Here is a 144,179-nt window from a genome sequence, read left to right as displayed (position 1 = left end):
ATATGTTTGTTATATATATATAGATGTATAAGAATTTGTCATATAAATGGAATTGTATGATACATGCTGTCCTGAAACTTGCTTTTTTCATTTTTTACATTTTAGATTGTTCTGCCCGTAGTCCGGATCCCCGATCGGGAAAGAAGACTCCTCGAGACAATGCAACTTGCAATAGGAGAATTTATTACTGACTTGAGCCAGGGCCTCCCGCCCTCACCAAGGGTGTGAAGACGAAAAGACCCCGAGCCCCAGTTTTCTCGGGTATTTATTGGGTATAGTCGGGTAGTTGGCGCAAGCAGATTGGTTACACAGCTGGTAGTTGGCACAAGCGGATTGGTTACACAGTTGCAAGGCAATTTTTGTTGGCCCAACGTGGGGCTTTCAGCTTTCCCCTGATAGGTTCCCTTTTTCTTGCTAGGCATATGTTGATTGGCTAGCTCCAGGAGGCCTGATAATTATGTTACCCCGGGAAACCAGGCCTACTCCTAATCTAGGCTGCTTGTCATGGCATTAGCCTCACAAGATATCTTTCTGAATTAGTGCCTACAAGTACACCTCATTCTTTTTAATGTATGTGTTAGTTGCTCAGTCTTGTCTGACTCTTTGTGACCCCATGCACTGTAGCCCACTAGTCTCCTCTGTCCTGGGGTTTCCCAGGCAAAGATACTAGAGTGGCTTGCCATTCCCTCTTCCAGGGGAACTTCCCAACCCAGGGATCGTACCCAGGTCTCCTAGATTGCAGGCAGACTCTTTACTGTCTGAACCAGCAAAGCTGCATTTAATTTTCATGGTTTTTAAACATTCTCTGCTCTATTCCTCAGTTCCTAGAACAGTGTCTGGCAAATAGCAGGCACTCTATGAATATGAATATGGACTTCCCTGCTGGCTCAGATGGTGAAGAATCTGCCTACAATGTGGGAGACCCAGGTTTGATCCCTGGGTCTGGAAGATCCCCTGGAGAAGAAAATGGCAACCCAGTCCAGTACTCTTGCCCAGAAATTCCCATGGATGGAGGATCCTGGTAGACTACAGTCCATGGGGTCACAAAGAGTTGAACACAACAGAGCAAGTTCACTTTCACTTTTTACTTTATGAATATTTAATGAATAAGTGAGTGAACAAACTACACTGTTTATGAGTGAGTATACTACATTTGAAAGCAGTACTTTATTGATTTATATTTGGGCTATCTTCAGTTTACTGCTTTTACAGGTAAACTTAGCCTGAACAGCAGATCATACCCTTCCTGTTGCATCTTCTGGTCCATATATCTTCCTGGCTCCCCTCGTCTGTGTATCTCCATCTACTTTCGCAAAAATAGTTTCTGTTTCATGTGTGACCAGCAAAGAAATTGCTTTTGACTGGCATGCACAAGAAACCCAGCAAGAATGAGCATATGTGATGTATAGGATTTGCTGGAAATTTCTCTAGTCCTACTAAGGTGTGGTTCACCAATGATTCTGATTCTTCTTCTTTCAGACACAGAGTGCGGTAGTTCTTTGTTCTCTTTTAAGGGTCCCTTAAAGTGACTTGCTTCTGCCAGCTGCAGCCTTAAGGAGCCAACACAACTGTTTTGTTCCTTCCCATGACAGCAAGGTCTTCCTTCGTGTGGGTCCCAGAACAGAGCTGCCCCTGCCAACCCAGTATGCGTATGCAGTCATAGCAAGAAATAAATCTTATAAAGCCCTTGAAATTTAGGGATTGTTTGCTATGGAAACCAACCCAGCTCCTCCCAACTTCCCTGTGGTCCAGGGAAGGCCCACATCAAGTTCTTGCAGCTGCTTCTTTTTTATAAGGAACTTTTTCAATTGAATTGTAATTAACATATAATATTTTATTAGTCTCACATGTGTAACATAGTGATTTAATATTTTACACATGATGAAATTATCAGTAAGACCAGTTACATCCATCATCATAACACTTAATATTAATGACCACATTCCCTATATATCTATCTCATCCCCATGACATTTATCTTACAGATGGAAGTTTGTACCTTTTAATTCCCTTCAACTATTTCATCCATCCCCCAACACCCTCCTCTCTGGCAACAAACTTGTTTGTTCTCTGCATTTTGAGTCTGTTTCTGTTTTGTTTTATTTGTTAATTTGTCTTGTTATTTAGATTCTACATATAAATGAAATCATATGGTATTTGTTTTCCCCTGTCTGACTTATTTCACTTATCATAACACCCTGCAGATCCATTCAGATTTATGCAATGGCAAAATTTCATTCTTTTCATTCTCTATGTATACATATCATATCTTCTCTGTCCATTCATCTATGGATGAACACTTAGGTTGATTCTATATCTTGGCTATTGTAAATAATGCTTCAGTTTGAACACTGGGATGCATATAACTTTTTCTGGTTAATCTGTTTTTAATTTTATTTGGATAAATACCCAGAAGTAAAATTGCTGAATCATATGGTCATTCTATTTTTAAATTTTCAAGGAACTTTCACACTGTTTCTCATGACTGCACTAATTTACATTCCAACCAACAGTGTACAAGTGTTCCCTTTTCTCCACATCTTTGCCAATGCTTCTTTCTTGTCTTCCTAAAATAGCCCTTCTACATACAGATGGCTAATAAACACATGAAAAGATGTTCAATATCACTCATTATCAGGGAAATGCAAATCAAAACCACAATGAGGTACCATCTCAGGCTGGTCAGAATGGCTGCTATCCAAAAGTCTACAAACAATAAATGCTTGAGAGTGTGCGGAGAAAAAGGAACCCTCTTAAACTGTTGGTGGGAATGCAAACTAGTACAGCCACTATGGAGAACAGTATGGAGCTTCCTTAACAAACTGGAAATAGAACTGCCATATGACCCAGCAATCCCACTCCTGGGCATACACACTGAGGAAACCAGAATTGAAAGAGACACGTGCACCCCAATGTTCATCGCAGCACTGTTTATAATAGCCAGGACATGGAAGCAACCTAGATGTCCATCAGCAGACAAATGGATAAGAAAGCTGTGATACATATACACAATGGAATATTACTCAGCTATTAAAAAGAATGCATTTGAATCAGTTCTAATGAAGTGGATGAAACTAGAGCCTATTATACAGAGTGAAGTAAGTCAGAAAGAAAAACACCAATACAGTATATCAACACATATATATGGAATTTAGAAAGATAGTAATGATGACCCTATATGTGAGACAGCAAAAGAGACACACATGTAAAGAACAGACTTTTGGACTCTGTGGGAGAAGGTGAGGGTGGGATGATCTGAGAGAATAGCATTGAAACATGTATACTACCATATGTGAAACAGATCGCCAGCCCAGGTTCAATGCATGAGACAGGGTGCTCAGGGCTGGTGCACTGGGATGACCCTAAGGGATGAGGTGGGGAGGGAGGTGGGAGGGGGGTTCAGGATGGGAACACATGTACACCCATGGCTGATTCATGTCAATGTATGGCAAAAACCACTACAATATTGTAAAGTAATTAGCCTCCAATTAAAATAAATAAATTAATTTAAAAAAATAAAATAAAACCACCCTTCTGACAGATGTGTGTGAGGTGGTAGCTCATTGTGGTTTTGATTTGCATTTCCCTGATCATTAGTTATGTTGAGCATATTTTCATGTTGGTCATTTATATGTCTTCTTTGGAAATAATGTCTATTCAAGTTGTCTGTCTACTTCATTTTGTTTTATTGAAATTGAGTTTTATGAACAGTTTATATATTTTAGATAGCAACCCCTTATTAAATATATCATTTGAAAATATACTTTCACCTTTTCATTTTATTGGTGGTTTTCTTTGCTATGAAAAGCTTTTTAGCTTGATGTAGTCCCATTTTTTCATTTTTTATTTTGTTTTCCTTGCCTAAGAAGACATATACAAAAAAGTATCACTAAGACTGATGTCAAAGTGTTATTGCCTATGTTTTTTCTAGGAATTTTATGGCTTTGGGTCTTACATTTCAGTCTTTAATCTATTTTGAGCTTATTTTGGTACATAATATAAGAAAATTATATAGATTTATTCTTTAGCATGTAGCTCTTCAGTTGTCCAACACTTTATTAAAGAGACTGTCTTTTCCCCATTGGATATTCTTGCCTCCTTTGTTGTAGTTAATTGATCATAGGAACATGGTTTTATTTCTGGATTCTATTCTGTACCACTGATTCATGGGTCTGTTTTTGTGCCAAAATCATACTATTTTGATTACTATAATTTCATAGTATAGTTCCAAGTCTGGAAGTATGATATCTCCAGTTTTATTCTTCTTTCTCAAGATTGCTTTGGCTATTCTGGGTCTTTTGTAGTTCCATTCAAATTTTCAAATAACTTGCTCTAGTCCTATATTTTGTTAAGGATTGCATTGAGTTTGTAGATTGTTTTGAATAGTATGGACATTTTAAGGATATTGATTCTTCTAATCCATGAGCACAATACACCTTTCCATTTATTTGTGTTGTCTTTCATTTCTTTCCTCAAAGTCTTATAGTTTTAGGTTTTTCATCTCCTTGGTTAAATTTATCCCTAGGCTGCACAGTTTCTAAAGGTATCATGTCAGTTTCCTGATTCATTTCTTCCCCCAAGACTGGGCTGGGTACTCTGGGTCCCTTCTGATGACCTGTGCTTCAGATATGTAACCTTTGTAAGTACAGTAAACATCCTCTCTGACTGACTTTTCCTGATCACAATTTTCTCTATCCATGGCTACCTTGCTCCAAAGAATTATTTGTTATTTGACAAATGTACTACATGATTCTCTCTCAGATAAATTGGAAGAAGACAAAATATAACTATTGTTTTGAGATACATCCCTATCGCCCCCAACACCCTCACCCCAAACAGCTGTTCTTCCAGAGCATTGCCTGTAGTGCCTCTGTAAGCCTTCTGTTTCCTGCTTCCTTGCTTGGCCTGATTCATTAGGACCATGGAGAAGCCTGCACTGTCACGCATGGCTCACTCACAGTCACTCACACATTTCTCTCACACCATTACAGAGAACGGCTCTCGGTATCAGATGGTCTATAGCAGCATTAAGAGAACAAGCCTCTGTTACACTTCCTTTCCATCTGCACTCAACTCAGGTCAGGGTTTACTCTCATGTGTTGGAAAGAATGCTTTGGGTGAACACCTCAGTCTCTTCCTGCAAAGTTTCTGTCATTTTGCATTTACCACAAAAGCCAGACCAATGTCCACCTCAACAAAACAACAATAAAGGAATAATCTCATGTTTCAAATTCTAGATCAGTCCATCGTAAGCTGAATCTGTCCCATGTATAATAAACCCTGCCTGCAAGATGCCTGGTGTGGATAACTTGACATGACTGCCAATAACTTTAATCCTTTTTGTGGCATAGTTTCACAAACTGCAAGCAAATTAAAAAAGCTTTTTGACTGGCTTTTGCTTCAAAACAGTCCCAAAATGTAGTTACCTAAAGCAACTACTTATAAACAAGGATCCTTCTGGGAAGTCTTTCTGATATGGTTCAAGCTCAGCTGGTCTCGGTTAGCCCAGCTGAGGTGCCTGTAGTCAGTTGGTGAGTTGGCTGGAGACTGGCTAGTTCCCATGGCCTCACATATCTGCTATCAGCTGAGACAAAGAAGGGGAATATATCTTTCATCAGCCAGCAAGACAGCCTGGACTTATTCACACGGTGGTGGATATAGGATTTCGAGAGCAGCAACAAGGGGAACCCTAATGCACAAAGTGACCTGCAAGGTTCTGTTTATATCATATTTGTTATTTTCTGTCCTATTGGCCAAAGCAAATGACAAAGTAGCCCAATCTCAAAGGATGAAGAAAGCATCTACCTCAAACCGAAGGGATTCTTACAGACGTAGATACAAGGACAGGAAATATCTGTGGCCATTTTTTGCCATTTACCATAAAAGGGCAGTCTCCAACCCAGGCCTCATATCTTCCTTTTCAATGCCTCAGGCTTCGTCAGGCTTTCTTCCTTTCTGTCCACGCAGTGTACTCATTCCACTCCCACGGGACCCTTCAGAAGCCTGAGATATGTCCTGTATCATTTCTAGTTCCCCAAATCTGCACTAGTGTCTATAGCACAAAGCGCCATTCTGTATGGCTTGGGATAAAAGACTTTCACTTTTGTAAACAACCATATAAATGGTTTCCAAATCAGGAACTCAATAGTTAAAGTTTTAGTAGCATACCATTACTATGTGAATTTTCAAGAGCTGCAGTAATTATCATATTGAGTTCTTTTCATTTCAATTACTCCTTAACTTCAAGTACTAGTATTTCTGTAATATTGCATACTTTACCCACAGAGAAACATCCTCATGTCTTGTAGCTGGTGCTTCATTCTCTGCACTTTTCTTCTTTACAGCTTCCAGATTGCAAGGTATACTAATACTTGTTAACATACACATTGTGGAAAATCTAGAATGGCATTGTATAATATAGTTAATAGCCACATGTAGTTATTGAGTATTTCAAATACGGCTAGTTCAAATTTTGATGTGCTGTAATTTAAATATATCTATACTTAAATGCAGTATATATACACATTGCATTTATATACAGCATATATATGTATATACTATATATATATATATATATATATACTGTAGTATGAAGAAAAGAATGTTAAATATAATGCTAATAATTTTCACATTGAGTACATATCAAAATGACTCTATTTTGAAAATTTGGGTTAAATAAAATATATTATTGAAACTAATTTCAAATGTTTATTTTTACTTTTTAAATGTAGCTACTGAAATTTATATATTTTGGCTCTCAAAATTTATCCTAGAAATTTACCAAAAAATAAAAGATAAGGGATTATATTAATATCAACCAAATTATGTTTGAATGTATTTGAGGACAAAGAACATTGTGAAAGATAAAGAAGTTTATTACATAATGAAAAAGGGTCAGTTATCAAGAAGATACAAATTCTAAACATTAATGCCCCTAATAATAGTACTTCAAAATATATGAAGCAAAAACTAAAAGCTGCAGGAAATAATAGGCAAACATACAAAGAGAAATTTGATACCCCTTCTTCCAATCATTGATAGAACAAATAGACTGAAAATCAGCCAGGACAGAGAAGACTGGAGCCATCTAACTGACATTTATAGGGAGTGCCACTCAGCAGCAAAACACACAGTCTTTACAAGAATACATGGAATATCGAGCAAGTGCCACATTCTAAGCCATAAAACATTTATCAATAAAATTGGTAAATCCAAGGCAGACTGGTCAGGAAGCAAAAAGAGAGAAGATATGAGTTATCAGCATCAGGAATAAGCATCACTATAGATCCTACAGCCAATCAAAGAATACAAAAGTCACAACTGTAGAAGTTAGTAGGGTAAAAAATACTGTATTTTGTGTGAGTGTGGCGAGAACTATCCTGCACAGTGAAGTATATTGATACTGCAGCTCCTTTCCTGAGCATGTATCCAAGAGAAAGCCTCAAGCAATTTCCTGTTTGCGTCTTTCTTGCTCCAGTTTTTCGATCTCCAGAGACAATTTACGTAACTCCAGGGCCAGCTTCGCCTCCCAGGTATTCGGGAGACACTTTAGGAGTTTTTGGCCTTTCAAGACTGCCTCACAAACTTCATCACCTACCTGAAAGAGGAAACAAAAAGAGTGATTTCAGAAAGTTTCCTCATCCTTGTGAAGGGTGCGCTTCCTCAGGAAGTCTCAAGGCATGAGGAAGACTGGAAGATGAAGAACAACCCCAGGACCGATGATGGGTAGGAAACTCCAGAAAAATACTCTGGATCCTAGAAAAATATTTCCCTGAGACCTCAGTCTGTATCTGTTCTTAAATAACAATCAGCATCAGTGTCAAGCATAGAGAAGTATAAGCAGGAGGGAAATCCCCCAAAACCACCCAAAAACACAACTAGCATGTCAGTCCTGCTGACCAACCGGAAATGGAGCAAAACCACACAATTTATTGGAGGAAATACGAGACGCTAGGTATCTGGTCAATAAGACTCTTCTGTTCACACACCTGAGATGACCTACTGTAAAGTGGAAAGAGCCAATAGACCCCTTATAAATTCACCCCCCGCAACTGAGATAGCCCTTTAGGATATATTATTTGTTTTTCTATTTTATGAACCATCCCATTTTCCTTTAATTTATTTTGAGATGTCATATGACATAAAATTCATTGGGTGTTACTCACCTTCTCACACTTGGGCACATTCGGACTCCAAGATTTGTCCTCTGAGCAAAAGATGTTCTGGGAACCAACCATCCTATAGCCAGGGTCACACCTGACAGTGACAGTTTCAGGGGTGACATACTGATCCTTCTCCACAGACAGCTTTCCATTGGATATTTCTGGTTTTTGGCATAGAGCTGTAATCAAGACACATTTTCTTAGCATTGTGAGTATCTCAAATACAACACATTTTAACACTAATAATATCATTTAAAAAGGATAAAAACATCGCTGAATTCTACCTTTCCTTTCTACGCTACAGAGAGACTACTACTACTACTTCTACCAACACTGGCAAGGATTTATGGAGCTCTGGCTGGAATCACCTATGTGCAAACACAATATATACATCATTTAATGTAAGCTTTCAGCAACTCTGTGAGGGAGGCCCTATGGTTATCTCATCTTAGAGATGAGGCAACTGAGACCCAGGGAAATTAAATGCCTTGCCCCACGTCACATAATTGCAGTGGCAGAGCAAGAGTGAGAACCTAGGGGTTGTTTTGAGCTGTTCACTTCTGCCCTATGGCACCTCTCTTCTTGCCTCAGTTTCCTCTTGTGTAAAATAAAAATAGCACCAGTAACTCAGCTCCTGGATTTATTATGAGTGAAATTATTTAAATAACCTTTAGGAACATTTTCCTTATTCTGCCATAATATCCACTTTCCCAATAAGGAGGTCAACCCTATCAGTCAACTCTCCCATGAAAGATTCTGGCCTCTACAAGAATTTGAGGGTGCCATTTCTTGGATAAGTGGGAATTAAACCACAGTGGACCTCACTCAGGCTCAAGCACATGCTCGTGACAACTCTACCTCTGGCTGGGACGCTTTCTTTCAGAGTCACTTCTGAATTACTCCACAGTAGCTCTATCTCTTAGTGCTATTCTTCCCCCGGGGAACCAAGATTACCTTTACACTCAGGAGCCATTGGTGACCAATTTAAAAATGAGCAGGAGATTCTAGCCTCTCCAACAAGAGTATATCCTTCCTGACATTCATACTCAACCACATCAGTTCTCAATATTCCTTTTTCGATATATGTAAAGCTTCCATGTTTAATTTCAGGTGGTGAACTACAACCTTCAATGGTGAAAGAGAGAGAAGAGATTTCTGTTGTTGTTATTTTTTAACACATTAAACAAAACAGCATTCAACTAAAGTAATCTATTGAAAGACTTTTATCCTTCCCAATCAATTTCACTGCCCTTGAGATAATTGGGATAATTCACAAAGAAGGAATGTGGTGGTGGTGGTTTAGTTGCTAAGTCATGTCCAACTCTTGTGACTTCATGGACTGTAGCCTGTCAGGCTTCTCTTGCTTGGATTCTCCAAGCAAGAATACTGAGTGGGTTGCCATTTCCCTCTCCAAGGGATCTTCCCAAAGCAAGGATCAAACCCAGGTCTCCTGTATTGCAGGCAGATTCTTTACCAACTGAGCTATGAAGGAAACACCAAAGAAAGATTGTTCTCCTCTATTGCCATGTGGCTGGAAATTAAGGAAAGGAGGTATGTATAAGAGTATCTGAGGGAAAGATAACTGATCCTCACCTTGTATACAATTATTTTTTTCAATAAGTGTAAATAGCAAAATATGTGTATAAGCATTTACTATAAAATGTCAGGCAGTACTGGAAGCATTTAACAAATATTAACTCATTTAATTCTCCCAAACAACGCTATGAGGTAGGCATTATTACTATTATTTTTGTTTCATAGATGAGGAAACACAGAGAAGTACAGTAACTTTCCCAAGTTCACACAGGGAGGGACTGAGTCAGTGCAGTTCTGCTCCACGCAGACCACGGTCTTGGCAATACACTGCCTCAGCAGAGAGAATGGGCTACTTGGGGACAGTGGAAGACTCTCAGTAATTAAAGCTTAGAGTCAGTCTTTCTTTTTTTTTTAACTAAAGTTACTAAAGAAACATTTGTGATGGAGAGACATTGTTCTGTGAAAACTTGCAGGGACTGTGCAAATCCAGAATACCTTAGCACCTCCGTACCCATCAATCCCAAGAGTACTCTATGTTTTTGCATCTTTTATATAAGAGAATGTTAGAAAATGTTTTCTGAAATTACTTTGATAATGAAATAAGAATTAATCCATATAAAGACATTATATCAAATTTCACAAAGCCCTGGAGAATTTAGTTAATAATTTTAATACATTGGTAAATACACATAATTTTAGGAAACAGACTTTAGGTTTATCAGGACTTGGAAAGCTTTCATAATTTGTGTCTTCTATAAATAAAAGATAAAAGCCATAGAGTAAACCTGGGTTCAATGAATTTTCTAGAGCACCTCAGAGAAATATTTCAGTTACCAGATTTATTGTAAAAGGGTATAACTCGGGAACAGCCATACAGAAGAGACGCAAAGGGCAAAGTGTGTGAAAGGGGCACAGAGCTTCCATGCCCTCTCCAGAAATGCAGTTTCCCTGCACCTCTACATATTCATCAACCAGAAGCTCTCTAAGTCCCATCTTTTGGGGGTTTTATGGAGGCTTTATCACACAGGCATGGCTAATAAAAGTATTGGTCATTAGCAACTGATTTAACCTCCAACCCCTGCCTCCTCACCAGAGGCAGAGGGTAAGACTGATAATTCCAACCCTCTAATCATATGATTAGCAACCAGTGCCCATCTTTGGGCTTACTCATGGTTCAGCAGTCAAGAATCCACCTGCAGTGCAGGAGACGCAGGAGATGTGGGTTCGATCCCTGGGTTGGGAAGATCCCCTGGAGGAGAGCATGGCAACCCACTCCAGTATTCCTGCCTGGAGAAACCCAGGAAAAGAGGAGCCTTGCAGGCTACAATCCAAAAAGTCAAACACGACTGAAGTGACTTGAGCACCCATCTTTAGTTGGGGTCCCGAAGTTAGTTCATTAGACACTTTTCTCACCATCTTTACTTAGGATATTATCAGAGTTTGGGGAGCTGTGAGCCAGGAACCTTGGACAAAGACCAAATACACATTTTTTGAATGACCAAATGACCAAAAAATATTTTTTTTCTTACAAATCATACTATCACATTTGTGAATGTACCTGACTAACCCTGGCACACAACAATCTTTGGTTTCTCTGAACTATAGTTCTTGTTAGCAATAACAGGTGGATCAATCTATGCCCTAAGCACTGTGTTAAGCACTTCACTTACAACATTCCATTTAATTCTAAAAACAAAAACAAAAAAACCTTACCTGAGTGTCATTGTCATCCTCATTTACAGATGAAGGAACAGACTAATCTAATCAATAAAGTATAAATAGAAAGACTAAGCAAATAAATCACACAATGAGTGAAGTACAAGTCTTCAATATGTTAAAGACATTCTATTTTCTGTCTCACTGGTTTGGCTATTATAGTGCAGGGTATGTGTGTGTGTATATCTGTGCTGACAGATAAATAAGTAGACGGACACATCTTTATTCTACTTTTGCATCTTGAGGGCAGGGAGCACATTTCATACCTCTCCACACCACAGACACTTAATATGTTCCTCTGAAAAGGGCAGTTCCCAAACAGATATTTGTGAGAAGGTGATGTTACCTATACAGGAAGTCTAGAGCTCAAGTATAGCCCTTCTTGAGGCTCACATGAAATAATTTTTTATTAACACAATAGACATAAGATTGTTGCACTAAACTCCATGGAGAATATTAAGGGGCATATTGGAACCTCGTTAAAATAGGGAGGATGGCATATAAATAGTTAAGTCAAAATAGCAGGCAGAGTATGGCAAATGTCAAAAGAAAGCAGAAAATATGTACTATAAGAAGAGGGAGAAAGAGTCCCATGCATTAAATATGCCAGGAAAATGCCTTCTAGGGTCAGGAATTGGAATTGGATAAGTAGCTGCATGGAAGAGGCATTTTATATTGAGTGGGAATTATGTTAGCAAGAATGAGAGGGAGCAAATCACATGGGAATATTTATGGTTGGTTAATAGGCTAGTTTAACTAGAGAATCACATAGAGGACAAGTGTGAGAGGTAGGCTATGAAGCTGGGATCAGATTATGACAGGTTTTAAACAATAGACTAGGTTAAAGGCATAATTCCATAAACAATGGAGGAATTAAGGAAATAAAAAGGAAGGAGCTTATTCAAAAGATAAATGAGTAACTCACAAGACTTCTTGACGAATAGTATATGGCCTTTCTTTACTGACTTAGACAAAATGGAAATAGAAATTCAAAGATGAATGTGGAAGATTGGTAGAATAAATACACCACACACATAGACATACACACACATACATGAAAGAGAATCTATTACTTACTAAACAGGTTAAAAAATCATCAGGTCCAATTCCTAGCCAAACACTTGAAGAAGTTTATAATCCTATATTGACCTTTTTGCCTAACTTTTAGCCTTCTCTCAATTATTTTCATCTTTTTGCAGAAGAAGCCTCCAAAATAATGATACCACCATATCCTCTTTAGAAATTAACTTAGACAAAAGAAAAATCATATAAGAAAAAGGAAAGGATCTATACATTAAAAGAAACTTAAGAGGCATATAAATCAATTGTGATGTATAGACCTTACTTGGATTCTAATTTGTATAAGTAAACAGTTACAAAAATATTTATAAATAAGCCAATCAGGAAAATTTGAAAACTAGATACTTGATTTTATGTAAGTATTACTTAATTTTGAATATTATAATGGTTTGTGATAGCTTTTAAGAAAGAATGTCTATCTTTTAGAGATACATGCTAAAATATTCAGAAGCAATGTTCAAGATTTCCTTCTAAATAGAGAGTGGGCAAAATGAATGTGGATATGGTGAAAACAAGAATGACCATGAGTTGATAATTGCTGAATCTGAGTAATAAGTATTTGAAGCTTTGTACATATTTTAAGTTATCAATAGGAAAAAAAGAAATCACATTTTCTGATTTAAAAAAATCACCGTTAATGCACAGATTTCATTTATATAAAGCACAATTAAATGCTCTAGTCACATTTCTCCATAGAGTCCCACAAGTACTATCAAATCTTCTCAGTGCTGATTAATTTATAAACATTACCAAACTGCAAAGAATGAAACTTTACATATATAAAATGTCATTTACAGAGAGCTCTTTTACATATAACTTATGACTTAAGATTCTAGTTAATTTTCTCAGAATTAGTGGTAACAATTACAATTTAAATTTTGCTTAATAGATGGTAATAACATGCCAATGGATTAGAAACAAAAATTATGTCTGAGGGTAATAAACTAATTTAAAAATTAATAACTTATAAACATTTGTGAGTTCATATTTATGTATAATTATGAAAGCAATATTATTTGCAGTTTATTCTTTTCTTTTAATTGAAACATAATTGACCTCAACAGTATGTTTAATCTAGGTATATAGCACATTTATTTACCTTATAAAATGCATTCATGTTCTATTGCTCAGTCATGTCCAATTCTTTGTGACTCCATGGACTGTGGTTCAAAAGGCTCCTCTGTCCATGGGATTTCCCAGGCAAGAATACTGGAGTGGGTTGCCATTTCCTTCTCCAGGGGGTCTTCCCGACCCAGGGATGGCAACTGCATCTTCTGCATTGCAGGCAGATTCTTTACCGTCTGAGCCACCAGGGAAGACCTTTATAAATGCTCACCGTGATAATCTAGTTAATATCTGTCACCATACAAGGCTATTACAATACTGTTGACCATGTTCCCCATGCTGTTTATTTCATTCCCACAATTCATTATCTGTTTACTAGGGCAGACCCCCAGGAATTCAAACAAAACAGCTGTTTCTCTAATAATAATATAAATCTAAAAGTACTAAAATATTTTGAAAACTTTTGGGAATTCAGTTGTTCCATTAATGAAATAGAAGTTAATAAACAATTTATTATAACATTGGTAAAGCAATTTGTTAACTGAAATTGACATTAGTAAAACAAGTTATTATACCTCCCACAAAGCAATATAAATCATTTCAAGTTGATCATACTTTTAAAATTCCTAATATGGAATGAATATATTTGCAATTTATTGGTTTAACTACCTTCTTGCCATTAATTGAACACTGTTCTAATGGCTTTTCTGGGACCTGAGAACCCGCAACTATTTTACTCACCTTGTAAGCCATCAAGGCAGAGGAGCACGGTCAGAATCCCAAAGAGGTACAGAACTGGAGACTTTCTCCCTGACACAGGCTTCATGGTAAGTGTTGACAATTGTGACCAATGGAAGCCCAAAGATCACAGGTTACACCTGAAAATATCTGGAAGGAAGATAATGAACTAGCAGCAGCACTCTCCAAATGAGTTCAGCTGCACAATAGTCAGCAAAACTCCAGGGTAAAAAAAAAAAAACGCAGGTCAAAACTCTGAACTGAGAGCTTCTTCCTCCTCAGTTAGGAAGAAGCTGAGTGGAACAGGGCAGAATGAGGACTTTTGCAATCAACTAAGTCAAAGGGCACTAGAGACCTCAATACTATCATCAAGATCTGACGCCACAAGCCAGTGGGACTTTCGAGAGTATTTAGAACTCTGAGAGTATTTACAAACCGTAACCCCAATCTTTTTTTGTGTGTGTGCTAGGACTGGAAATTGCTCTCTTGAGATGTAAATGATTAATTTCTGAGTGACAAGATAAATAAGGGATTTTTTTTTTAAAAAAGCACTTTGGTTCAGAGTGGAAGTCTCCACAACTCTCAAAGCAAAACTTGAGTTAGCTCAAGCTGAACATTAAGTCCAGTGGAGCTTGGATACTAGTGTGAGAGGAAGCCATTCCTGAGAAACACTATTAGGAAAAGTTATCACTTTGGTTATTAGTTTGGACTGCCAACAGCAGGACAAAATTTTAAAAAACAGAACCTGTTGGAGAAAGTTATTTCCTTCCTGAAGTTCTAAAGCCCAGTGGGGAAAGACAAGCATGAAAAGGCTCAGGAATATAAATGGGCCTGAAAATATGACTCTTCCAAAGAAAGGCAATGCCAAAGAATGCTCAAACTACCACACAATTGCACTCATCTCACACACTAGCAAAGTAATGCTCAAAATTCTCCAAGCCAGGCTTCAACAGTATGTGAACTGTGAACTTCCAGATGTTCAAGCTGGATTTAGAAAAGGCAGAAGAACCAGAGAACAAATTGCCAACATCTGTTGGATCATCAAAAAAGCAAGAGAGTTCCAGAAAAACATCTATTTCTGCTTTATTGACTATGCCAAAGCCTTTGACTGTGTGGACCACAACAAACTCTGGAACATTCTTAAAGAGCTGGGAATACCAGACCACCTGACCTGCCTCCTGAGAAATCTGTATGGAGGTCAGGAAGCAACAGTTAGAACTGGACATGGAAAAACAGACTGGTAACCAATAGGAAAAGTAGTACACCAAGGCTATATACTCTCACCTTGCTTATTTAACTTATATGCAGAGTACATCATGAGAAATGCTGAGCTGGATGAAGTACAAGCTGGAATCAAGATCACCAGGAGAAATATCAATAACCTCAGATATGCAGATGACACCACCCTTATGGCAGAAAGCAAAGAAGAGCTAAAGCTCCTCTTGATGAAAGTGAAAGAGGAGAGTGGAAAAAATTGGCTTAAAACTCAACATTCAGAAAACTAAAATCATGGCATCTGGTTCCATAACTTCATAGCAAACAGATGGGGAAACAGTGACAGACTTTATTTGGGGGGTCTCTAAAATCACTGCAGATGGTGACTGCAGCCATAAAATTATAAGACACACTTGCTCCTTGGAAGAAAAATTATGACAAACATAGACAGCATATTAAAAAGCAAAGATATTACTTTGCCAACAAAGGTCCATCTATTCAAAGCTATGGTTTTTCCAGTAGTCATATATGGATGTCAGAGTTGGACTATAAAGAAAACTGAGTGCTGAAGAATTGATGTTTTTGAACTGTGGTGTTGGAGAAGACTCTTGAGAGTCCCTTGGACTGCAAGGAGATCCAACCAGTCCATCCTAAAGGAGATCAGTCCTGGGTGTTCATTGGAAGGACTGATGCTGAAGGTAAAATTCCAATACTTTGGCCACCTAAAGTGAAGAACTGACTCATTTGAAAAGATCCTGATACTGGGAAAGACTGAAGATGGGAGGAGAAGGGGATGTCAGAAGACAAGATGGTTGGATGACATCACCATTTCGATGGACATGAGTTTGAGTAAATTCCAGGAGTTGGTGATAGACAGGGACGCCTGGAGTGCAGCAGTCCATGGGGTCGCAATGAGTCAGACATGACTGAGTGACTGAACTGAACTGAAAATAGTACTCAGACAATATTTGAGCAAGACATTCCTTGTAGTTATTGCTGATTTACCTAACACACTTAATGAGTCACCCTTCGGTGTCTTTCTAATCTGTTAGAAGAGGGAAGAGTGGTGCCTGAAGTCCTGAATAATCATGCACTAGACTGTGAAGTGGTCAGGAGTGGTTAAATATGAAGAGAGAAAGGTTCCAGAAGACCTTAAGAATATTCAGAATGTATTTTATTGCCAAAAGACACATCCAGTCCTGTGTTATATCTCTGACAAAGGCAACAAAAAAACAAGGGTTTACCTGTATAATTTCCATCTTTAATGTAAGTAATAACTGGAAATATACTGATGTTTATTAAAAGAAGACAATGAATTTTGGGAAATGCCTGAAAATGAACTTCCCAGCAAGTTCAGCGGTGGGTAAAGAGTTTTTTTAAGTGTTCAAAATCCAAAGTGCTGACTCTCTCCAGGGCTGTGTAAATTATGGTGTAATACTGATCACAGCACAACCAAATTTCAGCCTTACCAGAAATGAAGGAAAACAAACACATTCACCATGAATTCGCTTTAAATTAGAAAGAGAATTCAAGATATTACTAAGTATTAGTTGGGGAAAAAGCAATTTAAAACATCCACTGGAAGACAATTTTGAATTCTCACTTCTATCTATTAAGCCCTTACTCTGTGCCAAGCAAGTTCCATAAGTAATTTTAACTGAAAAATGTTAACACTTGCCAAAAATTTACAAAAAATAAATGGCTGAACCAACATTCATCTCCTAAAGAGCCACTAAATGAATGATGTTGATACAACCCACTCCTGTTATTCAAATGTTTATACTTGTGTGTGAATTTAGTCAGTTCTGTACTGTTTTATCATATATCTAAGTTGGTGTGTTCACTGCCAGAGTCAAAATCCAGAACAATTCCATCATCACAAGGAATTTTTATAGCCACACCCACCTCTTTCTTGGCTATCTCCTTATTTCTCAGCCCTGGCAACCACTAATCTGGATTCCATTTCTAAAACTTTGTCATTTTAAAACTATTATGTAAATAGAATGATACAGTAAAATCTTTGGATATTAGATTTCTTTCATTCAGCATAATTTCTTTGACATCCATTCAAGTTTCTGTACATGTCAAGAGCCTTTTCCTTTTAATTGCTGAGTGGTATTCCATGGTACGGATGTATCACAGTGTTCACCTAATGAGGGTTTCCACATTCTTGCCAGAATTTGATGTTGTCACCACTTTTTATTTTAGCCATTCTAATAAGTGTGCAGTAATAGCTTGTGGTCATAATTTGCATTTCCTTAATAATTAATGATGTTGAACAACTTTTCTTGTGATTATTTGCCATTTATATGTGCTCTTCAGTTAATTCATGATTTTTGCCCACTTCCTAACTGTATTGTTTTTCACTGTTAAGTTTTGAGAATCCTTTATTCTAGATATTGTTGTCGTTGTTATTGTTCAGTCACTCAGTCTTGTCCAAACCCTTGCAACCTCATGGGCTGCAGCATACCAGTCTTCCCTGTCCTTCACCACCCCCCGGAGCCTGCTCAAACTCATGCCCATTGAGTCAGTGATGCCATCCAACCATCTCATCCCTGTTGCCATTCCCCTCTCTGCCTGCCATCAACCTTTACCAGCTTCAGGCTCTTTTCCAATGTGTCAGCTTTTTGCATCAGGTCGACAAAGTATTGAAGCTTCAGCTACAGCATCAGTCCTTCCAATGAATATTCAGGGTTGATTTCCTTTAGGATTGACTGGTTCGATCTCCTTGCTGTCCAAGGGACTCTCAAGAGTCTTCTCTAGTTCAAAGGCATCAATTCTTTGACACTCAACCTTTTTAATTGTCCAAGTCTCATATCTATACATGACTACTGGAAAAAACATAACTCTGATTATACTAACATTTGTAGGCAAAGTAAAGCTCTACTTTTTAATATGCAGTCTAGGTTAGTCATTGCTTTTCTTCCAAGGAGCAAGGGTCTTTTAATTTCATGGATGTAGTCACAAGAAAATAAAATCTGTCGTTTTTTCCCCATCTATTTGCCATGAAGTGATGGAATCAGATGCCATGATCTTTGTTTTATGAATGTTGAGTTTTAAGCCAGCTCTTCCACTTTCATCAAACTTCCCTGGTGGCTCAGATGGTAAACCATCTGCCTTCAATGCTGGAGACCCGGATTCGATCCCTAGGTGGGGAATATCCTCTGGAGAAGGAAATGGCAACCCAGTCCAGTACTCTTGCCTGGAAAATCCCGTGTATGGAGGAGCCTGGTGGGCTACAGTCCAAGGGGTCATAAAGAGTCAGACCCTTGAGCGACTAGCTTTCACTTTAATGAAGAAGCTTAGCACCTCTTCACTTTCTGCCATAAGGATGATGTCATCTGCATATCTGAGGTTACTGATATTTCTCCCCACAGTCTTGATTCCAGCTTGAGCTTCATCCAGCCCAGCATTTCACATGATATAGTCTTCATGCAAAGATGGGTTTGATAAAGGACAGAAATGGTATGGACCTAACAGAAGCAGAAAATATTAAGAAGAGGTAGCAAGAATACACAGAGGAACTGTACAAAAAAAGATCTTCACGATCCAGATAATCACAATGATGTGATCACTCACCTAGAGCCAGACATCCTGGAATGTGAAGTCAGGTGGGCCTTAGAAAGCATCACTACCAACAAAGCTAGTGGATGTGATAGAATCCCAGTTGAGCTATTTCAAATCCTGAAAGATGATGCTGTGAAAGTGCTGCACTCAATATGCCAGCAAATTTGGAAAATTCAGCAGTGGCCACAGGACTGGAAAAGGTCCATTTTCATTCCAATCCCTAAGAAAGGCAATCCCAAAGAATGCTCAAACAACCTCACAATTGCACTCATCTCACACGCTAGTAAAATAATGCTCAAAATTAGCCAAGCCAGGCTTGAGCAATACGTGAACCATGAACTTCCAGATGTTCAAGCTGGTTTTAGAAAAGGCAGAGGAACCAGAGGTCAAAGTGCCAACATCCACTAGATCATCAAAAAAGCAAGAGAGTTCCAGAAAAACATCTATTTCTGCTTTGTTGACTATGCCAAAGCCTTCGACTGTGTGGATCACAATAAACTGTGGAAAATTCTGAAAGATACGGGAATACCAGACCACCTGACCCGCCTCTTGAGAAACCTGTATGGAGGTCAGGAAGCAACAGTTAGAACTGGACATGGAACAACAGACTGGTTCCAAATAGGAAAAGGAGTATGTCAAGGCTGTATACTGTCACCCCACTTGTTTAACTTATAAGCAGAGTACATCATGAGAAACGCTGGGCTGGAAGAAGCACAAGCTGGAATCAAGATTGCCGGGAGAAATATCAATAACCTCAGATATGCAGATGACACCACCCTTATGGCAGAAAGTAAAGAAGAACTAAAAAGTCTCCAGATGAAAGTGAAAGAAGAGAGTGAAAAAGTTAGCTTAAAGTTCAACATTCAGAAAACTAAGATCATGGCATCTGGTCCCATCACTTCATGGGAAATAGATAGGGAGACAGTGGAAAGTGTCAGACTTTATTTTGGGGGGCTCCAAAATCATTGCAGATGGTGACTGCAGCCATGAAATTAAAAGACACTTACTCCTTGGGAGGAAAGTTATGACCAACCTAGATAGAATATTAAAAAGCAGAGACATTACTTTGCCAACAAAGGTCCGTCTAGTCAAGGCTATGGTTTTTCCAGTGGTCATGTATAGATGTGAGAGTTGGACTGTTAGGACAGCTGAGTGCCAAAAAATTGATGCTTTTGAACTATGGTGTTGGAGAAGACTCTTGAGAGTCTCTTGGACTGCAAGGAGATCCAACCAGTCCATCCTAAAGGAGATCAGTCCTGGGTGTTCATTGGAAGGACTGATGCTGAATCTGAAACTCCAATACTTTGGTCACCTCATGCAAAGAGTTGACTCATTGGAAAAGACCCTGAGCTGGAGGGATTGGGGGCAGGAAGAGAAGGGGGCGACAGAGGATGAGATGGCTGGATGGCATCACCGACTCGACGGACATGAATTTGAGTAAACCCCAGGAGTTGGTGATGGACAGGGAAGCCTGGCATGCTGTGTTTCATGGGGTCGCAAAGAGTTGGACACGACAGAGCAACTGAACCAGACTGAACTGATATACAGTATCATGCCATCTACAACAGTGAGAGCTTTACTTATTTTCCGATCTGGATTCCTTTTATTTCTTTTTTCTTTTTTTTTTTTTTTTTCTTTCTCTGATTGCTGTAGCTAGGACTTCCAGAACTATGTTGAATAATAGCGGTGAAAGTGAAAACCTTTGTCTTGTTCCTGATCTTAGGGGGAATGCTTTCAGTTTTTCACCGTTGAAAATAATGTTTGCTGTACGCTTATCATATATGGCCTTTTCTATGTTGAGATAGGTTCCTTCTTTGCCCATTTTTTAAAGAGTTTTCATCATAAATCAGTGTTGAATTTTGTCAAAGGCTTTCTCTGCTTCTATTGAGATTATCATATGGTTTTTACCTTTCAATTTGTCAATATGGTGTATCACATTGATTGATTTGCATATATTGAAGAATCCTTGCACCCCTGGAATAAACCCAACTTGATCATGGTATATAAACTTTTTGATGTGTTGTTGAATTCTATTTTGCAAAATTTTTTGAGGATTTTTGCATCTATATTCCTCAGTGACATTGGCTTGTAGTTTTCTTTTTGTGTATTGTCTTTGTCCAGTTTTGGTATCAAGGTGATGGTGGTCTTGTGGAATGAGTTTGGAAGTGTTCCTTCCTCTGCAATCTTTTGAAAGAGTTTTAGGATAGGCATTAGCTCTTCTCTAAATGTTTGATAGAATTCTCCTGTGAAGCCATCTGGTCCTGGGCTTTTGCTTTGGGGGAGATTTTTTTTATCACAGCTTCAGTTTCAGTGCTTGTAATTGGGTTGTTCAAAATTTCTATTTCTTCCTGGTTCAGTCTTGAAAGATTGGACTTTTCTAAGAATCTTCATATAGGGTGAGATTTGTGCTGAGTTTTTTGTTTGTTTGCTTTGTTTGCTTTTTCTCTGATGGGCAAGGCTGAGTGAGGTGGTAATCCTGTCCGCTGATGACTGGGTTTGTGTTTTGTTCTGTTTTTTGTTTAGATGAGGAATCCTGCACAGGGTGCTACTGGTGGTTGGGTGATGCCAGGTCTTGTATTCAGGTGGTTTCCTTTGTGTGAGTGCTCACTATTCGATAGTCCCGAGGGTTAGTTCTCTGATAATCTAGGGTCTTAGAATCAGTGCTCCCACTCCAAGGCTCAGGGCTTGATCTCTCCTACTTGCCTTCAGAGGTTGTTTGGAGGACTGCAGGCAATGCAGGCCAAGTGCTTAGAACTCCAGAAGATATTCACTTAGTATATCATCTCTAGGTCCAGCACACACTTGTGCAATACTACTCTCAGATCTGGACAAGAAGTGCATCTGCTTTGGGCTTCATGCTTTAGCCTTGCTGTGCACACCACAAACCCCTCTCTCCTCAAAACAAAAGACAGCTGTGTCAAAATGCCACAAGGATGTGTGGACTGCTTGGCTGCTGACACCAAAGGCCCAGCCTGTCTTTTAATGCCCAGGGTTGTGTTCCTGCTTTGCAAGAATTAGCATGGTGTGTCTTCCACTGGAACTTGTGGCTCTTGGGTGGAGCTTTGTTCAGTGCAAGTATGGAGACTTTTGGGTTAGCTCTTGTCTATTAATGTTCCCTAGAATCAGGAGCTCTCTGATGTTCTCAAGTTTTGAAGTTAAGCCTCCTGCCTCTGGCTTTCAGTTTTTCTCTTACAGTAGCCTCAAGACTTCTCCATCCATACAGCACAGATGATAAAATGTCAAGGTTAATGGTGAAACAGTTCTCCACAGCAAGAGATACCCAGAGAGGTTCACAGAGTTACATAGAGAAGAGAAGAGGGAGATAAAGGAGACCTGGGGGAGAAAAGGGAAAGTCAAAAGGGGAGAGAGCAATCAAACCAGTAATCACATCCCTAAGTGAAAAATGGATACTGAAGATTAGATTTATAAAGATACAAAATTGATAACAAACACCAAAAAGCAAAGATTAAAAATGTAGAATAAAGGTTAGACTCTCAAAAATACAATATAAAAAAAAATAAATTAGAAAATGCAATATAAAAAATACAAAACAAAATCAATTAAATTTTTTTAATATATATGAAAGTTGCTTTAAAAATAGGGCCTTTTTTTGCAAGGTAATAGTAGGTTATAAAAATTAAAATTAAAGTAGTAGTAAAGAAGTTAAATTTTAAAAAGCAAAATTAAAAAGTAATCGTAGTGAAAATATAGCTAGGAATTTCTCTGGAGCTGTTGTGGGCAGTGTGGGGTCAGTTCAACTTCAGATATTTCCTTATTTCAGCTTGTATTTGTCCTCAAGGGCTATCGGCCCCTTCCAATGCTTAGTCAGTGTTAACTACAGGGTTTTAATCTGTTGCACCTGTCACTTCCAGAGTGGTTCCCTCTTTTGTTTATTTTGACTTCCTCCTTTTGCAAGCGTCTTCAGTGTATAATTTCCACCCTGACAGCGGGGCGAAGGTGGTCACTTATTTAGGCTCACTTGTTCAGTCGTGTTGTGGGAAGGGAGGGAGGCTGGCGTGTGTGGGTGTTGTGGGGGGGGGGGGGGGAGTGCTCGCAGTGTATGGACCACACTGGGTTTGCCCCCGCTCACGGTGCCTGTGCTTTACAGGTCTAGACTGCTCAGGCTCCAGGCTGCTCTGCAAGGGCACTGTCCCAGGTGGGCCCTGCCCTCCATGCCCTTCCCAGGTCTAAGCCGCTTGGGTTCCCAGGCGCTCTGCCAGGGCACAGGCTGAGCTGGGCAGGTGTCTTGTGCCCTTCCCAGGTCCGGGCTGCTCAGGCGGCCAGGTGCTTGACGAGCGCACTGTTCAGGTAGGCGAGCATCTTAAACACCTCCCCAGTCCCCACCAGGTTCGCGGGTGCGCCGCAAGAGCACCGTCTCAAGTGTGTGTCTCCTCTGGGGCGCTGATCTGAGGCTGCGACCCTCCTCGCAGATGTCAGCCACCCAGGAGCCCAGGAAGACGTGGTTGGCAACTGGGAGCCTGCTCACAGTTCAGGGAAAATGCTGTCTCTGGGGCCGAGATTGCAGCAACCGCTTGCCTTCCGACTCTGGACTCTGGCCTCCAGCCATCACACACCTGCCTCTCTGCCTTGGGGGGCTGGGGAGAAGGGGCCTGTATGCAGCCGGCTGGCTCTCCTTTGATGTTCGCTCAATCCTTTGTTCTGTGAGTGGGCCAGGCTGCACATTAGAGCCTTTCGCACTTTCGCAGGAAAGTTCTCTTCCTTTTTTTTTTTTTTTTTTTCTCTCTCTGGTGATCCCCCAGTTTGGGTTGCTATCTCATGTGAGCTCCCTCAGATTGTCCTCAGGGCATTTAGGCCCGGTCCTCACCCTAAGCAACCATTATTCAGCCCACGCCTCCCTGTCCAGCTCCCACTCACTGGTGGTGGACGGGAGCATCTGGGCTACTTCTCTGTTGGCAGTTGCAGTTAGGCACTATTCTCTGTTCATTTGCTTTTTTTTTTTTTCTCCTGGTTATGTCGCCCTCTGAGACTCCAAAAGTCCCCACAGACCCGCCTGTGAGAGGGTTTCCTACTGTGTGGAAACTTCTCCTTCACGACTCCCTCCCCAGGACAGGTCTCCATCCCTAACTCTTCTGTCTCTCCTTTTGTCTTTTATATTTTGCCCTACCTCCTTTCGAAGAGAACGGGCTGCCTTGCTGGGTGCCTGGTGTCCTTTGCCAGCATTCAGAAGTTGTTTTGTGGAAGTTGACCAGCGTTCAAATACTGTTTTGATGAATTTGTGGGGGAGATAGTGGTCTCCCCATCCTAGTCCTCTGCCATCTTGGAACCACCCTCCTCAAAGCTATGTTTTTCCAGTTATCATGTACAGATATGAGAGCAGGACCATAAAAAAGGCTAAGCACTGATGCTTTCAAACTGTGGTGCTGGAGAAGACCCTTGAGAGTCCCTTGGACAGCAGGGAGATCAAACCAGTCGATCCTAAAGGAAATCAACCCTGGATACTCATTGGAAGGACTGATGCTGAAGCTGAAGCTCCAACATTTTTGCCACCTGATGAGATAGCTGACTCACTGAAAAAAAAAAAAAAAACCCTGATGCTGGAAAAGATTGAGGGCAGAAGATGGGGGTGACAGAGGATGAGATGGTTAGATGACATCAGTGACTCAATGGGCACGTTGTCGTTTAGTCTCTCTGTCATGTCTGACACTTTGAAACCCCATGGACTGTAACCAACCAGGGTTCCCTATCTTTCACTATCTCCTGGAGTTTGACTCAAACTCATGTCCATTGAGTCGATGATGTCATCTCATCCTCTGTCACTCCCTTCTCCTCCTGCCTTCAATCTTTCCCAGCATCAGGGTCTTTTCCAGTGGTCAGTTCTTCACATCAACTGGCCGAAATATTGAAGCTTCAGTATCAGTCCGTCCAATGAATATTCAGGGTTGATTTGCTTTAGGATTGACTGACTTGATTTCCTTGCAGTCCAAGGGACTCTCAAGAGTCTTTTCCAGCACCACAGTTCAAAAGCATCAATTCTTTGGTACTCAGCCTTCTTTATGGTCCCACTCTAACATGCATACATGATTATTGGGAAAACCACAGCTTTGACCAGAGGATCTTTGTAAGTGAAGTAATGTCTCTGCTTTTTAATACACTGTCTAGGTTTATCATAGCTTTCCTTTCATGGCTGCAGTCACCATCTGCAGTGATTCTGGAGCCCAAGAAATGAAAATCTGTTACTGTTTTCACTTTTCCACCATCTATTTGCAATGAAATGATGGGAACAGATGCCATGATCTTAGTTTTAAGTCAGCTTTTTCATGCTCCTCTTTCACTTTCATCAAGAGGTTCTTTAGCTCCTCTTCACTCTCTGCCATCAGGATGGTGTCATCTGTATATCTGAGTTTATTGCTATTTCTCCCTGTAATCTTGATTCTAGCTTGTGCTTCATCCAGTCTGACATTTCACATGATGTAGTCTGCATAGAAGTTAAATAAGCAGGGTGACAATATACAGACTTTACATACTCCTTTCCCAACTTTGAACCAGTCCGTTGTTCCTGTCTGGCTCTAACTGTTGCTTCCTAACCTGCTTACAGGCTTCCCAAGAGGCAGGTAATGTGGTTTGGTATTCCCATCTCTTTAGGAATTTTCCACAGTTTGTTGTGATCCACACTGTCAAAGGTTTTACAGTAGTTAATGAAGCAGAAGTAGATGTTTTTCTGGAATTCTTTTGCTTTCTCTGTGATCCAAGGAATGTTGGCAATTTCATTTCTGGTTCCTCTGCCTTTTCTAAACCCAGATTGTACATCTTGAAATTCTTAGTTCATGTACTACTAAAGCCTAGCTTGAAGGATTTTGAGCATAACCTTACTAGCATGTTAAATGAGCACAACTGTATGATAGTTTGAACATTTTTTTGGCATTGCCCTTCTTTGGGATTGGAATGAAAACTGATGTTTTCTGGCCCTGTGGCCACAGCTGAGTTTTCCAAACTTGCTGACATATTGAGTGTGGCACTTTAACAGCATCATCTTTTAGGATTTGAAATAGCTCAGCTGGATTTCCATCCTTTCAACCAACTTTGTTCATAGTAATGCCCCTAAAGCCCACTTTACTTCCCACTCCAGGATGTCTGGCTCTAGGTTAGTGACCACACTACTGTGGTTATCCCGGTCATTAAGGCCTTTTCTGTATAGTTCTTCTGTGTATTCTTGCCACCTCTTCTTAATCTCCTCTGCTTTGATTAGGTTCTTATGTTAAACCAGTCATCTGTTGTTGGCATTTGGGTTGTTCCCATGTCTTGGCTATTGCGAACAGAACTGTTATGAACATTGGGGTGTATGTATGTTTTTGAATTAGTGTTTTCATCCTAAAGATCTACTAAAAGGTCTTATCTCCAAATAGTGTTACATCCTGAAGTGCTTAAGTACCTCAGATTTCAACATATGAGTTTGGGGAGGACACAATTCACCTCAGTTCAGTAGCTCTTTTTTGAGATATAATTGACATAACACAAAATTTATCATTTTAATGTCTACAATTCATAAAGTGTGCAGCCATCATCACTATCTAATTTCAGAATGCTTACATCACTCCAAAAAGAAACCTCTTGTCCTTTAGCACTCATTCCTCATTCTCTCGCTCCCCTGCTGCTGCTGCTGCTGCTAAGTTGTTTCAGTTGTGTCCGACTCTGTGCGACCCCATAGACGGCAGCCCACCAGGCTCTGTCACCCCTGGGATTCTCCAGGCAAGACCACAGGAGTGGTTTGCCATTTCCTTCTCCACTCACTCTCCTAAGCTCTGCCAAATACTAGTCTATCTTTTGTCTCTATAGAGTTGACATTTCATATAAGTTAAAGCACACAGTATGTACAGTCCTTTATGTCTGGCTTCTTTTCCTTAGCATAATGTTGCCAAGGTTCAGCCGCATTGTAGAATGTGTCAGTACTTCATTCTTCTTTGTCACTAAGTAGTACACCATTTGGGCTTCTCAAGAGATGTGAATGGTAAAGAACCCACCTGCCAATGCAGGAGACATAAAAGATGCTGGCTCGATGTCTGGATTGGGAAGATCCCCTGGAAGAAGGAGTGGTAGCCCACTTCAGTATTCTTGCCTGGAGAATCCCATGGACAGAGGAGTCTGGCAGTCTACAGTCCATAGGGTCTCAAAAAGTCGGACATGACAGAAGCAACTTTGCACACACATACGTAGTATGCCATTTATGAATAGACCACATTTTGCTTATCCAATCATCAGCTGAGTTGTTTTCACTTTGGGGTTATTATGAATAATGCTGCTGTGCACATTCATGAGCATGTGTTTGTAGAAGATCTGCTTTCTGTTCTCTGAGGTATATGACTTAAAATGAGCTGCTGGATCACATAGGCACCCTAACTTTTTGAGAAACTGTCAACTTTTTTCAAACAGCTACAGCATTTCACATTCCTACTAGCAATTTATTAGTGTTCTAATTTCTCCACATCCTCCCAACACTTGTTATTTTGTACTAAAAATAATTATAGTCACCTCAGTAGGTGGCAAGTGGTATGACATTGCAGTTCTGATTTGTGTTTCTCTAAAACTAATGATGCTAAGTATCTTTTCATGTACCTACTGGCAATTTGTAAATCTTTGCCAAACATTTTTTACTTTCCTTTCACACTTTAAATAAGCAGAAATGCTTCTTCTAATATTAGAAAATTTACAACTTTTTTCATAATGCTTTTTATGTTGTTATATACAAGGTTATTTGCCTGCTTTAAGATCATGAAGGAATTCTTTTACATGTGTCACTTATTTTTTTACCTTTCACATGTAGATCTATAATCACTTCAGATTTCTTTTCAGTAAATGTAAGATAGGGGTCAAGTTACAATTTTCCTGTGTAGCTCTACAATTAATGTATGAAATATGCATTGAAAAGACATCATTTCCTACCACACTGAAGAGTCAAATTTTTCACAATTAAGATAAATATATTACTATGAATATAAATTTATACATATATATGTTATGTATAAAATACATATAAGTATAATCAACTCGATTCCATTGGTACCAATACCCACTGTTTTAATTAATATACCTTTACAGTTCATCTATCTTGAAATCTAGTAATACTAGTTCTCCAACTTCGTTCTGTTTCAAGATTATCTTGTTTATTCTTAGACATTTTCATGGCCCTGAGTGTCTTCTGATAAACCCAGAAAATGAACAGATCACTTGGTTTTGGCCTTTGGAACCACAGAAGAAATTCCATTCAACAGAGGTTTTTAAAAATTGATCTTTTGTATTAAATCTTAGCTTATGAAATTTGAACATCCTTTTATGAAATGATTTTTGGACACCTACTGTGAACACAATCCACAGATGAATAGCAAGTACAGTATATGACAGGTTAGTTCTACCTTCAGTGGGTAGTGGTCAGAGATGCTCAATAGAATCACAGGGCTATAAATGATTCAGTATAAAAATAATAGTGTGTTGACAGAAGTTGACAGGTGGAAGGACAGTGAAGTTGAACATAAACTTATAAATACTCATTTCTTCATCTTACATAAGTGTTATAAACTCAATAGAAAAAAACTAAGATTTATAAATCAGTACAGGGGATTATGGAAATCTCATCAGAATATATTGAGCATCTCCAAGGCAAAGACTGATAAATACATGTCCCATTTAAAAAGAAAACAACCATGCATGTGGGCTGTCGCTTCAGTCATGTCTGACTCGTTGTGACCCTATGATCTGCAGCCTGCAGCCTCCTCTGTCCATGGGACTCTCCAAGCAAAAACACTGCAGTGGGTTGCCATGCTCTCCTTCAGGGGATCTTCCCAACCCAGGGATCGAATCCAGGTTTCCTGCATTGCAGGTGGATTCTTTACCACTGAGCCACCAGGGAAGCCCAAAACAAACATAGAATAGTTAAACCTTGCTGCTTACCATGCTCCAAAGAAGTTTACCAGTAGAGAAGCCTCACTCATACATGCAGAGATATCAAACAATATTTTAGGGTTCCACTCCTCTATATGAATAGAAAAAAAAAAGAATGTCCCCCAAACTCCACCCTATAATTAGTATTTTCAGAGACGGGCTTCTCTAGTATCTCAGCTGGTAAAGAATCTGCCTGCAATGCAGGAGATCTGGGTTTGATCCCTGAGTTGGGAAGAGTCCTTGGGGAAGGGAAACGCTACCTGCTGGGAGACATTATGGGGGATCCCACCCATGACAAGGTCATGAGGAGAAGACCTGACATGCAAGACCATTCAGGACACAAGGGACCCTCCAGGTTGACCCCGGCCTCTACCCCACCCTGTATCCTCCCCCTTTTTGTTGCTGTTGTTCTTGTTCGCCCTGCTGCAGATCCTTATGTTGCCTGCCGAGAAGCTCTCCTGCTCCTCTTTCACTGAATAGAAACCAACTTAAAACCCTAATTAATAAATCTCCTGGATGCTGGTACCCTATGAAGGGGCCAGGGATGAAGGAAATGCTTCCATTCAAACCCTTTTGCTGGCATTCTGGCTTGTTTGGCATATGTGTGCTCCTATTGCAAAAAATGCTCATGATTGTTCTAACCATCCTAAGCACAGCACGCTAACAAAAGAAACCATTAAGCAAAGGTCCCTCCGCGGGGTGAGAAAGTCTCCACAAATAAAATAGCCACAAATGTGCCTAATAAAAAATACTTTAGATAGAGATTAGCTGGTGACTTCTTGCAGGTAATTAACTTTTAGACTAAGAGCCTGTTTTGTGCCACATCTGCTGTTTTTGCAATCCGTTGCATTTCTGTTCTGTAAAAATGCAATCCTATCTAGTTCCCATGGAGATGACACCTAACAGAAAGAAAATAGATTAACCACAAGAAAGACAGGGTCGGCTACTGAAGTTGCATAAAGTTATACCAGGTGCAAGCCATAAAATCTCAACAGCCCTGAAGGCCAAAAGATATTATCCATAGAGATTAACCATAAAAAAGGCCCTAATAGGCACAGAGCCCTCATAAAACATGTTGTTTTAAAAGTGGTTATTAGATCAACGTTTGATTGCTGAGGTTGTGCAGTAGAAACTATTGTTAATATAGTTAAGGATTTAGAAAAATAAGAGTTTAGCCCTAGTATGGAAACAATAAGATAATTGTTAATTCTAACCAAGAGTGCTAAACAGAGGCTGCCTCACCAGAGCCGGAGCCGCAGAGTCTTTGTGTGGTAAAACTTTTTAGATAATTTTAGCTGAGAATTTCTGCAAAAAAGACTGACCTTTGTGTTAACAGGATTGTATTTCTACTATGTTGCAACCTGCTGTACCATGAAACTGCCACTTTTCTGTTTTCTGCTAAGCTCAAGGCCAGAAGATAATGTACAGAAAATCTATGGGAAAAGACTCTTATAAACAAAAAATATACAGAGCACACCTGGTTTCGTGAAGGACAAGCTGATGTAATGTTAAATTAACTCTGTGTGCTTATCTTCCCCTTAGAAATGTACTAACTTAGGGTGTAAAAGCTACAGTGAAAAATAAAGCGGAGGCCAGACCCTGCTGCACACACCCCAGTCTGGTCTCTCTCTCTCTCTCTCACTCGCCGACGCCGTTCATCCTGAGGGTACCCCTGGATCCTGCTGGGGCTGGACCCTGGCATCTACCCACTCAGTATTCTGGCTTGGAGAATTCCTCAGACTGTATAGTGCTTGGGGTTGCAAAGAGTTGAACACCAATGAGCGACTTTCACTTTCAGAGACAGAAAAAAATCATATTGAATCTGTGAATAAAGAACATAATGATACATTAAAAAAAATGAACAAGAGCAAGTTATTAGAAATTAAAATATGATGGATTTTAAACTTCAATAAAAATCTTAAAATACAGTCTGGAAAATATTCCCAAAAGTAGGACATAACAAAATGTGGGAAGTAAGACAGAAAAAAATAGTTAAAACAATATTTTATTAAAAGGAGTTCCAGGGGTGGGGTAGGGGAGATAAGAGAAAATTAAATGAAAGCAAAAAAAAAAAAAAAAAACAGAAAAATATTCTAAAAGTTTTCCCTGACCTAAAGCACATGTGTTTACAGATCAGAAATTTCCAACAAGTACCCAAGTAAATGCATGAAAAACATCTTACAGCAAGGCCACAGGGATAAAAATGAAAATACTAATATTTTCCAGTGTATTAGTCCCTCAGTCGTGTCCGACTCTTTGTGACCTCATGGACTGTAGCCCTCCAGGCTCCTCTGTCCTTGGAATTCTCCAGGCAAGAATACTGGAGTGGGTTGCCATTTCCTTCTCCAGGGGATCTCTCCAACCCAGGGATCAAACCTGAGTCTCCTGAATTGAAGGCAAATACTTTACTGTCTAAGCTACTAGGGAATCTTCAACATTTCCCAGAGACAGAAAAAAATCGACAACGCTGTATCAAGGACTGGAATATCATGGATTGTTCCATAGCAAAACTGGAAAGGGCATGGCAATGGAGACATGCCTTCTAAATTCTGAGAGAAGCCAAACTTCTACATCTATAAGTATGAGGGTAGTGGAAAAAAAGATATATTAAAACATGTAATGACTCAGAAATTTACTTCCCAGATACTCTTTTCTTAAGAAGCTTTTGAAGGATCTGTCATAGCAAAAATGAGGAAATAAAACAAAGACTTGGAATCAAAGTAATAAAGAGAACAGCAAAGGGAAGACCTAGGATTTCAGCATAAACTGTTTATTTCAAAATCACTGAAAAGAGAGGCCGGGAAGAAACTCTCCAGGAGTGACAATGGGGAATGTATGGAATTAAAACAACGTCTGAGAATATGAGCATTAAGAAATAGATTGCTAGACTGCGGCAGAGTTTTTGGAGCATGCAGCAAGAATCAGCAATAGAAATGTAGAAAACTAAACAAATAAACAAAACAAAATAAATTCTTCAGTTCAGTTCAGCTGCTCAGTCGTGTCCGACTCTGTGACCCCATGAATTGCAGCACGCCAGGCCTCCCTGTCCATCACCAACTCCCAGAGTTCACCCAAACCCACGTCCATCGAGTCGGTGATGCCATCCAACCATCTCATCCTCTGTCATCCCCTTCTCCTCCTGCCCTCAATCTTCCCCAGCATTAGGGTCTTTTCAAATGAATCAACTCTTCGCATCAGGTGGCCAAAATATTGGAGGTTCAGCTTCAACATCAGTCCCACCAATGAACATTCAGGACCGATTTCCTTTAGGATGGACTGGTTGGATCTCCTTGCAGTCCAAGGGACTCTCAAGAATCTTCTCCAACACCACAGTTCAAAAGCATCAATTTTTCGGCGCTCAGCTTTCTTTATAGTCCAACTCTCACTTCCATACATGACCACTGGAAAAACCATAGCCTTGACTAGACGGACCTTTATTGACAAAGTAATGTCTCTGCTTTTTAATATGCTGTCTAGGTTGGTCATAACTTTCCTTCCAAGGAATAAGTGTTTTAATTTCATGGCTGTAGTCACTATCTGCAGTGATATTGGAGCCCAGAAAAATAAAGTCAGCCACTCTTTCCACTGTTTCCCCATCTATTTGCCATGAAGTGATGGGACTGGATAAATTATTAATGCCATAAAAATTAAAGAGCTATAAATAAATATTTAAGCTCAGTAAATAAATATTTACAACTGAGCTTAACTTGGTTTAGCAAAGACCAAGATTTGCTTAATCAAATAGTGTTTATACTGAATACTAATTTAACCAAAGGAGTAAGATTCCTGCACTGTGAGGAAAGATGATACTACAATGTAAAGGATGACACTCTAAACTCTAGTCTCTCTTAGTAGTAAGTCAATACATGATGTTTAAAAATAATAAATGTAAGTATAATAAAAATATTTTTGGAAACATGTAGTGAAATATCATAAGACAGAGTTAAAGGAGTTGAAAATGGTTATTTAGGGGGAATGAGACCAAAGGGTGGGATTGAATGGATCAAAATTTCAGGGTTTTCATTGAAATGTTTTCCGGATTATTTGACTTTTTCATTATTTGCTTGTACTAGCTTGATAAAAGAGTAAATTATTAAAAATAAAAGTTACATAAATAATAGAGGTTTAAATATGTTGTTTAAAGTCTTAAAGAAAATTAAACAATAAAATACAGAAAATTAAATGAGACTTGCCAATGGAGAGAGAGACAAGAGGGAAAATGGGAGCTTGATTGATCAATTTTGTAGCAGGAAATCAAAATATATGTTTAAAGATAAAAACTCATGTGATAAAATGAGTGCATTCTCTCTTCAGAGTGACTAAGTTAATCAGAAAAGCTCAAAACAGAGTAACACTGAGACAGAAAAGTAAATAACCTGACTTTTTATAAATCCTTTTGTAAGGCTGCATTCTTGTTTTCCTTCTATGTTACTTCTGTACTTATAATTATGTGTATTTAATTTAGAACTAACAAATAAAAAGATTGTGGCATAACTCACATCAGTGTGAAAAGGTCCCCACAGTGCCCTGGGTAGAGATAGCAGGGGAGACAGAGGAGCCTCATGCTTCAGAGATGCCTCTGAGTCTTCTCAATAGCTTGGCTCTCAGACTTGGAATGAATAGTCCTTTGATTATTTGAGTACCTTCATGGATTTTTTTTGGATATGAATGCCCTGAAACTAGGGAAAGACATTGCTAAAATGCTTTTATTAATAAAGAGAAATGGGCTTCTGGGGCAGTGAGAACAAGAACACTTGAAATGTGAGAAGGAGTGATTTGAAGAGGAAAAGCATTAGACCAGAAAAGCCTGGAGGTGGGCAGGGTCATGCAGAGTCAACCAGAAGAGGTTCCTGGTAGCAGGGGAAGGCAATAGGTTTTTTTTAAGATCATAGTTATGTGACATTTGATATGAAAGTCCAGTCTATGTAGCCATACAGACATCCCTCTGTTAACCCTAAAATGTTAGTAAAAGTCTGCTATGCAACTTTCTTATGTGACTGGTATTTTGAAGAAATCAAAGAAAAGAGACATGTTCTCTATAATTGATCAAGATGCAGTGGCAAACCAGAGGCTAGTCATAGTAGCTAAGTATGAGTGAGAATGACATTTGGGGAGGCAAAAAGTTGGAAGAAGAGGTGACCATCAGAAATTATAAGGCTTCCAAGAATATCTAAAGCTGTAAGAGAGACATGTGTGGGATAAGCATTGAAAGTTCCACCCAGGCCATCAGACCCTTTTCCCATTTCTGCATTCTCCTCTGCAGGCTTCTGTGTGCTCGGATTTCTTAGGGTCTCACCTCCCACTCTTTGGGGAGGACTTGCCCCAGGCTGTGGGCCAGCTCTGAAGTCACACAGAGAGAGCTGGATGCCCCGGAGGCTTGTGTGTCTGCAGAGTGTCCCTTCACCAATAGCTGACTGGTACAGCAGAATGAAAGCCCAGTTCCTTTACCTGGAATTGGGACAGAATATACACAAACTGATAGTCCAGGATCCCCTTTTGGGTTAAGGCTAAGCCACCCTCCATATGACTCTGCCTAGTCGCCCTACTAGGTGCCTTCTCTGTTCCATCCTGCTTGTGCTTAGTCTCTCAGTCATGTCTGACTCATTGAACCCATGGACTGTAGCCTGCCAGGCTCCCCTGTCCATGCGATTCTCCAGGCAAGAGCACTGGAGTGGGTTGCAGTGCCCTCCTCCTGGGGATCTTCCCAACCCAGGGATTGGACCCAGGTCTCCCACACTGCAGGCAGATTCTTCACTGTCTGTGCCACCAAGGAAGCCCATGAATACTGGAGTGGGTAACCTATCCCTTCTCCAAGTGATCTTCCCAACCCAGGAATCATACCCGGGTCTCCTGCTTTACAGGCAGATTCTTCACCAGCTGAGCCACAAGGGAAGCTCCTTCCATCCTGCTTACCCTACTCCTTTTCCTATTTCTCCCTGGAGAACTCGGAGAAGTTCCTTAATAAATCACTTGTACATAAATTCTTTTCTTGGGATCTGCTTCTGGAGAATCTGTCCCAAAAAAGACACTAAAGCTATTTTAACTGAAATATTAAAAAGTGATCACACTGGATTGGGAGATTTGGGTGTGCCCAAGAGGAATGCTTGGGTTGCATGCAGACCTTCAAAAGTGTTCAAGTTGGTTATTATTGAATGCCAAGCAAAACCAACTGTACCTTAAATATAAAGAGGAACTGAGAAGTTGTTCCAGAGAAAACACTAGTGATCAACAGAGAGAGAGAAAGCAGAAGACAGAGGAAGATGTGCTATTTGACCTGGGCACTGAAGAATGAGTAGGAAGTGAAAGTGTAGTGTAAATACATCTCATACAAGTTGCTAGCATGTAAAATAGAAAAGATGTTAATCAGAGAAACATTAGGAAATGATTGCTATAGATCCCTAATTTCTCATTCCAAGGGAATCAAAGTGAAAACAAAGACACTGGACTTTTGACAGGTGATTATTTATTTCCACCATATGACCAAATCCAGGGAAACAGAAGCTTAAGATGAGAGAGAATATAAACCACCAATAGTTCCACACTATCAGTGGCATCAAAAAATATCAAAGATTCTCCGCATACAGGTATTTTTTCAGTAAATAATAGCACTGAAGGGACGGTAGAGTGGCTAATGAGAGAAATGTGCCCAATTCTCTATTTTTAAAGGGAAGGGAAGGGAAAGAGATGTACTGATTTTTAACGAGTGCTCAACTTCAAGTCTGTACATCCAGTCCTTCAACCTCCAGAGACAGTTTATATACCTCCAGGGCCATTTTTACATCCTCAGGACTTGGGAGACACTGCATGAGTTTCCTGCTTATGAGCACTTGCTCACAGCCCATGCGAACTTCCTGAAAGAGATAAAGGATGGTTTGAGAGGTTTCTCTCCAAACTGAGAGTTTAAGCTTCCTTCAGGTTGCCTATTAAAGACAGTAAAGTTGGAATATCAAGACCCTCCATGGCACTGATGCAAAAAATCAAAAGATACTTTGTACATCTCAGCAAAATTATTCATCCTAATATCTGACCAGCACTGCTCTTAAAGCAGCAGTGAAACTATCTAAACAGAGAAGAAACAACACTGCCAAAGATACCTAGAGAACTTCTTCAGGACCAACTGAAGGGATGGATCTGATGTCTATGCAAAATCATAACATTTGTTGTAGGAAATACCTGTATCTATGGAACCCTCCTATCTGGGGGCTTGGTCTGTCTTGCTATAAAATAAGGAATTAGAATTTGCCTTAAGAGCTCAACATGTACTTTGAGAGTAAAAGTGCCGATGCCGAAATTGATTTAAACAACTCAGAAATGAGTCCTGATAGAAGGCAAATCTCATCAGTGTCAGCTGGGACAGTGCTCTGGAGCAGGTTATCATTTGTAGAATGTGATAGAACACCTGAGGTGTGCCACTTACCCACTCACACTTGGGCACTTCTGGGTACCACGTCCCATTCTCTGAGCAGATGATATTTGGAGAGCCAACCATACATAAGCCAGAGTCACATGGACAGTGATGTTTTCAGGCTGAACATACTGATCCTTGTCCACAGAAAAAGTTCCATCTTCTACCTATGGTTTCAGACACAGAGCTATAATAGAAAGACAAATATGGTCGTTTTGTGATTCTCAGAATAATCATACAGTAGTAAAGAATATTGGCGGAGTGAGAAACATTGATAATAAATTATGCCTGCATGCTGAGAGTTGCTCTTTAACTGCAGTCATTGTACTATTATAACAATAAAATTAATAATGATAATATTAATGTCATTGTACACATAGCCTCAGCTAAAATATTTTGCTGGAGAGAAAAATTAGGTAAAGACAATTTATGTGATTTGTCTAAGGTTGCATAGCCTTTGTGTTGCATAATTATGATATAAATCTGGGTATTATGGTCCTAGAATCTGAGTTTTCAAAACTATTGTATGGCAAAGCCATATTTTCAGCATCCTAGATAGGCAATCTCTAGTCTCATACCCTTAGTATCTTCCTGTATTAAATGGAGACAATGGTGGGAAATTAGACCCTTGAATTGCTGTTAGAAGAAAAAGAAAAAAAAAGAGGCATGCATAATCTTGGTTTCATATCAGATCAGCTTCTCTATGAGGAGGTGATGATATGTACCAGGTGCTAATGGAGATAGCAGATACTTCAAGAATGTTTGGGATTTTCCCATAAGAGTCCTCATTCTAACTTTTGCAAGGACTGTAAATTTTTGTTAAAACCTCACTATTCTCTTAAATTAAAAATTATTGTCTCCAATTCTTGAATTATGACAAAGATAGTACTGGAGTGCAGTGTGAAAACCATGGTCCATTTAATGTGGTGCTGGCTTCATGGATTACTTACTGGAGTAAAAAAATTTTGACTCCTACTTCATACCATAAACCCATAGGATTCCAAGTGAGCTGGGGATATCAACGTGAAAGGTAAAGCAACAACACTCTGGAAGATAACAGAGGAAAATATTTTTGAAACAATTTTTCTTTAAATAGCATGTATTTTTTCAAACAGCCCAGTACCACATCCAAGTATTGAATACACAGGAAATGAATGAACAAATGAATAATAAACACAAGCTTTTAAGTGCTGCCTCTGGCTGGGTGGAAACCATACTGTCAGAATATACATGATGGTCCTACTATCTTAGCAAGGGCCATGAGTAAAGTGGAGTCACCTTTACACTGAGGCCCTGGAGATGACCAATGTGAATTTCTGCAGGTGATTTTTTCTTCTCCAACTAGAATATATCCTTCATCACATTTATACTGCACCACAGTAGTAAAGGATAAAAGTGAACTCACATCTTCATAGGATCCATGTGCAATGCTAGGAAACACACTGCAGTCTTGAATGGTGAAAGAGAAAGGTAGAAGAGAATGAGCTAGTTTAATTAGCTATTCAGAGGGAGGGACTCTTCCCATTTTAGAGAACAAGGTCATTAAATTATATTACTGAGGTATGTTTCATTCCCTTAACAAAATCACTGTGTGTGTGCTAAGTCGCTTCAGTTGTGTCTGACTCTTTGCGATGCTATGGAAAGTAGCCCACCAGACTCCTCTGTCCATGGAATTCTCCAGACAAGAACACTGGAGTGGGTTGCCATGCCTTCCTCCAGGGGATTTTCCCAACCCAGGTATTGAACTATGTTTCCTGTGGCTCCTGCATTGCAGGTAGATGCTTTACTACTGAGCCACCGGGGAAGCCAAAAAAAAAAAAAAAAAAAACGCACTAGGAATGATTCAAACATTAGAGAAAAGGAAACATACCCTTCAGTTCAGTTCAGTTCAGTTCAGTCACTCAGTCATGTCTGAATCCTTGTGACCCCATGGTCTGCAGCACACCAGGCCTCCCTGTCCATCACCACCTCTCGGAGTTTACTCAAACCCGTGTCCATTGAGTCAGTGATGCCATCCCGCCATTTCATCCTCTGTCATCCCCTTCCCCTCCCACCTTCAATCTTTCCCAGCATCAGGATCTTTTCAAATGAGTCGGTTCTTCACATCAGGTGGCCAAAGTATTGGAGTTTCAGCTTCATCATCAGTCCCTCCAATGAACACCCAGGACTGATCTCCTTTAGGATGAACTGGTTGGATCTCCTTGCAGTCCAAGGGACTCTCAAGAGTCTTCTCCAACACGACAGTTCAAAAGCCTCAATTCTTCAGCACTCAGCTTTCTTTATAGTCCAACTCTCACATCCATACATAACCACTGGAAAAACCATAGCCTTTATTGAAAAAGTAATGTCTCTGCTTTTTAATATGCTGTCTTATTTGGTCATAATTTTTCTTCCAAGGAGTAAGCGTCTTTTAATTTCATGGCTACAGTCACCATCTGCAGTGATTTTGGAGCCAAAAAAAATTAAAGTTTCTCACTATTTCTATTGTTTCCCCATTTATTTGTCATGAAGTGATGGGACCGGATGCTATGACCTTATTTTTCTGAATGTTGAGTTTTAAGTCAACTTTTTCACTCTCCTCTTTCACTTTTATCAAGAGGCTTTTTAGTTCTTCACTTTCTACCATAAGGGTGGTGTCATCTGCATATCTGAGGTTACTGATATTTTTCCTGGCAATCTTGATTCCAGCTTGTGCTTCATCCAGCCCAGCTTTTCACAGGATGTACTCTGCATATAAGTTAAATAAGCAGGGCGACAATATACAGCCTAGATGTACTCCTTTCCCGATTTGGAACCATTCTGTTGTTCCATGTCCAGTTCTAGCTGTTGCTTCCTGACCTGCATACAGATTTCTCAAGAGGCAGGTCAAGTGGTCTGGTATTCCCATCTCTTTAAGAATTTTCCACAGTTTCTTGTGATCCACACAGTCAAAGGCTTTGGCATAGTCAATAAAGCAGAAGTAGATGTTTTTTCTGGAACTCTCTTGCTTTTTCACTGATCCAACGAATGTTGGCAATTTGATTTCTGGTACCTCCGCATTTTCTAAATCCAGTTTGAACATCTGGAAGTTCACGGTTCACGTACTGCTGAAGCCTGGCTTGGCGAATTTTGAGCATTACTTTACTAGCGTGTGAGATGACTGCAATTCTGTGGTAGTTTGAGCATTCTTTGGGATTGCCTTTCTTAGGGATTGGAATGAAAACTGACCTTTTTCAGTCCTGGGGCCACTGCTGAATTTTCCAAATTCACTGGCAAATATCCAAATTTTCCAAAAGTGCTGTGTAGCACTTTCACAGAATCATCTTTTAGGATTTGAAATAGCTCAAATGGAATACCATCACCCCTCTAGCTGTGTTCATAGTGATGCTTCATAAGGCCCACTTGACTTTGCATTCTAGGATATCTGGCTCTAGGTGAGTGATCACACCATCATGATTATCTGGGTCGTGAAGATCTTTTTTGTATAGTTCTTCTATTTATTCCTGCCATCTCTTCTTAATAACTTCTGCTTCTGTTAAGTCCACACAATTTCTATCCTTTATTGTACCCATTTTGTGTGAAATGTTCCCTTGGTATCTCTAATTTTCTTAAAGAGATCTCTAGTCTTTCCCATTCTATTGTTTTTCTCTATTTTTTTTGCATTGATCACTGAGGAAGGCTTTCTCATCTCTCCTTGCTATTCCTTGGAATTCTGAATCCAAATGGGTATATCTTTCCTTTTCTCCTTTGCCTTTGACTTCTCCTCTTTTCTCAGCTATTTGTAAGGCTTCCTCAGACAACCATTTTTCCTTTTTGCATTTCTTATTCTTGGGAATGATCTTGATCACTGCCTCCTGTTCAGTGTCACGAACCTCTTTCTATAGTTCTTCAGGCACTCTGTCGATCAGATCTAATCCCTTGAATCTATTTGTCACTTCCACTCTATAATGGCAAGGGATTTAATGTAGATCATGCCTGAATGGTCTAGTGGTTTTTCCCCACTTTTCTTCAATTTAAGTCTGAATTTGGCAATAAGGAGTTCATGATCTGAGCCACAGTCAGCTCCCGATCTTGTTTTTCCTGACTGTATACAGCTTCTCCATCTTTGGCTGCAAAGAACATAATCAATCAGATTTTGGTGTCAACCATCTGCTGACATCCATGTGTAGTCTTCTCTTGTGTTGTTGGAAGAGGGTGTTTGCTATGACCACTGTGTTCTCTGTTAGCCTTTGCCCTGCTTCATTTTGTACTCTTAAGGCCAAATTTGCCTGTTACTCCAGGTGTTTCTTGACTTCCTACTTTTGCATTCCAGTCCCCTATAATGAAAAAGACATCTTTTTCTGGTGTTAGTTCTAGAAGGTCTTGCATGTCTTCATAGAACCATTCAACTTCAGCCTCATCAGCATTACTGGTTAGGGCATAGACTTGGATTACTGTGATATTGAATAGTCTGCCTTGAATGTGAACAGAAATTATTCTGTGTTTTTCTGATTGCATCGAAGTACTGCATTTTGGACTGTTTTGTTGATTATGTTGGCTACTTCATTTCTTCTAAGGGATTCTTGCCCATAGTAGTAGATATAATGTGCATCTGAGTTAAATTCCCCCGTTCTGGTCCATTTTAGTTCGCTGATTCCTAAAATGTCAATGTTCACTCTTGCCATCTCCTGTTTAACCACTTCCAATTTACCTTGATTCATGGACCTAACCTTCCAAGTTCCTATGCAGTATTGCTCTTTATAGCCTCAGACTTTACTTCCATCACCAGTCACATCACAACAGGTTGTTGTTTTTTTCTTTGGCTCCATCTCTTCATTCGCCAGCAAGACAGTGGCACTGGAGCAGCGGCTGCATGGCGCTGGAGCCACTGTGAGGAGCTACTCCATGTCCAATGGCAAAGGAGGGGCCAGAGAAGACGGTAGGAGGGGCAACATGGTGTTTACAGTCAAACGCCTTATGCGCCGGAAATGCTCAGAGGGCTCAAACATGCCTTGTGCGCACCAGGGTCCAGAGACCCCACAGAGACTGAGCCAGAGCTGTGTCTCCTGGGGAGGTATGGGTCAGCAGTGGACTGCTACAGGGCCAGGGGCTCTGGGTGCAGTAGACCAGGGTATGGCATAAGTCCCCTTGAAGGAGGTCACCATTAACCCCACCATAGAGCCGCCAGAACTTACACAGGACTGGGAAACAGACTCTGGGAGGGCAGACAGAAGCTTGTGCACAACAGAACCCAGGAGAAAGGAGCAGTGACCCCACAAGAGACTGACCAAGACTTACCCATGAGTGTCCAGGAGTCTCTGGCAGAGGCATGGGTTGGCGGTGGCCTGCTGTAGGTGGGGGCACTGCGTGTAGCAGTGGATGCATGGGATGTTTTGAAGGAGGTTGCCATTATCTTCATTACCTCCACCATAGTTTGGCCTCAGGTCAAATAACAGAGGGATCCCAGCCCTGCCCATCAACAGAAAATTGGATGTAAGATTTACTGAGCACAGCCCTGCCCATCAGAACAAGACCCAGTTTCCCCCTTGGTCAGTCTCTCCCATCAGGAAGCTTCCATAAGCCTCTTATCCTTCTCCATCAGAGGACAGACAGACTGAAAACCACAATCACAGAAAACTAATCTGTCTGATCACATGGACCACAGCCTTGTCTAACTCAGTGAAACCGTGAGCCATGCCGTGTAGGGCCACCCAAGACGGACAGGTCATGGTGGAGAGTTCTGACAAAATGTGATCCACTGGAGAAGGGAATGGCAAACCACTTTAGTATTCTTGCTTTGAGAAGCCCATGAACAGTATGAAAAGGCAAAAAGATAGGACACTGAAAGCTGAAGTCCCCAGGTCAGTGTGTGCCCAATAGGCTATTGGAGATCAGTGGAGAAATATTAGATGTAGGCATAATGAAAATGTTATGCTTAATATGAATGACTCCTGGACATATTTACATTAATTAGATCAACAAACAAACATTAATACCAGGTATTTAATACTGAATGCTTCTGAATTCATGTGTACCCAAAATTTGTTTAGGTTCATTTCTCTTATATTTAGAATTATTTGATTTATAAGTACTTATTTTTCTTTAGGCAAATTAGATTAGAACTCATTTACAAATTAGCCTCAGCAATATTATCCAAAGACAAAGACAAAGAATGAGACACACAAATATCGAGACAGACACAAAACGAGTTCTGGCTTCATTTTCTAAACTTAGTCATGAATCAAGTATCACAATAAAAAACTCACTAATTGTACATGACAGTTGGAATAAGAAAATGTTTAAAGGCTTCATTCCCTTTTTTTCCTTCAGTTTCAAGAATTAGAGATGGTCTATATAAGTGATCCAGAGAGTTCTGGTCTCAAGGCATAGGAAGCAAAAATCAGATTCTCCTAGTAGGAGTTATTCCCTCAGGACAAGAATTCTAAAGAGATTTTTTTTTTCTTCAAGCTTTATTTATTGTTTGAGAGTTAAACTGGTTGGGGGCCAGTTAACTTTCTATTGACATAGTGTACTTAATTATGCAAATTGAAGGTTCATAATTTTCATAAATACCCTCTTCTTTCTTGTTAATGGATTTGAAAGGTTTGTCAGCCAGTATAACAAGGGTGTTGGCATGTAAAGCAGAACAGGATAAATTATGTCTTTTGACCAGAGTAACCAAATCCTCATCTAGACCTTCTAAAAAGGTGGAGTTAAGCAAGAATCATTTTGGTGGTTAGAGAATGATTCAGGTGTCAAGCCTGAATATTGCAAAAAGTTTTTGGGTTTTTTTTTCCCCCCAATCTCCCATAATAGTCGGGATTAATTCATTCAACCCTTGCTTGCATTGTTGAATCATTGTCCACTTTGTGGTTTTTGGAAAAAGTGCTGGGAGAGGTTTGAGCAATTTTCGAGCTATCTCCTTCAGTACAAACCTCTGGACTATGTGATTCAAGGTCCATTAAGGGGCATTTCCACCCTGCTTCCTATATGCATTCCCTTGCTTTGCTTTCAGAAACTAACAGCTGTATTAGTTTATATCGATCTGAAAACCCAGACTTGTAGGTCTGGATGGTTAATTCAAATTCCTTAGTAAATCTCTAAAGATCCTGACTTGGGTTGGGAAATTCCTTGGCTAAGGCCTTAAGTTCTGTTCGAGTCCAAGGTGTATAGATTAGAACCGAAGATGATACATTTCTCCCTGCAATAGGTTTCTCTGCAAGGAAGCTACAATCAGTTCTGCCTTTTTGTATTTAATCCCCCTTTGCTGGGGAAAAGAGAGCAGCAAGAGATGGAAGAGTTGGAAGAGAAAAGGCCGTCTGGGCCAAGCAGTTCAGATAGAAGAGGGTACATAGAAGAGCAGAGGGAGAGACAGTGTCAGTGCTAGCCACCTCTTTTAGTTCTGATACAGTGTCGAGCAATTTCTTGTTGGATTCCTGCAAAGAAGTTACCTATTGTTTCCTCTTTTAGAAGCTTTTAAATGCCAAAGTAAGCATTCCATTCAGTCTGCTTGATTTTACAACCGGCTTTTTTTAACTGCACGTCAAAATATCAATTTTGTCCTCCAATTTGGCCATTTTAGACAGAGATCTCCTTTAGTATAATTTCCCCAATTTGGTATGTAGTTTCAAGTACAAGTCTTGTAGCACTAGATGGAGTGTTAGAGGCTGCTTTCTTATGTTCCTTGCTTCTGTTTGAGAGGCTCTATTTCCCATTTTTAGATGAATTTGTCACAGATAGCATTCACTAGTGAGATGGTGTGGTGGGCCAGTGTGCTGTTTGTGAGCTTAACTCCTCTAGGAGTCACCCCCGAGCCACTTCAGCCCTCTTAAATGACTCAGTACCTCTCCTCAGCAGTTCAAGATCACCGCAGGTTCTCAGGTCACTGAATGACCAATCCTTTTTTATTTATTGCTTTTACTTAATTTTTATTTATTCATTTATTTTAATTGGAGGCTGATACTTTACAATATTGTGGTGGTTTTTGCCATACATCAACATTAATCAGCATTAGGTATACACATGTCCCCTCCCTCTTGAACCACAGCCCCCCTCCCCCACCGCCGCCACCTCCTGCCCCATCCCACTCTTCTGTGTTGTCCCAGAGCATTAGCTTTGGGTTTCCTGCATCATACAGCAAACTCCCACTGGCTATCTATTTTACACATGGTGATGTATATGTTTCAGTGCTATTCTCCCAAATCATCCCACCCTCTCCTTCCCACACTGTGTTCAAAATGCCTATGCCTCCTTTGCTGCCCTGCCAGTAGGACCATCAGTACTATCTTTCTAGATTCCATACATATGTGTTAATATACAACATTTGTCTTTTTCTTTCGGACTTGCTTCACTCCGTATAATAGGCTCTAGATGTATCCACCTCATTTGAACTGACTCAAATGTGTTCCCTTTTTATAGCTGAGTAATATTCCATTGCCTGGAGGAGGCATGGCAACCCACTCCAGTATTCTTGCCTAGAGAATCCTATGGACAGAGGAGCCTGGCGGGTTATGGTCCATAATGTCACTAAAAGTTGGACACGACTGAGGTGATTTAGCAGCAGCAGCAGCAATATTCCATTGTGTATATGTACAACAACTTCCTTATCTGAATGGCCAATTCTTATCTGTGACTCCTGGACAAGCAAGTGTTTTAATTAATGAGTGGGTTTCCCTGTAGGAGCACTGCAAGATATGAGGACTTGGCCTCCCCCACTCCTGTAAATTTCTGTCACCTGAGAAAACCGTAACTGGCCAGGGAGAGTCTTGTCCCTTTTCTTCAGAGCAAAGCTCTCATTAATATCTTCACCTTTATCCCATAAAACTCTCTTAAGGCAGCTGGATTGAGGAAAAGCATCAGATCAGGAAAAGCAGCTTACTTAACTACTCAGCACATACCATTCAGTCTTCTATGACTGAACAACCTTGATATTTTTCAACCAAGCCCTGGGTATTCCTCAGTATCCTTCAATCAGGCCTCCCTGGTATCTTTCAGGCAGCCCCTCACCCAAGTATCTTTCAATTAGGTTGTAAATCCTTTGTATCTTTCAATTGAGCTCCATTCAATGTCTAGGCCATAAGTGGGCATGCCCCAGTATATTTCAACTGCCACCCCCCAGTATCTTTCAACTGGGAGGGGGCAGGCAACCTGCCCCACTGCCAAATAAAACTCAGGATCATCGACAAACATGGGAGATCTGAGAACCAGGAGAGACTTACAAAATTCATCTGGCCTCTCTGAGGAGATGGATGGGTACAAGGGCTGCTGCTGGAACCAAAGCTCCAGTTACTCACAGAGTTCAGGGCACTTCTTCAGTCGCTATAACTGTTGACTTTAAATACGCACAGTATGAGAGTAGCAAGTTAAGTTTTCTTTGGGGCGATATGAGGACTGCAGCCTGGGAGACAGAACCTCTCATAGCTCTGAGAAATTGTTCCATTGAGGTAGGATGGAAGGACGGGATATATGTGATTTCGGTAAAGTGGGAGTACATGCAATCAATCACGTTTTTTAAGAAAGTTTCTGCTTGTTTTGTGAAGCTTCTTCTAGTCATGAGAAGCAGTAGTCACCATGAAGGATTCTAGATATGAGGAAACACAAGAAGTGGATTCATAAAATTTCATGCAAAATGGACACAGTAAAGGACAGAAGTGGTATGAACCTAACAGAAGCAGAAGATACTAAGAAGAGGTGGGAAGAATACACAGAAGAATGACACAAAAAGGATCTTCACGACCCAGATAATCACAGTGGTGTGATCACTCATCTAGAGCCAGACGTCCAGGAATGCGAAGTCAAGTGGGCCTTATGAAGCATCACTATGAACAAAGCTAGTGGAGGTGATGGATTTTCAGCTGAACTATTTCAAATCCTAAAAGATGATGCTGTGAAAGTGCTGCACTCACTTATGCCAGCAAGTTTGGAAAATTCAGCAGTGGCCCCAGGACTGAAAAAGGTCAGTTTTCATTCCAATCCCAAGGAAAGGCAATGCCAAAGAATGTTCAAACTACCACACAATTGCACTCACCTCACGCCCTAGGAGAAGGCAATGGCACCCCACTCCATTACTCTTGCTTGGAAAATCCCATGGATGGAGGAGCCTGGTAGGCTGCAGTCCATGGGATCGCTAAGAGTCAGATATGACTTATATGCAGAGCACATCATGCAAAATACCAGGCTGGATGAAGCACAAACTGGAATGAAGATTGCCGGGAGAAATATCGATAACCTCAGATATGCAGATGACATCACCCTTATGGCAGGAAGCAAAGAAGAATTAAAGAGCCTCTTGAGCAAAGTAAAAGAGGAGAGTGAAAGAGTTGGCTTAAAACTCAACATTCAGAAAGCTTAAGATCACGGCATCTGGTCCCATCACTTCATGACAAATAGATAGAAACATTGGAAACAATGGAAGCTGTGAGAGAGTTTATTTTGGGGGGCTCCAAAATCTCTGCAGATGGTGACAGCAGCCATGAAATTAAAAGAAACTTGTTCCTTGGAAGGAAAGCTGTGACTAACCTAGACAGCATAAAAAGCAGAAACATTACTTTGCCAATAAAGGTCCATCTAGTCACAGCTATGGTTTTCCCAGTAATCATGTATGGATGTGAGAGTTGGACTATAAAGAAAGCTGAGCATCGAAGAACTGATGCTTTTGAACTGTGGTGTTGGAAAAGACTCTTGAGAGTCTCTTGGCCTGCAAGGAGATCCAACCAGCCTATCTGAAAGGAAATCAATCCTGAATATTCATTGGAAGAACTGATGCAGAAGCTGAAACTCCTGGCCACATGATGCTTAGAACTGACTCATTGGAAAAGACCCTGATTCTGGGAAAGATTGAAGGTGGGAAGAGAAGGGGATGACAGAGGATGAGATGGTTGGATGGCATCACCAACTCGATGAACATGAGTTTGAGTAAACTCTGGAAGTTGGTGATGGACAGGGAAGCATGGCGTGTTGCAGTTCATGTGTTCACAAGGGTTTGGACACAACTGAACGACTGAAATGAACTGAACTGAACTGAACAAGAGTTGGACTCATAAAATCAGCTCCTGAGAATATCTAACTATCTGAAGACCTGTCCTGTCAGTTTTCTGGGAGCACAGAGTGCTTCATTTCATTTCTGTTCTCCACTTTGTACCCTTGAAAGGGGTTGTGGAAGTCAGCAACTATAGCAGCACATGATTTAATCCTGGTAGAGGTAGATGGCAAGCACCTATGGCAAGTGCCAATTTGTGGTTGACACGATCAGTGGAAAAAATAAAGTCAAGAAATTCACTAATACATGTATAGTTGATTGATTGTAAACAAAGGTACCAAGGTAATGCAGGAAGAAGGATAGACTTTTCAATAAATGGTACCAGAGCAATTGACCATTCATATGCAAAAAGAAAAAAGGAAAAGAAAGTTTGACTCTTACCTTTTACCATATGCAAAAATTAATTCAAAATGGGTCATAGACATAAATATAAAACTAATTTGAGGACTACTAGCTTTCTTAACAGAGAAGGCAATGACAACCCACTCCAGTACTCTTGCCTGGAAAATCCCATGGATGGAGGAGCCTGGTTGGCTGCAGTCCACGGGGTCGCCAAGAGTCGGACACCACTGAACGACTTCACTTTCACTTTTCCCTTTCATGCATTGGAGAAGGAAATGGCAACCCACTCCAACGTTCTTGCCTGGAGAATCCCAGGGACAGGGGAGCCTGGTGGGCTTCCGTCTATGGGGTCACACAGAGTCGGACACGACTGAAGCGACTTAGCAGCAGCAGCAGCAGCAGCAGCAGCTTTCTTAAGCTAGTATAATATGCACTCATTCCTCTATGTATACCAGAGTCTAACATTTGTTATAGAACACTATCTCTAGCGCATACCTGCCTGAGCCACAGTCATTTAACTCCTTGCAATGAGTTAATGCAAAGTCAGATTTTAATATATCATCTCACTTTTATAAAGCAGCAGTCCCCAGCTTCCTTCCCCACACACCCCACCTCCAGGTCACACATCAGGAGGTAAGCAAGAATGGCAGGCAAGCAAGGGAAGCTTCATTTGCTCCCCACTGCTCACATTACCTGAACTGTCCCTGCCTCCCATCACCCTCCCACCATGGAAAAATTGTTTTCCACAAAACCAGTCCCTGGTGCCAAAAAGGTTGGGGACTGCTGTTATAAAGGGGTGATATATTTAGCTTTTTAAAAAACTCATGACCTGAGGTTGAAGACATAATCTATTAAGTTATTCACTGTTCCTTATAAAATAACCCCAACAATAAACTGCTTTTCTATTTTTATATCAGACCAAAAAAAGTTCTCCTGTACAATAATGCTTTTTTTTTTAACAATGAATGTAAATATTTGATCCATTATATTTCCCACTTTTGCTTGATGTTGACTTTTTAAAAATTCACAATGTGAGAGTTGCAAGGACTACAGCCCAGGAAATAGAACCTTAGGTAGCTCTGAGAAACTGCTCCAAAGAGGCAAGGGAAAGGTCAGTACCTATGTGATTTTGGTGAAGGGGGAATACATGCAGTCAAGCACATATTTTCCCAGGTTTCTACTGGTCTTGTGAAGCTTTTGATAGTCACAAGGGATAGTCATCACCATGAAGGACTTTAGTGCTTGTCTAGATATGGGGGGATACAAGAGTTGGGCTCATTTAATCAGCTCCTGAAAGCATCTCTCTGAAGCCCTGTCCTGCCCGTTTTCCCAAGCACAGAGTGCCTCACTTGCACTCTCCACCCTGAACTCCTTTCAGGGGTGTTGAAGGTCAGCAGCTGTAGTAATCCTTGGAGTACCTCTACAAGTACCAATGGCAAGTGGAAAGTAGTAGCTGACACTGAAAATAAACTCAATCAAAATTACTATGTAAATTAAATTTTAGTAAATTTACTTCTCTCTCTAACATGACTTTAATTTTTCATTTTTATTTTAGCAAGCCTAAACTATGCATAGCTACTATTAATATAAGCTGATATATTCTTTTTTAATTTTGAAATTATTGTTTCTACTGCATAATGTGCCAAACCTTAAAAAAAAAAAAAGAAAAGAAAAGAAAACTACTTAAGAAAACTCTTTAGCAAGGAAAAACTTCAGTTATATAAATACACATCATTTGTTATGTATAAGTGTTATAATGCATGGTAGTTCATTTTATCTTTAAATCTAAAAATATCAGTATCAGAATGTTTATGATTTGCTAAAAATGATGGGTACACATGATTAGGAGTGAATTATTCACATTCACAATTAGATCAGAGAAATTTTAAGGAAATCTTGCTCCTTTTGTGACCCGTTGCTTCCCTAAGGAGGCAGCAAAATGGCAGCTCAATTCAGTTTCCATTCATATAAAATGTTATATCTGAAAGATTCTGATTCATCAACGTTGTTCTCCCAGGTTCTCTTATTAAACCTGAAAAAAGAGTGTCATATACTTACAGGTTGTTTCCCTATAGTCAGAGAACAATATTTAGCAGTAGAAACTTTTCATCAATCTTTTGTTCAGCTGTGTTAGTACCAAACTAGCATGTCATGTAACTTCATAGACTCTTTCTTCATGATATCCATTATTCAGCACATACTGTCAGCAAACCTCTAATGGAAATATAAAGATGAACTTAAGAGGGACAATTCCACTTAAAACAAGGAGATGAATGCAACTGCTCTACTTTCTAGGCATGGGAGCCATCATTTCAAGGAAGAAAGAAAATCTTAGTGCTAAATATGGGAAAGTAATATTTCAGTGGAAATGAGTTGAGGATCTTAGGGAGAAGCAGAGAAGCAATAATCTTATCTTGCTTGGTAGAAGTTCAAGTCAATAAAGAAGCCAGCAAGAAACTGGAGGATCCTTCTTGGAAGAAACTGAATGGTATCAGAGAGGATACCAATAAACATTGATGCTTGCAGAGTCTCCTGAATGTATTATGATAAAACTAAGCTAATGATACAAGGATAGTAGTTCATATCTTTTTTCTGCAACAGTACAGAGGCAGAACTGTATTCAGACTGGTCAGCAGCTTGTCCAAAGAGGTTATCAGGGATCAGGTCCCTTCCTCTTTGTTGCCCCAACATCTCCAAGCATGTTGCCCCCATGAGCATGATGGAAGTTCATTCAGCAGCACCCTGTCAGCATTTCAGGCCTCAGAGTGTGAAAGAGGAAGTGAAAAGTAAGCAGCTTCCTTCTCAGGAAAGTGAGTAGGAAGCCGCACCCACTGGGAGGTTGCTCCAAGGGAAGTTTAGCTGAGGAGCCATTTGCCCTGCTAATATCTAAAGGGGTAAGAGTAGTTCTGTTATTTACAGGAGGCAGGAAATACTAGGAAACAACACCTCCATTATAGCCCCCAACAAGAAAAAAATAGCTCACTGCCTAATCTCCCCATGCACCTAGAACCTAAATCAGTTTTTATGGGCCTCACCCTTGAAAATGAACATACAATCCAGAATCATCATCAACAGATATTTGTGATGAATAGAAATTCCAAAGAAACTGTTATTAGTATTCTCTGAACTATGTAAGTAACCTTCACATATCTAAAGAACAGAATACTTTTTAAAATGCTGTGAACATTTTATAAAATCAATAAAATTATTAAAGTATAAAGTCAAGGAAATATCCCCAAAGACCGTGGGGGAGGGATGAGTCAGAGATGATGGTATAGGAGACAGAAAGAAAATTATAGGATTGGTAGAGAGGTTTGTTACCTGAGTAATAGAATACCCATAAATTTTTTAAAAAATGGAGAAGAGAAATATGAAGAAACTATACCAAATATATAGAAGTTATACAAAATGTCTCTGAAAGAAAATAATACAAGTGTCCTACAGAAGATTAGATATGAAAAAGTCCTATACAAGTAATAGTTAAAATGACTTCTGACTTTTTCACCTCAGTGTTGGAAACTATCACACTTAAGAAGATCCTATCTTTAAAAGTTCTAAAAGAAAATTACTTTTAATCTAGTTTTCTACATTCAGCAGAGTTATCAATCACATGTTCAAATAAAAACAGTTTAAACATGTAGGAACTCAATGCCTTACTTTATATCATTTTCCTAAGCAGCTCCTTGAGGATGGCAATAGTGGTAAAGAACCCGCCTGACAACGCAGGAGACAAAAGAGATGCGGGTTTGATCCCTGGGTCAGGAAGATCCCCTGGAGGGGGGAATGACAACCCACTCCAGTATTCTTGCCTGAAGAATCCCATGGACAGAAGAGCCTGGTGGGCTGCAGTCCATGGGGTCGCAAAGAGTCAGATATGACTGAAGCGACTTAGTACACATGTATCATTTCCCAAGCAGCTCCTTGAAAATGTACTCCAGGAAAACGAGGAAATAAATTAATAAAGAGGAGAACATGAAGCCAAGAAGCTTAGACAGAGTAGGGAGGCAAGTATACAGACATGGGAGTATCCACTTCTGCCGAAGAGTATAACAGACAGAGTCAAAGTCCTGCCAGAATCACCAGAGCCCCAACACGTCAGCACAATCTGAACAATTTTTAAAAGCCGGTATCTCTGCTTTGTTTTGCCCAGGCTTTCTTCAGAGCCTATGCAGGCTACTCTGACAGCTTGCAAAACAGATCAAAAGTATCAGGTAATTAGCACTTCCCAAAGGCAAACCTTAACATCTATGAGGGATGGAAGACATTGTACCAATACCTCATCCCTTGCCTTTGAGAGAGATAACCCTCAGGTATATGTTTGACACCCCTTTATAGCTTCCCCATGGGTTTGGGTTCCAGTCACCCACAGAAGTAGGTGGCCACCTTCCCTTGTCTGCTCATTATCTCACTCAATTTCTTAAATACTCTTAAACATATTTTAAGCACCGACATAAAATTTACCAAGTATTTCTGAATATATAACACTGAAACATCAGTTATCTATCACTAGATGAACTCACAAGTGAGTTTTTGCTGCAGAATACACTGATATGCTACAATGTAAAATATGAAATAGTTTTTCATCCTCCTCTCTAATAAGTTTATTCTGATGTAAACAATGAAATGCCTTGCTTAAGATATAAAACTAATTCAAAAAGCAATTAAAAGAAAATAAGCAAGGAAATATTGCTTAAAAAAAGTATTAATGATTTAAAAATTTTCTGAATGAGACTTGGTAGCAAGAGAAGGGGGCTGGGAAGAAGAGTATAGTCACTCTTTCTGGTGGGAGGTGAGAATTAATGAGAGCCAGTGAGTGAAGCATAAGTGCCTGATAATTGTCTACATCTAACCTTAAGGAACTAGTCAACACCGCCTCCTCCAGGCCATGCAGACTTTGTAAGTACATAGACAGCACCACTCAGAAAGTCACAGATATAAAATGGACCTCTGTTTGAATTTCTTTTTCTCACAATTATGCAGACCCTGCTAGCACATGCTGGCAATTCATTTCTTGCTTTTGTTTTTCATGTAGTAAATCTGCCCACCTCCTGATAAGGCAATAGGAATTATATTCCATATGTTCTACAAGTTACTTTTAATATTTTAAATTAAATTATCCAGGTTCTTTTCCTTCCCTTTCACCAACTACCAGTGAGCATCACACTGAACCCTTCTGGTTAGTTCTTCTGATGAGGCTTCTCCAGGCCCTTGATTCTCACCGACATTCTAAACCATCTCTTCCACCCTCAGTGATTTTATTTTCAATGAAAAAAGTGGATAAATAATATTGAAAATGCACAAAATGCTTACTGAGAGCAGAAAGATGATCAATTGGGAATCGTCTGAGGCACCATGGGGACTCATCTGGTATCCTTATGCCCCAAGTGAAAAAGGGAAACTCAAAGGATTGTGCTACAGCCAGCTAAAACACGTGATGCAGAGTCTGATAAAGGGAGGTGAGAGATTTGAAAAAAGATAAAAAGTGATAAACAGGATCATCACAACATATCATATCACTTTTCTGCATGATGCCCACATAGCCATATAGAAAAGGCAGCTGCAGAAAAGGCCATCTGTGCTCCACTCATATCCCTACCCTGGAGGTCACTGGAAACAGCCCTGTAGCTGTCACTGCCTCCCACTCTTGGCATTTTTGGGAGGGTGCCCAGCTGGCACCCACAGTGCAAGTCAGATGTCCTGGAAGATAGTGCTGCTGGAGCAAGCCTGCTTTAATGAGGGAAGAGGGGTTGGACAAATAGCTCAGGTCCATTTTTAACTTTTTTAATGAACCTCCATACTGTTCTCCCTAGTGGCTGTACTAATTTACATTCCCACCAACAATGTATGAGTGTTCCCTTTTCTCCACACCTTCTCCAGCATTTGTTGTTGGCTGTGTGAGGTGATACCTCATTGTAGTCTTGATGTGCATGTCTCTAATAATTAGCAATGGTGAGCATCTTTCCATCTGACCTTTGGGCATCTGTATCTCTTCTTTGAATAAATGTCTCTTGAGATTTTCTGCTTATTGAGAGAGTTTATTCTTAGGTTGGTTGATAGGAAGTCCAGGGCCCTTGAGGAGGAGGAGGCAAACATTTTTTTCTACATTCCTTCACCTTAGTCACATAGGATGTTTTTCTTAAGCTCTGGGTTGCTACGGCAACAAACTATTTCACCTGAAACTAGCTTTCTTTATGCCCAGAGCTAATGATTATTCAGCGAAACAATATATCTTACTCATGGAACTGTTTTTATTAGGCTTTATGTTAATGATTATAATTTGAACCAATATATCTTACTTGGAAACATATTTTTCTTCAAAAACCTATGCCCTTGATTATATGGATACAAAATATCTCATCCAGAGACATCTTACCCCAAGACTGTTTCCCTTGGTTAATCTGGTGTTGAGGTTATTGCAAGATGTATGTTGTGGGAGAGGAGCCTGGTAAAACTTTCACAGCCTTGAGGTATTTCTGTTATCTATGTTTAGCAGTCCACCAAAAAGTATATAATGCCCCACCTAAACTAGTGATGGTGGGTACTTTTCCACCCCCTTCCAGTGCCTTTTGCTGGAAGCTTTTCTCTATCCTTTCACTTTAATAAAATCTCTGCTACATAAACCTCTGCGTGACTGAGGCCACGTCTTTGGTCCTAGAGTGAATTCTTCTCCTTCAGAGACCACAAATCTGACACCATTCACTATAAGCTATGTTTTTTAATTGGGTTTCTTTTTTTTTTTTTTTTTTATTAAGCTGTATGCACTATTTGTATATTTTGGAGATTAATCCCCTGTCATGCAAGTCATTTCAAATATTTTCTCCCATTCTGTATGTTGTCTTTTCATTACAGTTTCCATTGCTGTGTACAGCTTTTAAGTTTAACTAGGTCCCATTTGTTTATTTTTGTTCTTATTTCTCTTACCCTAGGAGAGGAATCCAAAAAGATACTGCTGCATTTTATGTGGAAGCCCTGCCTATGGACCCTCTAGGAGTTGCATAGTATCCAGTCTCATGTTCAGGTCTTTAATCCATTTTGAGTTTAGTTTTGTGTGTGTTGTTAGAGAATGTTCTAATTTCATTCTTTCATTTGTCACTATCCAGTTTTCCCAGCACCATTTCTTAAAGAGACTTCTCCATTGTATATTCTTGCCTCCTTTGTAGTAGGTTAATTGACCATAGATGCATGGGTTTGTTTCTGAGACATCTATCCCATCCCGTTGACTCACATGTCTGTTTTTATGCCAGTACTTTCTAATCGCTGTCACTTTGTTGCTTAGTCTGGAATCAGGGAGCCTGATTCCTCCAAGCTACGTTTTTCTTTTTCAAGATTGCTTTGGCCATTTGGGTTCTTTTGTGTTTCCATATAAATTTTAAAATGTTTTGTTCTAGTTCTATGAAAAATGACACTGGTAATTCGATGGGGATTTCATCAAATATATAGATTGCCTTGGGTAGTACAATCAATATTGATTCATCCAATCCAAAAATATATCTTTCCTTCGGTTTATGTCATCTTTGATTTTTTTGTCAGTGTCTTATAGTTTTCAGAGTACAGATCTTGTCCTTCCTTAGATATATTTATTCATAGGTATTTTATTCTTTTTGATGCAGTAAGTGAGGTTCTATCTTTCATTTCTCTTTCTGATTTTTCATTGTCAGTATATAGATGCAACAGATTTCTGTGTATATAATCCTGCAATCTCTCTCCTGGGCATATATCTAGAGAAAATCATAATTCAAAAAGACTAATTCACCCCAGTATTCATTGTTGCACTGTTCACAATAGCCAAGACATGGAAGCAAACTAAATATCCATTGACAGATGAACTGATAAAGATATGGTATATTTATATAATGAAATGGTACTCAGTCATAGAAAAATGAAATAGTGCCATCTGTAGCCACATGGATGGACTGAGAGATTATAATACTAAGTGAAACAAGCCAGACAGAAAAAGACAAATATCATATGATATCACTTATACGGGGAATCTGAAAAAGATTTTTACAAATTAACTTATAAGCATAACAAAAAGACACTCACAGACATAGAAAGCAAATTTATGGTTACCAAAGGAGAAGGAGGGGTGAGGGATAAATTAGGAGTTTGAGATTAACATATACATACTACTATATATAACTCAGACTTAAACTGAAGAAAGTAAGGAAAACCACTAGACCATTCAGGTAGGACCTAAATCAAATCCCATATGATTACACAGTAGAAGTGACAAATAGATTCAAGGGACTAGATCTGATAGACAGAGAACCTGATGAACTATGGATGGAGGTTCGTGACATTGTACAGGAAGCTGTGATCAAGACCATCCCCAAGAAAAAGAAACACAAAAAAGCAAAATGGTTGTCTGAGGAGACTTTACAAATGCTGAGAAAAGAAGAGAAGCAAAAGGCAAAGGAGAAAAGGAAGAATATACTCACCTGAATGCAGAGTTCCAAAGAAAAGCAAGGAGAGATAAGAAAGCCTTCCTCAGTGATCAATGCAAAGAAATAGAGGAAAATAATAGAGTGGGAAAGATGAGAGATCTCCTCAAGAAAATCAGAGATACCAAGGGAACAGTTCATGCAAAGATGGACAAAATAAAAGACAGAAACAGAAGCAGAAGATATTAAGAAGAGGTGGAAAGGACCCACAGAAGAACTATATGAAAAAGATCTTAATGATCTAGATAACCATGATGGTGTGATCACTCATCTAGAACCAGACATCCTGGAATGCGAAGTCAAGTGGGCCTTATGAAGCATCACTATGAACAAAGCTAGTGGAGGTGATGGAATTCTAGCTGAGCTATTTCAGGTCCTAAAATATGATGTTGTAAAAGAGCTGCACTCAATATGCCAGCAAATTTGGAAAACTCAACAGTGGCCACAGGACTGGAAAAGGTCAGTTTTCATTCCAATTCCAAAGAAAGGCAATGCCAAAGAATGTTCAAACTACCATACAGTTGCACTCATCTCACACACTAGCAAAGTAATGCTCAAAATTCTCCCAAGAAAGGCTTCAATAGTAGGTGAACTAAGGATTTTCAGATGTTCAAGCTGGATATAGGAAAGACAGAGGAACCAGAGATCAAATTGCCAACATCCATCAGATCATAGAAAAAGAAAGAGAATTCCAGAAAAACATCTATTTCTGCTTCATTGACTATGCCAAAGCCTTTGACTGTGTGGATCACAGCAAACTGGAAAAATCCTTCAAGAGATAGGAATACCTTACCTGCCTTCTGAGAAATCTGCATGCAGGTCAAGAAGCAACAGTTAGAACCAGACATGGAACAACAGACTGGCTCAAAATAGGGAAAGGAGAATCTCAAAGCTATATGTTGTCACCCTGCTTATTTAATTTCTATGCAAAGTACATCATGCAAAATGCTGGGCCGGATGAAGCACAAGCTGGAATCAAGATTGCCAGGAAAAATATCAATAACCTCAGATATGCAGATGACATTACCTTATGGCAGAAAGTGAAGAGGAACTAAACAGCCTCTTGCTGGAAGTGAAAGAGAAGAGTGGAAAAGCTGGTGTAAAGCTCAACATTCAAAAAGCTAAGATCATGGCATCTGATCCCATCACTTCATGGCAAGCAGATGGGGGAACAATGGAAACAGTGACAGACTTTGTTTTCTTCGACTCCAAAGTCACTGCAGATGGTGACTGAAGCCATGAAATTAAAAGATGCTTGCTCCTTGGAAGAAAAGCTATGACCAACCTGGACAGCATATTAAAAAGCAGAGACATTACTCTGCAGACAAAGGTCCATCTAGTCAAAGCTATGGTTTTTCCAGTAGTCATGTACGGATGTGAGAGTTGGACTATAAAGAAAGCTGAGCATAGAAGAATTGATTGTTTTGAACTGTGGTGTTGGAGAAGATTCTTGAGAGTCCCTTGGACAGCAAGGAGATCAAACTAATCAATCCTAAAGGAAATCAGTCCTGAATATTCATTGGAAGGGCTGATGCTGAAGCTGAAACTCAATACTTCAGCCACATGATGCCAAGAAGTGACTCACTGGAAGACTCTGATGCTGGGAAAGATTGAAGGCAGGAGTAGAAGGGGATAAGAGAGAATGAGATGATTGAATGGCATCACTGACTCGATTGACATGAGTTTGAGCAAGTTCTGGGAGTTGGTGATGGACAGGGAAGCCTGGCGTGCTGCAGTCCATGGGGTTGCAAAGAGTCGGACAGGAATGAGTGACTGAACTAAACTGATATATAAAATAGAAAACCAACAAGGACATATTGTATGGCACAGGGAACTATATTCAATATTTTTTAACAATCTATAAAAGAAAAGAAACTAATACAGATAGATACATATCTGTATAGATAGAAACAGAGATAAGTACATATATATATATATGTATGTATGCATAACTGAACCACTTTGCTATACATCTGAAATTAACACAGCATTGTAAACCATTTATATTCCAACTAGAATTTTTTTAAAAATCCTCAAATCTCAGTCCTCAGGAGTAGATTCTCAGTTTTGCTCCATACACGTTCAGAAGGTACTCAGCACAGTGTAGATCCTGTTTGCAACAATGATCCCCTCAAACTTGCTCCATTTTTAGGCTGTCCTCCCTTCCCCATCTTACTACCTTGCTCTCACAGTGCTTTCCCGGATCAGAAATTAGATACTCACAAGTCTTTGACTCATGAGAACCAAAATAAATATCAGCCAAAATAATTCCTAATAGCAGAAGCAGATGACAGCTTTTAAGACAATGAATAAACACCTTCTCTATTAAGTAGGTTCCTCTAACCATTCAAGATCCTCTGTAGCATCTAAGAGTTAGGAAAGCCTGCTATACAACTTTGTCTTATTGGAGTACACTTGAATAAGTTAAATCAATGAGACCAACACTCCCCATAGAGTTCTATGTACAAAACGGATGGGACAAGGAGCCAAGATATGAGTGGGAGAGAGATATCAGAGGATGCAAGAGTTGGGAAAAGTGATAAATGCAAAGAATAAAAGCCTCTAAACACCCCAAGATATAAGTGTGATGGACACGGGTCCTCTCATGTGCGGGGTGGTTGCTCAAGCCATTTAACACTTCTAATAAGGAAAATGGGACCAATCATTTTGAGGATTTGGGATTCCACTCACCAGGCTTTCAGAGTCTGTTCCTAAGGAAAGGATCAGGAGACCAAACCAGATAGGAATCCCCTTACTGTAAGGCAAAAGCCAAGAGGGACCATTACTGAGGCAGAGGCCAAGTGCATGGGGGCTTACAAAAGGACCTAACTGCCTCAAATTGCAGACAATGGACAAGAATTTTGGGGTGTGTTGATGTTTAATCTAAATACTGAGCCCCTGAGTAACCTACATATGGAACTGTAGAGTAAAGGCAATCCATGGAAATGTACTGCTGTGAACCCAAGTCCCTATGTCCAAGATCCCAACAGTAAAATAAACGTATCAACTTTATGTATGTGTGTGTTCACAACCTTATTTTACAAAATTAAACACAAAGACAAAATGATATTGGATATGCTAATTTTTTACTTAAAAAATGTGTACTCTGTGTCCAGAAAAGCAAAAACATGAGTCAGAAAATCATCAATAACTCCACAATCTCAAAGCACTAAATATTAACAAATTATCCTTTCTAGATAATTATTACCACAATTGGTGGTGTAAAAGAGATGATAAATGTGATTAACTGAGGTGATCTGTATTGGAATGAAGACAGCAAGAAACGTTTTCCTCTCTCTCTTGAGAAACATTACAGTGATTACCACTCAGAGGCATCCTTTGGCTTATCTATCTGAAGCTCCAGGAGTGCAATCTCCAGGGACAGCTTGTACGCTTCCAGGGCCAATTTCACCTCCTCTGGACTTGAGAGGCACTGCAAGAGTTTCTTGCCTGCGATTACTTGCTCACAGCCTTCAGGATACTCCTAGAGGAGAAACACATGATGAGTATGCTTGAAAGACTTCTCTCCCGATTGTAGGGGGCATAGTTCATGTGGAAACTGTCAGGGTTACAGATTCAGTACGAAGACACACCCCAGGGCTGGTGGGTGGGCAGGAAAACCAGACACACCTTGTTTCCCACCATCATCTTCCTGAGAGGAATATAACTCTGCTCTGAGGCAGCCTCCCAGAAAGCTTCTGGGGGGTCAGACACTACTTCTAACCATCTGGAAATGGGACAAGAGTATATCAAATCCTCTAGAAGAGTCGGGAGTCAGTACTACCAGGTCTGAGACCTCCACTCCAAAGGGGCTCAGTTTTCCCTGATCACAAGTGAGAGCAGGAGAACTGCATCTCCTGTCTGACCAGAAGGCTTCAAAGCAAAATTGAGAGTTCCTTTGAATGACTGAATCTTGACAAGCCAGATATCTCCTTTGCTGGCAGGACAGTGCTTCGGGGTTTAATAACACAAAAACTACCTCAAATTGTGTGACTTACCCACTCACACTTGGGTGCCACTGGGGACCAGGTTCTGTCCTCTGAGCAAGTGATATTTTCTGAACCAACCAAACGATAGCCAGACTCACACTGGATAGTAATTCTTTCAGGTTCAACATATCTAACCTTCTCCACAGATAACCTTCCATATTCTATCATTGGTTTCAGACACAGTGCTGCAATGGAATCACAATTTTAAGCAAGTTACAGACCTAAGAAAAAACATACAAGCCTAGGGTACTAAGAATGAACTGTATTTAAGTGTTGCTAATTGTTTTACCTTTTTTTTAATCTTGAGGAGAAAAATAATATTCATTAGCATATTTACTGAGCATTGGGATAGTACTTTATCAGACTTTGGGGTAGATCTTTGTGTGATTATCTTATTAAAGTCTCACTATTTTATCTAAGAGAAAGTGAGATACAGAGAGCTTAAGGGACTTGCTGAGGGATATAACAATTTTAAATAGCATGACAGAATAAAAAAGGGTATGTGACCCCAAGTCTTCAACTATCAAATCAGCTTGTATCTTGTATCTTGATTCCTGTAAGACAATAGATAAAAAATTTTCCCTCTTGCTTATTACTCTCCTGTGTGCAAAGGAGACAACGGTGGCAAATCATCCCTGAAGTTGTTGATGACGAAGTGATATTAAACCTGTGTGCCTGCAATAATCAGACCTGATTTTGACCTCTTGTCCCCGTAACCACTGGAAAATTAGGAGTCCCTCAACACACAGCTACACTGTGAGCAGCTGGTGCCCTGCACTGGCTCTGATGGAAATGCTTATGATTTCACAATGCTTGGCATCAGCCCACTGGGGCTTACATTCTAGACCAACTTTTCATGAAAGTTTTGCTGCAGGCCACAGCTACACTCAGATAGAATGTACCATCTGTAGACTATTTCTGGAATTATACAAGAAACTGGGAAATGGTGCTGCCTCACAAAGGTTGAATTCTATACCTGGGAGAAAGAAGGGGAGATTAATGTTCTTTTCTCTGAGCTTTCTGCTTTGGATACCATCAGACTATAGTGATTATTTTAAGTAAATCAAATTCAAATGGGGTTTTTCTTTTTTTTTTGCTGCCTCTCACAGGGAAAAAACTGTGCTCTCAATCCTTTGATGATAGCCCCACCCCCGCCCCTAAAATGAAGAGGGAGCCAGAGTTACCTTTACACTGAGGGGTTGCAGGTGACCAGCCTGAATAAGTGCAGGAGAGTCTGTTCGCTCCAACCAGGGTGTACCCTTCATCACATTCATATTCACCTTCACGTTCAAATTGAAAGTATTTAGAGACTATGTTACTTTGTCCATGGGCAATGCCAGGAGGGGATTCGCAATCTTGAGGTAAGACACAAAAGTGAAAAGAGGTCAGCATGTAGAATGCATATAATAACACTTCCTAGAACCTGTGTGGCAAAGGAGGCTTCCGTCTGTCCTTCTGTCTTCTCGGCCCATCCAATCACTTAGCCAAATGCAGGACTCCAGCTGCCTTCATGAAGGCCTGAGGCTCAGGAACCATAGAAAGGTTACAGTGGACTGACAAGCCCTTAGGATTTGCTTCCTTTTTTTGAAAATTCACTAAACTTGACACTATTTAGGAGCCATTTTGGCAGGAAGACAGAGTTCAGTCAAAGCCACACTGTACCGGTATCACACTCCACTGCTTTCATGCTAAATGCAGAGATGTGTATCTGGGAGAAACTAAAGATGCAAGATAAATCCACAATCTCTGACTCATTGCTCCCAATAAAACCAGTCCATCCATCCTCCCAAGAATATACTCACTGTCCTCTAAAATAGTTCAGAAAGAGCTTATAGAAAGAATAAAAATGATGGCTTGCATGCTGGAAAATAGACATGACACGGTGCTGGGCACCTGTGTGAAAGGGAACACTGTCAGGACCCACACACACTGCATGAGAAGTTTAGATAAAACAGGCCATTGGAAATGCCTTCCCTGGTGTTTCAGACTGTAAAGAATCTGCCTGCAGTGAGGGAGACCCAGGTTTGATCCCTGGATCGGGAAGATTCTCTGGGGATTGGAATGGCAACACACCCCAGCATTCTTGCCTGGAGTGTTCCATGGATAAAGAAGCCTGGTGGGCTGCCTGGTGGGGTCACAGAGAGTCAGTCACGACTGAGCAACACTTGACACTTTTGGAAATGTCAGTAAAATATTAAACTGATGGATGATAGTATCTATAGTACTATCCTAAGATGTCTCCTTGAGGCATGGAAAATGTGATGCCAGCAATGAGGTTCAAATGCTGGAGCTTCTGTGGCAAGTGGTAGAGAGAGTGATTAAGTGATTCAGAAGAGTGAGTAAGCTGGAGTAGATGTGCCACACACATGCAGGAAACTCCACCACGTGATTATGTTGTCTGGGAAGACCTGGAAGATACATTTACCAAGGACAGAAGGAATATCATAATGAGACGAGCACCTGTATCGGAGACCAGAGCTGATGATGGGAAGGTGTTAAAAAACAAGTTTCACTCTTAGCAATCACAGTCTGAGAGGTGCTCATTGGCTTTAGAAGCTAAGTAAATGTAATCATCATAAGGAGCGGCAAGTTAGAGATACAACCACAGTGAGATTAGGAAGATGGTTAATAGAACATGACATTCCTAAGAGCAAAAACAGATGAGCAGCCAACTAGATACAACTCAATCTGTACTGGAAAGAAATAAAGGATGGGTGACCAGGAGGCCAACTGGCCTTCGGTCCATTAAAAAGTTACAATATGTTACTCAGTTTCTGTTTTGTGGTTAGTCACTCAATCATGTCTGACTCTCTGCAACTCCATAGACTGTAGCCCACCAGGCTCCTCTGTCCATGGAATTCTCCAGGCAAGAATACTGGAGTGGGTTGCCACGCCCTCCTCCAGGGGATCTCTCCCACCCAGAGATCAAACCAAGGTCTCTCACATTGCAGGCAGATTCTCTACCATCTGAGACACCAGGGAAGCCCGCTGAGTTTTTGTACCTGTGCTATTAATGTTGTCAGGTCTGGAGATCACTAAGCAAAGAAAAAATTTCCAAGAGTAAGGATACAACACCTTGAGACATATGCACGGTAATAGGTCCCAGTCTTCCAAGAGGACCTGTGTCTATTTTCATAACTGTGCACAGATGAGAGGTGCACAAAAATCCAAGAATTACTGAACACAGCTTGAGTTAGCACAGATACCTGGAACCTTCAAGGTCCCTTATTAAGCCACTTGCTGGGCATTTCCATTAGCTGTGAAAGTGTAAGCTGGATAGACAAAATTCGTCATTGGCACAATCCCAAATGGGTCCTTGGCCTCTGGGATAAGACCATTGTATCCAAGAAGACAAGTAGAAGTCATTGATATGACCTAAACCCTCCCCTTGGAGGCAAAGGAGATCAGTTCTTTTAAATATCATGTACTAATAGTTGGGGGAAAGGGGAAATATGTGCCACTCTTAAAGAATTAAAGATGCAAGAGTGGTCATCATATCCCTGTGTACTTCATAAGTCTGTCTCCTATGAAAAATTAGGATTCTGGAGAATTACAGTAGACTACTGAAAATGCAACAGCATTGCAGCCGCTGTACCACACGTGGTATCTTTGCTAGAGCAGATTAACATGTCTTCTGGTAGGTGAGGCCACTGATTCAGCACAGGCCTTCTTTTCCAGCCCTGTCAGAAAAGAGCATCACAAGCAGTTTGCATACATATGGAAAGGTCAAGATCATCCATCTGCATTTTTAGTCCTTGGCTGTGATAACACTTCTGTCCCTTTCATAACAGAGTCTGAAGATATCATGACCATGCAGACATCCATACAACAGCACATTGATGCAGAATATCAATGGCATCATGTTAATTTTATTGAATAAGCAAGAAATAGATGGTATGATGATGTTCCAGAGTATGGAACATAGAGAAGGAAGAAAAGAAGTAAACTCTGAAAGGCAGGTTCAAATAGATTTCAGCAGGTTTTACACTGTAGTGAAGTCGCTCAGTCGTGCCCAACTCGTTGCCACCCCACAGACTGCAGCCTGCCAGGCTCCTCTTTCCATGGGATTTTCCAGGCAGGAGTACTGGAGTGGGTTGCCATTTCCTTCTCCAGGGGATCTTCCTGACCCAGGGATTGAGCCCAGGCCTCCCGCACTGCAGGAAGACTCTTTACCATCTGAGCCGCCAGTAGGTGAAACCAGAAAGACAGGAAGGAAAAAGAATAAATATCAAGAAACAAAAGGTAATAATTCAAACGTCTAGCTTATCTATTAGATGTGGCCTATTTTCACTGATTCAGAAAAGGGAAGGAAACCAGCAAGGCAAAAGAATGTGAACAAACAATTGGGGGAAAAGAGAAAATTGGACTAAGGAGCAGTATTTTTTAACAAACTTATCCACTTAAAAAGCACTCAGTAAATACAAACTTTTAACCTAGTGTGTTTTTTGTTTTGTTTTGTTTCCTTTTTCCAACTGAATGATGCTGCAGTAAAGGATTTTCACTGCAAGTTCATTTGCTGTGTTCAAATGATACAAACAATTTAGGGGTAAAGAGTAGAACACAAAGAAACATCAGAATCAAAAAAATCACCACCATTACACATTTTTTAAATTTTAAACTTACATTTTAAAATCAAATTATGAAAAAAGCATGGAAGGGGATGAACAATGGTATATTGTCTCTTTCTTGATGGAAAATATGTTACTAGTATGTATCCCCTATGAAGTTCATTGTTCTCATTTTCATTATCCAAGGAGGAATTCTGTCCTTGAGGATATCCAAAACCCTATTATGCTATGGTATTAGCAGCATCCTTGACACTGGGACAAAAGTCAAGCTTTTTCTGTGTTCAGGTAATTGATCTATAAACACACAATAATAGGGTCATTACATTATTACCAGGTGCCCTGGGAGGGTGCCCACATGTTTCAACCAATGGGTCCTGAGATCAGTATACTTACAACTGAGCAGGCTATGGGAACTTCTAGGTAAAAAGGTGCCAAAGTATAAGAAAAATTTCTAGTAATGGACTTTTCTGCAGTCCACACACACTTCAGATGAATTAAGGGTAAATTTCTAAGAGAATAAATCAAATCTAAATTTGATAATTTCATCTGCTTCTAGATTGCTCTTCTTTCCTACTGCTCCAACACTTACACTGTAAAAATATAAGGAGGAGAAAAATGACACTCATCTCAAGATCTGATTTTCTCTCCTCTCATTCATTTAGCAGATAGATACTGAGGGCTACTGGGTGCTGGGCTGTGCACCCCTCCCTGCCTTTAATAAGTCAGCAGTTGGCTTTAGTGAGAGTAAGACGGGAGCTAGAGAATTTGTGCCAGCTTTATTTAACATCTTCCTTTTTTAAACTGTGGATTCAGATCTGACCATACGATTGCATAGTTATAAGTGTTTTTTCTTCTGCATGAAATTGATCAAGATCTTGCGGGACTTCTGGGCAAGGAAGCCCTTTTATCCCTGGTTTATTGTAGGGAACACACCTCCAACCACCATGACCTTCCCTGAGTTCCAAAGGGCAGATTCGAACAAGTACTAATCTGGGAAATGGCAACCCACTCCAGTATTCCTACCAGAAGTATACCATGGACAGAGGAGTCTGGCTGGCTACAATCCATGGGGTTGTAGAGAGTCAGACACTATTAAGCACAGACAGAGTAATCTGGGAAGGGAATGGATACAAAGGCAAGGGTTCAGTTCAGTTCATTTCAGTCACTCAGTCGTGTCCAACTCTTTGTGACCCCATGGACTGCACACGCCAGGCCTCCATGTCCATCACCAACTCTGGGAGCTTGCTCAAACTCATGCCCACTGAATCAGTGACACCATCCAACCATCTCACGCTCTGTCGTCCACTTCCCTCCTGCCTTCAATCTTTCCCAGCATAAGAGTGTTTTCCAGTGAGTCAGTTCTAAGCATCAGGTGGCCAAAGTATTGGAGTTTCAACTTCAGCATCAGTCCTTCCAATGAATATTCAGGACTGATTTCCTTTAGGATTGACTGGTTGGATCTCCTTGCAGTCCAAGGGACTCTCAAGAGTCTTCTCCAATGCCATAGTTCTAAAACATCAATTCTTCGTCTCTCAACTTTCCTTATAGTCCAACTCTCACATCTGTACATGACTACTGGAAAAACCATAGCTTTGACTAGATGGACCTTTTTCAGCAAAGTAATGTCCCTGCTTTTTAATATGCTGTCTAGGTTGGTCATAGCTTTTCTTCCAAGGATTAAGCATCTTTTAATTTCATGGCCACAGTCACCATCTGTAGTGACTTTGGAGCCCAAAAAAATAAAGTCTGTCACTGTTTCCATTGTTCCCCCATCTATTTGCCATGAAGTGATGGGACTGGATGCAATGATCTTAGTTTTTTAACACTGAGTTTTAAGCCACATTTTTCACTCTCCTCTTTCACTTTCATCAAGAGGCTCTTCAGTTCTTCTTCACTCTCTGGAGAGTGAGGAGAAGGGAACAACAGAGAATGAGATGGTTGGTGGCATCACCAACTCAATGGACATGAGTTTGGGTAAACTCCAGGAGCTGGTGATGGACAGGGAAGCCTGGCATACTTTAGTCCATCAGGTCACAGAGTTGGACACAACTGAGCGACTGAACTGAACTGAGCCATTTCAATTTCCAAGAGAGGAGAATCACCCAGAATATATGAGTTCTTTCACTTCAAGTTAAAGTTTTCCTTAAAGTATCTACTATTATGATGTAAAAAACTTCCAAAGTAAAATACTTTAGTATCCCTGCCTTAGATCCAACTGAGTAACTCTATGATATTAAGAAAGTCCACAAAGCCTAAATAACATGATATCATTCTGGAGCCTTAGATATTGATTTTGACACAGGATGACAAGGTGGCATTTTGGGACTCCAGATTCCCACTCCTTGGCATGTAATCCTTTGTATCATCAGAGCTGGGAAATACCCCATATCATATGAATAGGAGACACAGTCCCCATGGAAATAGAGCCACTAGTGAAATCTCTTCTCAGTTGAGTGATTTTGCCATTCTGTGAAAATGCTCTACATTAAATGCTCTGATAGATGATATAAGGAAAATGTATGTACATTTTAATACTCTTAGAATTTCATTCTTTAGAAGAAATCCCATGGCAGAGGAATAACCATGTTTTTATTGGCATATTTCCATTTACAAACTAAATTGCATATCTGCAATTACAACCAGCACTACCATATTGTCACCCTGCTTATTTAACTTATATGCAGAGTACATCATGAGAAACGCTGGGCTGGAGGAAGCATAAGCTGGAATCAAGATTGCTGGGAGAAATATCAATAACCTCAGATATGCAGATGACACCACCTTTATGACAGAAAGCAAAGAACTAGAGAGCCTCTTGATGAAAGTGAAAGAGGAAAGTGAAAAAGTTGGCTTAAAATTCAACATTCAGAAAACTAATATCATGGCATCTGGTCCCATCACATAATGGCAAATAGATGGGCAAACAGTGGAAACAGTGAGAGACTTTATTTTGGGGGGCTCCAAAATCACTGCAGATGGTGACTGCAGCAATGAAATTAAAAGACACTTGCTCCTTGGAAGAAGTTTGACAGCTTATTAAAAAGAAGAGACATTACTTTGCTGAAAAAGGTCCATCTAGTCAAAGCTATGGTTTTTCCAGTAGTCATGTACAGATGTGAGAGTTGGACTATAAGGAAAGCTGAGCACCAAAGAACTGATGCTTTTGAAAATGTGGCATTGGAGAAGACTCTTGTGAGTCCCTTGGACTGCAAGGAGATCCAACCAGTCAATCCTAAAGGAAATCACTCCTGAATATTCATTGGAAGGACTGATGCTGAAGCTGAAACTCCAATACTTTGGCCACCTGATGCAAAGAACTGATTCATTGGAAAAGACCCTGATGCTGGGAAAGATTGAAGGCAGGAGGTGAAGGGGACGACAGATGAGATGCTTGGATGGCATCACTGACTCAATGGACATGAGTTTGAGTAAACTCTGGGAGTTGGTGATGGACAGGGAGGCCTGGCGTGCTGCAGTCAATGGGGTTGCAAAAAGAGTCAGACACAACTGAACGACTGAACTGAACTGAACTGAACTGAACCCTAGTGGGGCCTGCAGATCCTTGCAATTCCTTTCGCTGTTCATTAGTTAGCAAAAATTATACCCTAATTTGCAATGCAAGATCTTTCAGTTATATAATGCTTTTAGTTTATACAGTGCTTTGTAATTTTACTCTAATAAGCTCACTCATTATTTTCAATGATATAAAAGTTTACTTTCTGGATGGCAAAAACTTTCTACACAACCTTGATGAAATAGAAAACTAATGAACCTTATATAATAATTAATTCTTTAAGAATTTAGGTTTAGCCACTTAAATATAGCCACTTAATATAAAAATTAAAAGGTTTCTCTGTGGCTATATCAGCTCCTCAAGGGTTTGCAATATTTTGCTTTCCACTAATTACGGCCTATATCAAAAGTACTAAAATTATTTAATTTAATCATTAATTATTTAATATTGAAATTAATATAACCTATGTTTGGTTATATTTAATGAATTCTTAATAAGAAAATCTTCCCCATGCCTTAATTTAAACTTTCCCCTCTTCCTCATCACCTCTGTACTTACCACACAGGCCAGGCGGGCAGTGCAGTAGAGACAGGACCCCAAGGAGGCGCAGCACGGGGAAAATTCTCTGCAGCCTGGGGGACATCGTAAAGAATCTCAGAAACACAGCCCTGAGACTCAATGTTCTCAGACCCTGAGTCAGGCTGAAGTGAAAGCTCGAAGTCGGTGGTAAGTTGGTGCCTGACTCAAGGAACTCAGGCTGGGGAAGTCCACTGCTCTGAGTTACTAAAGGGAAGAAGCGGAATTGAGGAGACCAAGTACTGGACAAGACTTGAGGGGAGCAATCCAATAGAGCTCAAGTCTTAGGGAGGATGATAACAGTGAGGGCTCTCTAGGGGTCTATGGGGATTCACAGTTGCAACCCCATGACTTTCTCACTGTCGCGGGGAGCACTTGTTGGCTTATCTACCCATAAACATCATTTCTCTTTGAGGAATCAAGAAAAACTAGGCAAATGATAGTGAGCCAGTTCCTTCATGGAACAGGGTGAGATGCCAAGGTGTGTTCTATGCCATCCCTCAGTGGTATCAAATCTTCATTCACTAGTGCGTATTCTCAATAGGAAGACAGGATGAAAAACAGATTTATAAAGTCTCTTCCTAAATATTTCACAAGACTAATTGGAATAAAGCCTATAATTGTGAAAAGACAAAAATACAGTCCAAACAGCAATTAGTCCCTCAATTTTTAAGTTTCCTTGAGTATCTTTGGCACCAAATTAATCAACTTTGGGGTTACACTGGTCAAAAAGCAAAGGGAAACTTCTCAGAGTAGTTTTTTATAGCACAAATAAAGGAAAATTAAATGATAAAGAATTAAGCTTTATAAATGGGCATGACAATTTCAAGAATTTCTGCATGTCACTAGATAAAGACCTTCCAGCCCAGCAATATATCTCTGACAAAAGCACTAGATGATAAGTTGTAAAGGGCTTTTTTGTTAACCCCAGGACTAGTTAAGACTGACCTATTAAAAAAGGAGTCTTTCACTCATAATTTCTTTTTCCAGCATCTGCAAAGGATACAGGTGAAGTTATCAACCTGAATTTCACGTTGGTCCCTGGACCATGTACTTGAAGATACATAGATATGTTTGAAGATACATAGATATTCATTCACAGAAGACGGTGAACACTGGAAAATGTCCCCAGATGACCTTCACTATTCAGTTGAACTGTAAAGAGTGCAAAAATAGTCATATAACAATCAAGCTGCTTAACTCTCAAAAATAAAGAGGAACATTCCCCAGAAATAAATGGGTAAGCTCCTCTAAAATATTGATGACAGCACAATTAATTAAGAGGAACTAAATTAAATCTAAGTATGCCAGATATGTCAGATAAAATAGTTTAAATAATTTAACCGGAGGTTGTTATTTTTTCAGAAAAGTTTCTGCTTATTAATCATATTGCAAACTTTTACATAAGTCATTGCAGTTAATTTCTTAAAGCAATCCTGTAACACAGACGGTATAACCACATTTTACAAATGAGGTAATTGGTTCAGGAAGACTGAGTATACTTCCTAAAGCCTCTCTCATCAGTGGCCAAGTCAGATTCTGAACGCAAGACTATCTTAAATCCCCAGGCCTTTTCACTATGCCAAACTATTTTCTATCTAATGGAATTAGACTACAAAGTTTTCTTGCACAGAATCTAGTACCTATCATTTAGAAGAATATGTCTAGGAGCCCTCTGTTTCTACTACGGTGGGAAAGACCCCAGACTGCCCTTCTCTCAGGAGACCAGATCCCTATATAACCTACCAAGAATTAATGCTCCAACAGGTCCCAGTAACAGGCCTCAGGGGCTTCTCTTGTGGCTCAGCTGGTAAGGAATCTGCCCACAATGCAGGAGACCTGGGTTCGATCCCTGGGTTGGGGAGACACCCTGGAGACAGAAATGGTAACCCACTCCAGTTTTCTTGCCAGTTTTCTCCCCATGGACTGAGGAGCCTGGAGGTCTATAGTCCATGGATACAAAAGAGTCAGACACAACTTAGCAACTGTATCTCCGATCCTGCTCATGACACCAACTGTCTCTCTGTATTTCACTGTGCATACTGTTCGCTGAACCCAGGGTAGGCAAGGCTCCAGCTAAGAGGCGGGAAGAAGACCGGAGGAGCCAGTAGGAACTGCAGACGCGCTTATTCTCGCCTGGCAACAGCCGTAGCAAAGCCTAACACAACACAACCTCTCTCCTGCTGGCACAGCGGCCGTAGCAGTATTCTCTCCCGGCTGATGGCAGCAGCCGTAGCAGTAGACTCGCTATATTCTCTCCTCTAGTGGCTGACCCAATGGACACAGCGTGACGCCGCAGTAAGCTGCCGCTTTCTAGGTGGAGCTCACACATCCAATAGCACAAAGTAGCTCGTGACCAAGCGAGTACCTCGTGATGCTCATGCGCAGTGTTATAAGTGAGCTCAGCTGTTACCTAGTCATGATTTACAAAACAAGGGGCGAGAGAGCCTGACCACTGCCATCTTGGCTAACTTGCTCTCTCCCCACACTCCAACCCTTCAGGGTCTCTCGCCTCACATTCTATGTGCGGTCCATCTTCTGTGATATTCCCTTGGCAAGTAACACTGACCCTTGGATTTACATGTTGCAACAGCATTAGCTACAATGGACAGTTACATCCCCAATACACAGCAAAGCCCAATCACCTGGAACTCATGTTGCAGTCCTCGCCCTCATGGGGCTAGAAGAGCCACCCACTGCATGTGGAGTGCCTCTGTCTTCCATAGCCAAGTCCAACCCACTATCTCGCCCTGTGAGACTGCATAAAAGCCTCCGCAGGGGCAGCTCCATCCCTGCGGGATTTCTCATTAAGGACATGCAGACCCCCCACAGGCACCAGGCCCACCCGTTCAAGGAGGGGATTTTTGTGGCATTCACAGCCCACCCGCATGATTACACTCTTCTAAATCTGAGGACACAGCCTTTACAGTACACTCTTGCACAAATCCACCCACATGCACAACCGCGTCACCCAGGTGGGACCCCTGCAAGTTCGGGCCCCTTCAGGGGTCTTCACACTTTCTCAGTGGTATCTTGCATGCCATCCCTCTACTTCTCTCAGTAGGACCTGCAAACCCCCCACAGGTGCTGGGCCCACCCCTGCATCCCAAAGTCGCAAAAGCCATGCTGCCAAGGGTTTCCTGTGCATTTGCTGAAACTTCTTACCTGAGTTGACCAACTCCTCCTGAATATATGGTCGATATGTGGTGAGCTCAGTCGCCTTGGGGGACCCTTGAGGGTGTCCTCCCTGGGCCATAGGCTACTCACACTTCACTTTCTGCTGTACTACCCATAACATTCATCATCACCATCACTTACCACCTCGCAGTCAGAGATGCTGGGCTCTTTAGGACCACAAGGTTCTTGCTGTAACGCCAATGTGCATTGCTCTAGTTCTTCCAAGCCTCTCTGCACATTGAGCACCGGTGCAGCATCGCCTACGGCGTGATCCATATTCGCCTTCAGGATAGTCAGGAAAATCCACCCCACGGTGTCAGCAGCAGTCCAAGACACCTTATTCAGCAAACAGGAACTCTCCGCCTGTAACGCCTGTAGTGCCTGTAACCCGTCCACTGCTTCCCAGTCTTCCACCGGAGCCGAAGCCAGGAGGATCACCGTCACAAAGTACCACAGACTATATGGTGGCCACTGGCTTCCTCCTTTCAGTGGAACTTCAGGCTCCCCCACCCACTGTGTATCCTGCCAACTCTTCTTCTGAGGAGCATCAGGCTCCTCTATCCGCTGGGTATCCTGCAGACCATGCCAATTGTATTGCTCTTCATCCTGTTCACGGTGCCAGTTATCTTGCTGTTCACACTGTCCACACCGTTCGCTGAAACCAGGGGAGGCAAGGCTCCAGCCAAGAGGCTGGAAGAAGGTTGGAGGAGTTGGCAGGAGCTGCAGACAAGTTTATTCTCTACAGGCAAAGCCTAACACATAGCCAAGCCTAACACATAGCCTAACACATAGCCTAACACATAGCCAAGCCTAACACATAACCTAACACATACCAAAGCCTAACACATAGCCTAACACATAGCCAAGCCTAACACATAGCAAAGCCTAACACAACACAGCCTCTCTCCTGCTGGCATAGCGGCCGTGACAGTATTCTCTCCCGGCTGATGCAGCAGCCATAGCAGTAGACTCGCTACATTCTCCCCTCTCTGGCTGACCCAATGGACACAGCCGTGACGCAGCAGCAAGGCCACCACCTTCTAGGTGGAGCTCACGTATCCCTACAGCACAAAGTAGCTGTCGCGAGTACCTCCTGACGCGCACATGTGCAGTGCTATAAGTGAGCTCAGCTGTTACATAGTGGTTATTTACAAAATGAGGGGCGAGACAGCCTGACCATGCCATCTCGGCTAATTTTCTCTCTCCCCACAGCAACTAAACAACAACAAACCACAGGCCTCACTCTCCACATAAGCTTAAAGAAGGGTTTGGAAGTAGAATGCGATCTAATATTTTTAGTTCAGAAATTCTAAGTTTGTGCAAAAGAGTGAAGAAAATACGTTTTTATTTTCTTAAATAAAGGGTAGGAAGGACAGGGACAGGTCTTAAAAAAATGTTTTAAGCCCAACTCTCCATGAAAAGATCACCTCAATGTTCTGCCCATAGTCCGAGTCCCCCGTCGGGAAAGAAGACTCCTCGAAGCAATGTAACTTGTAATAGGGGAATTTATTACTGACTTGAGCCAGGACCTCCCGCCCTCACCAAGGGTGTGAGGACAAAAAGGCCTGGAGCCCCAGTTCTCTCCGGTATTTATTAGGTCAAAAAAAGCAGCAGGTAGTTGGCACAAGTGGATTGGTTACACAGTAGGTAGTTGGTGCAAGCGGATTGGTTACACAGTTGCAAGGTAATTTTTGTTGGCCCAACGTGGGGCTTTCAGCTTTCCCCTGATAGGTTCCCTTTTTTTCTTGCTAGGCATATGTTGATTGGCTAGCTCCAGGAGGCCTGATAATTATGTTACCCCGGGAAACCAGGCCTACTCCTAATCTAGGCTGCCTGTCATGGCGTTAGCCATGACAGCCTCACATTTCCCCCCTGTCTTTGTACTTTTGTAGAGGAATCTTTCTCTTCACCCTGTGAAATTGACTGATATTGTTGTCTCAATACCATAATTTGGATGGTATTTAGGCGCTCCCTAATAAATGAGACCAGACGGTTTTAAATGCATGGACCAAAGGTCAGTAACAATATTAATATTATGAGTGGACCCAGGAGGGTGGAAATCAAAGTGGTCAACCAGGGGGAGCACTGAAACCAAGATTCAAACCAGCCTTGGTGGGCTTCTCATTCTCTCTTCCGCTGGGCTAGTCCCTCTCTTACTTTCTGGAGAGATTTTTGTACCACCCCTGAATGGTCGATATAGAAACAGCATTCTTCTCCCAGTGCTGCACATAATCTTCCTTGTTGCAGAAACAACAAATCTAAACCTCTCCTATTCTGTAACACTACTTCAGCCAAGGAGCTCAAGGATTCTTGGAGGTGTGAAATGGACTTCTCGAGTTGCTCAATATCTTCATCTATTGCAGTCTTCAGTTGATTATACTGTTAATCTTGCAACATTAAGGCTGCGATCTCACTTCCCATTCCTATAGCACCCAATAGGGCTGCTAAAGTCAGGGCAGTGACTGGTTCTCGTTTTACCCTATATTGACCCAATGGGTCTAACCTTGGTTGCAGCTCTTCCTTTGAGTAATAGTTTAGCCGGGGGATCAGGTGAACTAGGACACAGAAATCTTGGGAGGCATTAAGTGCTGCTTTATGGACACACGGGGTTATTCTGGCGGAGCAAGCCCACCACCCGTTTTCTGGAGGAAGTACCCACTGGTGAGTAGAATTGGGGAGGCTAGTCCTAGGGACTGAATTATTATTACATAGGTGTTGATAAGTCTTAGGGATAGTTCCTACACAGGTGCCTATGCCCGCAATGGAGCCTACTGTCAACCGGCCTGACCTAGGTTGTTGCTGCCGTCTGCAGGCGGAGACATCAGAGGTCACATTGAATCTTGAAGAAAAGGCAACTGCCTCATAGTAGGGAGGCCTAATATTATAGCAAAGCCAGCAACCATTTGTTAAGTCCGGACGAGAGGCATTTAGGGTAAGATAAGCTGAGGAGATCATTTTCATAAAGGGGTCTGTTGGTGGGGACATGTCAACCCTGGGGGGGTCCCACGGTGCATGGAGTCAATCTATTAGCCTGACTTTGGTTCTGGGAGGGAGGCTTTGGGGTTGTTCCCTGGTTTGGTCCTAAGGCTACTTTGGGTGCCAAATAGAGCGGTCCCAGTTTTAATTTAAGCTCGAACCGGAATCCTGTGTCATAGCCAGTCTTGTAAAGACGGAGGCCCCAAGCTCGGCCAACATCTCACCTGGTAAATTTTTTCCTTTGTCTGTGAATTTGATCTGTAATGGGAAACATTGCCCAGGTTTGGATGATACTCTCTTAGTTGGACATTTCTGGGAATTCGGGGGTGATTTTACCTGAATGAGGTCCTTGTCGGAGTTAGTGAGCCAATGGACTGTTTTCATGGTTTCGCAACCCCAAGCGGCGCAATAAAAAGAGTCAACTCTCTCACATTTTTCAATTTGGTTCCGATCCCTTCTTCCCCCCGGGCAGACATAGACAGGCACCTGTTCGTAGTACTGTGGGCCTTTTCGCTCACAGTTACGGGTGAACAGACCGAAAGAGCCGTGGGCAAAGAACTTGGTCAGTTGGTGGGGACCAAACTCATTACCGTCAGCCGCCAGCACGCACAAATCAAAGGTCAGTACTGGCCACCATGTCCCTTTGGGGGCCACGTTGGAGCTCGAATTAAGCACTTCTCCAGTCTCAGGATTGTAGATCACCCAAGTCAGGTTAGCCGGCTAATGGGGGTTGTGGCTGGTTGCTCCTGGGCCGATGAAAACTGTTATCAGCAGGAGGGTCAAGAGGGCTCCCGTCGCACGAGTTTCAGTTTCAAAGGATTTGACGGGTGAGGTCTTGCCTCCCATTCTGCTTGCGCCTTCTCCTGTTCTTCCGGGGTGGCTTGCCACAGGTGATTGCAGTGAACCCAGGGCCCGATCCCGTCGGCCCTAACAGCAGTAGGAGTGGTAAGGAGAACAACATAAGGGCCTTTCCATCTAGGTTCTAATGCTTTAGATTGGTGTCATTTTACCCAAACCCAATCACCCGGGCCAATATTATGTGAAGGGATGGTTCCCTTGCTTGTTCCCTTGTGTATCTCTCAAATTAATTTCCAAACATGGCTATGCACCTTACTTAATGCCATCAGTGTTTGCTGGAATTGTCCCAAGGTAGGGGGTGGTAGGCATTTTCCCTCGAATATAGGACACACAGGAGGGGGTCTTCCATACAGAATCTCAAAAGGGGTAAGATTCAGCTTAGAAGGGGTGTTATGCGCTCGAAAGAGCGCGAAGGGAAAGAGGGTCACCCAGTCCCCGCCAGTCTCTATTGCCAACTTTGTCAAAGTTTCTTTTAGGGTCCGATTCATTCTTTCAACCTGTCCTGAGCTCTGGGGATTATATTCACAATGTAACTTCCATTTTGTCCCCAGAGCTTGGGCCAGCCCTTGTACAATCTGGCTCACAAAGACAGGTCCGTTATCAGAGCCCATAGTCACTGGCAGCCCGTACCTAGGCACTATCTCCTCTAAGATCCTTTTAGCAATCACTGTTGCTGTCTCTCCCTTAGTGGGGAAGGCTTTTACCCACCCCGAGAAGGTATCTACCAGAACCAACAGATAGCGATACCCGTACTTGCCTGGTCTTACCTCAGTGAAATCTATCTCCCAGTGTTGCCCTGGCTCTTTCTCTCGATATCTCGTTCCAGTGTGCTGCCTTTTTCCTGTCCTCATCAGCTGGCATGCTTTGCAAGCCTGGATTATCTCTCGTACAGTTGCATTTTGTCGAGGGAACCTCAGGCGGGCCGTCTGGAGAAGTGCCAAGGTCTTTTTCTCCCCCAAGTGTGTAGTTGTGTGCAGGTATTCACATACGTGATGGCCCAGGATGGCAGGCAATATCAGGTTGTTGTTTTGATCTCAGTACCATCCATCTTTGTCATCCTTCTGGAGGGTGGTATCCTCGTTGATCCAAACAAGGTCAGGGAGGGAATAGTCGGGGACTGGCGGCAGAGTCCCCATACCAGGAGGTGGAAGTCTCACGGCTAATATGGGGGCGGCGTAGTCCCGGCTGGCCGCTTCTCGAGCGGCCGCATCAGCAGCCCGATTGCCCCATGCCCTAGGGTCTTCTCCTTTTTGGTGTTTATTTGGGTTAGGCAGGGCAAGGGCTGGGGCTTCTAGTAGGGCCCGTCTGAGTGTCTGGGAAGTCTGTTTCATTGGCTCAGTCTAAGTCCAGTTTGGGGTCTCTTCACTTCCCTCATACGAGGGCCAGGCCTTCTCAGCAAACCCCATGATCCACAGTCTACAATATCTAACAGTCCCCAAAAACTCTCTCACCTGGCGGGGGGTCTTGGGCTCTGGTATCTGCAATATTGTTTCCTTCATGGCCTGAGTTAGCCACCTTTGCCCCTGCCTGATCTTATACCCCAAATAGGTGACCTCTTGCCAGGATATTTGCGCCTTCTTTGCGCTAGCACGATATCCCAAGGTGCCTAGAGTCTGTAAGAGGTCACCGGTGGCATGGCTGCATGCCTCCTCTGTGGTTCCAGTCAACATAAGGTCATCCACATATTGCAGCAGGATGACCTCTGGGTGGCGAGTCTGATATTCATAGAGGTCTTCACTCAGAGCCTCATTAAACAAGGTAGGGGAGTTTTTGAACCCTTGTGGGAGGCGGGTCCAAGTTAGTTGTACTACCGGTTGGCCTTCTCCCTCAGTCCACTCAAAGGCAAATATCTCCTGGCTCTGGGCCGCCAGGGGTAGGCTGAAAAAAGCATCTTTCAAGTCCAACACAGTGTACCAAGTGTACTCAGGCAGCAGACTGCTCAGGAGGGTATACGGGTTGGGGACAGTAGGGTGTATGTCACTCACACGCTGTTGACTTCTCGTAGGTCCTGGACAGGTCTGTAATCCGTACTCCCTGGCTTCTTCACCAGTAGTAAGGGGGTGTTCTAAGGGGATTGGCACCACTTGAGAATTCCGGCATCCATGAGCCGTCGAATGTGGGGAGTGATCCCCCGCCAAGCCTCCTGGCTCATAGGGTATTGCCTCACCCTCACAGGAGTCGCCTCGGCTTTTAGTTCGATGACGACCGGATGTCTCTGTTTAGTCAGTCCCATTCCTGCTGTTTCTGCCCATGTCAAAGGGTATTTGTGGACCCACGGTTGTATATCTGGTGCTATAACCTCTGAGGGCTTAGGCACAAAAAGTGTATTCATCTCTTAAAGCTAGAGACAAGACATGTATCGGCTGTCCAAGTCCATCCGTGACTGACATTCCCCCAGGGTCAAAATGGATCTGAGCATTAACTTTAGTCAACAAGTCCCGTCCAAGTAGAGGGGCTGGGCATTCTGATATCAGCAAAAACGAATGGGACATCTGATGGGTCCCCAGATTTACTTTCCATTCCGTGGTCCAACAATATTTTTTGTCCCTGTGGCTCCCTGCACCAAGCTGGTTTTTTTAGACATTGGTCCCAGTTTTTTATTTAAAACAGAGTGTTGGGCACCAGTGTCCACCATGAAGCCAACGGGTTTCCCCTCCACATGTATGGTTACCCAGGACTCGGGGAGGGGTGCTGAGTCTTGACTCCCCTAGTCACTGTCTTCCCCCGCATGTAGAACTTGAGTTCCAGGGGAAATTTTCTCTCTCTGGGTTGTTCCTCTCTTCGGGTCCCTCTTAGGGCACTCATTTTTCCAGTGCCCCCGTTCTTTGCAGTAAGCGCATTGATGTTTCTTTAGGGCCTGCCTTTTTGGTCTCTCTTCTTCTCCCGTCTGGGGGCCTCGAGGCACCCTCAATTCTGTTCCAGCCTTCATCCCCGCAAAAAGCATCTTGGCTAGCTCTCTCTGGTTCTTCCGGTTTTCCTTCGCCCTATGTTCCCTATCTTCTTTCCTGATCTTCTCAGCTAGCTCCCTTTCCTCCCGACGAAGTCGTTCCTCCCTTTCTTCTGGGGTCTCCTTATTATTAAATACCTTTTCAGCTGCTTTCAGTAAGTCTTGTATTGTCTGTTCTCCTAACCCCTCTATCTTTTGTAATTTTCTCCTAATATCTGGGGCTGCCTGATTCACAAACGCTAGTAGAAGTGCAGCGCGTGATTCCTCAGCCTGGGGGTCCATAGGTGTATATTGCCTAAAGGCTTCCATTAGCCTCTCTAGGAAGGCTGACGGGCTCTCAGTGGGCTCTTGCCTTACTAAATTTACCTTCGCCAAATTTGTCGGCTTCCTAGCTGCGGCCCGCAGGCCAGCCATTAGAATCTGGCGGTACACTCGGAGACACTCCCTACCTTCCACTCGCTCAAAATCCCAGTTAGGCCGCAACAGAGGAAACCCCTCATCCACGAGATGAGGCTGGGCGGTTGGTCTCCCGTCGACCCCCGGGACCCGTTTTTGCGCCTCTGCCAGGATTCGCTCCCGTTCTTCCGTGGTGAAGAGCACCTGCAACAGGTGCTGACAGTCATCTCAGGTGGGGTTATGAGTGAACAAAATGGAATCTAAGAGGTTAATGAGGCCTTGGGATTTCTCCGAAAAAGGAGGATTTTGGGTTTTCCAATTATACAGATCACTCGTGGAAAAGGGCCAGTACAGATAGGTTCGCTCTCTGTCCGGGTTAGCTGGTCCCACTCGGACAGGGAGTGCCTGTACAGTAGATGAAGGTAACTCTGGGTCCCCATGATCCTGCTCACCCCTATTTCCTCTATTCCTTCTCCGAGGTCGGGGTTCCCTTGTCCCTTCTGATTCATGGCGGAGGGGGGGGGGGCTCTTCCCCTCGGGGGAACCTGCAACGGAGGAGGGGCATAAGGTGGGGGCCTAATTTCCGTCTCCAAGTCAATCAGGTTCCGGTACGAAGATTCCTGCAAAACTGGTTTTGGGCCCTTATTCTTCTCGGCTTCCTCTGGGAGAGTGGGAGTTTCTATAACCAGGGCCTGTACATTAGGAGAATCAGGGAGTTTGTGAACAAAAGGTTTTAACCATTTGGGCGGATCTTTTACCAGATCTTGCCAGACCATAACATATGGGACTTGGCCCGGGTGGCCCCAGGGATCAGGAGCCATAATTTTTTCTTTCACCGGCCGAATAATAGAAGGTTGAAAAGTTCCCTCTGGAGGCCATCCAACTTGGAAGGCGGGCCACTTAGCAGAGCAAAAGGTTATTAATTTACTCTTTGTAACCAGTAGCGACAGATCATACGCTCTAGCCCTGACATCCGAGAAATGATCAGTCATGAGAGAGAGTGGGGTAGATTCTCCTTGCCCCATAGCGAGAGTCAGAAGAAAGTCACCGAGAATTACCACCAGAAAATCCTATCGGGAGTGGTGGCGGCCAGGAGGTTGGGCTTGTGGTATGCTTCGTGGAACTATTTGAGTGCCTTAGTCGTTGCACGAAAGTTTTCTTGTTGGGGGCGGGCACCCTAACGGTTTCTAGCCTGTTCTGTGACCCCCTTATCCTTTCACGGGAGTCTTCCAGTGGCAGGCGCCCTATCGGCTCTTAAGTGCCTGTACCGTGCCCACACAGACGGGTTCTTATTTGGCCAGATTCTCGGTTTAGAATACGAGAAAAAAGAAAAGAGTTTCACCCTCTCGGGCTCCCGTTACTGGGGCTGCCTTGTTGGGAGGCCTTCAGAATCTGCCAGGGAGTAGCCCTGGCCGGGACTCGTCAGTTGCCCCGACAACTGTCTGCCTGTTCACTGAAACTCTCAGAAACAGAAATGAGGCTCCAAGGCTTTATAGGAGGAAGTAGACAACGACACACCAGAGAACAACGAGACAGGAGACAATGCCTGCAGTTATACAGACACGAAAGGGCATAGAAAAACACATAGACAGACACACATCGGCCGGCAACACAGAACTGGGGGGCGGGACCCCCTGAGTCTCCCTATCCTCTGGAACAAAGGTCACCTTACCGAATGGCGTCCACTGTTCCCCAGATCCAGGCTTAGGAGAGGAGGTCTCCTTCCCGCAGAGCCAGATGCCTTCCAGCGTGCTCGCTGGCATTGGCCTCACGCTAGCCAGAATGGCCAATCCGTTCCCTCATGGAACGCTTTCCCTCACGCCAGACACCTTCCTGCCTTTTAGCAGGGCCTTGGATTTACACTGGGCTTCCTGCGCCAGATACCTTCCTGCTTCACAGCAGGGCCCCGGATTTACACTGGACTTTTCCAGACCTGCCTGAGCACCGGTGCTATTACCTGTCCTTTTTCCCCTTTGTTCCAAAGAGCATTCTTACCCAGTCAAGGGATCCCGGACGAGCCCCCAAATGTTCTGCCCATAGTCCGAGTCCCCGGTCAGGAAAGAAGACTCCTCGAAACAATGCAACTTGCAATAGGGGAATTTATTACTGACTTGAGCCAGGGCCTCCCGCCCTCACCAAGGGTGTGAGGACGAAAAGGCCCTGAGCCCCAGTTCTCTCCGGTATTTATTAGGTCAAAAAAAGCAGCAGGTTGTTGGCGCAAGCGGATTGGTTACACGGTTGCAAGGTAATTTTTGGTGGCCCAATGTGGGGCTTTCAGCTTTCCCCTGATAGGTTCCCTTTTTCTTGCTAGGCATATGTTGATTGGCTAGCTCCAGGAGGCCTGATAATTATGTTACCCCGGGATACCAGGCCTACTTCTAATCTAGGCTGCGTGTCATGGCATTAGCCATGACAGCCTCACACTCAACACCTGCTAAATAAACAAAATATATGATGAATAAGAATTTGCTGTTTGCCTTAGTCTGACAACAAGCAGTTCTTGAGAAAGGATTTGAGTGCAATAAATGTATCTGATAGGTAATTCTAGAAAGCATCATTAAAGGAACAGAGATGTAAAAATGGAAGGGAAGAAAAGGAATACAGCTTGCATTGGTGAGCAGGCAGGTTCTGGCAGGGATTGAAGTAGGGAGTAGAGGGTGTAGGGAGGGATGTAATTTGGTATAGCCACTTTGGAAAACTGCTGAACAAATACATACTTATCTTTTATGATCCAGCAATTCCATCCTTAGGTATTCGTGCAACAAGAACACATATGTTCAGCAAAAGACACATGAAGAAATGTTCATAGGCAAGAAAATTGAAAATAAATGTCCATTAAAAAATAGAACAAACATGTGAATTGTGATATAATCATACAACAGTGAAATACTTAATAGAAATGGAAATGAATGAACCTTAACTGCATACAACATAGATGAATCTCACAAATACAATATTTAGTGGGGAAAGTCGTGAAAGAAAGAATGCACAATATATTATTCCATTTCTGTAAAGTTAAATAACATAAAACCAATTTGTGCTGCTAAAAGTGAGAAAAGTGGAATCCTTGGTGGGGATAGAGCTGTGAGTTAGTAACTAACAAGTGGGCAACAAAGGACTTCTGTACTTTCAGTGGGTTTTTTTCCCCCTTTGGTTTCTAGTTACAGAAATGTTTTATTTTGAGAATCCAAAAAGTTTTGTGCCCTATTCTCTTGATAAAGAGTAGGTAGATTTTGGATATGTTGAGATATGGAGTAAAAGCATTCAAGCAAAAGTAACTGCATAAACACCTTTTGAAGTTCCTGGCTTGCATTCTTTCTGAGGTACAAAAATAAAGGAACTTAATTGCAGACATTTATGGATTTTTGTACTAGAGATGTGTCATATTCTATATGACATACTAACCAAGATGACTTGTGAGCCCATGAGTAGTCATTAGTTAAATCCATTTCATCTAGTCAAGGTCATTTTTAAATTTTTATTTATTTTTAATTGAAGGATAATCACAATATTGTGTTGGTTTCTGCCATACATCAACATGAATCAGCCATAGGTATAAAGGAGGTCATTTCAATTGTTACAACAAAAGACTTGCATGTCCTCCAAGCAGCATGTAGCCAAAACAATCAGATGTTTGCCTGTTGTTTTCTAGAGATGTGGAGTCAGTTGCATCTGGTTGGACCTACGCTGGTTGACATTGGATAGGACCACTGACCCTCCAACTGGGCAGGCACTAGTGTCCACGTGATGACATTTTGAACATGCAGAGGCCCTTAGCTTAGGTGTACCTGTGTAGATGACAATTACTATGCCTTTTCCCAATCGCCTTTCCCCACACTCCACACGCTCCCTGTGCCTCATCCCTCCCAGCTTCTCCGTTCTTTATTTCGTAAATACCCAAGCCCTGTGCCTTCAGGGAGGTGGGTTTGAGATGTGTTCTCCTTGTAAGCTTTGGTTTGCTGTGCATGGAATAACGGACATGGCACAATAACAACAACAGAGACAATGTGATATTTGAAAAATGCTTATTTAACCAACCAGTGCTTCACGTCCAGAAGATTAAATATTTGGATCACAAAAGTCTAGATAATCTAAAGTCGCACATTTTCAGTAGCAATCATCATAATCCCAGCTCTCCAAGCCAAGACACTTATTACAACGAATGATGGTGCTTAAGGAACAGCACATTTGTTGACCAGAGACTGTGTACATTGATCTAAAGGCAAAAATAACCCTTTTCTTTCCTCTTTTTAAGGAAATGTCTTAGTGATGTTCTTAAACTTGACTCTCTCCTTCCAGTTGTTTAAGAGGAGCTCCTATCATGCAGCAAGTGCAAATGGGGGCTGATTGTCACAGTTTAAGTCTGCCACCTCAGGATGATTTTCAAAAAAGATTCCCTCCACCCTGAAGGCTTTGCATGTGACTGGGATCAGCTCTAGCTCCAGGGCCCGGAGGTCTCCCGCTGCCCAAGGCATGCAGAAGAGGTGCATGTGGGGGCCACACAGCTGAGGATAGCCAAGCACCTAGAATGCTGCTGCTGTCAGGGCAAGGACCAGGTCCGGGAGCGGGGGGCAGTTTATTCACTCAGTCGTGTCTGACTCTTGCGACCCCATGGACTGTAGCCTGCCAGGCTCCTCTGTCCATGGGATTCTGCAGGCAAGAATACCGGAAGGGGCTGCCATTTCCTTCTCCAGGGGGATCTTCCCGACCCAGGAATCGAACCCGGGTCTCCTGCACTGTAGGCAGTCTTTACCAACCGGGCTACGAAGGAAGTAAAGGTACAGGGCATCTGCCTAATTCCAAGCCCCGACCTACACAAATGTGCATATTCTACTTAAAGAAATGGCTGGAAGAATTGGCTGGCTGACCAGGGTATCCTTCAATAAAAAACATCTGGTCCTTAAAGACAATTTATGCAGCTCTAGGGTCGTTTTCTCATCCTGCAGGCTTGGGAGATACTGCCTGAAGTGTCTGCCTGTGTGCACTTGCTCTCAGACTTCCTAAAAGTGATTTAAAGAAAAGAGGAGGCAAAGGGTCAGGATGATTTAAGAGGCATTACTGATAAATGCGAGCTTGTCCAGTGGATGGATAGATGAGTAGGATATCAAGAAAGATTGCATCCTAGCAAACGTGACCATTGAGGCCAAGCCCAAACCTGTTCTGAGCAGCAGCCAAGCAGAGGTGAAGAAGAAAAGATGCAGAGATGCAAAGGAGACCTAGAGCACCCCTGAAAGGACAACTGAGGAATAATTCTAATGACCAATAAGGAATGGAGCAAGCAGCGTTTATTATATAAAATGTAGAGCCAAGGGTAAGGATACCTGGGACTATGGGAACCCACCAAATCTAGCAGGGAAAGTTGCCTCTGCCAGCTCACCACAGTGCTTCTAGGTGGAAAGTGGTGGTAATTTTGGTGAGTTGTTTATACATCCTGACAAAGTCAGGTCTCACCTGTGCTGGCTGGGATAAATGCTTTGGGGGAGGCACAATTTTTAAGGTTTGAAAGCACAGGGACACACAATTGTGCAATTTACCCAGTGACATGTGGGCACAGTTGGGTGCCAGGTTGTATTCTCTGAGCAAGTGATAATCTGGGGACCGACCAAACTAAACCCAGGGTTACACTGGACTGTGACATTCTCAGATGCAACATACTTTTCCTTATCCACGGACAGCTTTCCATTTTCTACTTCTGGTTTCACACACGTAACTGTAAGGGAAACATATTTTTGAGCACACTGTTTCTCAGTAAAAGGCAATATAACAGCATTTAACAATCAGAATGATGAGAAAGTCTGTTCATAAGTTATACTCAGGTCTTGCAAGTTGTTCTACATTATCTTTCATTTTCATAATACAAAAGTATGATAATAGCAATAATACAAGTTACAGTAGTAATAATTAACATTTGTTGAGCAAGTCCTTTTGTCAGTCATGTGCTAAATCCTTTACATACCTTATCTCATTTAATTCCCACTACAACTCTGATCAGATGCTACAAAGAAACTGTAAAACAATTTCCTCAGTGTCACATCACTTTTAGGCAGCAGAAACTTTGCTCTTAGTTGCTACACCCCTCCAGCCTTGATCTACATATGGTCTTAGGTATGTACTTTTCATTTTTCAGGCCTCATAATCTTCCTGGGTTAAATGAAATTGTTAGCAAAATCACAAAAATACCATGGACGTTGAAGGCAAGCCCATTCTTGACTCATCTAGTTACTGCAAGTTGACCAACCAGGAGCACCACCAGGTCATTGAAAATGGAAGGTCATGGGAAAATGGTAGCCATTATGATGGTCTGTGAAGATTTCTAACTCTTCATGATTTGGGAAGAGCTGAATCATTGGAAAAGACCCTGATGATGGGAAAGATTGAAGGCAAAAGGAGAAACGGGAGGTAGAGGATGAGATGGCTGGATGGCGTCACTGACTCAATGGACGTGAGTTTGAGCAAGCTCCAGGAGATGGTGAAAGACAGGGAAGCCTGGAGTGCTGCAATTCATGCTCACTCAGTCATGGCCGACTCTTTGCCACTGCATGGATTGTAGCCGTCAGGTTCCTCTGTCTGTGGGATTTCCCAGGCAGGAATATTGGAATGGGTTTCCATTTCCTACTCCAGGGATTCTTCCTGACCCAGGGCTGAACTCCCATCTCCTATGTCTCCTGCCTTGCAGGCAGATTCTGGTGTCTGCAGTTCACAGGGTCACAAAGAGTCACTAGTCAGATACAACTTAGCGACTGAACAACATAATTTGGGATTTAACACATGAAATTCCTCTTTCCTGAATAGTTGGAATTAACTCATGAGATTGTCATGAAAACTTTAGTGGAGCCACAAAGATATTCTCAGGTAAAGGAGTCTCTAGATACTCTGGAATATATGTAGACACTCTAGATACTCTGGAAAGATACCTGGGAACCGGGTAGTAGTAGGTGCTTCTGAAAAACCGTGAGCTGTGTTTTTGCAAGACAGGAGAGTAAAGTTTATGTGCAATGTACCTGCCAATGACTTTTTAAAGTTTACCATGTGTGTGGCTTAAATGTTCAAGCTAGCTAAATAAAAGACAAATGTATGTGCTCCCTTTGATCAACAAGAAACATTGCTCCCACTATTTTCTAATTCTGTCTTCTTACAGTGGACTGTGGGTGGAGCCAGAGGAATCAGCTCCCCTTTCACCTCCTTGTCGTTGAAAAGGTGAAGGCGACTAGCGTAAAGACTTGCAGAAGATTTTAGTCTCTCCAGTCAGAACATATACTTCATTACGTTCATATGTAGCTTTAGGATGAGAAGCTGTTAAAATCTCTTGCTAGTTCTGGCTAGTGAGATGTTGATAATGCAGAGGAGTATGCATGTGTAGAGGCAGGTATGCATGTGAGAAATTTCTGAGAGGAGACCTCTGTATATTCCTCTCAATTTTGTTGGAAACCTAAAGCTCCTATAAAATGGTAAAGCTTTAAAATAAAATTTTTTTTAACTACAGTTACAAAAAAAAAAAAAAAAAAAAAAACCCTAAATGGAATGCTTAATCTTACAACAAATCAAGAGCATTAGTGGAACAAAATGAAAACTTTGAATAAGGTATGTAATATTATTTCAATGTTGATTTCCTTATTTTGATCGTCTAATCGTGGTTATGTTAGATGTTAATATTGAAGGAATCTGAATGAACAGCATATGAAAATATTCTGTGCTGGTCTTCCAATTTTTTTAAGTCTGAAATTATCTCAAAATGAAAAAATTGTGGAATGATAAAAGATGTGGGGACACCAGTGAACACTGTACGACTCTCTGAAATTATCTTGAAAATAGAACTGAAAACTGGGGTTTAGAGGATGGATGAGAATTTAAGGGATACAGAAATTTAACTGGACATAAGAGGAAAACTTGAAAAGCAATGCAAAATCTTCAGCTTTTAAATCTAATAAAAAATAAAATGTATATATAAAATATTTCCCTTGTAATGTCCACAGGCACTTCTGGGAGGTGAACTGCAAACTGGAATGGTAAGAGAGAGAGAAAAGTGTGAGTTCATAGTATCAGATTAACAGGACTCTCCTAAATCCAGGTGACTTATAGGAGATTTCATTCTTCCCATTCATATCCTTTTCTCAGGATAACTTGCCACAGCTCAAAAATATCTACTGCTTTTAAGCTGAGAAGCTGCAAGAAAACATGTGTGAATATAAGCAATGTAGGCTGAGGGAATTCTCCCACTTGGCATGAAAGCATAAATTATTCACAGAGAGTCATGTTAAACTAGGATTATTCTCAATAGACATCAGGCTGAAAAAAAGAAAATATTCAACTGTGAAAAATGATAAAGACTCTGAATAAGTGCAGGATTTCCAAACAAGCCCTAACTGTCTCACAACTAAAATACCACCATAAGAGTCTAATTACTATATTTTACAACTTAGTAACTTACCTGTTGAAACAAGGAAAAGAAATGTTTGGGTAAAAACACTGGAAAGAAATTGTTTGCAGTTTCACAATTTTATATGAAAAATTACAATAAATTTAGAGGCGTGGGCATGCCAGAGGAAAGCCTATGTTGAAGCATAATTTCTTCCTAAGGTTAAAACTAAGTGAAAGGGATTTGGAAATGCTCTGTTTTCTAAAAATAAAATAAGTAGCACATGTAACAACCCGTAGACATCAAGAAGTCTCATTCCTCGGATATAAAAGTTGGTTATCCCATCTAGCAGGCAACCTGAGCCAACTCAAGTGCTAGCTAAAGGTAAGAAAAATGTAGAATGGGTGGTAGCAAAGGAAGTCATGATCAGAGGTAACATGCAACTATCTCTCTCTTAGAGAGATTTTTGAGAGACTGCAGCCAGCCAGCCAGTTCTTTAAAGAGGCAGTGATAGAGTACAAGTAAAATGAAAGTGAAAGTGAAGTCGCTCAGTCGTGTCTCACTCTTTTCAACCCTGTAGACTATAGCCCACCAGGCTCCTCTGTCCATGGGATTCTCCAGGCAAGAATACTGGAGTGGGTCGCCATTTCCTTCTCCAGGGGATCTTCCCAACCCAGGGATCAAACCCAGGTCTCCCGCATTGTAGGCAGACCCTTCAACCTCTGAGTCACCAGGGAACAAGTAAAAGGGGCATAAATGGGTTGGAGTGGTATAAATGCTTCTGCACCCATGTGACATCCCTTGGCCCACTTCTGCTTGCCGTCTCAGCCAGGGTACACAGTTTATACAAGCTTATGTTTATATGGATGGTGTTCTACAGAAAGCATTCACAGTAAATCTATTTTCCTGCCTTGGGCCTATTCTGAAGCTGGAGAACTATAGTTGGAATTGACCAGGGGGCAGTTACTGCCCTCAGGGCAACCCTAAACTGATGGGAGACAGAAAGCAGTGGATAAACACCCCATTCTCCCATCCTTCAGACAGACAATTTTGAAAGGCATTCCTTACACTTCGTGGTCTCAAAGAATTGAGCACCTACTGTTCACAATACTTATCTTTTCCTTTTTCCCCTGTCTCCATGTCATCCTGCACGCCTGCTCCCCAAGATCCTAGTTCCCACTTTTGGAGCCAAGAGCATCCAAAATGAACCACTGGTACTCCAGTCACTTTGTCAAGCTTGGCTTTCAGAGTAACACAAACTATGGTACCCAATAATCTCTATCGTGTTGGTGTGAAGAATCTTTCACAATGATGATATTTCATTTCTTAACCTGATTAAAGACAGATCTTTATAGCCCTGGGTACTCATTTCTTCTCCTTTCTGGCATTTAAACAAACAGATGAATCAGCAAGACTGAGTTAGAGCAAGAAATGTCTTCAAAGATTCTCCTTTCTAAGTCAATTCCTCAACGTGGGAGCTTCCATTGTTACATAAGTTTATAAATGCTTCTTGTCCTCTTGACTTAAACAGAGCTTTGTAGGGTGGTGTCTCTCTTTACTGGAACATCAGCCACAATGCTTACACACTATATATGCAGGAAAAATGAGAAAATGAAGACTTTGAGGGGGATTTTATCAACTCTGCCATTTTCTCTTGCAAGAAAACTTTTCTTATAAGACTTTTTGTTTATTTATGTTTTCCAACTGATAAACTTCATTCTATAGCTCCTTGCATGTCTCTAGTGGTATGTATAGTATCTGCGACCACCTTTGGGTAATATTTCTGAAAAGAACAACCCCAAAGTCACCTGGTATTAAGTAGTATGATCATTTGTGGAACCAAGTGGGACCATGTGAGAAATCTGTAGAATACTTGTGGAAAAGTTCTCTCCCTGTTCTTAACTTTTTTACATGCTGGCATTTCAGGCTTCCATGTGACATCTTCTTGGCATATACTTGTTCTATCAGGAGAAACAAGGTAATAGCCTCCATCACATGTTTATGAAATATGGTCCTCATTGGTATACTCACTCCTGTCAGGAAAACCTCTGTTTTCACTTATGATTCTAATAGTCTCCATCCCTTGTGTTGAGCAGTATACCTCTGATAAATAAAAAGTGATACTCATGTGTTTAACAAAATCATCAGGGAGACGTGCAAACCTGTCTCAGGAACTGATAAAATTGACAAGAAGTCAGCATGGAAATGGATGCAGATTTGAATAGCACCATTAACAAATTCAAAAATTTCAAATTTGCACCCCAAAATTGCAAAATATATTTCAAGTACATGCTAAACATTTGCAAAAAAATTACCTCATGCTTTGCAATGAAAGAAGTCTCAATAAATTTCAAGGACTGAGATAATATAGACTACTATTTTTTAAATTTTGACATTATCTACTATTTATGAACATTTATACTTATGTCATAGCAGTTTCGCTCTTAGATGTTCATCTGGCACACTTCTGTGCACCCAGAGACATACAATAATACTAAAAGTAGCATTGTTCTTAATAACTCTAAACTGGAAACAATCCAAATGCCCATCAAGAAGACAATGAATGACTCAATTATATATATGTTACAAGGGAATAATAAACAGGTATAAAAATAAACATGTCAGAGCTTCAATACAGAATATGAACATCACAAACATAATGTGATCAAAAGAAGCAAAGTACAAAACACCAAATCATTCTGTTTATATAAAGCTCTAAAATGTATAAGTCAGCAGAACATTTACCTCTAGATAGGAAAGTGACTGATGACTGGCTAATGCCATGGGGACACGTCTCAGTGGTTACATAGGTGTGTTACTGTGTTCGCTTCTGTGTGTTAGTCTTCAACAAAAATGTTGAAAACTTAGGTGCTAAAGGAAGCCTGTATAAGATTTTAATTTTCAACATTTTTTCATGAACAATAATAAATTCTTAATTCATCTTTTTGTGATCTTCCTTGGGGTTACCACGTCCAGAATGATTGCAACTGCCTATTAACATATACCTCTTGGCAAAATTTTATTGACCCATGTATACCTCTCTCTCTTCTCAAGGATGAAGAAATAAATATATTCAGAGTTTTATATCAGCTTTAGAGTTAATACACAGGATGAAATTTAGTCATTGCTTGAGGTTAGGATTTTTTCTTCTTTTGTTATAAAATTGAAGAGAAAGAATACTTTAAAACCTTTATTTGGATGTCTGCTTCTGATCAAGATGGAATAACAAGAACAGAATTCACTCTCAGCCTGGAACAATTTAAAAAGGGCAAAGGGGAAAAAGACAAACTAAGTGAAATAATGTTTTTTGACATTAAGTATCAAGCAATACAAGACATTGGTCCCTCGTACTGAGGAAGCAAATGAGAAAAGCTCTCTGATGGTCACAGTCTGAGAGTTTTCAGGCTTCAGCACAGAGAAGGGAGAACCAAGGCAGAAATTCTGCCTCTCCCGGAAGGTCGTTAAGGAGTTAAGGAAACAGAGATGGGAGTCCAGAGAGGTCAATGTTCACAGGGCAGAGTGAGGAAGAGAAAATGTCTGATCAGAGACAGAGCATTGCAGATCTTCAGAGGATCCCTTCAAGTTTTCAGCTACATGTTAAGTTTCAGCTGTATGTAAGCAAATAACCAACAAAGAACCCCAAAGAGCAGACAGAACAATATCTATATCCACTCGGGCCTGAATATCGTTCATTTTACCACCAGATAGACTGGAAAGCCTCATATTTTGTGGAGAATTGATAAAATAATCAGAATAATATTACCTCTGCAGGGGGCTTATCTGATCCCTCTAGACAAAGGTAAAAAGCAAGCCTCAAGATGATCAGCTTCTGAATAGTTTAACTGCATCCCATACTAAACTCAAGGATATTTTCAACAAATGCAAAAATATCCAGCACCAAAACATCACATTCAAAATGTCTGGTGTTCAACTTTAAAACTACTACAAATACAAAGAGGCAAAGAAAATATAACACATAATGAAGAGAAAACTCAATTAATAGAAACAAACCCTTAAATGACACATGATATAATTAGAAAATAAAGACACTAAAATGGTTATTATAACTATATTTCATATATTTAAGTATATAGAGGAGAGATTGAGCATGTTAAGTGGAGACATTAAAAATATTTTAAAAGACCCAACTTAAACTTTTAGAAATAAAAACTTGTAGTTGAGAGGTCTCACATAACAGATGAGTGTTTGAAAGTAAAAAAAGAAAAAAGCTAGTCAGATTTACATTATATTAGACACCCTAAAAGAAAAGATTAAGAAATTTGAACACACAGCAATTATTGAAAATGAAATACCAAGAGATCAAAAGACTGGAAAAAAAGAATCAGAGCTACAATGAATTGTGAAGCAATTTCAGGTGGTTTCATATATGCATAAGCAGAGCCCCTGAAAGAAAGAAGGGAAGAGAGGTGAAAAATATTTTAGTAAATAGTGGTTATAATTTATCAAGTTTTGTGAAAATTATTAACCCATAGATTAAGTAAACTCAACAAACTCCAGTGACAAGAAACAAAAAGAAAACTGAATAATGATACAACATATCAGAATCAAATTTCTTAAAATCAAAGATAAAAAAAATTTTTTTAAATCTTTCTAAAGAAAAAAGACACCCTAAATACAGAGGAGCAAAGAACAAGGCTGACAACAAACATCTTGTTGGAAAAAAGTATTGTATGATTTCACTTATATGTGAAATATAAAAACCAAACAAACTATATGAAAAAAACTCTCTGGATGCAGAGAACATAGTGGCTGCCGGAGGAAAAGAGGCAGGGGGAGGGCAAAATTGGGAAAGAGATCAACTGTACAGTGATGAATGTAAACCCAAATTCTGGTGGGGAGCATGCTGTAGTATATGCCAAAGCTGAAATATACTATTGCATACATCAAACATATAATGCTATAAACCAATGATACCTCAACAAAAGTTAAAAAAAAAAAAGATGATAGGGACTTCCCCAGTGATCCAGTGGTTAAGAATCTGCCTTTCAACGCAGAGAACTCAGGTTCAATCCCTGTTTGGGGAACTAATATCCCACGTGCAATGCAGCAAGTAAGATCCCCCCACACACCCCACAACTACTAAGACTGCACACTTGGGAGCCCACATGTAATATCAAGAGAGAAGCCTAGCCACCACAGCAAAAAGGTCCCACATGCCACAGCAAAGGGCCCACTTGCTGCAACTAACACCCGATGCAGCCAAATAACTAAGTATTTTTAAAAAGAAGATAATAGAAGCAATATTTTTAAAGTAGCAAAAGAAAACAACAATCAATCTAGAATTGTCCATTCAGAACAAATATCTTCCAACACAAAGGCAAACTAAATTTTTTTCAAATGTTTAAACCTAAAAGAATTCATTACCAACATGTCTAAATTATAAGAAATATAGTGGAAGTAATTCAAGCAAAAGGAAGATGATACCAGATGGAAATCTGTATCTACACAAAGGATGAAGAGGCATCAGAAATGGTAAATATGTAAAAGTTTTTCCCTTGACGTGTCCCTCAGTCAGGAAATAGCTGAACATCTGTGGGATATTTATACCATGGAATATGATTCAGCAATAAAAAGGAATAAATTATTGATGTACATAATCACATCTATCAATTTGAAAACAATTGTGCTGAATGAAAAAAAGCCTTACACAAAAGCACATTATTTCATCTGTATGAAATTCTAGAAAATGTGAACCAGTCTATAAAAACAGAGCAGCGATTTTCTGAGGACAGTGAAGGAAGGGCAGAGGAAGGAATCACAAAGAAGCAGGAGAAAGCTTTCAGACAGATTGGTACATTCATTATCCTGACTGTGCTGACAATTGCAAAGGTGCACACGCACATCAGATTGACAGACTCACATACTCTACATGCATATGTTTTATTGCATGTCAATAAAAAATAAAGCTGTAAAAATATTACCTAATTTGAAATGTTCTAAAAAGCTGACATAAGGGAAATGTAAATAAATAAATTTTTTTTATTTTAATTGAAATGTATTTGATTTACAATGTTATGTTAGTTTCAGGTACATAATATAGTCATTCAGTTATACAGACACAAATGTACATATATTAATATGCATCAAATAAATATACTTTTTAAAGCTGTAGCAATTTTCTCTCAGATAACACTTTTCCACACTAGATTTCTTTTCATTTTTTAATTTTTTTTTAGATTTCTTTTTAAATAATTTAGAATAAAATACTCCAACCCTCTAATTGAAAATAAATCTAGAATTATCTCTGTATCTGTCAAACCTCTTAATTTTTCAAAATAAGCCTTAAAATGTCATAGTAATACCTGACATTTATATCAGGTTATAATTTACCCATAAATATCATCAATTACCAATATATGGATATAGCACATTTGTGACAACTTGAATACACAACTTCTCATTTTATGATTTATAGATGGTAAAAAGTTTTTTGTTTTTAACATAGCAGTCAGTGAAACTTTAAACCTAACTTAGAAAACAAGTAGATTTTTAAGCATCTGTGAGCATTATTTATATATGAGAAACTAATATATTAGCTGTTTTTTCTATTCATTAGGGTAGATTCCTCCAAAGATCCTATTTATTCACCCTCCTGTTCTTCTTTAAATATGCTTTTAATTTTGTCTTTTTATTAATAAAATATGCCCCATTTCTCCCAATAGAATTAGTCATATTATGAATACCATTCTTTTCAAATGTATTTAGTTAATTCCTGATTTTGAATATTGATTTCTCAATAGGTTGATCTAAACTAGGACTGCTCATTATTTGTCTCTACATAATATGTTAAAATCTAACTGTGTGGAATCCATGTAGTCTGGGCCTCCGTGAGGTCACTTACAGAATGACAGAATCCTTGTTGTCTGAATGGAGTCATTTTCTTCATTTCCTGACATCCCTATCTAAGGCGGGAAGAGCATCCACCGATCCCTCACCTCCTTGCTCACTTTCCCCAAAGGACACAGAGGTGGAGGAAGAGATGGTGGGAGCGTCTCATCTGTGAAAAAGTCTCTACATTTCTGGTCAAGGCTTCCTTCCTTCTATGGCAGGACTTAACTCCTGAGACTATGTTCCCTAGACCAGATAAGGAGGCCCAGATCTTGCCTAAAGGGGAATTACAATAGAGGTTGTAGTGTCCCCCAGATACTATAACATTATCACCAGGAACTTCATGATTTGAGCTTGAATGCTGCCCCCACTTAGCTCTTGGATTTTGCTTTTTTCCTTACTGAATATGATGCCAAAGGCACACATGGATTGAAGAGATGATACATGTCTGTCATGTAGCCCCTTCGTGGAACACAGCCTTGTTCTCTTGGTGAAAAGATTTGCCTAACTCAGTGAAATGCTAAGCCATGCCATGTGGGGTCACTCAAAACAGGAGGTCTAGTGAAGAGTTCTGACAAAAAGTGAACTACTGGAGAAGGAAGTGACAATCCACTCCAGTATTCTTGCCATGAAAACTCCAGGAACAGTATTAAAAAGCAGAAAGATATGACACCAGAAGATGAGCCCTCTAGGGTGGAAGCTTTTCAGCATGCTACTGGGGAAGAGTGAAGGGCAGTTACTAATAACTCTAGAAAGAATGAAGTAGCTGGGCCACGGCAGAAATGATGCTCTGTTGTGGATGTGTCTGGTGATTAAAGTAAAGTCCAATGCCATAAAGGACATATTGCATAGGAACCTGGAATGTTAGGTCCATGAATCAAGGTAAATTTGATGTGGTCAAACAGGAGATGGCAAGAGTGAACATCGACATCTTAGGAATCAGTGAACTAAAGTGGATGGGAATGGGTGAATTTAATTCAGAAAGTGAAAGTCACTCAGTTGTGTCCAATCCCATGGACTATACAGTCCATGAAATTCTCCAGGCCAGAATACTGGCGTGTGTATTTCCCTTCTCCAGGGGATCTTCCAAACCCAGGGATAGGTCCCAGGTCTCCCACATTGCAGGCAGATTCTTTACCAGCTGATCTGCAAGGGAAGATCTTAATTCAGATGACTATTCTATCTACTACTGTGGGCAAGAATCTTTTAGAAGAAATGGAATAGCCTTCATAGTCAAACAAAAGAGTATGAAATGCAATACTTGGGTGTAATCTCAAAAGCAACAGAATGATCTCAGTTTGTATCCAAGGCAAACCATTCAGTTTCACAGTAATCCAAATCTATGCCCCAACCACTAATGCTGAAAAAGCTGAAGTTGACTGGTTCTATGCAGACCTACAACACTTTCAAGAACTAACATCAAAAAAAAAACGATGTTCTTTTCTTCATAGAATGCAAAAGGAGGAAGTCCAGAGATACCTGGAATAACAGATGAGTTTGCCCTTGGAGTACAAAATGAAGCAGGGAAAAGGCTAACAGAGTTTTGTCAAGCGAACACACTGGTCATAGCAAACATCTTTTCCAACAACCCGAAAGATGACTCTGCACATGGACATCACCTTATGGTCAGTACGGAAATCAGACTGATTACATTCTCTGCAGCCAAAGATGGAGAAACTCTATCAGACAGTAAAAACAAGACCTGGAGCTGACTGTGCTTCACAGCATGAGCTCCTTGTTGTAAAATCCAGGCTTAAATTGAAGAAAGTAGTGGAAACCACTAAGTCATTCAAGTATGACCTAAATCAAATCCCTTATGATTATACAGTGGAGGTGATGAATAGATCCAAGGGGTTAGATCTGGTAGAAAGAATGACTGAAGAACTACAGACAGAGGTTCATAACACCGTACAAGAAGCAATGACCAAAACGATCCCTAAGAAAAATCAATGCAAAAAAGCAAAGTGGTTGTCTGAGGAGGCCTTACAATAGCTGAGGAAAGAAGTGAAGTAAAACGCAAGGGAGAAAGGGAAACATATACCCAACTGAATGCAGAGTTCCAGAGAATAGCAAGGAGAGATAAGAAAGCCTTCTGAAATGAACAATGCAAAGAAATCAAGGAAAACAATAGGATGGGAAAGACAAGAGATCTCATCAAGAAAATTGCAGTTATCAAGGGGACACATGCAAGGATGGGCATGACAAAGGACAAGAATGGTATGGACCTAACAGAAGCAGAAGAGATTAAGAAGAGATGGCAAAAAATACACAGAAGAACTATACAAAAGTGATCTAAACAACCCTGATAACCACAACGTTATGGTCACTCATCTAGAGCCGATATACTGGAGTGTGAAGTCAAGTGGGCCTTAGGAAGCATCACTATGAACAAGGCTAGTGCATGTGATGAAATTCCAACTGAACTATTTAACATCCTAAAAGATGATGCTGTTAAAGTGCTACACTCAACATGCCAGCAAATTTGAAAAATTCAGCAGTGGCTATAGGACTGGAAAAGGTCAGTTTTCATTCTAACCCCAAAGAAGGGGAGTTCCAAAGAATGTTCAAACTACTACTGTGCTCATTTCACATGCTAGCAAGGTTATGCTCAAAATACTTCAAGCTAGGTTTCAGAAGTATGTGAACTGAGAACTTCCAGATATACAGGCTGAGTTTTGAAAAGGCAAGAGGAACCAGAAATCAAATTGCCAGCATTCATTAGATGATAGAGAAAGCAAGGGAGTTCCAGAAAAACATCTACTTCTGCTTCAGAGTCTATACGAAAGCCTTTAACAGTGTTGGTCACATCAATCTGCGGAAAATTCTCAAAGAGATGGGAATATCAAACCACCTTACCTGTCTCCTGAGAATCCTGTATGTGGGTCAAGAAGCAACAGTTACAACCAGACATGAAACAATGGAATGGTTGAAAACTGGGAAAGGGGAATGATAAGACTGTATATTGTCACCCTGCTTATTTAACTTACATGCACAGTACATAATATGAAATATCAGGCTGAATGAATCACAAGCTGGAATCAAAACAACCTCAGATATGCAGAAGATACCACTCTAATGGCAGAAAGTGAAGAGGAACTAAAGAGCCTCTTGATAAGGGTGAAAGAAGAGAGTGAAAAAGCTGACTTTAAACTCAACACTCAAATAACTAAGATCACAGGATCTGGTCCCATCATTTCTTGGGCAAATAGATGGGGAAACAATGGAGACAGTGACAGACTTTATTTTCTTGGGCTCCAAAATCACTGTGATCAGGGACTGCAGCCATGAAGTTAAAAGACGCCTGCTGCTTGGAAGCTATGACAGACTGAGACAGCATATTAAAAAGCAGAGACACCGCTTTGCCAACAAAGGTCCACATAGTCAAAGCTATGGTTTCTCCAGTAGTCATATATGGATGTGAGTGTTGGTCCATAGAGAAGACTGTTTGCTCCTTCTATTCGAAATTTGATGCTTTCGAATTGTGGTGCTAGAGAAGACTCGAGATTCCCTTGGCCTGTAAGGAGACCGAATGAGTCAATCCTAAAGGAAATCAACCCTGAATATTCATTGGAAGAATTGTGGCTGCAGCTGAAGCTCCAATACTTTGGCCCTCTGATGTTAAAAGCTGGTTCATTAGAAAAGACCTTGATGCTGGGAAAGACTGAAGGCAAAAGGAGAATTGGGTGGCAGAGGATGAGATGGTTAGATAACATCACTGACTGAATTTGAGCAAATTCCCAGAGATAGTAGAGGACAGAGGAGCCTGGCATGCTTCAGTCCATGGGGTAGAAAGAGTCAGACATGACTTAGCAGTGAAGCAACAACAACATGTCTGTCAATTTGCATATTTATCAAATTTTTTCACTACATAGGTAAAATGTCACCTAATTTCTTGTGACAGCAGAAAGGATTGAATAAACCACATGGTAGGAGTGGCTTCCACCCCTAACTAACTGAGTTTGTGCTGGTTACTTACTCATTTCTTTTCCCAACACTAAAATGGAATTTTAAAAAGTAATAACTACCTCTTAGGATCATGTGTGCATATTTAGTCAATTAGTCATGTCCGACTCTGCAATCCTTTGGACTGTACCCACCAGGCTCCACTGTCCTTGGGATTTTTCAAGTGAGAATACTGGAGTGGGTTGCCGTTTCCTCCTCCAGCGATTTTCCTACCCAGAGACTGAATATGCAGTAAATATTAAGTAATTGAATTAATTGAAAGTTATATATTTAGAGCAGTCCTTGATATACAGAAAGTGCTTTGTGAATGTTAACAATAAGTATCATTCATATGATGACCTATGTGTATGTATTTACCACTTCAACATATCAAGGCCAACATCAGCCCATAAAGCATCTCTGTGCAAACTTTAAAAAGGAAAATCTTGAAGGAATTTTTACCTCCATCTTTCAAAAAATTCTCAGAATATGTTTATTTTGTGAGGATGAGACACTTCACTAGTGTCTACTGAAATACTTTTGTAAGGAATTAAGAATTCTGCAATATCTATGATATCACTTATGTCAAAATCATGTTGCAGGTGCACAAAATCCTCAGACAGATAACATAAAGAAACTACTATCAGGAAAAAATAATAACTTAAACCTTTCCCCTGACATGAGAAAATTAGAGAAAAGTACTTATTTAATTTAAAATTACCCTTGGGATTTAAGTGGGCTTGTGCCTGTGAGCATGCTACACCCATATTCCTGGAAAACTTTTGATGGCAATTATGAAAATCCCTTTGGTGCATACTCACTGAGTTCACAAGTGGGAGGAGAAGGATGCCACTTGTCATTAGCACCACAATGGATTAAATTGCTGCCATTGAGGATATAGCCTTTCTCGCAGCTGAACAGAACAGAGTCTTCATAGTTATAGGTGGGTCCAACTCCAGAGAGAATGATTCCATTTGGAACTTGAGGTGGATCACAGACAATATCTAAAGAAGCATATAAAGAATATCTGAGTCATAAAAGAGAAATGGTCATAATGATGTGACTACTATTGATTTGGGTCTCATGGAGACCTGATACAAGCCTACATCAAGTACATACAAAGAAAACTTTTTAAAGGTTTATGTATATCCTTTTTTTAAAAATTAACTTATTTATTTTAATTGGAGGCTAATTACTTTACAATATTGTAGTGGCTTTTGCCATACATTGACATGAATCAGCCATGGGTGTACATGTGTCCCCATCCTGAACCCCCCTCCCACTTCCCTCCCCATCCCATCCCTCAGGGTCATCCCAGTGCACCAGCTCCGAGCACCCTGTCTCATGCATTGAACCTGGACTGGCGATCTATTTCACATATGATAATATACATATTTCAATGCTATTTTCTCAAATCATCCCACTCTCACCTTCTCCCACAGAATCCAAAAGTCTGTTCTTTACATCTGTGTCTCTTTCACTGTCTCACATATAGGGTCATCGTTACCATCTTTCTAAATTCCATATATATGCATTAATATACTGTATTGGTGTTTTTCTTTCTGACTTACGCTCTGTATAATAGGCTCCAGTTTCATCCACCTCATTAGAACTGAATCAAATGCATTCTTTTTAATAGCTGAGTAATATTCCATTTTGTATATGTACCACAGCTTTCTTATCCATTCATCTGCCAATGGACATCTAGGTTGCTTCCATATCCTGGCTATTGTAAACAGTGCTGCGATGAACATTGGGGTATATGTGTCTCTTTCAATTCTGGTTTCCTCAGTGAGTGGGTTGTTATTTCCTTCTCCAGGGGATCTTCCAGATTCTGGGGTGGAATCCATGTCTCCTTCATTGGCAGGTGGCCAGGCTTGGTGGTAAAGAAACCACCTGCCAATGAAGGAGACATGAATTCAACCCCAGGGTCTGGAAGACCCCCTGGAGAAGGAAATAACAACCCACTCCAGTATTCTTGTTTGGGAAATCCCATGGACAGAGGAGTCTGGCTGGCTATGGCCCAAGGGGTCGAAAAGGGTCGGAAATGACTTAGCAACTAAGGATGGATGATATCCTTTTAGTTCCTAGTTCCTCAGTGAAATGAGGTTCCGTCATGTTATTCAATGTGGAAAAAAATTGAAAAAGCAATTTGTTAGTTCCCAATAATAGGTTGGTGGTTGCCAGAGGTGGGGATGCAAAGTGCACAAAATGAATGAAGTGGCTCAAAAGTTACAAACTTCCAGTTATAAATAAATCATGGGGATGTAGGATACAGCATGGTGCCTGAAGTTAATAGCTCTGTAACATATGTTTGAAAGTTGCTTGGAGAATGAACTTAAAATGTTTCATCATAAGAAAAGTTATTTTGTAACTTTAATGGTGATAAATGTTCACTAAAGTTATTATGATCATTTCACTGTATTTACACAAATATCAAATCACTGATGTATACCTTAAATTAGTATTTTAAGTCAATTATATCTAAAAAAAAAAAAAAAAAAAAAAACCAAAAAACAAAACCTTAGCAATATCTAAAGACTAAAGTCCAAATTCCAAAGACCCCAAATCTTCCTCTTCTCCTGGCCCACTCTCCTGGATGATTGTGGTGGTGGGTCCGTGGTCAATAGTATTGATATGATGGTTGTGATGTAGAGGCAGCCAGGGCATCAGAGATCACAAGCACAGAACGAACCCCCCTCCCCCACTACCCCACAGCTGTCAGTCATCGAGTCCTGTCAGTCCTGCCACTTTAACTCCTTTTCTCAATTTCTATTCAGGTCTGTTGCCACCGCTACAGCCGAAACCAGCCTCACTAATTGGCTGGATAGCTGCAGCAGATGTCTATGGGTTAAGTTCTGTCCCACTTCAAATTGTTGCCCACCTACAGCCAGACTTCTCCACAGCACATTTACATTTTAAATGCAGCACAATTACGCCCCTGGTTAAAGCCTTTCAATGTCTGCTCTTCACATACATTCTTAACTTCTGAAGACACACAAGGTCCTTCCTAACCTAGACCTGTTACCTTTCCAGCCTCAGGTCCTAGCAATTCCAGCTCTTGCAGGCTAGAAGAAGACATATGAGAGTCCCTTGGACTGCAAGGAGATTAAACCAGTCAATCCTAAAAGAAATCAACCCTGAATATTCATTGGAAGGACTGATGCTGAAGCTGAAGCTCCAATACTTTGGCCACCTGATGGGAAAAGCCAACTCATAGGAAAAGACTCTGGTGCTGAGAAAGATTGAGGTCAAGAGAAGGGGATGACAAAGGATGAGATGGTTGGGTGGCATCACTGACTCAATGGACATGAGTTTGAGTAAACTCAGGGACATAGTGAAGAACAGGGAAGCCTAACAAGCTACAGTCTGTGGGGTCCCAAAGAGTCACACATGACTTAGGGATTGAACAACAACAATGCCTCAGCATTGTACTGAAACAAAACAGTAAGTGACACTGTGTTTTTAACTGCTATAAAAGATATGTATTAGGCCAGGAAGCTGAGTCATTACTGATACTGACAGAACATCCCTTTTGGCTTTTCCAGAGAAGGTGAACGTGATATCTCTACTTGCCTTTTACTATTGATCTACAAATGTTGGTATGATTTTATTTTCATCCTGTAGGCCTGCTGACATCACCAGTGTGGAGTCCACCAATATTTTCGGTTGCTTCAGAAGAAGCAGAATACTATTTTTTTTTTTTTTTTTTTTTTTCCTTTTTCACTAGGCAGAAACAAGGTACTCTGTGTGTGTGTGTCTGCGCTAAGTGGTTTCGGTTCTGTGCCTTTGTGGCCCTATGGACACACCCCATGAGGCCCATCAGGCTCCTCTGTCCATGGGATTCTCCAGACAAGAACACTGAAGTGGGTTGTCATACCCTCCTCCAGGGAAACTTCCCCACCCTGTGATTGAACCTACATCTCTTATGTCTCCTGCATTGGCAGATGGATTCCTTATCTCTAGCACCATCTGGGAAGCCCCAACAAGGGACCAGGCTAGCCAAAAGGCTTTAATGAAAAGTAAAACATACTATTTTCAATTCACGGATTTCTGTCTCCTTATTCGTTAGGTCTGCAAAACAGACAATGGAGGTTTAATCCTGGAGGTGTTACAGATCTAAACAGTCTGGGTTACCGTATAAATGACAGCTGCGCTACAGGGTTAGCAATCATAAAGGGGACACCCGTGTTTGATACCCAAGTTGATTTTTCATTTGATGCTGAATTCAAAGGGGCAGAGTATGAAGGACATGACTTTTCAGCTCTCCCAGTCTTCGGGATGACCTTTAAAATAGCTCCTCTACTAATTTGCAAAGATCCAATAAGCTAACTCTAGAAGTATTTCAAAGCATACATTTTTAAGAAATCAATTATAACCAGTAAAGTACAAAATCTGAGCACATGCTCAACATTTTCAATGGAAAAGAAGATACCACAAATAAGAGTACATAAAACAAAGTTTACTTACATTCACACCCTTTGGATGGTGTCCACGTGAAATTTTCCTGACAAGTCAAAGTCAGAGGCTCATCGGGAATAGGTCTGTAGCCAAACTTGCATTGATATTTCAACTCAGTCCCAACTTCAAATACTTCTTGATTGCTTAGCTTGTTGTCTCTTCCATCCCAGACAGCATGGGGAATGTCTGGTAATCCAATACAACTATCTGATCATGAAAGAAGCACAAAGATGAAAGAAAACTGTTTTGGGGGTTGGTAGACTGACCCAATGAGCTAGGCATACCTGTCCCCCAAAACAAGTATAACTCATATTAACTGAGGAAGAAACAGATGGCGAAGGTTAATGGGAATTTCAGGAAGAGACTTGGCAGCATCAACCTCTGATAGACTATTGCCAAGCAGTCAGTGTACACTCCAGACCATCCCCAAGAAAAAGTAATGCAAAGGGCAAAACGGCTATTTGAGGAGGTCTTACAAATGCTGAGAAAAGAAGAGAAGTGAAAGGCAAAGGAGGAAAGGAAAGATATGCCCATTTGAATGCAGAGTTCCAAGAATAGCAAGGAGAGATAAGAGAACCTTCCTCAGTGATCAGTGCAAAGAAACAGAGGAACACAATAGAATGGGAAACACTAGAGATCTCTTCAAGAAAATTAGAGATACCAAGGGAGTACTTCATGCGAAGATGGGCATGATAAAGGACAGAAATGGTATGGACCTAACAGAAGCAGAAGATATTAAGAAGAGGTGGCAAGAATACACAGAAGAACTATAGAAAAAAGATCTTGATGACCCAGATAACCACGATGGTGTGATCACTCACCTAGAGGCAGACATCCTGGAATGATAAGTCAAGTGGGCCTTAGGAAGCATCACTACAAACAAAGCTAGTGGAGGTGATGGAATTCCATTTGAGCTATTTCAAATCCTAAAAGATGAAGCTGTGAAAGTGCTGTACTCAATATGCCAGCAAATTTGGAAAACTCAGCAGTGGCCACAGGACTGGAAAAGGTCAGTTTTCATTCTAATCCCAAAGAAAGGGAAAGTGAAGTGAAAAATCACTCAGTCAGATCTGACTCTTTGGGACTCCATGGACTGTATAGCCCATGTAATTCTCTAGGCCAGAATACTGGAGTGGTAGCCTTTCCCTTCTCCAGGGGATCTTCCCAACACAGGGATAGAACTCAGGTCTGCCCCATTGCAGGCAGATTCTTTACCAGCTGAGCCACAAAGGAAGCCCAAGAATACTGAAGTAGGTATCTGATCCCTTCTTCAGCAGATCTTCATGGCTGAGGAATCAAACCGGTGTCTCCTGCATTACAGGTGGATTCTTTACCAACTGAGATATCAGGGAAGCCCCAGTCACAAAGAAAGGCAATTCCAAAGAATGCTCAAACTATTGCATAATTGCACTCATCTCACACGCTAGCAAAATAATGCTCAAAATTCTCCAAGCCACGCTTCAACAGTACATGAACTGTGAACTTCCAGATAGTCAAGCTGAATTTAGAAAAGGCAGAGGAACCAGAAGTCAAATAGCCAACATCCATCGGATCATTGAAAAAGCAAAGGAGTTCCAGAAACACATCTACTTCTGCTTTCTTGACTATGCCAAACCTTTTGCCTGTATGGATCACAGGAAATTGAGGAAAATTCTTAATCAGATCACTTTACCTGCCTCTTGAGAAATCTGTATGCAGGTCAAGAAGCAACAGTTAGAACGGGACATGGAACAACAGATTGGTTCCAAACTGGAAAAGAAGTTTATCAACTCTGTATATTGTCATCCTGCTTATTTAACATATATGCAGAGTACATCATGCTAAATGCCAGGCTGGGTGAAGCACAAGCTAGATCAAGATTGATGGGAGAAATATCAATAACCTCAGATATGCAGATAACACCACCCTTATGGCAGAAAGTGAAGTTTAGTTCTCTTGAGCCTCTTGATGAAAGTGAAAGAGGATAGTGAAAAAGTTGGCTTAAAACTCAACATTCAAAAAATGAGGTCATGGCATCTGGTCCTATCACTTCATGGCAAACAGATAGGGAAACAAGGAAACAGTGAGAGACTTTATTTTCCTGGGCTCCAAAATCACTGCAGATGGTGACTGCAGCCATGAAATTAAAAGACACCTGCTCCTTGGAAGAAAATCTATGACCAAACTAGACAGTACATTAAAAAGCAGAGACATTACTTTGCCAACAAAAGTCTGCCTAGTCCAAGCTATGGTTTTTCCAGTAGTCACGTATGGATGTGGGAGTTGGACTATAAAGAAAGCTGAGTACCGAAGAATTGATGCCTTTGATCTGCAGTTTTGGAGAAAACTCTTGAGAGTCCCTTGGAATGCAAGGAGATACAACCAGAATTCAGTCCTGAACATTCATTGGAAGGACTGATGATGAAGCTGAAACTCCAATACTTTGGCCACCTGATGTGAAGAACTGACTCATTGGAAAAGACCCTGATGCTGGGAAAGATTAAAGGCAGGAAAAGAAGCGGACAACAGAGGATGAAATGGTTGGATGGCATCACCGACTGGATGGACATGAGCTTGCGCAAGTTTCAAGAGTTGGTAATGGACAGGGAAGCCTGGTGTGCTGCAGTCCATGGGGTCGTAAAGAGTCAGACACAACTGAGTGACTGAACTGACTGAAACTGACAATGCACACAGCAGTCCAGAGGATGTCATTGAGGAAACACACCTTGGTGCAGAAAGGGGCAATATCTAGGTTACTGGGTCAGCCTCCAGGAGCTTAGTTCTCCTTCCATGTCAAAGCACTTCAGCATGGAAGCATCAGAAATCACTGAGGATACACAGCACAAATTTGCTGCTAAATAAACCGAATGTTCCCCTGGTTCTCCTTGCCTAAAATGGAATTACAGTAGGAACTGTAGTGTTCCCCAGATGCTATAACACTGTCACCAGGAACTTCTGATTGAGCTTAAACCTTGTTCCACGTAATACTGGATTCTGCTTTTATTCCCTACTGGATATGTTGCCAAAGGTACATAGGGATTGAAAAAGGGATACAGGTCTGTCATATCACATATTTATCAAATTTTGTCACTACATAAGTAAATCATCACCTAACTTCTCATGATGGCAGAAGGGAATGAATAAATCACAATATAGCAGTGGCTTCCATTGCCAAATCACTTATGTGAGCTTGTGCTAGCTACTTAATCACTCTGTTTTGTCATCATTAAGATGTGGTTTTTAAAAAAGGAATAACTACCTCTTAGGATCATGGTAAATACTAAATGAATTAAATGATGTCATGTACTTATAATAATGCTTGATACAAAGTGCTTAATAATTCTTAGCAATAAATATCATTAATCTTATGAATGATCTGTATGTATTTACAACTTCAAGGTATCAAGGCCAACATCAGCCCATAGAGCATCTCTGTGCAAAGTTTTAAATGGAATATCTTGAAGGAATTTTACCTCCATTTTCAAAAAATTCTCAGAATATGTTTATTTTGTTAGGATGAGACAATTTACTAGTGTCTACTGAAATATTTTTGTAAGGAATAAATAAATCTGCCATGTCTGTGATGTCACTGGGGTCAAAATTGTATGATATACATGTATAGAAAATCCTCAGATAACACAAAGAAATTGCTAGCAGGAAAAGGAAAAACAAAAAACAAAATAAAAAAAACCTTCCTGCTGATATGAGAAAACTAGAGAAAAGTACTAATTTAATGTAAAATGACTCTTGGGATTTAAGTGGGCTTGTGCCTGTGAGCATGCTGCAGCCATGTTCCTGGATAACTTTAGATGCCAATTATGAAAATCCCTTTGGTGCATACTCACTGAGTTCACAAGTGGGAGGAGAAGGATGCCACTTGTCATTAGCACCACAATGGATTGGACTGTCACCATTGAGGATATAGCCTTTCTTGCAGCTGAACAGAATAGAGTCTTTGTAGTGATAGATGGGTCCAACTCCAGAGAGAATGATTCCATTTGGAACTTGAGGTGGATGACAGACAATATCTAAAGAAACATAGAAAGGACATCTGAGTTATAAAAGAGAAATGGTGATAATGATGTGATTACTATTGATATATGGGTCTCAGGGAGACCTGATACAAGCCCACATCAAGTAAACATAAAGAAAACATTTTAAAGCTTTATGTATATCCTTTTAGTGGACTTCCCAAGTGGCTCAGTGGTTAAGAAATTGCCTGTCAATAAAGGAGATGTGCATTCAACTCAGGGTCTGGAAAGTCCTCTGGAGAAGGAAATGACAACCCACTCCAGTATTCGTGCTTGGGAAATCCCATGGACAGAGGAGTCTGGTGGACTACAGACTGTAAAGTCTCAAAGAGTCAGATATGACTTAGCAAATAGTTCCTAGGAACCTGAGTGAAATGTGGTCCCATCATATTATTCGAGGTGGATAAAGCCCTATATCTTTTTCATTAAAAAATTGAAAAACAATTTCTCAGTGGTTGCCAGAGGTGAGAATGCAGAGTGGACAAATGAATGAAGTGGGTCAAAAGGTACAAGCATCCAGTTATAAATAAATTATGGAGATGTAATGTACAGCACGATGCCTATAGTTAATACACTGTAATATATATATTTGAACGTTGCTTAGAGTATAGGACTTGAAAGTTCTCATCATAGGAAAAATTATTTTGTAACTGTGTAAGGTGATAGATGTTCACTAGAATTATTATGATCATTTAACTATACTAACAAATATCAAATCAGTATGAGGTACACCTAAAATAATATTATATGTCAATAACATCACAAAATTCCATGTCCAGTTCTAACTGTTGCTTCTTGACCTGCATTTAGATTTCTCAAGAGGCAGGTCAGGTGGTCTGGTATTCCCATCTTTTGAAGAATTTCCCACAGTTTGTTGTGATCCACACAGTCAAAGGTCTTGTAGGTCTTCATAGAACCGTTCAACTTCAACTTCTTCAGCATTACTGGTTGGGGCATAGGCTTGGATCACCGTGATATTGAATGGTTTGCCTTGGAAACGAACAGAGATTATTCTGTCGTTTTTGAGATTGCATCAAAGTACTGCATTTCGGACTCTTTTGTTGACCATGTTGGCTACTCCATTTCCTCTAAGGGATTCCTGTCCACAGTAGTGGATATAATGATCATCTGAGTTAAATTCACCCATTCCAGTCCATTTTAGTTTGCTGATTCCTAGAATGTCGGTGATCACTCTTGCCATCTCCTGTTTGACCACTTCCAATTTGCCTTGATTCATGGACCTAACATTCCAAGTTTCTCTTGAGAAACCTGTATGCATGTCAGGAAGCAACAGTAAGAACTGGACGTGGAACAACAGACTGGTTCCAAATAGGAAAAGGAGTACATCAAGGCTGTATATTGTCACCCTGCAACTTATATGCAGAGTACATCATGAGAAACGCTGGGCTGGAAGAAGCACAAGCTGGAATCAAGATTGCCAGGAGAAATATCAATAACCTCAGATATGCAGATGACACCACCCTCATGGCAGAAAGTGAAGAGGAACTAAAAAGCCTCTTGATGAAAGTGAAAGAGGAGAGTCAAAAGTTGGCTTAAAGCTCAACATTCAGAAAACTAAGATCATGGCATCTGGTCCCATCCCTTCATGGCAAATAGATGGCAAAACAGTGGAAAGAGTGACAGACTTTTTTTTGGGGGGGGGGGGGGGGCTCCAAAATCACTGCAGATGGTGACTAGAGCCACGAAATTAAAAGACGCTTACTCCTTGGAAGGAAAGTTATGACCAACCTAGACAGCATATTAAAAAGCAGAGACATTACTTTGCCAACAAAGGTCTGTCTCGTCAAGGCTATGGTTTTTCCAGTGGTCATGTATGAATGTGAGAGTTGGACTGAGAAGAAAGCTGAGTGCCGAAGAATTGATGCTTTTGAACTGTGGTGCTGGAGAAGACTCTTGAGAGTCCCTTGGACTGCAAGGAGATCCAACCAGTCCATCCTAAAGGAGATCAGTCCTGGGTGTTCATTGGAAGGACTGATGCTGAGGCTGAAACTCCAATACTTTGGCCACCTGATGCAAAGAACTGATTCATTTGAAAAGACCCTGATGTGGGTAAAGATTGAAAGCAGAAGGAGAAGGGGACTACAGAGGATGAGATGGGTGGATGGGGTCACTGACTCAATGGACATGAGTTTGGTTAAACTCTGGGAGTTGGTGATGGACAAGGAGGCCATGGGGTCGTAAAACGTCAGATATGACTGGGCGACTGAACCGAACTGAAGTGAAGGGTGATGTGAACTGGATGTGAGAGTTGGACTTTGAAGAAAGCTGAGTGCCGAAGAATTGATGCTTTTGAACTGTGGTATTGGAGAAGACTCTTGAGAGTCCCTTGGACTGCAAGGAGATCCAACCAGTCCACCCTAAAGGAGATCAGTCCTGGGTGTTCATTGGAAGGACTGATGCTGAAGCTGAAACTCCAATGCTTTGGCCACCTCATGTGAAGAGTTGACTCATTGGAAAAGACCCTGATGCTGGGAGGGATTGGGGGCAGGAGGAGAAGGGGACGGCAGAGGACGAGATGATTGGATGGCATCACTGACTCAATGGACATGAGTTTGGGTGAACTCTGGGAGTTGGTGATGGACAGGGAGGCCTGGCGTGTTGCAGTTCACGGGGTCGCAAAGTCAGACACAAGTGAGCGACTGAACTGACACAGTCAAAAACTTTGGCATAGTCAATAAAACAGAAGTAGATGTTCTTCTGGAACTCTCTTGCTTTTTTGATGATCCAACGAATGTTGGAAGTTTGACCTCTGGTTCCTCTGCCTTTTCTAAATCCAGCTTGAACATCTGAAAGTTCACAGTTCACATACTGTTGAGGCCTGGCATAGAGAACTTTGCGCATTACTTTGCTAGCATGTGAGATGAGTGCAGTTGTGTGATAGTTTGAGCATTCTTGGGCATTACCTTTCTTTGGGATTGGGATGAAAACTGACCTTTTCCAGTTCTGTCACCACTGCTGAGTTTTCAAATTTTCTGGCATATTGAGAGCAGTACTTTCACGGCATTTTCTTTTAGAATTTGAAATAGTTCAACTGAAATTCCATCATCTCCACTAGCTTTGTTCATAGTGATGCTTCCTAAGGCCCACTTGACTTCACACTCCAGGACGTCTGGCTCTAGGTGAGTGATCACACCATCGTGGTTATCTGGGTCATCAAGATCTTTTTTCTATAGTTCTTCTGTGTATTCTTGCCACCTCTTCTTATATCTTCTGCTTCTGTTAGATCCATACCATTTCTGTTCTTTATTGTGCCCATCTTTGCAAGAAATGTTCCCTTAGTATCTCTAATTTTCTTAAAGAGATCTCCAGTCTTTCCCATTCTATTGTTTTCATCTGTTTCTTTGTATTGATCACTGAGAAGGCTTTCTTATCTCTCCTTGCTATTCTTTGAAACTCTGCATTGCTGGGAGCCAGCACCCGAGATCCCACCCATGACAAGGTCATGAGGAGAAGACCTGACAAGCAAGGCAGATCAGGACCTCAGGGATTTCGAAAAGCTGCCCCGGCGCTCACCTTAAAGATGATCTCTGTCTTTCTGATGCTTGCTATATTAGACTACTCCCTAATTTCTGTGACACAGGTAGAAGGCCTTCCCCGATCTCTCTCCAAACAGAATCAACTTAGAACTTTAATCAATATGTCCCCCGGACGGTGGTATCCTATAAGATTATCCAGGATGAAAGGAGTGTTTCAATTAGACCCCTTTGCTGGCATTCTAGCCTGCTTGGCAAATGCGAACTAATGCACATGACTGCTCACAATACCTTAACCATAAACAGCATAAAGAACCTGATCACACGAAAGGCCCTAATAGACACAGAGCCCTTCCGGAGGTGAGGAAGCCCTATTATAGAACATAAAAAGAATGTGAGGGTGGGATATTTCAAAAGAACAGCATGTATACTATCTATGGTGAAACAGATCACCAGCCCAGGTGGGATGCACGAGACAAGTGCTCCGGTCTGGTGCACTGGGAAGACCCAGAGGAATCAGGTGGAGAGGGAGGTGGGAGGGGGGATCGGGATTGGGAATACATGTAAATCCATGGCTGATTCATATCAATGTATGACAAAACCCACTGGAAAAAAAATAATAATAATAAAAAAAAAAAGAAAAAAAAATTATTCTAAAAGTGGTTATAGTTAAAGATTTAGAAAAATAAGAGTTTAGAATTGTTAATTTTAACCAGGAATGCTAAACAGGGGCTGCCTCACCGGAGCTGCAGCGTCTTTGTGTGGTAAACCTTTTAGATAAATTTAACTGATAACTTCTGCAAAAGAACTGACCTTTGTGTTCAACAAAGAATAGATCACAGGAAACAGCTTTGCATTCACCTAGGTCATAAAATGTCAATAGGCCCTAAGGCCAGAAGATAATGTACAAGACTCTCACAAAGAAGTATGCAGAAAACACCCTGGTTTTGTGAAGGACAAGCTGATGTAATATTAAACTATCTTCCCCTTAAAAATGTACTAACTTAGAATATAAAAGCTACGGTAAAAAATAAAGATTTGAAAAATAAATAAATAAATAAATAAAGATTTGCTGGACTCTGCTGCACACCCCCAGTCTGGTCTCCTTCTCTCTTTCTCTCTCTCTCGCCGATGCTGTTCATCCTGAGGGTACCCCTGGATCCTGCTGAGGCTGGACCCCAGCACTGCATTTAAATGGGTTTATCTTTTCTTTTCTCCTTTGCCTTTAGTGTCTCTTCTTTTCTCGGATATTTTAAGGCCTCCTCAGACAACCATTTTGCCTTTTTACATTTCTTCTTCTTGAGGATGGTCTTGATCACTGCCTCCTGTACAATGTCACAAACCTCCATCCATAGTTCTTCAGGCTCTCTGTCTATCAGATCTAATCCCTTGAATCTATTTATCACTTCCACTGTATAATCATTAGGGATTTGATTTAGGTCATACCTGAATGGTCTACTGGTTTTCCCTACTTTCTTCAATTTAAGTTTGAATTTGGCAATAAGGAGTTCATGATCTGAGCCACAATCAGCTCCTGGTCTTGTTTCTGCTGACTGTATAGAGCTTCTCCATCTTTGGCTGCAAAGAATATAATCAATCTGATTTCGGTGTTGACCATTTGGTGATGTCCGTGTGTAGAGTCTTCTCTTGTGTTGTTGGAAGAGTGTGTATGCTGTGATCAGTGTGTTCTCTTTGCAAAACTCTGTTATCCTTTGCCCTGCTTCATTCCATACTTCAAGGCCAAATTTGCCCGTTACTCCAGGTATTTCTTGACTTCCTACTTTTGCATTTCAGTTCCCTCTAGTGAAAAGGACATCTTTTTTAGGTGTTAGTTCTAGAATGTCTTCTGGTCTTCATAGAACTGTTCAACTTCAGCTTCTTCAGCATTACTGGTTGCGGCATTTGCATGAATTACTGTGATACTGAATGGTTTGCCTTGGAAACGAACAGAGATCATGCTGTCATTTTTGAGATTGCATCCAAGTACTGCATTTTGGACTCTTTTGTTGACCATGATGGCTACTCCATCTCTTCTAAGGGATTCCTGCCCACAGTAGTAGATATAATGATCATCTGAGTTAAATTCCCCCATTCCAATCCATTTTAGTTCGCTGATTCCTAAACTATCAATGTTCACTATTGCCCTCTACTGTGTGACCACTTTCAATTTGCCTTGATTCATGGACCTAACATTCTAGGTTCCTATGCAATATTGCTCTTTACAGTATCGGACTTTACTTTCATCACCAGTCACATCCATAAATGGTTTTTTGCGGGGAGCCGGCCTGACTGCTCAGGCCCCTTCTCGGCCCTGAGAGAGATCAAAAGGTCCCTCTCTGTCCCGCCACCCCTGATTTGTTAAAGTGCAAATTGGCCTTTCTCACCTCCCTCAAGGAAATCGCTGCAGCCACCATTTGCCCATTTTCCTGACTCTGATAAGATTATCGGGCTCCTGTGAATGGCTTATGTCTACGTAGTCTTTACCTGATTGTAAGACGCTGGTGCCATGCTCTGCTGGAGTTAAGATAAAACTCCTGAGCTAAAACTAGTGTCTGCAGTTCTGCACCTATGCAAGTCTTTGATCTAAAATTTGGTGAATCCTGTTAGTATATATATGTATGTTACCCCTCAATAAAGTCGTCGGAATCAGTCACAAGCTGACTCCGTCCCTCTCAACCCCATCTTTCTTAGTCTTTTATTTCTCAGGTGCTGTGGTGATTGCGTCCTCGACCTGTTCATCTAGCCAGCAGGCCCGGCAGTTTTTGTTTTTGCTTTGGCTCCATCTCCTCACTCTTTTGGGAGTTATTTCTCTACTGGGCACCTACCAACCTGGGGAGTTGATCTTTCAGTGTCCTATCCTATCTTTTTGCCTTTTCATACTGTTTATGGGGTTCTCAAGGTAGGAATACTGAAGTGGTTTGCATTTCTCCAGTGGACCATGTTTTGTCAGAATTCTCCATCATGACCTGTCCGTCTTGGGTGGCCCTAGTTTCACTGAGGCATGGCTCATGGTTTCACTGAGTTAGACAAAGCTGTGGTCCATGTGATCAGATTGCTTAGTTTTCTGTGATTGTGGTTTTCAGTCTGTCTGCCCTCTGATGGAGAAGCATCAGAGGCTTATGGAAGCTTCCTGATGGGAGAGACTGACTGAAGGGGAAACTGGGTCTTGTTCTGATAGGCAGGGCCATGCTCAGTAAATCTTTTACCCAACTTTCTGTTGAAGGGCAGGACTGTGTTCCCTCCCTGTCATTTGACCTGAGGCCAAATATGGTGGAGGTAATGAAGATAAGTGGTGGGTCCCTGACCAATAATAATGACATGATGGTTGTGATGTAGAGGCATCAGAGATCACAAGCAAAGAACAAACCTCCCCCTCCCCCACTACCCACAGCTGTCAGTCATCTAGTCCTGTCAGTCCTGCCACTTTAATTCCTTCAGCATTTCTCAATTTCTCTTCAGGCCTATTGCCATTGCCTCAGCTGAAATCAGCCTCACTACTTGGCTGGACAGCTGCAGCAGATGTCTATGGGGTAAGTTCTGTCCCACTTCAAACTGTTGCCCACCTACAGCCAGACTTCTCTTTCTATGATGCAGCACAGTTACTCCCCTGGCTAAAGACTTTCAGTGTCTCGCCTTCCTCTTCATACTAAACTGCTGAGAGTCATACACCAGGTCCTTCATAACCTAGCCCTGAGAACTTTCCAGCCTTAGGTCCTGTCCATTTCAGCACTTGCAGGCTGGAAAAGACATATGAGAATCCCTTGGACAGCAAAGCGATCAAACCAGTCAATCCTAAAGGAAATCAACCCTGAATATTCATGGAAGGACTGATGCTGAAGCTGAAGCTCCAATACTTTGGCCACCTGATGGGAAAAGCCAACTCATTGGAAAAGACCCTGGTGCTGGGAAAGATTGGGGGCAAGAGGAGAAGTGGGCAACAGAGGATGAGATGATTGGATGGCATCACTGACTCGATGGACATGAGTTTGAGTAAACTCAGGGAGATAGGGCAGGACAGGGAAGCCTGGCCTGCTACATTCTATGGGGTCCCAAAGAGTCAGACACAACTTAGTGACTGAAAAACAAAAATGTTCTCTTGGCCTGGCATCTTACTGAATGAAGACGTAAATGACACTGTGATGTTAATTGCTGTAAAGATAAGTTTTAGACCAGGAAGCCAAGTCATTACTGATATTTACATAACCTCCCTTCTGACTTTTCCAGAGAAGAATGTGAACATGCTTTCTCTGCTTGCCTTTTACTACTGATCTACTAATGTCAGTATGATTTTTTTTTTTGTCCTGTGGGCCCATTAACATCACTAGTGTGGTGTCCACTGATATTTCCAGTTGCTTCAGAAGAAGCAGAACACTATATTTTTTATTTCTTTTTCACTATGCAGAAACAAGGTACTCTGTGTGTGTGTGTGTGTGTGTGTGTGTGTGTGCGCTAAGTGGTTTCAGTTCTGTGCCTTTGTGGCCCTATGGACACACCCCATGAGGCCCATCAGGCTCCTCTGTCCATGGGATTCTCCAGACAAGAACACTGAAGTGGGTTGTCATACCCTCCTCCAGGGAAACTTCCCCACCCTGTGATTGAACCTACATCTCTTATGTCTCCTGCATTGGCAGATGGATTCCTTATCTCTAGCACCATCTGGGAAGCCCCAACAAGGGACCAGGCTAGCCAAAAGGCTTTAATGAAAAGTAAAACATACTATTTTCAATTCACGGATTTCTGTCTCCTTATTCGTTAGGTCTGCAAAACAGACAATGGAGGTTTTATCCTGGAGGTGTTACAGATCTAAACAGTCTGGGTTACCGTATAAATGACAGCTGCGCTACAGGGTTAGCAATCATAAAGGGGACACCCGTGTTTGATACCCAAGTTGATTTTTCATTTGATGCTGAATTCAAAGGGGCAGAGTATGAAGGACATGACTTTTCAGCTCTCCCAGTCTTCGGGATGACCTTTAAAATAGCTCCTCTACTAATTTGCAAAGATCCAATAAGCTAACTCTAGAAGTATTTCAAAGCATACATTTTTAAGAAATCAATTATAACCAGTAAAGTACAAAATCCGAGCACATGCTCAACATTTTCAATGGAAAAGAAGATACCACAAATAAGAGTACATAAAACAAAGTTTACTTACATTCACACCCTTTGGATGGTGTCCACGTGAAATTTTCCTGACAAGTCAAAGTCAGAGGCTCATCGGGAATAGGTCTGTAGCCAAACTTGCATTGATATTTCAACTCAGTCCCAACTTCAAATACTTCTTGATTGCTTAGCTTGTTGTCTCTTCCGTCCCAGACAGCATGGGGAATGTCTGGTAATCCAATACAACTATCTGATCGTGAAAGAAGCACAAAGATGAAAGAAAACTGTTTTGGGGATGGCACACTGACCCAATAAGCCTGGCACACACCAGCCCCCATTCCCAGAAAAGGTATAGCTCATATTAACTGAGGAAGAAACAGGTGGCAAAGGTTAATGGGAATTCCAGGAAGAGACTTGGCAGCATCAACCTCTGATAGACTATTGCCAAGCATTCAGTGCACACAGCAATCCAGAGGATGTTATTGAAGCAACACACCATGGTGCAGAAAGGGGCAATATCTAGGTTACTGGGTCGGCCTCAGGAGCTTAGCTCTCCTTCCATGTCAAAGCAATTCAGCATGGAAGCATCAGAGATCACTGAGGATACACAGCACAAGTTTGCTGCTAAGTAACGAAATGTTCGCCTGATTCTCATTGCCTAAAAGGGAATTAGAATAGGAGTTGTAGTGTTCCCCAGATACTGTAACACTGTCACCAGGAACTTCTGATTGAGCTTAAACCTTATTCCACATAATATTGGATTCTGCTTTTATTGCCTACTGGATATGATGCCAAAGGTATGTACGGATTGAAGAAGGGGTACAGGTCTGTCAAATCACATATTTATCAAATTTTGTCACTACATATGTAAATCATCACCTTTTTCTCCTAATGGCAGAAGGAAATGAGTATATTACAATGTAGCAGTGGCTTCCATTGCCAAATCACCATGTGAGCTTGTGCTAGTTACTTAATCACTCTGTTTTGTCATCATAAAGATGTGAATTTTTAAAAAGTAGTATCTACCTCTTAGGATCATGGTAAATACTAAATGAATTAATTGATGTCATGCATTTAGAACAATGCTTGATACAAAGTGCTTAATAATTTTTAGCAATAAGTATCATTGCAATGCATAAGTATCATTGCATCTTATGTAATCTTATGTCTGTATGTATTTACAACTTCAAGGTATCAAGGCCAACATCAGCCCATAGAGCATCTCTGTGCAAAGTTTTAAATAGAATATCTTGAAGGAATTTTACCTCCATCTTTCAAAAAATTCTCAGAATATGTTTATTTTGTTAGGATGAGACAATTTACTGGTGTCTACTGAAATATTTTTGTAAGGAATAAATAAATCTGCCATGTCTGTGATGTCACTGGGGTCAAAACTGTATGATATACATGTATAGAAAATCCTCAGATAACACAAAGAAATTGCTAGCAGGAAAAGGAAAAACAAAAAAACAGAATTAAAAAAACTTCCTGCTGACATGAGAAAACTAGAGAAAAGTACTAATTTAATGTAAAATGACTCTTGGGATTTAAGTGGGCTTGTGCCTGTGAGCATGCTACACTCATTCCTGGATAACTTTAGATGCCAATTATGAAAATCCTTTTGGTGCATACTCACTGAGTTCACAAGTGGGAGGAGAAGGATGCCACTTGTTATTAGCATCACAACGGATTAAACTGCTGCCATTGAGGATATAGCCTTTCTTGCAGCTGAACAGAATAGAGTCTTTGTAGTGATAGATGGGTCCAAATCCAGAGAGAATGTTTCCATTTCGAACTCGTGGTGGGTGACAAACTATATCTAAAGAAGTATAAAAAGGACATCTGAGTTATAAAAGAGAAATGGTGATAATGATGTGATTACTATTGATATATGGGTCTCAGGGAGACCTGATACAAGTCTACATCAAGTATATACAAAGAAAATATTTTAAAGCTCTATGTATGTTCTTTTAATTCCTAGGAATCTCAGCAAAATGACGTCCTGTCATGTTAGTCAATGTGGATAAAGTCCTAAAATTTCTCATCAAAGAAAAAAGTATTTGAAAAACACATTTCATCGTTACAAAGAATAGATTGGTGGTTGCCAGAGGTGGGAATGTGCAATGGGCAAAATGAGTGATGTGGGCTAAAGAGTACAAACTTTCGGATATAAATGAGTCATGGGGATGTGATGTACAGCCTTGTGTCTATAGTTAATGACACTGAAATATATATTTGAGAGTTGCAAAGAGGGTACAGTCTTAAAAGTCTCATCACAAGAGAAATTATTTTGTAACTATGTATGGTGAAAGATGTCAACTGGACTTATTATGATCAATTTCACTGTATATACACAAATATCAAATCACTATGGTGTACACCTGAAATTAATATTATAGGTCAATTATATCTTAAAAACCCCTAATCAATATCTAAAACCCAAAGTCCAAATTCCAAAGACCCCCAAATCTTCCTCTTCTCTGGATGATTTTGGTGGTGGGTCAGTGGCCAATTGGGAAAGGCTACCCACTCCAGTATTCTGGCCTGGAGAATTCCATGGACTATACAGTCCATGGGGTCGCAAAGAGTCAGACAGGACTGAGCAGGTTTCACTTTCAGGTTCAGTGGCCAATAGTACTGATATGATGGTTGTGATGTAGAGGTAGCCAGGGCATCAGAGATCACAAGCACAGAACAAACCTCCCCTCCCCCACTACCCCACAGCCTTTCCTTCATGATTTCTCAACTTCTCTTCAGGCCTACTGCCATTGCCTCTGCTGAAACCAGCCTCACTACTTGGCTGGATAGCTGCAGCAGATGTCTATGGGTTAAGTTCTGTCCCACTTCAAACTGTTGCCCACCTACAGCCAGACTTCTCCGCAGCACATTTACATTTTAAATGCAGCACATTTACTCCCCTGGTTAAAACCTTTCAATGTCTGCCCTTCACATTTGTTCTGAACTCCTGAAGACACACAAGGTCCTTCATAACCTAGCCCTGAGAACTTTCCAGCCTCAGGTCCTGTCAATTCCAGCTCTTGAAGCTAGACTCTAGGCATTTTGAACTCTTCACAATTCTCTCTCTAGCCCCAGCATTGTACTAAATCAAAACAGTAAATGACACTGTGTTGTTAAAGTCTGTTAATTGCCACAATTAGAGGTGTTTTATACCAGTAAGATGAGTCATTCCTGATCCTGGCATAGCTTTTAGAGATGAAGGGGAAAATATCTTCTATGCTTATCTTTTACTTTTGAACTACTAACATTGGTATGACTTTGTGCCCTATATATATATATATGTGGCTAACGTTACTAGTGTGGTGTCCACCCCTATTTCTAGTTGTTCCAGGGAAACAGAAGACTATATTACCTATTTAATTTATACTAGGCAGAAAAAAGGGACTAATCTGGCCAAAATTTTTAATGAAAAGCAAGATATATCACTTCCAAGTCAAAGAACAAGGACTGTCTACTTGTTCACGTCCCCTGATGAACTGATGTGGAAGTTTTGTGGTTTTTCTTAACTTATTTGTTGGTGCATAATTGCTTTACAATGTTGTGCTATTTTCTGCAGCCGAAAAAAAAGGAACAAAATTGGGTCATTTGCAGTGGTGTGGATGAACCTAAAGTCTGTCATACAGAGTGAAATAAGTTAGAAAGAAAAACAAATATCATATATTAACACATATATATAGAATCAAGAAAGATGGTGCAGGTGAGCCTGTTTGCAGAACAGGAATAGAGATGCAGATGTACGGAACAGACGTGATTTTGGATGTTCTGTGAGGGAGTTGTCAGAAGATATAAACAATCTGGATTACCATGTAAATGACTGCCCCCTAGAGGATTTCCCAGGTGAGCTGTACACTAACAAGGAGCCTAAAAGAAATAAAAATGTATATATGTATACATTTACATGTTGGTGATGGACAGGGAGGCCTGGTGTGCTGAAGTCCATGGGGTTGCAAAGAGTCAGACACGACTGAGCGATTGAACTGACTGACTGATACATGTATGTATATATTTATATACACACACACACACAAAGAACAAAGCTTTTACTGTTAAAATATCTACTGGTTTTGGTATTAATTATTATTGCAGTATAGCCTATGCTTTCTGACTAATAATAGCATAAGAGTAGCTGAACAAGTGAATGAATTCAACTTTGCCTTGATTAGTTTGTCTTTGAATCATTCCATTTCTCTTAATATATTCAGCATTATGGGTCACTTACACTTACAAGTAGTCACTTACTTTTACAAGTAGGAGGGCTTGGATACCAGACACCTATTGTTTTATTTTCCACTGTGCAAGAAATGGAGGCTTTGCCTAACATTGAGAAGTCAGGGTCACAGCTGTAGGTGACAGAAGAACCATATGTGTAGAAGTCTTCATCTCCACCATTGTGCCTTCCATTGCTGATGGCTGGAGGAGGCTCACACTTGGCAACTGAGATGAGTGAAGAGGAAGAAATAATGAGGGAAGGCATATTGACAAATCTAACACTCATGATGCAAACTCTAATGGAGTTCACAATAAGCAACAAAAAGGCATAGGTGTTTTATTACCTAACATGGTTTAGGTTTATAGTCAAGTCATAAGGAGTCTTTACTTACTTATACACTGAGGGAGCGGGTCACTCCAGTCAACTCCTTTATCTTGGATCTCACAATGACTAGTAGCTGAGCCAACTAAGATATACCTGAATAAGATAGGCCACAGATTTTAGTGGAAGTTGTCTTTTTCTAAATGTAAATTGCCAATTAATAAGGTCTGGATGAAAAGAAATTTTATTCAACATTTAAAAATGAAAAAATAATCATCTCTTGATTACTAATTACCATTTAGGCCAACTTGGAGTTAAATTTCATCATATCAAGGAGAAAGCCTTATTTTTCCAGTTTTCTTTTATTTACTCATTTTTTAAAACCATATTATTAAGCTTTTTCTACAGGGCGTATATTCATCACTAATAAAAAAAAAAGTAAATGACAAGTTTTGCATTCAGAATCTTAGAACTCCACTTAAACTCTTTATCTAGCAAGCCACAAATAAAGCAGTACAAAAAAGTAAAAATATACTTGAGTTTCCTATATAGTTTCATTTGAATAGAAGAGCCAGATAAATTGCTGATTAAAAAAACACTTTTGACCTCTAATTTGAATCCTTCTTCTGGCACTAGAGTTTGGCTTATTCTCATAAACCACTAACTTCCTGATTATCATCTTGTTATTCTTGCCCTTGAAACAAGTCTCAGTAATTCTTCCAGAACTTGTTACTTTTAAAAAAAAAATTATATATCAATATACCCTGAGTATCAATAAAAAGTTCCTGAATAAAATAAACAAAATTTAAAAACACTTCAAAAGAGAAACATGCCATAATCAAATAGGTTTATACAAAAAATGAAAGGAACCTTCAAAATTAGGAAACATATCAATATACAATATATTGTTACAAACTGAATATATGTGTCCTCCCAAAATTCATGTATTGACACCCTCACCCCCAGTATGGTCTATCTGGAGTAAGGAAGTAATGAAGGCTAAATTAAGTGATAAGGGTGGGGCCCTGATTCACTAGGATTAGAGTTCTTATAAGAAGAGACATCACAGAGCTCACAGAGCTCTCTCTCTCAATCTCTCTCTGTCTCAACCTCTTTCTCCTTCCACGTGCACGTGCAGAGGGAAGGCCATGTGACTGAATGCTGTCAGACCTAAATCTAAGACTTCCTGGCTTCAGAACTGTAAAAATAAATTTCTGTTGCTGTGACAGCCTGAGCAGATTAATATATACATGATGTAATAAATCTAAGAAGAAAAACGCACTATCATCTTGATACAGTACAATGACATTTTTAAAAAACCAAGCATTCTTAGCAAAAATGTCCAATATAATGGGAAGCAGTGGAGACAGAGCCCTACCAAACTTGGGGGGAAAACACTAAAGTTGTTTCTGCTAAAGTCAAGAAGTAGAAAGCAAAGGCCAGTATTAGTATTTTATTTGACATAAAATTGCTAGCATAATTATGAGAAAAAGAAATTCAAAATATAAAAATTAGAAAGCAAAAATAATAATATCATTATTTTCAGATGACATAATTGCTTGCCAGGCAATTCCAAGAGAATACAATTGAAATGCTATTAAAAGTAAGGAGTGATTTCAGTATATTAGATGAGATACAAAATTAATATATAGAAATCCATAGTTACCATATAGAGATAAAAGCTCTCTGAAGGTATAATGGAATAAAACAAACCATTCCAAATATCAAAAATAAAACATGAAATCAAAGAATAAACATAATAAAATCTAAATGGGGAAAATCTTTAAAACAATCCTGAAATACACACACACAAGACTAGGACAAATGGAAAGACATAACAAATTCTGGGTTAGGAAGGCTCAACATCATATAGTGTCTGTGCACCTAAAGTTAGTTTAAAAAATCAATGTAATTTATTAGAAATTAAAAATCAACTAATTTTAAAGTTAATACAGAAATACAAATAAGCAAACATAGTCAGAAAAACCCTGGAAAAGCATAGGAGTAAGGGAGATACTTCAAAGCAATGTTACACAATATGAAAACTCAGTAATTAAAACACAGAGGAACTGGTTGTGTGAATATATAGACAAACTAAAAGCATTCAGTTTAAGTCCAAAAATAGACTATATTCATATGGAAATTATATATAGTTTTTAAAAGTGTTATCACAAATTACTGAATTAATCATGGACTTTAATAAATGGTGGCAAGACAATATGAAATCCATTTAGGGAAAGATAAAATTGGCTAATTCCTCTGAACTCTCTGAATTAATTAAATAACATCAAACCATAAAAATAGTTGATTAGTTGTGGGTAATTACAATCTTCAAGCAACGAAGGCCTTTTGACTATAACTCAAATCCAAAAGCCTTTAAAAAAAAAGATTGATAAGTTCAACATATATGGCACACACATTTTGCTTGGCAAGAAAGAAATACTATAAGCCAAGTCAAAGGAAAGATGACACAGTAAGGATTTACTGTAATTCATTGACATTTAAAAAGAAACAAAGGAATTGAAGTCAGTTTACACATAAATAAATATAGATATCTTTTTGTTGTTGTTCAGTAGCCAAGTTGTGTCCAACTGTTCGCAACTCCATGGACTGTAGTACGCCAGGTTTCCCTGTCCCTCCCCATCTCCCAGAGTTTACCCAAGTTCATATCCATTGAATCGGTGACACCATCCAACCATCTCATCCTCTGTCACCCTCTTTTCCTTCTGCCCTCAATCTTTCCCAACATCAGGGTCTTTTCCAATGTTTCATTTGTTCTCATCACATGGTCAAAGTATTGGAGATTCAGCTTCAGCATCAGCTGAACATCTTTTAGATATATGAAATAAGCTCAACATCACTTGTAAATAGAAAAATGCACATTAAGACTACAGGGAAGCCATTCAACAGCAGCAGAATACACATTTTCCCCAAGCACCCAGAGAAATTCACCAGGAAAAATTATATTCTGGACCATGAAATAAATCTCAGTAGACATATAAAAATTTAAATCATGCAATGTATATTTTCTGACTGTAATGGAATTAAACTAGAGACAAATAACAGGAAGACAAGAGAAAAATGTCAAAACAATTGAAAATTAAATAGCACAGTTCTAAATAATCCATGGTCAAAAGGAAGTCTCAAAGGAAATTAAACACACACACACAAAAAATGAAACTATGACATAAGAGAATGTGTGGAACACAGATAAATCAGTGCTGAAATGGAAATTCATAGCAATAAATGCTTACATTGGAAAATAGAAAAGTTCTCAAATCAGGAATCAAAATTCCTACTTCAAGAAACATGAATAAAGAAGAAGCCATAAACCCAAAGCAAAGAGGAAAAAGGAAACAAAAGCAGAAATCAGTAAGTTTAAAACAGGAAAACAATAAGGAAATAATGAAACAAAAAGCTGACTCTAAAAAAAAAAAAAAAAGATAAAATTGGTAAATCTCTTGCAAGATTGATAAAGGTAGAAGACAGAAGTCAGCAATATCATGAATATCATGAAATGAAATTTCACTACAGATCCTGCAGCCATTGAAGGGAGAATAAAAGAATGAACAATTTTATTCTCATAAATTTAACAACTTAAAAGAAAAAGAATAATTCTTTGAAAAGTACAAAATGCAACAAAGTCAAAATAAACAATTTGAGTAATCCTAGAACTATTAAAGAAATTGACTTCATATTAAGAGTACAGAAAAAGAAATGTCTAGGCCCAGATGGTTTTATAGGAGAATTCTATCAGATATTTTAAAAAATTATTTTCCACAATCCATTCTGGAAAACTGAAGAGAAAGGAGCACTTCTTAACTCACTTTATAATGTGTATCATTACTTGTATATCGAATTCAGACACAGTACAAAAAAAAGAAAAATATAGACCAATTTATTTCTCTTAAAAGTATCCACAAAAATCCTCAGCAAAATATTAGAAAATCAACCCAAGAAGTTGTAAAAACAATGATGCATCATGTCCAAATGAAACTTATTTGAGGTAAACAGTTTTAAAACTTGAAAACTACTCAATGTAGCCCATCATACCAAAAGGATAAAATAAGAAAAGAAGAAAGAAAATTCATGTGATCATATGCACAGTGATGAATAAAAAGCATTTTAAAAAATCCAGAACCTTTCATGATAAAATCTCTCAGTAAACTAAGAATAGAGGAGCACTTCTCAATAAAGAGCATCTATTAAAAAAAAAAAAAAGCCTGTACTAACATACTTAATGGTAGAAGATTGAAGCTTTGTTCCAAGATTGGGAATAAGGCAAGGGTGTCCACAGTCACCATGGTTGTTCAACATAGAATTAGAAGTTTTAGCTAGCACAATAGGAAAGAAAAAGAAATAAAAGACGTATACATTGTGAATGGGGAAAAAAAAAAAACTGTTTCTATTTGTAGATGACATTAATGTCTAAGTAGAAAATCACAAGCGACCTACAAGAACAAAACAAAAATCTTTCAGAACTAGTTTAGTGGATTCAGTAAGACAGCAGGACAAATATCAACACACAGGATCAATCATATTACTATGTACCAAGAACAGATATGAGAAAACCAAACTTTAAGAGACAATGCCATTTACCATTGCTCCAAAAAAAATGATACAAATATAGATAAAAATATAATAAAATATGTATACAAAACATGCACTAAAAGTTACAAAATTCTGAAAAAGAAATCTTAAAAGACTTAAGTAAATGGAAAAGAGTATTGCGTTCATGAATTGGGAAACTAGACATTTTAAAGATGTCAAATTCTACACAGAATGCAAATCTTATCAAAATTCTAGCAAAGTTTGTTGTGGACATAGAGAAGTTTATTCTAATAGCTGTATGGAAACACACAGAATCTAGAATACCTAAAACAATTCTGAAAAACAAAAAGGGGGTGAAAGGAATTTTTCTACCTAACGTTGACTTCCTATGTAGCTATAGTAATTAAGACAGTGTGGTGTTGGCAGAAAAATAGATCCAGTGCAACAAAATGAAAACACAGAAATAGACCCACACAAGCACACAGTATCAAAGAGTAAGTGAAAAATTCTTAGACTTAACACCAATAAAATGATGCCTAAAAGAAAATTGAAAAGTTGCAGCTCACCAAAATTAAAAACCTTAACTCTGTGAAAGATCTGTGGAAAAAGATGAAAAATCAAGCTACAAACTAGAGGAAAACATTAGCAAATCATATATCCAACAAAGGACTAGCATACAGAATTTTAAAAAAAAAAAAAATCTCAAAACTCAACGGTAGAAAGCTAAACAATCCAGCTAGAAAATGGGCAAAAGATAGGAACAGATATAAAAAGGGACAAGAGAGGATCAGATGGTTGGATGGCATCACCGACTCAATGGACATAAGTTTAAGCAAACTGCCACAGGTGGTGAAGGACAGGGAAGCCTGGTGTGCTGCAGTCCATGGGGTCGCAAAGAGTCAGACACAACTGAATGACTGAACAACAATCACAGAAGAGGATACAAATGGCAAAATAAGCACATAAAAAGAAGTTCAACATCAATGTCTATGACAGAAATACAAATTAAAACCACAGTGAGATATTACCACACCTATCAAAGTGTCGCAATAATTGGCAACATCAAATGCTGATGTGGATGGTACGGATTAGTCTGACATTGCTGCTGGGAACATAAATTGGTTCCACCTCTCTGGAAAACAGGCAATTTCCTTTAAAAATTAAATGTGTGACTATTATATGACCCACCTATGTATCTATCCCAGAAAAAAATGAAGACTTAAGTTCACATACACACACACACAAAACCTGTATGCAAATGTTTTCAACAGGTGAATGGCTAAACAAATTTCATACCATGGAATATGGTCTCAGCAATAAAGTCTCACACACAGAGAGAGAAATGAAATCTGAATAAGGTGAATGAATTATATTAAGGTCGATTTCTTGATTGTGATCCTGTACTACAGCCACGAAAGATGTCACCACTGGGACAAGCTGGAACAATAATGTATAGAATCTTTCTTTACTGTTTCTTGTGACTGCATATCAACCTACACATCTCAAATTAATAAGTTTTAAAAAACTACAAGGAAGGTTTATTTTCTCATCTAAATGGGCAATCTGAAATTGAAGAGATGGTGGAAAATTAGATGTTTGTTTGCATTACAAAATTGTACAAAGTCTGTGAAGAGAAATTTAGCAATATTTATCAATATTTTAAAGTATGTTCTCTGTGATCCAGTAATCTTACTTCTGGGAATTTTTCCTACAGACATAACTGCATGAATGTAAATTATCATGTACAGAAAATTATGCATCAGGGCATTGTAGGTAATAACACAAGAATAGAAACTCACAAATTCTATCAATAGGAACCATTAAATAAACTATGATAAGTTATGATTCATCCACTGGAAAACTATATAGTTGTAAACATATATGTGCAGAATGAGGAAACAGCACATGAATAGCAAAGATCTCCAGTAGTATTTATCTTAGTCCAAGGTGCTATAACGGAATAGCATAGATTGATGGTTTAAGCAACAGAAATTTACTTCTCACAGTTCTGGAAGTTGGAGATCAGGACACCAGCAGGATCATGTTCCAGCAAGAACCTGCTCCTGGATTATAAGGGGCAGTCCTCGTGCTGTGTCCTCACATGGTGCGGACAGACAGAAAGGAAACGAGCTCTGTGTTTCTTCTTATATTGGCCCTAATCCCATCATGTCGGCTCCACTCTTGTGACTTAATTAACTTCCCAAGGCCTTATCTCCAAATACTATCACACTGGAAGTCAGGGTTCAACACATAAATTTGGGAAGGATACATTCAATCCATGGCAATATTGTGAAGTGAACAAAATAAAAGCAAGGTTCAAGCTAACAAGGGCAGTCAGCTGTTTTCTGTGTAATAAAGTACTCATTTGTATTCACATATGTAAAAACTAAAAAGATAAATCAGAAACTAAAGTCACTGCCTGTCAGAGGGCAGAGAGGAATGAGATGGACAGGAAGTAAGAATTCTGGGTGATACCTTTTATATCATTTTATTTTTGAAACACGTGAATGCATTATCTACTTATAAAAAATTAATTGAAAAGAAAAATATTGCTTCTGGGTTGCCTTATACTTACCCCTCTGAGCAGCTGAATTCTATAGTTGAACCAAAAAGAAAATCTGTCTTAACTTCCACTTTCCCATTGGGTAAGTCTCCTAGGTTTCTGCATTGCTTCTCTAGGAGGAAAATGAAAATAATGACTGATTACAATTACTGACAAAGTTTGGGGGTGGGGAGAAGTCTGACTGATTAGCTTTAACTGTTTCTTCCACATAAACACAGAAAATGTTTTCAAAACTTATTTCTAACCTTGACTTACTGAACTTTATATTTTGAGGAAAAATAAAAGTAAACATCTATCCCATTTTTTGAATATTTTAAGAACTTTTTAAAGAAGAAAAAATATTCTCAGATTTGGTGGCTCAGTTAGATCATTGTGATAATAAAGGATGAACAAGTTATCCATGTAAATATGTTCTAAAAATATATGTTCTTGGTCACAGGGAAACAGAAGAAGGGGAAAAATTCTTTATTTTTATTGTTAGCAAAATGTCTGCGTATATTTCCAACTGACTGGCTCCAAATACTATAGGTAATGTTAATTTTGAAGACTACTTTCATCAAAGTAGTCTTTGAATTAAAAAATCTATTAAGTTCCAGCCCAGCAATCCCACTTCTGGGCATACACACTGAGGAAACCAGATCTGAAAGAAACACGTGCACCCCAATGTTCATTGCAGCACTGTTTATGATAGCCAGGACATGGAAGCAACCTAGATGCCCATCAGCAGACGAATGGATAAGGAAGCTGTGGTACATACACACCATGGAATATTACTCAGCCATTAAAAAGAATTCATTTGAATCAGTTCTAATGAGATGGATGAAACTGCAGCCCATTATACAGAGTGAAGTAAGCCAGAAAGATAAAGACCAATACAGCATACTAACACATATATATGGAATTTAGAAAGATGGTAACAATAACCCTATATGCAAAACAGAAAAAGAGACACAGATGTACAGAACAGAATTTTGGACTCTGTAGGAGAAGGTGAGGGAGGGATGTTTAGAGAGAACAGGTATATTCTCTCTATATACAGAGAATATATAGAATATATATATATATATAGAATATATATATATATATATATATATATATACAGGGTCAAAACATGTATATTATCTAGGGTGAAACAGATCTCCAGCCCAGGCTGGATGCATGAGACAAGTGCCCGGGCCTGGTGCACTGGGAAGACCCAGAGGAATCGGGTGGAGAGGGAGGTGGGAGGGGGGATCGGGATGGGGAATACATGTAAGTCCATGGCTGATTCATGTCAATGTATGACAAAAACCACTACAATATTGTAAAGTAATTAGCCTCCAACTAATAAAAATAAATGGAAAAAAAAAAACTTAAAAAAAGATGATGTTCTCACTGGAAAAAAAAAAAGTTCCTAAGAGAACTTTCCCCCCATAAAACAAAAGTACAGTAGTCATGTATGGATGTGAGAGTTGGACTACAAAGAAAGCTGAGCGCTGAAGAATTGATGTTTTTGAACTGTGGTGTTGGAGAAGATGCTTGAGAGTCCCTTGGACTGCAAGGAGATCCAAGCAGTCCATCCTAAAAAAACTTAGTCCTGAATATTCATTGAAAGGACTGATGCTGAAGCTGAAACTCCAATACTTTGGCCACCTGATGGAAGAACTGACTCATTGGAAAAGACCCTGATGTGGGGAAAGATTGAAGGCAGGAGAAGAGGATGACAGAGGATGAGATGGCTGGATGGTATCACCAACTCGATGAACATGAGTTTGAGCAAGTTCTGAGCGTTAGTGATGGACAGGGAAGCATGGGGTTCTGCAGTCCATGGGGTCTCAAAGAGTCAGACAGAACTGAGCTACTGAACTGACAGGTGAGAAAAATAAACTTTAATACCTACTAGCACAAAAAACACGATAGTCCCATGAGCCTCTATCATTACAAGTAACTGAACTGGAACCGATTCTGCTATAACCAGGCAGGCAGGTGTACTTCAGTGTAGTTCCAGTTTTGAAGTCTTTGTTATTCAACTTGTTATTTGGAGAAGCAAACTGTAAATCAGGTGGAGGACCACAATCTCCTGGGTACCAAAATGACAAGGAGAATCAAGTTATAGATTAGGACATAGCACCTCAGTGATTCAATAATAGGACTTTTAGAGCAGAGATCATGCTCTTTTTTTCATGACTCCTATCAGCCCGCTGTTCAGTGAACACAGTAGACAATCCATAATGCATGTTTGTTGTTTGATAACAATGACAATAATAATGGGAAACGGCAGAAAAAGTTCATCCTTCCTCTCCTGTATACGTGATAATTTGTCAGAAAATGGATGAACAGACCCGAATTCCATCATTCTATTAGATTCCCCAATCTACATATTCAGAACACTGGCATTTATACCTTGCCATGTAATCCTATCTTCTTGCCTGAGAAATAATATATATTCTAGCAATAATAGCATTATATAAGATTAGTTAGCTCAGGAGTCAGAAATGAGGAGATATTTCCTTATGTCCTTTTGGACCTTTGGGATTTTGTTCTTTTTCTTTTTTTCCCTCTACTAGCTCTTTTTTAAACTTGTTTTTTAATTGGAGGAAAATTGTTTACAATGTTGTGTTGGTTTCTGCCATACAACAATGTAATCAGCCATAGTTATACATATATCCTCTCTCCCCATCCCACCCCTCTAGGTCATCACAGAGTGCCAGGCTTGGTTCCCTGTGTTACATAGCTACTTCTCACCAGCTATCTATTTTACCCTTGATTTTGAATAGACTATGTATTTGAAAATAAAATGTTTTTCAAAAAGCATCACAAGGTAGAGATTCATTAAATCCTTAAAAAATGAAGCCTTAATAGTACCTCCCTTGGAATAATTAAATAAAGGGATGGGAGCCTCAGCATAATTACACCCAATTCACTCCTTTCTGAAGAACCACACAGGCAATGAAAGCTTTCCATGGTCAGGTGGCAGGTAATACGTGTTTACTCCAAATCATGATGTATTTTGAGGTTAGATCATTTGAAGAGTCCCTGGAGAGAAAGTTCTAAAAAGGAGTATTAAAAGTGACCATAAGTAAACCTTTAGTGCTGGGGGAACGTAAGGGGTTATAATAAATTTCCCTAAATTTCAAGTGGTCAATTACACTCCACAGTGTTAAAGATGGGTATCTTTTAGACAACCCTTAAAATAGGATGTGCGGATGAACTCAGTTGCATGGTGACAGTCTGACCTCATTTTCCCATTACTCACCAAGAACAGAAGCCAACAGACCAGCGACCAAGGTCATTTGTAACAGAGTTGGATCAGAGACTTTCCACAGCCCAGAGAAGGGCCTGGCTGCTGTTTTCCTCTTTGTATCAAGGGCCGCATGTGGAACTCTTGGAGGATGCGTGATCTGATGTTTCCTCAATATCTCTCTGTTGGAAGAACTCATCCTAATAAATAGTTATTGAATTTCCCCTTGTAAAGGGCTACAAAAAAATCTCATAGGAACCATCCCTTCAAGGAGATTACAACTGAGTGTAGAAGATAAAACATTAAGCACAAATAATTGCAATCAGTTCAGTTCAGATCAGTCTCTCAGTCGTGTCCAACTCATTGCGACCCCATGAATCGCAGCACACCAGGCCTCCCTGTCCATCACCAACTCCCGGAGTTTACCTAAGCTCACGTCCATCAAGTCGGTGATGCCATCCAGCCATCTCATCCTCTGCCATTCCCTTCTCCTCCTGCCCCCAGTCCCTCCCAGCATCAGGGTCTTTTCCAATGAGTCATCTCTTCGCATGAGGTGACCCAAGTATTGGAGTTTCAGCCTCAGCATCAGTCCTTTCAATGAACACCCAGGACTGATATCCTTCAGGATGGACTGGTTGGATCTCCTTGCAGTCCAAGGGATTCTCAAGAGCCTTCTCCAACACCACAGTTCAAAAGCATCAAGTTTTTGGCGCTCAGCTTTCCTCACAATCCAACTCTCACACGACCACTGGAAAAACCATAGCCTTGACTAGATGGATCTTTGTTGGCAAAGTAATGTCTCTGCTTTTTAATATGCTAGCTGGGTTGGTCATAACTTTCCTTCCAAGGGGTAAACGTCTTTTAATTTCATGGCTGCAATCACCATCTGCAGTGATTTTGGAGTCCAAAAAAATGAAGTCTGACATTGTTTCCACTGTTTCTCCACTTATTTGCAGAGTATATCATGAGAAACGCTGGGCTGGAAGAAGCACAAGCTGGAATCAAGATTGCCGGGAGAAATATCAATAACCTCAGATATGTAGATGACACCACCCTTATGGCAGAAAGTGAAGAGGAACTAAAAAGCCTCTTGATGAAAGTGAAAGAGGAGAGTGGAAAAGTTGGCTTAAAGGTCAACATTCAGAAAACTAAGATCATGGCATCTGGTTCCATCACTTCATGGCAAATAGATGGGGAAACAGTGGAAACAGTGTCAGACTTTATTTTTTGGGGCTCCAAAATTTTCAATAATAAATAGCATATATCTGTTTCAGGAGCATGTTCAGGAGGATAGTTAATGCCAGGTAAAGAAATGGGAGTGGGCTTTATGGACATGGCTGCATCTGAGGTGGCAGATACTGCTATGAAATTGGAAGCATTGGATGCAAGACATTTTATGTCAAAAATGAAAATATAGAAAAACATAGCAGTAGGTATAGAAGATAAAGATTATTTGTGGGCAACAATAATTAGTGCTTCCATTTTTTTTTTTTTGGCAGGTAAGGAATGTGTGAAGGAGACAAAATGGTGAAAGATGGACTGGTTAGAACTGGGATTTATTGAGTTTTCAGTGCCAAGATTAGGAGTTTGGATAGGAAATGGACAGCCACTGATTTTTTTAAGTGACATGATTACTGTGCTTTTGGGATCACTATGACAGCTGTGAACAAGATAGATTGAAAGAGACAGAGAGAGGAGACAGGGAGATTAAGAAAATTATTGCAGTTGACCAGATAAACCAGTGGAGATGCTCTGAACAAGGAAATGGCACAGGAATTAGGGAAGTAGAAGCAAATGAAAGAAAAGTGAGAAATGATGAGATAGAGGAAAGGAGTTATACCTATTGATCTATCTATTATTTACCAACTTATATATTTATCTATAGCTATGTAAGTTTCTCATGGCAGCTATCAACAAGAACAGTAATCCTCTGGGTCAATTCAAAATTTTCAAAGCATCGGTTTTGCCACCAAAAAGAAAGGAAAAAGAGAGAGGGAAAGAGAGGAGAGGGGGAGGAAGGAAGGAAGGAAGGAAGGAGGAAAGGGGAGAGGCATTGCTGGTGTTTTTCTTGGTTCTGGTCATTCATTAATCAGAGACCTCTTTAATGGCCAGCCCTATTGTGTCATTTTTACCCTATGATTGTGGGATAAAACCTCACATACCCCTAGCTTACTTTAAAATAGTCCTTATATCTAAAGTGATATATAAAATTGTTGTTGTTTAATCACTATGTCACGTCCAACTCTTTGTGATCACATGGACTGTAGCCTGCCAGACTCCTCTGTCAGTGGCATTTCCCAGGCAAGAATACTGGAGTGGGTTACCATTTCCTTCTCCAGAGTATCTTCCCAACCCAGGGATCAAACCTGCATCTCCTGCTTGTTTATCACTCTTTACCACTGAGTCACATGGGAAGCCTGATATATGAAATTAACTTTTAGTAAAATACAAAATTTCACTTTTTACTCTAAAACCTGACATAGATTGAGATGGCTTCATATTACCATTAATCCTCAATTATACTAATTGTCAGCAGGTGCTCACTTAAGTCAAAGCAGTTTTCTCGCTATTTTTCCCAAAGCTTTCACTTTGCTCCCTGCTAGGGGGGAGCTTATAGTACCTCTCACATTGTACGCAGCAGCTTAACTCTCTTTTTTTCCCAAATGTATACACAGTTTGTTATGTGATAAAGGTAGCATTTCAAGTAAGGGTAGAAAGATGAATTTTTACAATGAATAGTGTTCACCATTCAGAAAACTAAGATCATGTCATCCAGTCCCACCACTTCATGGCAGATAGATGGGGAAACAGTGGCTGACTTTATTTTGGGGGGCTCCAAAATCACTGCAGATGGTGATTGCAGCCATGAAATTAAAAGACGCTTACTCCTTGGAAGGAAAGTTATGACCAACCTAGCTAGCATATTAAAAAGCAGAGACATTACTTTGCCAACAAAGTCTAGTCAAGGCTATGGTTTTTCCAGTGGTCATGTATGGATGTGAGAGTTGGACTATAAAGAGAGCTGAGCACCGAAGAGTTGATGCTTTTGAACTTTGGTGTTAGAGAAGACTCTTGAGAGTCCCTTGGACTGCAAGGAGATCCAACCAGTCCATCCTAAAGAATATCAGTCCTAGGTGTTCATTAGAAGGACTGACGCTGAAGGTGAAACTCCAATACTTTGGCCACCTCATTGTGGCTTTTAGTACATTTCCAGAGTTGTATAGCCATTACCATCATCTGATTTTTGAATATTTTTATCACTCCCAAAGAAACGCTATACCTATTAGCAGTCATTCCCCATTTCTGTCTCCCTCCCAAGCCCTGGAGACCACTAACTTACTTTCTGTCTCTGTGGATCTATCTATTCTAGACTCTTCATGTAAATGGAATCATATAGTATGTGGGGTTTTGTGCCTGGCTTCCTTCACTTAGTATAATGTTTTAGGGCTCATCGCTATCATAACTTCAGTGCTTCATTCCTTTTTATGATTGAAGAGTATTCTGCTATATGACTATTCCACTTTTTGTTTATCCATTCTTTAGCTGATGGACATTTGCATTGTTTCCACTTTTGAGCTATTAGGAATAATTCTGCTATGGACATTCATGTACATTTTTTGTGTGTAGACACTTGTTTTCTTTTTTTCGTGGGTGTATTTCCTTTTTTCTCGGACTAGAATTGCTGGATCATACAGTGACTCTAGGTTTAATATGTTGATGAGCTGCCAAATAATTTTCCAAAGTGACTACATCATTTTACATTCCCAGCATCAGTGAATGAGGGCTTCAGTTTCTCCCCATTATCCCTCAACACTTGCAATTGGTTGTCCTTTTTAATTTAGCCACCTTAGTATGTATGAAGTAGTACCTTATTGTGGGTTTGATTTACATTTCTCTAATGCCTACTGATGAATATTTGTATGTACTTATTATTATACAGATATCTTCTTTAAAGAAATCTCTATTAAAATCATTTGCTCATTTCTAATTGGGTTAATCGTCTTTCTGTTTCTAAGTTGTATGACATCTTTTTATATTCTGGATACAAGTCACTTGTCATTCTGTGGGATTTCCATTTATTCTTGATATTATCTTTTGAAGCACAAATACTTTTAATTTAGATGAATTTTTATTTATTTTTAAATGTTGTTGTTTATATATCAAAGAAACTATTGCCTAACTCAACGTGAAGATTTACTCCTGTGATTTCTTCAAGGTGTTTCATAGTTTTAGTTCTTCTGTTTGTCTGAGATCCATTCTGAGTTTTTGGTTTTGTTTCTTTTTTTTTAATGCTTCTGCTTATTCTAGTTACTTTACTTTTGCTCTCCTTTTACTACCAGTTTAAGTCAGAACAGGATGCAACCAAGGAAAGGAGTGAGTGAATGAATGAATTGGCAACCAAAATGCAACTATGCCATGCTCAACCAAGGTAGAAGAGCACTCCAAGGCAGAAGAGAACAATGCCAATTACAGAAGGTGAGGGAGAGAAAAGAGGTGAGGAAGACTATGATTTCTTGCTTAAAAGACTGAATAGAGGGTTACCAGTAACCACTTATTATCTACAAATCTTTGCTTTCAAAGACTGATGACAGGTGGATGAAATTGCCAAAGAGAAACCTAACACGTTTGCTGAATGTAGGCTCTGAAAACCAGACCTCCTGTGTCCTACTTTCTCACTGGACCACCCTTGTCTTTCCAGCAAATATGAGTTACTTCCAGCTTCTTCTTCCAGACGTGAGACATAGGCAGAAAACTAACAAACACACATATTTTAGAATCAGTAAAAATAGCATCTTACACTCCTGATTTACTTTACAATTTACTTCATTGGCAGGCATTATTCTCTTCCCCATCTATAAGTAAATAATCAAGACTTCAAAAATTTTTAAATACTTTTCAAGTCCCACAAACTGTTTTCTTTCTACCACAAAACACAGGAATCCTGAAAAGATTTCTGATGAACAGACACTTGATTATTTCTCTCTGCCTTATCCTTTGAAGCCTTCACTCTTCAGACAAAAACATCGGGCTCTTCCTTAAGGTTATCTGAGTGCTTAGTAAATTACTTACCTGTAGGTTTCTGAATGAGAGACAGACTCCATAGTGTTGCCTTGATTTCTTTCTCTCAGAATGAGTTACCTTTGATCTCAGATATTCTTAGCTCTCTCTACAACAGCATTTATCACAACATCCTTGCCTTTCAAGCAAGTGCTCAGCTTAAAATCCTCTGAGTTCCAGCAATGTGATTGGTGCCTGGCTGGTCAGGTAAAAATGAGCGGGTGGCATAGATAAGAAGTAACCGTTAATTGTCCTTGCAAATGATTAACTGCAGAAAACAGTGGCAGTGGATATTTAATTTCCTCCTTCCCTTTAGCCAGTCTTCAAATTGATAACATGTCACAGTAGTTCATTGTTCCCATTGCTTACCTTACCCATGAGGGATAATTAGAAGGATGATTCCCATGACCTAACCAAAAAACAAACTGTGTTCACTGGGAAAGAAAATGTAGAACTGGAGGCTAGGAAATCTGGATTTATGATATCTTCCTGTCTTGGGGTCTGGATTTTATTTTCTGAAAAATGAAAGCATTAAAACCTGCTACTCCTAACTCAGAGTGTTAGATGAAGAACTAGCTCCTATAATTAAGTTTAAACAATGCATAAATAAAATCCACCTTAAAGCTCATCTCGAAGCAAGGTCCGATGCTGTAAAGAGCAATATCGCATAGGAACCCGGAATTTTAGGTCCATGAATCAAGGCAAATTGGAAGTGGTCAAACAGGAGATGGCAAGAGTGAATGTTGACATTCTAGGAATCAGTGAACAAAAATGGACTGGAATGGGTGGATTTAACTCAGATGACCATTATATCTACTACTGTGGGCAGGAATCCCTTAGAAGAAATGGAATAGCCATCATGGTCAACAAAAGAGTCTGAAATGCAGTACTTGGATCCAATCTCAAAAATGACAGAATGATCTCTGTCCATTTCCAAGGCAAACCATTCAATATCACAGTAATCCAAGCCTATATCCCAACCAGTAATGCTGAAGAAGCTGAAGTTGAACGGTTCTATGAAGACCAACAAGACCTTTCAGAACTAACACCCAAAAAAGATGTCCTTCTCATTATAGGGGACTGGAATGCAAAAGTAGGAAGTCAAGAAACACCTGGAGTAACAGGCAAATTTGGCCTTGGAGTACGGAATGAAGCAGGGCAAAGGCTAATAGAGTTTTGCCAAGAGAACGCACTGGTCATAGCAAACACCCTCTTCCAACAACACAAGGGAAGACTCTACACATGGACATCACCAGATGTTCAACACTGAAGTCAGACTGATTATATTCTTTGTAGCCAAAGATGGAGAAGCTCTATACAGTCAGCAAAAACAAGACCGGGAGCTGACTGTGGATCAGATCATGAACTTCTTCTTGCCAAATTCAGACTTAAATTGAAGAAAGTAGGGAAAACCACTAGACCATTCAGGTATGACCTAAATCAAATCCCTTATGACTATACAGTGGAAGTGAGAAATAGATTTAAGGGACTATATCTGATAGACAGAGAGCCTGATGAACTATGGACAGAGGTTCATATCGCAGAGCAATATCGCATTGTTTTCTTTCTACCACAAAACACAGGAATCCTGAGGATTGTAGAGGAGACAGGGATCAAGACCACCCCCACGGAAGAGAAATGCAAAAAGGCAAAATGGTTGTCGGAGGCGGCCTTACAAATAGCTGTGAGAAGAAGAGAAGCGAAAAGCAAAGGAGAAAAGGAAAAATATTTTCATTTGAATGCAGAGTTCCAAAGAAAAGCCAGGAGAGATAAGAAAGCCTTCCTCAGCGATCAATGCAAAGAAATAAAGGAAAACAACAGAATGGGAAAGACTAGAGATCTCTTCAAGAAAATTAGAGATACCAAGGGAACATTTCACACAAAGATGGGTTCGATAAAGGACAGAAATGGTATGGACCTAACAGAAGCAGAAGATATTAAGAAGAGGTGGCAAAAATACACAGAAGAACTGTACAAAAGAAGATCTTCACGACTCAGATAATCACAATGGTATGATCACTCACCTAGAGCCAGACATCTTGGAATGTGAAGGCAGGTGGGCCTTAGAAAGCATCACTACGTGCGGGGAGCGGCTTGAAAAAGCTGACTCTGGGAGCTGCCTTGATTGATCATCAAGGGTCTGTTCGCAGACATAGCTCTCTGTCCCGCCACCCCTCTGAAATTTACTATCCAAGTTAACTCCTAACAGACCATTAGTGAGCCTTGAATGTACACAAGGTGCAGATAGATGGCTTTGCACGACTGCCCTTAAGATAAGTAGGATGCCTTTGGCTCCAGGAGAGAGCTCTGGTTATTGTTATCTTAAAGATGATGTACATGGGGAAGAATTTTCTTTGTGATGCCTCTCTTCTTGGTTTAGTATATATGTAACCCTGAGAAATAAAGAATCATCGTTGACTGCAGCGATCCTCTCGACCCCATCTGTTCTGTCTCCTTTATTTCTTAGCCTAAAGGAACGCGTAGTGTTGCTCGCTGAAATCTTCCGGCTGGCCCGGCAAGTGGCGCCCAACGTGGGGCTCAACGAAAGTTCCTTGCGGCCGCTGCCCGTTGAAACTATTAAGGTAAGTAAGAGTGTGTGTACTTGTATATTGAGGGGCAGGAAGGAATATTGTCGAGAGTATAAACCATGGGACAAGATAATAGTCGTCAGTTGTTTGTGCATATGTTACAGATAATGTTAAAGGATCGGGGAATGCAGGTTACTAAAACAAAATTGCAGACTTTTCTTAGTTTTGTTGAGGAAGTATGTCCCTGGTTTCCGCAGGAAGGGACTATGAGTTTAGAGATATGGAAAAAGATAGGGAAACAGATTCAAACATATTATACTCTCCACGGACCTAATAAGGTTCCTGTGGAAACATTTTCATTATGGTCTTTAATAAGAGACTGCCTTGATTTTGAACATGAGGAAGGGAGTAAATTAAAACACATGCTCCCACCCAAAGAACCAATTTATGCTACTCCTAAAGTTTATGCTACTCCTGAAGGGAAAGGACCCACAACCTTTGAATTAGAATATGCAAAACCTTTGAAGGAAAATGAGGGAACGCTAACTCCAGAAGATGAGGAAAGTTTAGAAGAACAGGCAGCTGCTTATCATAAGTATGATCATCGGGAATTACTTTTAACTGACAATTCGAATGTGCAGGCAGCAGCTGCCCCTCCGACAAAGGGTCTGGAGGCACTCATGCAGAAATTATTAATAACAATAAAGGAAGAAATAAAAAGGGAAGGTAGAGATGAAGGCGCTGGTGCAATCTCTACTGCGCCTCCTGCTTAAGCACCCTCATCTATTGCTGGATTAGATCCTCCACCTATTTCCAAACCTGAAAATTTGTTGAATATAACTCGTGAATCACACAGTTTGTCCCCCTTGCAAAAGGCTATGCAACAGGCCCAAAGAGCTGGAGAAACTGTTCAGGGATTCTCCGCTGCTTTCCCGGTATTCGAACATGAAAACCAAAGGTATTATGAAGCTTTACCTTTCAAACAACTAAAGGAATTAAAAATTGCCTGTGCTCAATATGGACCTACGGCTCCTTTTACCCAGACCATGATAGAGAGTCTAAGAGGTCAAAATTTGCCACCTAGTGATTGAAAACAAATTGCAAGAGCTTGCTTATCAGGAGGGGACTATTTATTATGGAAATCAGAATTTACAGAACAATGTGGCCATATAGCTGAACTAAACCAGCGACAAGGGATCAATACTACATATGAAATGTTGGTAGGGGAAGGGGCCTACCAAAATACCAATGCTCAATTGAACTATTTGCCTGGAGCATATGCTCAAATTTCTAATGCTGCCCGGCAGGCTTGGAAAAAGCTCCCTTGCTCTAGTAATAAGACTGAGGATCTTTCAAAAATTCGTCAGGGGCCTGATGAACCATATCAAGATTTTGTGGCTCGTCTTCTTGAAGCAGTAGGTAAGATTATAGCTGATGAGCAGGCTGGAATAGTGCTTACTAAACAATTAGCCTATGAAAATGCAAATTCTGCCTGTCAGGCTGCACTTAGACCGTACAGAAAAAAGGGAGGTCTATCAGATTACATTCGTATATGTGCTGATATCGGACCTTCCTATATACAGGGTATTACCCTGGCTGCAGCTTTACAAGGTAAAAGCATAAAAGAAGTATTATATCAACAGCAAATGAAAAATAAACGAGGATTACCTAGTAGAGGAAATGCTGGCTGTTTTGTTTGTGGCCAGCCTGGACATCGTGCTGCCTTTTGCCCCCAACAAGCCAATTCAGGGAATAATAAAACTCCTAATTTATGCCCTAGGTGTAAAAAAGGAAGACATTGGGCAAAAGATTGTAAATCTAAAATTGATGTCCAGGGCAACCCACTTCCCTCGCAGTCGGGAAACTGGGTGAGGGGCCAGCCCCTGGCCCCGAAACAATGTTATGGGGCAATGCAGGGAAATCAGATGGTAGAAGGAGAGTTACAGACTTGTTCAGAGCCACTTCAGGGAGTGCAGGCTTGGACCTCTGTTCCTCCTCCTACACAGTACTAACTCCCGAAATGGGAATGCAGGCTCTGCCCACTGGGGTATACGGCCCTTTGCCTGATGGAACCGTGGGACTTTTACTCGGACGCAGTAGCTCTACCATAAAAGGGCTGCTCATAGCTCCTGGAGTAATTGATGCTGATTATACAGGAGAAATCAAAATTATGGCCCATTCTCCACAATGCATTACCACCATAGCTAGCGGACAGCGTATAGCTCAATTAATATTGGTCCCTGCGGTGCAAACAGGAAAAGCATTGGCTTCCAGGAGAGGGGAAGGTGCCTTTGGATCCTCTGACGCCTACTGGGTCCAGGCAATAACTAATAATCGTCCTGAGTTCACGTTAAGAATAAATGGAAAGTTCTTTACAGGCATTCTGGACACAAGAGCTGATGTTTCTGTTATTGCTGAGAGACACTGGCCCCGAGAATGGCCTAAACAGATAGCTATATCAACATTGCAAGGAATTGGTCAAACTAATAACCCTGAACAAAGTACAGAGCTGTTACATTGGACTGACCATGAGGGTCACGAAGGAGACATTAGGCCTTATGTCCTCCCAAACCTCCCTGTAAATTTGTGGGGACGAGATGTTATGACTCATATGGGAGTATATTTATACAGCCCCAGTGATCAGGTTAGCAATCAGCTTTTAGATCAAGGGCTTCTTCCCACCTCGGGACTTGGAAGAAATAATCAGGGAACTGTTGCGCCTGTTCAGACAAAAAGGTTACCAAAAAGAAGTGGACTTGGGTATTTTTAGAAGGGACCTCTGATCCTCCTGTAATTCACGCAGATCCTATTACTTGGAAGTCTGGGGAGCCTGTGTGGGTTGATCAGTGGCCCCTTTCCAAAGAGAAAATTGACGCTGCCCAACAACTGGTGCAGGAACAGTTGGAATTGGGACATATTGAACAGTCTAATTCACCTTGGAATTCGCCCATTTTTGTTATTAAGAAAAAATCTGGGAAATGGAGGCTTTTACAGGATCTGCGAAAGGTTAATGAAACTATGGAAGTCATGGGAGCATTACAACCAGGATTGCCTTCTCCCATGGCTATTCCGAGGGATGCCCACATAATAATTCTAGATTTAAAAGACTGCTTTTATACTATTCCTCTAGCACCTCAAGATTGCCCTCGATTTGCTTTTAGTGTTCCATCTATTAATTTTTCCCAACCAATGCTCAGGTATCATTGGAAAGTTTTGCCACAGGGTATGGCCAATAGCCCCACCTTGTGCCAGAAGTTTGTTGCAGCAGCATTGCAGGAAACTCGGACAAAATACTCCGATGCTTATATTCTGCATTACATGGATGATATACTGCTAGCACATATTGATAAAGAGTATTTATTAGCAGTTTATGCCTTCATGGAACCTGCCTTAAAAGCAGTAGGGTTAATAATATCCAAAGAAAAGGTGCAAACCTTTCCTCCTTATTCCTATCTTGGCTTTCGTTTAGAAAGAGAAACATTTGGAGTTCAGCCCATTGCATTACGAAGGGATAATCTGAAAACACTTAATGATTTTCAAAAGTTGCTCGGGGACATTAATTGGATTAGACCCTACCTACATCTTGCTACATACGAATTGAAGCCTCTTTTTGATATCTTAAAGGGGGATAAGAATCCTACCTCCCCACGCAGCCTCACAGAAGCTGGAGAGCGAGCTCTTCAGAAAGTAGAAACTGCCTTATCACAGCAGCACTCCAGTTACTGTGACTATGAAAGGCCTTGGGGACTTTATATTCTTGCCTCAGAACATTCACCTACCGGTGTGTTGTTTCAAGATAATCCTTTAAGGTGGATTTATCTATCAGTCTCTCCCCTACGGGTATTAAGTCCTTACCATGTTCTTGTAGCCAAAGTAATAGCAAAAGGAAGACAGGAATCTGTGACTTATTTGGGAAGAGATCCCCACTTTATCTGTATCCCTTTTTCAACTGAACAGCAACTATGGCTCTCTCAATTTTCTGATGATTGGGCAATTGCGCTTGCACAGTATGCAGGGGAGATTAAACAACATTACCCTGCTAATAAATTGTTACAATTTGCACAGCTGCATCAGTTTATTTTTCCAAAAGTCGTGCAACAATGCCCTTTAGAAAAGGAGATAACTGTCTTTACTGATGGATCTTCCAATGGCATAGCCAGTTTGGTAATCGAAAATGAATCTTATTATTGTCAAACCTCATATTCATCAGCTCAGGAAGTAGAGCTTTTTGCAGTACTCCAGGCTCTGCAACGTGTTCCTCAAAGTTTTAATTTATACTCTGACAGTCATTATGTTGTCAGAGCTCTCTCAGTCATTGAAACAGTACCCCTCATTGGAGCTGCTAAGGCCTCTATTCAAACCTTGTTTTTAAAAATTCAGAATCTCATTCGAGCCCGAACTCATCCTTGCTTTTTTGGGCACATACGTGCTCACACTGCCCTTCCTGGGCCTTTAGCGGCTGGGAATGCTCTGGCTGATGAAGTCACCCATACGGTATGTTATTCTTCCTTAACCCTTACCTCTGCAGCACAGGCCTCTCATGCAATACACCATCAGAATAGCAATTCATTACGGCTGCAATTTGGAATTTCTCGGGAAGCCGCTCGTCAAATTGTAAAAGCTTGTCCTACTTGTCCACAGTTTTTTGTGCTCCCAACATATGGAGTCAATCCTCGGGGTTTACTCCCCAATGATTTGTGGCAAATGGATGTTACACATATTTCTGATTTTAAAAAATTAAAATATGTGCATGTTACTATTGATACTTTCTCTGGGTTTATCATGGCCACACTTCAATCTGGGGAGGCTAGCAAGCATTGTATTCAGCATTGCTTACGGAGTTTTTCTGCTATGGGCCTACCTAAATGCATCAAAACAGACAATGGCCCTGGATATGTTGGCCACAATTTTCAAACCTTTTGTGCCCAGCTGCGCATCATACACAAGACTGGAATCCCATATAACCCACAGGGCCAAGGAATTGTTGAGCGGGCACATCAAACCCTTCAGCACCAACTGAAAAAATTTAAAAGGGGGAGTTTGTATGCTATTACGCCTAACAATCTTCTTAGTCATGCTTTGTTTGTTTTAAATTTTCTGAGCCTCAATAAAAATGGAAAATCAGCAGCTCAACGTTTTTGGCACTATGATAATAAAAAGGCACGGCCATTAGTCAGGTGGAAAGACCCGCTAGAAGGAAGATGGCATGGGCCGGATCCAGTTCTAATATGGGGGAGAGGTCATGTTTGTGTTTTCCCACAGAATGCTGAAGCGCCGCGCTGGCTCCCGGAAAGGTTGGTACGCACGGCAGAGGAGTTCACTGGTGGAGCGAATGAGACAGCTCACAATCCAGGAGACGGTCCTGCTGCCGACAGCTCAGCAGATACAGGCACTGTTACAGATGGCATGTGAGAATGCTTCCAACCCTTCCCCTGCCTCTCCTACTAGTATATTAATTTCATTATTACTTCTTTTAAACCAGATAAGTTCCATGGAAGCCAGTATCTTCTGGGCGTATGTTCCTGATCCCCCTGTTTTACAGCCTGTTGGATGGGAAATGAGTTCTGTTCCTGTGTATGTGAATGACACAATACTTTTGGGGGGGTTTTCTGATAAGCATATTTTTCCACAGAATGCCAGTATTTCTTATTCGGGATCCTCTTCACAATTACCAATGTGCTTTTTCTGAAATCATAATGTTTCAGGATGTCTTACTGTTACAGATGCAGAATACTTTGGTTATGATTATGACCATGACCACCGTAATTGGATAGTGGATATTCCTAGCATTACGAAATCTACAGGATATGCACGACGAGTCAATGGAACCGGACCTAAAGACATTCCATTTTGTGGCCTGGGGGTAAAAGGACGATATATAGCTGTGCCATGGAAACTTTGTAGAGATGAGACTGCTACTGTATATTCTATTACTAATGACACACATTCACTTTGGGACTGGTCGCCAGACTCCAACAGGAACCCCAGAAAGGAAGGCGGCAGACAACTTGCAGCTAGAATTTGGAATCTTGGTGGCACCACGGTGTATCAGACTGAGATATGGAAGCTGTTGGCTGCTTTTAAAACAGATGGGTCCCTTTTACGGACTGGAGGAAAGACCAAAGGAGTACTATCCTGGAGAGCGTATTGGTGGAATGAGACTTGGAGATATCCTCAGGCCTGCGTACCCTATCCCTTTATGATCCTTGTTGGCTCTGTGACTCTTTCTAAAAATGCTGGCCTATATCATGTTCATTGTTTTAATTGTACCCTGACTAATTGTATAAGAGGTATGGAAAATAATTCTGGGGCTCTGATAGTTAAACAACCACCCTTCG

General features: G+C 40.5%; 2 protein-coding genes and 1 pseudogene across 2 annotated transcripts; all 3 read right to left on the bottom strand.

Moving 5' to 3' along the window:
• Positions 1-6,854: 6,854 nt before the first annotated feature.
• On the bottom strand, positions 6,855-14,611 carry LOC133068981 (apolipoprotein R-like). Its single transcript, XM_061159995.1, has 4 exons — positions 14,301-14,611; positions 9,117-9,287; positions 8,166-8,341; positions 6,855-7,597 (listed from the first exon to the last, which is right to left on the bottom strand). Exons 1-4 carry the CDS (start codon positions 14,383-14,385, stop codon positions 7,442-7,444), a joined length of 588 nt encoding a protein of 195 aa, XP_061015978.1. The 5' UTR covers positions 14,386-14,611; the 3' UTR covers positions 6,855-7,441.
• Positions 14,612-35,685: 21,074 nt separating this feature from the next.
• LOC133069534 (C4b-binding protein alpha chain-like) lies at positions 35,686-41,638 on the bottom strand (annotated as a pseudogene).
• Positions 41,639-59,226: 17,588 nt separating this feature from the next.
• Positions 59,227-135,481, bottom strand: LOC133069533 (uncharacterized). The gene is made up of 20 exons (XM_061161169.1): positions 135,326-135,481; positions 130,271-130,455; positions 128,915-129,094; positions 127,048-127,147; positions 119,992-120,077; positions 119,630-119,824; positions 117,009-117,191; positions 115,425-115,622; positions 106,591-106,773; positions 102,776-102,973; positions 99,127-99,309; positions 84,668-84,868; positions 83,562-83,620; positions 79,611-79,850; positions 72,123-72,701; positions 71,689-71,788; positions 68,787-69,080; positions 61,331-61,501; positions 60,156-60,331; positions 59,227-59,641 (listed from the first exon to the last, which is right to left on the bottom strand). Exons 1-20 carry the CDS (start codon positions 135,355-135,357, stop codon positions 59,477-59,479), a joined length of 3,708 nt encoding a protein of 1,235 aa, XP_061017152.1. The 5' UTR covers positions 135,358-135,481; the 3' UTR covers positions 59,227-59,476.
• Between the last annotated feature and the right edge of the window lie 8,698 nt (positions 135,482-144,179).

The sequence above is a fragment of the Dama dama genome, chromosome 14 (assembly GCF_033118175.1).
Source record: "Dama dama isolate Ldn47 chromosome 14, ASM3311817v1, whole genome shotgun sequence".
NCBI classification, from domain to species: domain Eukaryota; kingdom Metazoa; phylum Chordata; class Mammalia; order Artiodactyla; family Cervidae; genus Dama; species Dama dama.
Note: the sequence above shows the minus strand (reverse complement) of the source record. Positions and strands in the feature narration are given on the sequence as shown.

Excerpts from the sequence above, each read along its gene's own strand:
- LOC133068981 (XM_061159995.1), bottom strand. The coding sequence starts at position 14,385 with ATGAAGCCTGTGTCAGGGAGAAAGTCTCCAGTTCTGTACCTCTTTGGG. Across the intron at positions 9,288-14,300 it reads CTGCCTTGATGGCTTACAAG|GTTGTAGTTCACCACCTGAA; the intron begins GTGAGTAAAATA and ends TCACCATTGAAG. Across the intron at positions 8,342-9,116 it reads AATGGCTCCTGAGTGTAAAG|CTCTATGCCAAAAACCAGAA; the intron begins GTAATCTTGGTT and ends TCTTGATTACAG.
- LOC133069533 (XM_061161169.1), bottom strand. The coding sequence starts at position 135,357 with ATGGAGTCTGTCTCTCATTCAGAAACCTACAG. Across the intron at positions 99,310-102,775 it reads ACCATCCAAAGGGTGTGAAT|ATATTGTCTGTGATCCACCT; the intron begins GTAAGTAAACTT and ends ATGCTTCTTTAG. Across the intron at positions 61,502-68,786 it reads CTGCCCGCCTGGCCTGTGTG|ATTGCGAATCCCCTCCTGGC; the intron begins GTAAGTACAGAG and ends TCTTACCTCAAG.